The sequence below is a fragment of the Pleurodeles waltl genome, chromosome 7, assembly GCF_031143425.1.
Source record: "Pleurodeles waltl isolate 20211129_DDA chromosome 7, aPleWal1.hap1.20221129, whole genome shotgun sequence".
In the NCBI taxonomy this organism is placed as follows: Eukaryota; Metazoa; Chordata; class Amphibia; order Caudata; family Salamandridae; genus Pleurodeles; species Pleurodeles waltl.
Window position 1 is genome coordinate 503,906,091 of NC_090446.1, and position 144,179 is coordinate 504,050,269.

The 144,179-nt window shown below is 45.3% G+C and overlaps 1 protein-coding gene across 1 annotated transcript; it reads right to left on the reverse strand.

The window, feature by feature from the left end:
• Positions 1-14,701: 14,701 nt before the first annotated feature.
• Positions 14,702-96,735, reverse strand: LOC138304269 (perforin-1-like). Its single transcript, XM_069244193.1, has 3 exons — positions 96,688-96,735; positions 67,593-68,149; positions 14,702-17,086 (listed from the first exon to the last, which is right to left on the reverse strand). The coding sequence occupies exons 2-3, from the start codon at positions 68,138-68,140 to the stop codon at positions 15,997-15,999; spliced, it is 1,638 nt and encodes a 545-aa protein (XP_069100294.1). The 5' UTR covers positions 68,141-68,149; positions 96,688-96,735; the 3' UTR covers positions 14,702-15,996.
• Between the last annotated feature and the right edge of the window lie 47,444 nt (positions 96,736-144,179).

The following is a 144,179-nucleotide window of genomic DNA, read 5'->3' on the forward strand; positions in this document are numbered from 1 at the left end:
CACTTTAACACACCGACTGCCAGGGTGAAATCAACAGGCACCACTGCAGTAACCGCCTACAGCCAGGCAGAAGACAATGTTCCGCCCATTGTATTATGAGACACCAATCCGGGACAGTACCAACGATATCAAAAGCCTAGCGGAAACAGATTTCAGAAGTCAAAGGACTCTACCTGCAGAGACTCAGGGAAGAACCATGCCGCCATGGAGACTGAGTTGCATGTGTTCCCGAGAGTGACACACACAGCAAACATCCCCACCCCCAACACCATACACATAACCAGATGCAGTAACATTACTTATGCACCCTGTTCCCCTCAGGAATAATGCAAGGACAAAAGGAATTGATTAAAGTGAGTGTAATAAGATAAAATACTATAAATATGTGCATCCAAATCAACAAGTATATACAGATTTACAAACGTAGGGACACTGCCCAGCCCTCAATGTCCATGGGCCACAGGGCCACATCACATAGTCCAAGGCCCCACCTTACTCCTGCAACAACACAAAGAGAACACTGCGGGGGCATCAGGTCAAAAATAGACAGGCACCTCAGGGGGATGGGGAATGGGGGGCACCTCAGCCGGAAGATGGTACAACACCACTGGTCCTGGAGGGGTCAACATGCCCTGTGCTTGGTCCCAGGGAGTGCAATGCCACAGTCTCTCAAGTGGGTGATTTGTCCACTGCTTGGTCCTGGGGAGTGCAAGGCCACAGTCTCTCAAGTGAGTGATTTGCCCACTGCTTGGTCCTGGGGAGTGCAAGGCCACAGTCTCTCAAGTGGGTGACTTCTTCCATTGGTTCTGGAGGGGGCATTGTGCCCAGTGAGCTTCTTCTTGTGGAGGATGGGGTGAGTGTGCCCAGTTAGCTTCATCCTGTGGAGGATGGGGTGAGTGGATGGCTTCTTCCACTGGTCCTGGAGGGGGCATTGTGCCCAGTGAGCTCCATCATGTGGAGGATGGGGTGAGTGGACGGCTTCTTCCACTGGTTCTGGAGTGGGCATTGTGCCCAGTGAGCTTTATCCTGTGGAGGATGGGGTGAGTGGATGGCTTCTCCAGTGGTTCTGGAGGGGGCATTGTGCCCTGTGATGCCGATCTTGGGGAGTGCAAGGTCACAGTCTCACACCTGGGTGTCAGACCCACAGGATTTGCTGGGGCCAGGCCGCACAACAGCCCATGGAGGCAGGACTTCACACTGTCTGGCGGCGGTGACGGCTGCTCAGTGGTGGTAGTGGTGGTGCCGCTTGTGCAGCTGGCAGTTGTGGGGGGAGGCTCCAGCCATTCACCTGCAGCCTCGGAAGGCTGCCCACTGGGGCTGCTGCTGCTGGCAGTGGTGCTGGTGGCGGTGCTGGTGGTGGTGCAGGTGGCGGTGCTGGTGGTGGTGCTGGCAGTGGTGGGGGGAGGCTCCAGCCCATCCCCTGCAGCCTCTGACAGCTGCCCACTGGGGCTGCTGCTGCTGGTGGCAGTGCTGGCAGTGGTGGGGGGAGGCACCAGTTCTTCCCCTGCAGCCTTGGATGGCTGCCCACTGGGGTTGCTGCAGCTGGTGGCGGTGCTGGTAGTGGTGGGGGAGGCTCCAGCCATTCCCCTGCAGCCTAGGACGGCTGAACCACCATGGTTGGTGGTGGGGCTCCGACTGAGTCCCAGCACCAGGCCTCTTGTCCTTTCTGCCTGCTGGTGCAGGCCCCTTGCCCTTCCTTTCAGCAGCCGGGGATTGCTCCTTGCCCTTCCGTTTAACAGCTGGGGTGCCTCCTTGCCCTTCCTTTTAGCAGTTGGGGGTGCCTCATTGCCCGTCTTTTCAGCAGCTGGGGGTGCATCCTTGCCCTTCCTTTTAGCAGCTTGGGGTGCCTCCTTGCCTTTCCTTGCAGCACTTGGTGCAGGCACCCTTTCAGTGTGGCTGCCTGGTGCCTGGGATGCTCTCCCACCTGGAGTAGCTGTGGACACTACTGTGCCCGTGGACTCGGTTGCTGAGGTGCTTTTCTGGGTTTTGACCGCCCTGGCCTAATGTGAGGAACGGGGTGGGGGAGGAGTAGGGAAGAGGTCAATGGTGGAGAGGAAAAGCTTCTTAGGGACATTGGGGCGGGAAGAGGGAGATGGTTTGGAAGTGGAGGAAGAGGGAGTGGTGGTAGGAGGTGTCTGTCTGCTGTGTTTGGGTGCAGGTGCATGGGCTGGATGCTGTTGTGAGGTGGATGGCTGTTGGGTATCTGAGTGCTTGCGTTTGTGTACTTTGGGAGGAGGGGGCAAACACACAGTGGAAGAGGACACAGGGGACGTGTGTATTGAAGTGAGGGTGGTGACTGCCAGTGAGGGGCATGTGCTGTTAGGTGTGCTGGGGGTAGTGGATGAGGATGTAGTGCATGCAGGTGTGTGCAGTGGAGAAGCAACTGGGAGGGAGTTAGATGACGAGGAGGGGGCCACAGTGGAGGCAGTGGAAGTTGGTATGTCTGATTCTGAATTGTGTTTGTGTGAGTGCATGTGGGATGAAGGACGGTGCTTGTGTTTGCCATGTCCATTCCTGTGTGTTGTCCTGAGTGCATGCTCGTCTGTCTGCATGGGATAGGTTGGGGTTGAGGGGAATGGGATTGGGTAGAGGAAGTTGGAGGGGGGAGGCTAGAAACAGGGACAATGGCTGCCATCAGAGAGGAGGCCAGAGCCTGGATTGATATATGTTGGGCTGCCATGCCAGTGTGAATGCCCTCCAGGAATGCATTTGTCTGTTGCATTTGGGCTGTCAGCTCCTGGATGGCATTCACAATGGTTGACTACCCAACAGAGATGGATCGCAGGAGGTCACTAGCCTCTTCACTCAGGGTATCAGGGCAAACTGGGGCACTGCCGGAGGTGCCTGGGGCGAAGGAGATGCCCACCCTCCTGGGTGAGCGGGCACGGGAAACTTGCTGAGGGGCTGCTGGGAGGGCGGTGCTGGTAGCGGGGTGGCGGCTGTACCTGTAGCTGGGGTGGGCACCGAGGTGTCTGCCACCACCAGGGAGCTTCCAGCAGAGGAGGAATCCGTGTCCGAACTGTCCTCTCCAGTCTCCGCTTTGGTGCTCCCCTCGCTCTCTGTGCCACTTGTGCCCTCACCGTCGATTCGGCATCCTGGGTCCTGTGGGATGCAGCTCCCTCCATCATCGGTGCCTCTGCTACTCCGCCAGATGATGCTAATGCACATAAGGACAGTGTGACAAAACAAAAAGGGGGGTGGACACAAAGGAAACACTTGGTCAATGGCGCCAACAACACCACCGTTGGCGTACACAACACACTCACACACAGGAAACAGCCCTACGCTCTAGGCAATGCACTATCAGGCACAATGCTAGTCACCAGGCCATGGATAGGGACACCTAACGCCAATCGCAGCATACCTGAGACCCACAGACCCCTGCCCAGTAGTGGTTGCCTACTAGCTTGGTTGGAGTACATTTAAATCAGAACCCTGTCCAACATGGAACCAACCCTGCAATACCAGGCCTGGCCTAGAGGCACCCATGGGGCTCACACCCGCCACCCAGGGCCCACCGCACCATGAGCAAGTTGTATATTGGTGCATTGTACTTACCCCCTTGTGGCTGCTGTGATGCCCCCAAGCACCCATCCAGCTCTGGATAGGCCACTGCCAGTATGCGGGTCATCAGGGGAGACAGGGTTCGAAGGGCACCCCTTCCTCGTTGGGAAGCTATCCCCAGCTGGGCCTCCGTGGTCTTCCATGCCCAACGTCTCAGGTCCTCCCACCGTTTCCAACAGTGGGTGCTCCGCCTGCCGTAGACCCCCAGGGTCTGCACGTCCTTGGCGATGGCACGCCATATATTGTTCTTTTGATTGTCGCTGACCTGCAGGGAAAGGGACACAGAGAAAGGTATTAGTCTGACCGTCCTGCCTGTTACACTCATGGCCCACTATGCCCCTTAACATCCCAAGTAGCACAGACATGGCCCACTATACATGCTGCACGCTGCCCAGGACCTATCCACCACACAAGCCCTCCATGAGGCCTTCACACACAGCACTCCATGCATTCATGCACCATGCATCGTACTCACGGTGTACTCACCTGTTGGTCTGGAGGCCCATACAGCATTCGGTACTGAGGTAGGACCCCATCCACTAGTCTCTCCAACACCGCCGAGGTGAAGGCAGGGGCTCTTTCCCCAGTCACACGAGCCATGGTCAGTTTCAGACATGGGTCACAGCACATGCAGTGTAGGTCCTCTCCTGTTGAAGGTCAGGTAGCAAGTGAGTGAACAGATAGAAAATGGCAGTGACGTCCGTGGCGGTGCATATCGTCACCGCCAGCGTACATCACCATTGGCCACTGTACCTCATAGGGCCCAATGTTAACCAGTGAGGAGTTGCACTGCGGTTTTTGACCGCCTCCCGCAACGGCGATCAACGTCAGCGGAATTACCTCATTTCCACCTGTCCCTCCATACAGGACCGGCAGACGCCATTTCAGTGGGGAAGGGCCATAGATCCTAACTGCATCACAGTACACAAATGCACCATTTTGACATCTCCAACAAAATAACGTTACAGTCACAACATGCATTGAACTGCAGTGGTTGGAATTAAGAGATAATGACCAGCTGCTCACCATTTTGCCCCCTAGATTGCAACTGCTGCAGATGAATAGGAGATGGAGACATCCCCTGTGTACAGACCCTTGATGGACTTGCCAACAATGGAGGACAGGCACATTATCCTCACCTATAGACTGGACAGGGCCACAGTCACAGAGCTGTGTGCCCAATTGGAGCCTGACCTAATCTCTGCTATCTGTCACCCTACCGGGATCCCTCCTCTTGTGCAAGTGCTATCAGTGCTCCATTTCCTGGCAACTGGCTCCTTCCAGGTGACAGTGTACTTGGCAGCAGGAATGTCTCAGCCAATGTTCTCAAACGTGTCTGCCCTGATTAAACACATGTGCAGCTACATCGTTTTCCCCAGGTGGAGGATTTGGCCACAGTTATTTCTATGCAATGGGACATATCCCCAATATTATTGGGGCAATTGATAGAACACATATTGCATGTGTCCACCCCCCTCCCCCCACCCCAGCCAGAGGAACAGGTGTTCAGAAATGGAAAGAGCTTTCACTCCATGAATGTGCAGATGGTGTGCCTGGCGGACCAGTACATCTCCCACGTCAATGCTAAATATCCTGGGTCTGTGCATGGTGCCTTTATCCTGAGGAAAAGCAGCATCTCAAAAGTGATGGCTCAACTCCAGAGGCACAGGGTGTGGCTAATAGGTGAGCCCTGGTTCCCACCAAGTATATGTTGGTGTATGGGTATGGTGTGGGCCCTCAGGGTTAGTGTGTGGCTAACAGTTGTTCCTCAATATTTGCAGGTGACTCTGGTTACCTCAACGTCTCATGGCTCCTGACCTCTGTGAGGAATCCCAGGACAAGGGCAAGAAATGTTACAGTGAGGCACATGGGCGAACAAGAAGAATTATAGAGAGGACCTTTGGCCTCCTGAAGACCAGGTTTCGTTGCCTCCATCTAACAGGTGGATCTCTGTGCTACTCACCCAAGAAGATCTGCCAGATCATCGTGTTATGCTGCATGTTGCACAACCTTGCTTTGCGTCATCGGGTGCCTTTTCTGCAGGAGGAGGAGGCTGGAGATGGCCGTGAGGCAGCAGTGGACCCTGTGGGCAGTGAAGATGAGGAGGCAGAGGATGAGGACAATAGAAGTGCAATAATTCGTCAATACTTCCAATGACACACAGGTAAGACAGTGTAAATTCACATTCAATTGATAGTTTTGTGTTTGACATTGTCACTGGCAGGCTGTTTTTCCCACTCCTATGGCCACTCACTGTACCCTTTGGCATCTCTATTTGCAGATATTTGTGCCCCACTATCGCTTCTGGTGTTTTGACTGCAGCTAACTACAGGCCTTACCTATTTATACATTACTGAACAGTTGAATTGCAATGTTTAAACCTTGTTAAACAAATACATACTTAAATTATTTGACATACTCCATACTTGGGTGTTTATTTAAGTGCTAAGAGTTATAGGGGGTAGTGGAATTCGCCGGGTTGATGATGGAGGAAAGTCCAGGATAGAGTCCAGTCTATTTGTATCATAGGTGCATTGTCCAAGGGGGCATAGGAGGGGGAGCAATGGCAGTTCAGGGTGGACAGGGTGATAGAGTGGGACACAAGAGTGACAATCAGGAGAGTCTTATATCCTGGTGGGGTCTTGGCAATAGTCTCTGGCTTCTGCCTGGGTCACAGGAAACGTTTGTGGGGTGGTTCTCCTTCTGCAGGGCCAGGGGTGCTGGTGGGCTGTTGTTCCAGTGGCAGGGCCTCCTGTCTACTACCTGGGGATCAGGGAGGACCTGAGAGACATCCACACCACCCTGGTCACCATTGCAGGGGTGCTGGCAGACATTGCCAACACCAGGAGGGAGGCAGTGGCACACCAACGGGCCCCTGACACTAGCCACACCGATGAACAGCCCTCCACCTCTGCTAATGCTAGTGGACAGGAGGCCCCGCCACTGAAACAACAGCCCACCAGCACCCCACCCACTGCAGAAGGAGAACCACCACGCAAAAGGTCCCTGCGATCCAGGCAGAAGCCAGAGAACATTGCCAAGACCCCCGCCAGGAAATAAGACTCCCCTGAATGTCACTGTTGTGTCCCACTCTGTCACCCTGTCCACCTTGAACTGCCATTGCTCCCCTTCCTATGCCCCCTTAGACAATGCACCTGTGATACAAATAGACTGGACTCTATCCTGGACATTCCTCCACCATCAACCCAGACCATTGCAATACCCCCTACACTTATTATCACAGAAATAAACACCCTTGGAACTAATACAAGTATGGAGTCTGTCAACTGATTGAACTATGTATTATTTTAACAAGCTGTAAACATTGCAATTCAAATGTACAGTTACATATACATAGGTATGACATGTAGTAGGTAGCAGTAAAAACACCAGGAGCCAGAGTAGGGCACAGATATCTGAAAACAGAGATGCCAAAGGGTACAGTAAGTGGCCATAGAAATAGGAAAATCAGGTTGCCATGTACTATGTCCAGCACAAAACTGCAATGGAAGGTGAAGTCACAGTGTCTTACCTGTGTATCGCTGGAAGTACTGTTGAATTATAGTAGTTCTGTTGTACACATCCTCTTCCTCTGCCTCCTCTTCGTCACTGTCCACCAGCTCCACCGCTGCCACACGACCATCTCCAGCCTCATCCTCATTCAGAAAAGGCACCTGGCGTCTCAAGGCCAGGTTGTGCAACATGCAACGATGATCTGGCACACCTTCTTGGGGGAGGAGTACAGGTATCCACCTGTCAGATGGAGGCACTGGAATCTGGCCTTTAGGAGGCCAAAGATGCGCTCATTGATCCTCCTTGTTCGCCCATGTACCTTATTGTAACCTTCATCTGCTCTTCTCCTGGCATTCCTCACTGGGGTCAGTAGCCATGAAAGGTTGGGGTAACCAGAGTCACCTGCAAATGTCAAGGGATACCTGTTAGCCAGACACCCACCCTTAGGGCCAACCCCAAACCCATATACCTACATCAACTGTGTGGGGACCATGGGCTCACCTATTAGCCACACCCTGTACCTCTAGAGTTGAGACATCACATATAGGATGATGCTATTCCATGCACAGAGCCAGGATACTTTGCATTGACATGGGAGATGTACTGGTCCGCCAAACACACCATCTGCACATTCAGCGAGTGAACGCTATTTCGATTTCTGAACACCTGTTCATTTCTCCGGGGGGGACAAAGGCAATATGGGTACCATCAATAACACCAATGATGTTGGGTATATGTCCCATTGCTTTGAAGTCATCCTTCACTGTGGCCAAATCCTCCACCTGGGGGAATACGATGTAGTTGCGCATGTGTTTCATCAGGGCAGACAACACTCTGGTCAACACATTTGAAAACATAGGCTGTGACATCCCTGATGCCATGGCCACTGTCTCCTGGAAGGAACCACTTACCAAGAAATGGAGCACTGACAGGACCTGCACTAGAGGGGGGATACCTGTGTGGTGTTGGATAGATGAAATCAGGTCTGGCTCCAATTCGGCACACAACTCTTGGACTGTGGCCCTATCAAGTCTGTAGGTTAGGATAATGTGCCTATCCTCCATTGTCCCCAGGTCCACCAGGGGTCTGTACACGGGGTATGTCTCCATTTACTATTCATCTTCAGCGGTTGAACTCTAGGTTGAAAAACGGTGAGCGCATGGTCATATTCAAACATATACTCAGATGTAAGGAAATGGCTCCCTGTTGCAGTTACCCCCCACTTTTTGCCTGATACTGATGCTGACTTGACCGAGAAGTGTGCTGGGACCCTGCTAACCAGGCCCCAGCTCCAGTGTTCTTTTACCTAAAATGTACCATCGTCTCCACAATTGGCACAACCCTGGCAGCCAGGTAAGTCCCTTGTAACTGGTACCCCTGGTACCAAGGACAATGATGCCAGAGAAGGTCTCTAAGGGCTGCAGCATGTCTTATGCCACCCTAGGGACCCCTCACTCAGCACAAGACACACTGCTTGCCAGCTTGTGTGTGTTGGTGGGGAGAAAATGACTAAGTCGACATGGCACTCCCCTCAGGGTGCCATGCCAACCTCACACTGCCTGTGGCATAGGCAAGTCACCCCTCTAGCCGGCCTTACAGCCCTAAGGCAGGGTGCACTATACCACAGGTGAGGGCATAGGTGCATGAGCACTATGCCCCTACAGTGTCTAAGCAAAACCTTAGACATTGTAAGTGCAGGGTAGCCATAAGAGTATATGGTCCGGGAGTCTGTCAAAAACGAACTCCACAGCTCCATAATGGCTACACTGAATTCTGGGAAGCTTGGTATCAAACCTCTCAGAATAATAAACCCACACTGATGCCAGTGTTAGATTTATTAAAAAATGCACACAGAGGGCATCTTAGAGATGCCCCCTGTATTTTACCCAATTGTTAAGTGCAGGACTGACTAGTCTGTGCCAGCCTGCTGCCGAGAGACGAGTTTCTGACCCCATGTGGTGAGAGCCTTTGTGCTCTCTGAGGACAGAAACAAAGCCTGCTCTGGGTGGAGGTGCTTCACACCTCCCCTCTTGCAGGAACTGTAAAACCTAGCAGTGAGCCTCAAAGGTTCAGGCTTCGTGTTACAATGCCCCCGGGCACTCCAGCTAGTGGAGATGCCCGCCCCCTGGACACAGTCCCCACTTTTGGCGGCAAGTCCAGGAGAGATAATGAGAAAAACAAGGAGGAGTCACTGGCCAGTCAGGACAACCCCTAAGGTGTCCTGAGCTGAGGTGACTCTGACTTTTAGAAATCCTCCATCTTGCAGATGGAGTATTCTCCCAATAGGATTAGGGATGTGCCCCCCTCCCCTCAGGGATGAGGCACAAAGAGGGAGTAGCCACCCTCAGGGCTAGTAGCCATTGGCAACTAACCCCCCCAGACCTAAACACACCCCTAAATTGAGTATTTAGGGGCCCCCAGAACCAAGCAAGATAGATTCCTGCAACCTGAAGATGAAGAAGGACTGCTGACCTGAAAGCCCTGCAGAGAAGATGGAGACACAAACTGCTTTGGCCCCAGCCCTACCGGCCTGTCTCCCCACTTCCAGAAAAACTGCAACAGCGACGCGTTCCCCAGGGTCCAGCGACCTCTGAAGCCTCAGAGGACTACCCTGCATCTAAAAGGACCAAGAACTCCAGAGGACAGCGGCTCTGCTCCAAAGAAGAAACAACTTTGCAACAAAGAAACAACTTTTAAAGGACTGCACATCTCCCGCCGGAAGCGTGAGACTTGCCACTCTGCACCCGACGCCCCCGGCTCGACCTGTGGAGAAACAACACTACAGGGAGAACTCCCTGGCGACTGCGACCCTGTGAGTAGTCAGAGTTGACCCCCCTGAGCCCCCCCAGGGATGCCTGCAGAGGGAATCCAGAGGCTCCCCCTGACCGCGACTGCCAGCTTCAAAGAACCCGACGCCTGGTAAAGACACTGCACCCGCAGCCCCCAGGACCTGAAGGATCTGACCTCCAGTGCAGAAGCGACCCCCAGGTGGCCCTCTCCCTTGCCCAGGTGGTGGCTTCCCCGAGGAGCCCCCCCCCTTGCCTGCCTGCTTCGCTGAAGAGACCCCTGGGTCTCCCATTGAATCCTATTACAAACCCGACGCCTGTTTGCACTCTGCACCCGGCCGCCCCCGTGCCGCAGAGGGTGTACTTTTTGTGCTGACTTGTGTCCCCCCGGTGCCCTACGAAACCCCTCTGGTCTGCCCTCCGAAGTCGCGGGTACTTACCTGCTGGCAGACTGGAACCGGGGCACCCCTATTTCCATTGAAGCCTAGGCGTTTTTGGGCACCACTTTGACCTCTGCACCTGACCGGCCATGAGCTGCTGGTGTGGTAACTTTGGGGTTGCTCTGAACCCCCAACGGTGGGCTAACTTGGACCCAACTGTGAACCCTGTTGGTGGTTTACTTACCTGCAAAACTAGCAAACACTTACCTCCCCCAGGAACTGTTGAAAATTGCACTGTCTAGTTTTAAAATAGCTTATTGCCATTTGTGTGAAAACTGTATATGCTATTTTGCTAATTCAAAGCTCCTAAAGTTCCTAAGTGAAATACCTTTCATTTAAAGTATTGTTTGTAAATCTTGAATGTGTGTTTCTTAAAATAAACTAAGAAAATGTATTTTTCTATATGAAAACCTACTGGCCTGAAATTGTCTTTGAGTGTGTGTTCCCCATTTATTGCCTGTGTGTGTACAACAAATGCTTAACACTACCCCCTGACAAGCCTACTGCTCGACCACACTACCACAAAATAGAGCATTAGAATTATCTCTTTTTGCCACTATCTTACCTCTAAGGGGAAATCTTGGACTCTGTGCACACTATTTCTCACTTTGAAATAGTACATACAGAGCCACCTTCCTACACCCTGCAACATCTGTAGGTGTGACACCCAGGTGAGACTGTGACCTTGCACCATCCATGATGAAGCACACTGGGCACAAGGCCCCCTCCAGAACCAGTGGAAGAAGGCATCCACTCACCCCCTCCTTGCCTGGATGAAGCACACTGGGCACAAGTCCCCCTCCAGAACCAGTTGAAGAAGGCATCCACTCACCCCCTCCTTGCCTGGATGAAGCACACTGGGCACAAGGCCACCTCCAGAACCAGTGGAAGAAGGCATCCACTCACCCCCTCCTTGCCTGGATGAAGCACACTGGGCACAAGGCCCCCTCCAGAACCAGTGGGCAAACTACCTACTAGAGAGACTGTGGCTTTGTACTCCCCAGGACCAAGCAGTGGGCAAACCACCCACTTGAGAGACTGTGGCCTTGAACTCCCCAGGACATCGCAGAGGGCATGTAGCCCCCTCCAGGAGAAGTGGCGTTGTACCATCTTCCGGATGAGGTGCCCCCCATTCCCCATCCCCCCGAGGTGCCTGTGTGTTTTCGACCTGATGCCCCTGCAGCGTTCTCTCTGTATTGAGGTAGGAGGCAAGTGTGGCCTTGGCCTATGTGTTATGGCCCCGTGGGCCACGGACATTTTGGAGTGGGCATTGTCCCTCCATTTGTATATATTGTACATACTGTTTATTGCTTTAAGGACGTATTTATCTAAATTTGGAATATTACACTCAATTTAATCAATTCCTTTTGTCCTTGCGTTATTCCTAAATGGTACGGGGTGTATATGTAATGTTGATGCATCTGTTTGTGTGTATGGTGTTGAGGGAGGGGGTGTTGCGTGTGTGTGTCACTCTGTTTTCCTCCCCCCCCTCCCTTGTGTGCTAGGTGCGGTACTCATTGTGGTCATCTCCGCCGGCGTTCGTGTTCCTGGTGTAGGAGGAGGTATACCAGCATGGGGAAGATCTGCTGTTCGGGTTCTATGGCGTTGTGGTTTTTCCTTGAGTGTCGAGAGGTGAGTCGTTTCCCTTCTGTTTACTGTTTCCGCCGTGCTTTTGATGGCATTGGTACCACCCCGGAAAAGCTGGCAGATTGGCTTGCTGTACTGCTGTGGGCGGTACATTGACTTCCGCCTGGCTGTTGGCGGTTACCGCCGCAGTGTTTGTTGCTACCACCATGGCGGTCTGAGTGTTAAAGTAGCTGTCTGCGTTGGCGGTTTCCGCCGTGGTCATAATTCCATTTTTCTTACCGCCGGCCTGTTGGCGGTATTACCGCTGCTTTATCACCGACCACCAGGATTGTAATGAGGGCCTAAGTGTCTTGCTTGGTTCTGTCAGGTGTTGTCCAACTGTGAAAGGATTGGAATGTGGGGAGAGATTGTTGTTTTAGTAATGGAAAGGGAATAAAGACTGATCATTACAGATTGAATAGGTAAAATATTTCTTCCTAGCTGTGTTACTAGGGATTATCTGTCTCTGAGGATGCTGACCCCTCGCATAGGTAAGGGCTGAGATGAGGTGGCAGTGAATGGGGGCACTGACCTTCATTGGTCAGTGCAGATTGTGTAATTCTGGAAACTAGCTGTGGGGTTTCTCAGTGGTGTAAGGCAGTGGTTCCCATCCTTTTTACTTCTGTGGACCCCCACTTTATCGTTATTAGAGCCCACTGAGTCATTATTGAAAGGTGGGACCCAATCTGGTAATATTATTTAATTTTCTAAGCTGTCGCGGACCCCCAGGGGTCCCCGGACCACAGGTTGGGAACCACTTGTGTAAGGAAATCCTCAGGGCCCCACCTGCAAGGAATGGTGTGGGGGCCTTCACAATACCCATATCATCGAGCTGATATGCTGAAAGGGGCCCCTTAATGTCTGGAAGGCTGGAGGTCTCACACAGTTCGGGAGTTGCAAGGGGTGTCTGTCACACCCCAGTGATTACCCCTACCACCAGGGGCCCAATCCACCTGTTCCGAAACTGACTTCAGGCTGACAGTTGGAACACACTGCTGTGCACTTTCAGTGTACTTACCCCCTCTTTTTAATTCTCAGGGATAACCAGATGCATTGAGTTCAGAAATTGGGATCTGAAATCTTCTAAATTTGCAGTGTTTGGATATGAATTGGTCTGGGACTTAAAATGTGACGTTAATGGCCGGGGCGTAGCTTGGTCAGTATGATTGGAAAGGGTGGGGTGTTAGCTTCAGATTTCCCGACAATCACGCTGGCACAGGATGTTAAAATACAGAATACAAGCAGGGTGTGCTAGAGGGGCTAGAGGGGCTTGAGAGGCGGTGGAAAGAGAATGAAATGCAGATTGGTGGGTACACTAAGAGAGAGAAAGCACATTATTTTGAGAACTACAACATTTTTGAAGTCTTTTCAAAAAGACAGAGGGAGGGATTGTGTGTGCGTTTTTGTCTCTGTGTAAGCATTCTTGGTGAAATCCCACAGACACCGCACTGTAGCCGACTGAAAGAGCCTGCACCCAACTATTCATCACAAAATACATTTATAGGGGGATGTAATACCCCACACACTCCCTCTAAAGCTTCGCCCCTGGTTAATGGTGAAAAAGGCTGCCTAAAAATTCACCCTGGAGATGCAAAAGCGACTCGGCATTGACAATTACCAGACCCTAATTTATTAATAGAAAGAAAAAATCACATTTAGGGCATGGGTGTCAGTATTTTGTATTCTGAGACCCATTTAAATAAGATTTCCCTGGATAGCACAGGATCAAGAACAGGGCCAAGCTCCGAACTAAAGCAGCCCCGCAAAATTGCTCACACCAGCCCCTGATCCCTTCCTGTTTTTTGTTTTCATTCTTTCTCTATCTTTGCCTGCTGTGCTTGCTGCTATAAACCCCGAATATCTACCTTAAGTGGTTCAAGCGTCCATAAAACCCCTCCTGCCAACAACCCAGAAATATCGATGGGCTAAATTGCCAGTTTCCTTGCTCACACCATTGCTGCTCTCTGCCAGATAAATTAGGCATACGAAAAGAGGGAAGACAAATAGGTAAGACTGGGCCAAAAAATAGTTCTGGGCACCAAAATAAAAGTGGCCCCCTTTGGTGAATCAGACAGGAAAAAAGGTTGCCCACATTTAGGGCAACTTTGAACTTGTAAAGAGAGATTGGACAGGTTATGCATGCATTTGTGCTAGCTGCAGGCAATATTTGTGGTAATATCAGCAGGGAAATAAACAGTAAAAACAGGGCCATTAGACCAAAACACAGACACACAAACCTCCAAAAAACAGGCCGCACACTGACCTATCAAACCAGTACCTTGGGCACTGCTAGACTGCCCTCTAGGCCAGTCCGAATGGAGACACCTCAAGTCAGACACCACAATACCGCCTATAACTTTTTTCTCGTGCCCGCGCGGGTTAAACCGCTTCCTCTCCAGCCAGCAAAAAGAGTCTTATTCGGCGGATAATTAAACAAAGGAACTATTAGACAGGGTGCAGGAAGCATGCCTCTGTGAACCAAAGATAAATCCCCTCTGGGACACCTGCACAAACCTAGGGCTTAGACTGCTTCGTGCAAACTAGGGTCAGGCACCCACTACTGATGCGGTATGTGGACAATATGAAGGATTTTCGACTAGCTTAAGACGCTAGTGATTGTCCTTCTTTGCTTTGTGCGACCCTAAATCAGTTGTTCTGTCTGGCTCAATATAGTTTTTTGCCATATCGGCAACCCTCCCCAACAATTATTGGCAAATGACTACTTAGCCCACAAGGAATGAAATAATTTAGACAACACATGGTTTGGTGGAAAACAGACTGCTGCAGATTTATTTAAAAAATGAAATATGCCATCCTAGTGGATTAATTTACAGGTGATCTAAGGGCAGGTATCGATGAGTAACCTAGCTGCTCACCCGCCTGATGAGGCAAACGCAACAGTGGGCCAACCCATTAGGTGCTACAATTTTTAGTTGGGGAGTTTTCCTCCCTCAAAGACAGTGGGCCACCAGTCCAGGAGTAGAACTCACGCCTTTTGAGGGCGGAGCATCCACAAGGAAGCCTACAGTTGCTTAGGCTTGCAACCGACCGCGTGACTAACGAGGCACCGCCACTTGCATCCCAGGCTCTGCTGTGCTCCCTGAGCTGGTACCTTTATGTACCTAACTGCCACCAGATCACCGTGTAACTCTGCCTGCAGCACAAACAATTCAAATCACTTAAAAAGGATCGGCACAGGAAGCAAAGCCCCACTGCTGGCATGCTGGGTACTTGATGGGGCGGTGACAGTGTGGCCAGCAGACGGATAAAGCGAGCAGCGCCTGGATGCGGCAGGTATAAGTACCTGCCTCCCGCCCACTGGGTGCTGCAAATGACGAGGGGAGGGCGCCAGACGTGGGGCTCTCCCAGGGGGTCCCGACATGTGGACCTCAAGGTGAGGGTGCCCGAAAGCGGCACTTAGGGGGCCTCACTCTTCGGAAGGCGCACTGAGTATGCCACGGGCAGCAGCAAATTCTGGTGAATTAGACCCCCTGAAGCTGATAGACGTGAATGTATCAGGAATTCCGCAGGCCTCTGAATAATACAATAATTGGTCTTGTAAGCCTTTACTCTTATGAGCCTGCACGAAAATCTGAATAGTGTGTTGGTTTTGTCTCCATTTAGCCTCTAAAGCTCAAATAATTCACACGTCCCTGTTAATATATATCTCATTTAGTTGAAAGTTTCCTTTTGTACTCCAAGGATAAGAAACAAATGCCTAATCGTTTCCTTGCTAATGCTGTTTATCAAAAGTATGACATACACAGTCCACAATATTCTTGGAAGAAAGTCAATGCACTGAATTTATTAAATTGGAAAATTGCAGAAACCTCTGCCCCTTCTTCTTATGCCCGCACTTTACAGTTGTCAGTTTACCCCAGCTAACGATAGATGGCACAGATTCAAAAAAATATAATTTTCAGCTATTCCCATGCACCTGACACCGCTAATCAACTTTCGGCTTGAAAGCACCCTACTAAAGATCATGACAAAAAGGTAAGACGTTGATTTATGTATTGAAGGAGGGAATGTTTTGATCGCTTAAAGGCGACTTTTATAGACGTGCCCTAAACTCTTGCTGGTTGGTAGTCAGTGCAATAAGACCCAGTAAGGTGTGGCCCACACTCGATCCTATACCTGAACTGAAAATTCCCATTCTTTAAATAACATGTCACTGGTCTTTCACCAGGGGCAGCATCAGCCGCCACCTGACAGCTTCCCAGGCGGTCATCGTAGGTGACATCCTTGTCCCAGGCTTCAAGTACCAGCTGCTTGCTTGGAGAAAGCATCACCGCCCCAATCGAGAAGACTGCGTTCCAGCGAGGGTTGGCATTATCTTTCACCCAGTTGGTGCGATACTCTCTTCCATCATAGAAGACCTTCACATATGGATCAGGCGGGTTCCCTGCAGCGTCCCCCTTTAGACCATTGGCTTCTACCACCACTACGGCCATGGTTGCCAGACCCCTCTTCTTGGCACAGCAGCCAACAGTAACCAGGCTGCTGGATGGGCAGACACAGTTGCATTTCACCTGTGGATCTGGGGAGGCCCCGTTGGGGCAGGCAGCACACGTTTGCATGAGAGACTTCTCAATAACGTAGTCGCTGATGGCCTTTCTAAGAAGTTCCTTCCTGGAGTCCCCATAAGGCACAAGTTCATGGAGTGTGGCTAAAGAGTAGCTTGTCACATCTGGGGTTCCCTTGAGGGACATCATCCAAGCCTCATACGGGCTGGCCTGGTTATCTCTGGGGAACAAGAGCTCAACATGCGAATCTAAGCTTCCTCCGGAAATGTCAGATCTCCTGTCCATGTATTTTTCAGAGAACTTCTGATTGGACAGCTTCTGTTCTCGAAGCTGCCTGCATTTGTTGACTGCCGATTCAGCTGATACGGCCTTGATTGACAGAGAGGCCTCCACCCCGAGGCAGTCCTTCACCTCCTCAGTGCTGAGTTCATCCTGGGTCACCTCACAGGATCTCAGGGCGGTGACTTCGCTGACGGTCCCCCCTAGCCGCACTTGCTTGATGTAATGGGTGCCGTAGGTGGCAATGAGGTTTCGGAATCGACGTTGGGTCGTGGAGTCGTACACATTCGGGAGCAGCTTCAGTTGTTCGGAGAATGTTCGGGATAGCTTTGGAAAGTCGTGTACTCGATACCTGTAAAAGAAGAGAGGGATACTGACATTACCTAACAGTTTGCCACAAGCACGCAGAACATAGAGCTCTTTAGTTGTACATAGCATTGAGCGCTTGTGAACAAAATTATATAAATGGGTGAAATATGCCTACAACTGCTTGCGCTTAGGGCTGATTTTAGGAAAAAGCTTTCTATATACAACCTCATGGACCTGCGGGCAAAACCTGAAGTTATTCCCACACCGCACCACCTCAGTAGGAACTGTAATGTAATTCCACAAAACCCAGTATAGCCGGGAAATAAAAAGCCAGTGGAACAGCACTACACTTCTGCCCACAGTCACTACAAAAACTTCGGCACACAAAATGGTTACGAAAAAAAATATTAAAGCAATATCTATACTTACATTAAATGTCTCTGTAACTAGACAGATATCTCATTTAATGTAAAGCATTGATAAGCACTAGGGGTCTAGAAGAAAACATAGAACAAAAACATCATACTAACACAACTGTAAAATATAGGGAGACCAACATGATGAGCAAAATGCATATTTAAAAATACTTATGTGCACTAACAACTCTTGTTGTTGGGGCACTCCCTGCTAACACCTTTTCCACAATCCTCCAGAGATGCGTGCCAATAACAGGTGTTGGAGTGTAGTTTTATAATCAAAATTAACATGAAATGTTTATGAACTAATGCATAATAATGCCGCATAGAAAATGTTTCGCTGTGTTTTACTAAACCTGTGTTTGAAATGTGCCCACGGGGAGGCCACCATTGTATTTGATGATTAATGAAACGGACTAATAATGAAATATTAATGTACTAACGTGTGATTTTGTACTAGTATTAAAAGTTATATGTTAAGGTTTTGCTAATTAATCACTAGGCCTTAGTTAGCATGAGTCGGGCCTAGCTGCCCGGTTTCATATTAAATGTGTTTTTCTAACGTGCACTGTGCTGACTTGTTGAAGGACATGAAGCTGTACTTTTCCAGGAGTTAGAGATGTGTGTGTAACCGTAGTAAATCTTCCCATGAGAACCCAACTTGCTCAAGGATACATTCTTGTGGAGCGCAACAGTGTAATTCGCAAAAGTTACTAGGTCATTTCGACTAGTGAAGACAATGGGACTACTGACTTGAGTAACAAATGTCACTTATTCCTCACCTGACATTCTACCCGTTGGAGGCGTCAAACCAAGGAACCAATAAACTACGTGAGAACTGTTATGGGGTGACAATCGTAATGAGGTGACTGATGGACTATTGGATGGAGATAATGATGCACCAAAATTTGACCAATTGGAAATTAGAGACTTGTTCGACAATTTTAATATAACCGCATGACCCGAGGAGAAATCAGCCATTCTTCAGTGATTCTTCACCCTTATATGCCATTCCTTTGCCTTAGCCATTGCGTGCCTTATGCTGTTACTATGACTCTCTGTTACTCGGCTTAAAGACTTTGCTGTTTGAACTTTGCAAACCATCCTTACTTTGCCTTTTCCGATTCATACTTTTCCTCCTTATGAGGGAGGTATTCCCTTTTGCCCGGTCTTGCTGAACTTTTCTGTGTTTCCTGGCTGATGGCGAATTAACTGAAGTCCTGAGGACGAAGACTCTGTATGCTGACCCATTACGGAGGGTAACTATGTGGTGATGAAATTGTAATTGTCTGTTTGCCTTTCCTTTCTAGGTACCAACTGCTTCTTTTGATAGCGACCATAGATAGATTTTTTCTAAATTTGTATTGCTAAAATTGTTTTGCATGAAGCCCAACATGCTAATGCCGATTCGAGGTTAGTTAAGGAATTCACTAAACGGACACAAATAGACAAAATTACTGAATCTATGCTTTGTTGAATAATGCGCTAATGATAATCTGCTAAAGTTAATCCATGTTGACGTCGTGCTATGTTCTAATGTTTATGATCTTTGCTTTGGTGAAATCTTATTCGAGTTGCCATATTATGACAATGTTGATGTGTTTTCTGGTTTTGAGACTAATAAACTAGAATTGTAATCAATAGGGAAAAAATATCATAAATCTTACTAAATTTTGTTTGATTATTCATGGCTGAAAGGTCATGGTGGTTTCCGAGTCTTATTGATGCCATTGATTACATTGGTTGACTTGCTATTGTGAATATTGATGAGGTTACTGACTTATTGATTGACATGTTGATTAGTTGTCTCATCCTAAGGTGTCTTCAATTAGGGTCAAAAGATTCATCGGCCTAAAACGAGTCCCAGAGTGAATAAATTATCTAGATTGGGACGCATTATCATAGGACAACTGGTCACACACAGATCAGAAGCATAAGACAACCAGGCACAGGCACAACAACTTTACAACAGTGTTGGTTTCAGTGCATGCTGAATTGCACCTATTTCACATGCATAACAGCTCGAGGATGAAAGAGGGGATATTTGGACAGGTGATCAACTTCTTAAGCTTGTCTGAGAAAGAGGCACTGGGGAGATGCTACTTTCCTTCAGAGGAGATCCGGGACATGATTGGAGAGTGGGAAGAGGAGCGCATTTAAGCAACAGCCACCTCCACGCCAAACCTAGGTATGTCAAGATACTGGGTACACAGCAATTGCTCCCATTTCCTCATTCCTGAAAGACCAGTGAATTTACGGTTGGCCTCATATAGGGAAGTTAATCCTGGTACTTGCATAGGCTACTGACATGTATCACCAGCTGAATGCAGCAGCACATCACTAATACCACTATCACTGCAGGACTGGCAACGGGTGGCATGGCTTTTCTATGCATCTATGCATTTCCCCTGCATGCTAGCATATGTTATTTCCGCACCCTGAGCAAACTGTACGCTATCATCTCAGTCAACACTGGTGGCGTTCCATAAATGTGCAGACTGTTTGACATCCCTGGGCAAATTCAAACAGGTTAACACCACCTTCCTCAGTGTGTTAGGAATGGGGTCTCTTGAGTGGTAGTCAGTTTAAACTCTGTCCAAGCAGGGACGCTCACTCTAGTCAAGGCAAATGAGATACACACTTGGATAACCCCTGCTCACCCCTTTGGTGGCTTGGCACAAGCAGTCAGGGTTCTCCCAAAGGCAATGTGTAAAGTATTTGTACCAACACACACAGTAATACAGTGAAAACACTACAAAATGGACACCACACCAGTATGGAAAACAGGCAATATTTATCTAAATCAAACAACACCAAAATTACAAAAATCCAACATACATAAGCAAAGTTATGAGTTTTCAAAGATTGTGAAAATGATTAAACCAGCCGGTGCACGGAGTGGAGGATCGAGGCATTGCTGGTTCCAGCACGACGTTGGTTTTGGTGCTGTGACCAAAGGAGCGAGTCCTCTGGGCCTTGCTGCGGAGCTCTGGAGGTGAGGCAGATCTAGTGCAAAGCTTTGGATCTGCGCACTTCCGGCAGTCACAGCGTGGTGCGGCAACATCGGGTGTCAAGGACGTCAGTGACACAGCACTTCGGGACTCATGGAGTTGTGGACTTCAGTGAGGCTGTGGCGGCGGGCCTGTGGGGCTCTCACACTCCAATGAGGACCACTGCTTCAGATGCAAGTGGCATCACAGGATCTGGCAGAGCCGTCAGTCCAGAGTTGTCCGAAGTCGGTGCACTTGGTTCTTCTTTGTTTCTCACCAGCTCTCCATTCAAGGGCCCAAGGACTGGATAGGGCACCAATTGGCATGGCAGGAGTCCCAGCAGAGAGTCCAGGTGCTGGCAGAGGAAGTCTTTGATGGCCATGAGACTTCAGAACAGGGGGAAAACTCAGTCCAAGCCTTTGGAGATACCCGTCAAGCAGGAATATACCACAAAGTTCAGTCTTTGTCCCCTTTCTTAGGCATAAGCAGTAATTGCAGGATAGCCCAACAAAGCACAGTCACAGGCAGAGGCAACACTTCTCCTTCAGCACTTCAGCTCTTCTCCTGGCAGAAGTTCCTCTTGAATCCTTGAAGTGATATGAAAATCTGGGGGTTTGGGTCCACCAATTATACCCTTTTCTGCCTTTGAAGTTGCCCAACTTCAAAGAAAAGTCTCTGTTGTTTACAGGATCCTGCCTTGCCCAGGCCTGGCTCAAGAGGCATACCAGGGGGTTGGAGACTGCTTTGTGTAGGGGCAGGCATAGCCCTTTCAGGAATAAGTGACCATGCCTCTCTCCAGCTTAGCCGAGATGGACCATCAGGATATGCAGGTTACACCCCAGCACCCTTTGTGTCACTGTCTAGTGGAGATGCACAAACAGCCCGACTGTCAGTCTGACCCAGATATGGAATCCACAAACAGGCAGAGTCACAGAATGGTTTAAGCAAGAACATACCTACCTTCTAAAAGTGGCATTTTCAAAATAACAACCTAAAAATCACCTTCACTAAAAGGTGTATTTTTAAATTGTGAGTTCAGCGACCCCAAACTCCATATTTCTATCAGCTCTCAAAAGGAAACTACACTTTAAGGATATTTAAAGGCAGCCCCAGTGTTAACATATGAGAGAAAGATAGGCCTTGCAACAATGAAAACCGAATTTGGCAGTATTTCACTGTCAGGGCATGAAAAACACACCAGTACATGTCCTAACTTTAACATACACTGCACCCTGCCCATAGGGCTACCTAGGGCCTACCTCAGGGGTGCCTTACATGTATAAAAAGGGAAGGTTTTAGCTTGGCAAGAGGGTACACTTGACAGGTCGAAATGGCAGTTTAAACTGCACACAAAGACAGTGCAGTGGCAGGTCTGAGCCATGTTGACAGGGCTACTTATGTGGGTGGCACAATCTGTGCTTCAAGTCCACTAGTAGCATTTGATTTACAGGCCGTGGATATCTCTAGTGCACTTTACTAGGAACTTACTAGTAAATCAAATATGCCAATCAGGAATAACCCAATCATCAATATAGTTTACACAAAGAGCAAATGCCCTTTAGCATTGGTTAGCAGTGGTAAAGTGCCCAGAGTCCTAAAACCAACAAAAACAGGTAAAACTAAATCGGAGGAAGGAAGTACAAAGTTTGGGGATTACCCTGCAAAAAGGGCGAACACAGTGCAACACATGAGAACTTCATCATCCATCATCTGGCGTTTGCATGCCTGAATTATCAAGACGTGTCTGGATGGTGAGTATCACAAACAAATGTAGATCCCGCATGTTTACTCAAGGGCATGGCAACCTATTGCTTAGCTGACATCCCTACAAACTTCCCTACCTATCCCCTATTGTTGTTCGTGAATGTGCCAAAAAATGGAAAATGTGAATGAAGAAGAAGAGCACTTCATTTATCCATACCGTATTTACAGCTGATGCTGAGTGTGGCCCCTCTCCATTTAGATGTCTTAGCACAGTGCCTTATTTGAGGTATAAAAGAGCACACACACCAAGCCAAGCCATACTAGTGATCACATTTGGTATTTTCAAGAGGCACTTCAGATTTCTTGCTCACATATGGTAGATGCCAGTGCACTCACCAATGCCAGTGTACTACAGCATCCTTGCCTGTTTCATGTTGCATTATATTACTGTGCATGTTGCCTACACTATGTTCAACACCCAGTACTCAATCCCTTCAGGTTCCTTAGCTGTCTCAGTTTCCAGTGGCTAAAGTCTACATGTACACAACCAACCTGCGTCATTCACCTCCACATGAAGCATATGTCTGACTGTTGTACCACAGTGGAAGAACATTGTTGAGTCAGTAATCAAATGTAGAACATTCCTCCATCCACACCTAAAATCCTAAGGGCACCATCAACTGATTCAGCATGAAGCAACAGGCAGACATTGCATGTGAAGTTGTAACTCAAACAACTGTGTAGTATGGGCTCAGTCCTACTTTTGGCATAGTATATGGGACACAATTGTGATGAACAAGTAAATCCTCCTTTCCGGAATTGTCCTGTGTAGAATATTACAATGCTGTGCTTATGCATGCATCTATTTGTTGTAACATTCCCAACCGTGTGAGGTTGTGGATCTGGAGGATGTTGTGGGTTAACAGTTTTGTTTGGCCTCTCTAGTGACTCATGAATGCATTACAGATATTTGTGCACCTCCCATTATTTTTAGTTATCCTTAGTGTTATGTGTAATATATAGGAACTCTACATGCATTATCACTGCATCATGAATATCACATGATGACATACATTTTGTAATGTGCCTTTCTCGATTGTCTTCTGATTGTCCAAAATGGACAGCAGGACCCTAGGCCATAAAGTTGGAACTTGGCTGTAGAATGGGTACGCTCCACCAGCACGGTAACAGAGGACGATGTGGAGGGGTCCTGCGCAGGAGAGTCTGTGTCCCCTTCCCAGACACACATGATAGTTATCAAAATGTCTCTGGGGCATGATCACACAGAAGAGTGAGAGAGGTGGTGATCATTGCAGCATCATATGCCATAAGGAGAATGAGGAAAGTGGTCTGCCTAGCCAGAAAGATCTAATGGTATCAAGGGTCCAGGTCAAGCCAACAATATGACCAGAGCACTTATCTCACATCTCTCTTCCTCTTGAAAGCAGTATGTAGCGATCTGTAGTCAAGCAGCCAAGGGTACATTATGCATCTACAAAGAGACCACAATGTCTGCCTCGACATCAGTGAAGTTCCTCTTCTTTTGCAGTGGAATGGATTGCATCTTTTGTGGTTTTGAGGCAGTGAGGGTCCGACGTTCAGTACAAATGGAAGAGGGCACAGCCAAAAGCTATTTTTGCAACTGTCTGCTTTAGATTGTTATTGCTGCCTGGTGTGTGCCTGATAGTGGTCAGGTGCGGCGTATTTCATATTTCTTCCATACGGAATGATACATAAAATGTATACACTGTGAACAGTTCTGTCTGAAACATAACGTGCACAAGCTACAAACATAATGGTACATGTAGTATGCTGGAAGTGGCCCTCTCTGAAGGGTCACCCCAAACGTTTTGCCTTCCTCCTTCTCTTTTTCTGATCTCATTTATGTTGGCTTTAGGACTCTGGACACTTTGCCACTTCTAACGGGTGCAAAAGTGCATGTTCTCTCTCCCTAAAAACATGCTAACTTTGGCTCATACCCAATTGGCCTATTTAATTTACTTGTAAGTCCCTAGTAAAGTGCACTACTGTAGGAGGCTGGCCTGGCTTGTAATGGGTACCAGAGGTACTTATACCTTGTGCCAGGAACAGTTATCCCTTATTAGTGTAGAAGAGGTGTTTCTAGCAGCTTAGGCTGATAGAAGGTAGTTATGGTAAAGCAGCTTAGGCTGAACTAGGAGACATGTAAAGCTCCTACTATACCACTGGTGTCATATGCACAATATCATAAGAAAACACAATACACAGAAGTACTAAAAATAAAGGTACTTTATTTTTCTGACAATATGCCAAAAATATCTCAGTGAGTACCCTCAGTATGAGGATAAGATATACTGTATACACAAGAAATATATACACAAACCAAAATTATGCAGACAATAGCAAGAAAAGTAATGCAAGCAGTGTAGAATTTAAGTAGATTGCAATAGGAGCACATAGGTATAGGGGCAACACAAACCATATACTCCAAAAGTGGAATGCGAACCACGAATGGACCCCAAACCTATGTGAGCTTGTAGAGGGTCGCTGGGACTGTAAGAAAACAGTGAGGGTTAGAAAACTAGCCCACCAGAAGACCCTGAAAGGTAGGTGTAAAGTGCACCTAGTACCCCCAGAGAGCACAGAAGTCATGATAGGGGGATTCTGCAGGAAGAACAAAGACCAGCAATGCAACAACAGCGGATTTCCGGACCTGAGTACCTGTAAGACAAGGGGACTAAGTCCAATAGTCGCGACAGTGTTGAGAGTGGGCAGGAGCCCAGGAAATGCCAGCTGAGGGTGCAAGGAAGCTGCCACCTGTTGGAAGAAGCTTAGAGTTCTGCAAGAAAGAAGATGACTAGGAACTTCCCCTTTGGAGGATGGATGTCCCACGTTGAGATGAAGCTTGCAAAGGTGTTCCCACGCAGAAAGACTGCCAACAAGCCTTGCTAGCTGCAAGGGTCGTGGTAGAGGATTTTGTGTGCTGCTGTGGCCCAGGAGGGACCAGGATGTCGCCACTTGGAAGAGGAGACAGAGGGGGCACCCAGCAATATAGGGAGCCCTCACAAAAGCAGGCAGCACCCGCAGAAGTACCTGAACAGGCACTTAGAAGAAAAGTGAACCAGAGTCCACCCAAAGTCACAAAAGGGAGTCCCACAATGCCGGAGGACAACTCAGAAGGTTGTGCACTGCAGGAAGGAGTGTCGGGGACCCAGGCTTGGCTGTGCATGAAGGAAATCCTGAAAGAGTGCACAGGAGCCGGAGCAGCTGCAAATCACATGGTACCCAGCAATACAGTCTAGCGTGGGGAGGCAAGGACTTACCTCCACCAAACTTGGACTGTAGAGTCACTGGATTGTGGGAGTCACTTGGACAGAGTTGCTGAGTTCCAGGGACCACGCTCGTTGTGCTGAGAGGGGACCCAGAGGACCAGTGATGCAGTCTTTTGGTGCCTGCGGTGGCAGGGGGAAGTTTCCATCAACTCACAGGAGATTTCTTCAGAGCTCCTGGTGCAGAGCGGAGGCAGGCTACCCCCAGACCATGCACCACCTGGAAACAGTCGAGAAAGCCGTCAGGATAAAGCGATACAAGGTTGCTAGTGGTCGTCTTGCTACTTTGTTGCGGTTTTGCAGGCGTCCTGAGCAGTCAGCGGTCGATCCTTTGGCAGAAGGTGAAGAGGGAGATGCAGAGGAACTCTGGTGAGCTCTTGCATTCGTTATCTGGTGAGATCCCCAAAGCAGAGACACTAAATAGCCAGAAAAGGAGGTTTGGCTACCTAGGAAGGAGGATTGGCTACCAAGAGAGGTAAGAGCCTATCAGAAGGAGCCTCTGATGTCACCTGCTGGCACTGGCCACTCAGAGCAGTCCAGTGTGCCACAGACACCTCTGTTTCCAAGATGGCAGAGGTCTGGGACACACTGGAGGAGCTCTGGGCACCTCCCCTGGGAGGTGCAGGTCAGGGGAGTGGTCACTCCCCTTTTCTTTGTCCAGTTTCGCACCAGAGCAGGGCTGGGGGATCCCTGAACCAGTGTAGACTGGCTTATGCAGGGTTGGGCACCATCTGTGCCCATCAAAGCATTTCCAGAGGCTGGGGGAAGCTACTCCTCCCCAGCCCTCACACCTATTTCCAAAGGGAGAGGGTGTTACGCCCTCTCTCAGAGGAAGTCCTTTGTTCTTCCTTCCTGGGCCAGGGCTGCCTGGACCCCAGGAGGGCAGAAACCTGTCTGAGGGGTTGGCAGCAGCAGCAGCTACAGTGGAGATCCCGGAAAGGCAGTTTGGCAGTACCCGGGTTCTGTGCTAGAGACCCAGGGGATCATGGAATTGTCCCCCCAATGCCAGAATGGCATTGGGGGGACAATTCCATGATCTTAGACATGTTACATGGCCATGTTCGGAGTTACCAGTGTGATGCTGTACATAGGTAGTGACCTATGTACAGTGCACGCGTGTAATGGTGTCCCCGCACTCACAAAGTCTGGGGAATTTGCCCTGAACGATGTGGGGGCACCTTGGCTAGTGCCAGGGTGCCCACACACTAAGTAACCTTGTACCTAACCTTCACCAGGTGAAGGGTAGACATGTAGGTGACTTATAAGTTACTTAAGTGCAGTGGTAAATGGCTGTGAAATAACGTGGATGTTATTTCACTCAGGCTGCACTGGCAGGCCTGTGTAAGAATTGTCAGATCTCCCTATGGGTGGCAAAAGAAATGCTGCAGCCCATAGGGATCTCCTGGAACCCCAATACCCTGGGTACCTCAGTACCATATACTAGGGAATTATATGCGTGTACCAGTATGCCAATGTGAATTGGTAAAATTAGTCACTAGCCTATTAGTGACAAATTTGGAGAGCAGAGAAAGCATAACCACTGAGGTTTTGGTTAGCAGAGCCTCAGTGAGACAGTTAGGCATCCCACAGGGAACACACACAGGGCACATACTTATGAGCACTGGGGCCCTGCCTGGCAGGGTCCCAGTGACACATATACTAAAACAACATATATACAGTGAAATATGGGGGTAACATGCCAGGCAAGATTGTACTTTCCTACAACTACATGTGCCCAGGGCCTGTAAATGAAATGCTACTAGTGGACCTGCAGCACTGATTGTGCCATCCACATAATCAGCCCCTTAACTGTGTCTCCGGCAAGGCCTGTGTGTTCAGTTTCACTGCCACTTCAACTTGGCATTTAAACTACTTGCCAAGCCTTAAACTCCCCCTTTTCTACCTTTAAGCCATCCCTATGGTAGACTCTAGGTAACCCATAGGGAGGGGTGCTATGTAAGTAAAAGCCAGGGCATGTACTATGTGCTTTACATGTCCTAGTAGTGACAAAGTCACCAGTGCATTTTCCACTACTGTGTAACCTGCTCCTCTCATAGACTAGCATTAGAACTGCCCTCATATACATTTAAGTGGTAGATTCTGGTCTGGGTGGAATAGCCCTGTCATGTTTAGTATTGCCAGAATGGTAATAGAAAATCCTGCTTACTGGTGAAGTTGTATTTATTTTTACTATTTTAGAAATGCCACTCTTAGAAAGTGGGCATTTCTCTGCCCTTGCTGCCATCTGTGCCTTATAGCCCTGTCTCCAACCCACATCTAGTCTGTGCTGGTTGACAGCTCCCCTTGTGCATTTCACCCAGACAACCCTAAACACAGGACACTCAGTCACATCTGCATTCCTCTACATACTGAATGGATCTCCCTGGGCAGGAAGGGTGGAGGGGCTTTCTCTTTCACTTCAAAAGCCAGTGGCCTGCCCTCACACAAAGGACTTATAACCCTCACATGGATCCTGGCAGACAGGACTGGGCTGGAAGGGGAACTTGTGCAATTCAAAACCACTCTTTGAAGTTTCCCCCAGTTCAAATGCATTTTTAGGCATATAAACTGGGTCCCTGACCCCACCAAATCAGACACTTCTGGACCTACACCTGGACTCTGTCAGAGAGACTGCCAGGCTGCCCAAGGGACTCATCTGGACTGCTTTACAGAAGGACAGCTTTCCTGCTTGTTGCCCTACTGCCTGGTGCTCCTGACTCAGTTGGAAGGACTCTGCCTTCCTCCTAAAGTGCTCTCCAAGGGCTTGGATTGAGCTTGCCTCGTGTTTCTGAAGTCTCAGGGCCAACAAAGACTTCACCACCTCAGGAAATACTTGTGTGTCAGAAAATCGATGCAACGTCTGCAGAAATCGATGTAACGCCTGCCTTGTGGCTGGAAAATTGCTGCACTGTCTACCAGAACAACGCAGCTCCGGACCTGCAACTGGAAATTGATGCAGCACCCACCTCGTGGATGACATTTCACCGCATCGACTACAGGATCGACGCATCGCCTGCTCCTTCTACCAGCTCATCAAGGATTTTCAACGCTTTGTCCCTGGGCATCAAAATATCACTGCATCGCAGTAAGGAACCAAGGTAGTGTTCCAGAAATTCAACGCATCACCTTGCAGTGTGGAAAGAAACAACGCATTGTCTGTGGCGCACCGGAAAATCCGATGCAACACCTTATTTTTCCATGCATCTCCTCCTCTGCGGCCCCTGTGGTTCATTATTGTTGATGCATCCCAGGTACTGTGTGATACAAAGATACAACCATTGATTCCTAAGGATTGAAACTCTTTTAAACCTTTTAAAAACAATATTTTAACTTGTGCTTCTTAGGTTTTTGTTGTTTTGACCTTATTTTATTGAGATAAATATTATCTATTTTTCTTACACTGTGTGGTGAATGTTTGTGGTGTTTTCGCTGTGTTAATGTATGAGTTATTGCACAGCTACTTTACACATTGCTTTCTAAGTTAAGCCTGCCTGCTCTGTGCCAAGCTACCAGAGGGTGAGCACAGGATAATTTGGGTTGTGTTGTGATTTACCCTGACTAGGACTGTGGTCCCGACTTGGGCAAGGGTGCATATCTCTGCCAACTAGAGACCCAATTTCTAACATAATAGCATTGTGGTCCTAGTTTCTGTTAAGAGGCCAATGCTGATATTTTCTCCTTACGACATAGAAGGGTGGAGGAAGGTGGCCTGGTGAAGTGGCACAAAGCACACGTTCCTGTGTTGCTCAGGGCAACCAGACAGTTTCTTCTAGTTAGCAAGATATTATGTTATGATTAGCAAGCCCCACGTGTGCATTTAGTCACCCATTAATGCATGTCTAGTCGGTGTGGGATTTTTCCCAGAAACTCTGTGCTGCTGCTGGAATCCAGCTCTCCTAATGCACTACTCAACTAATGCTTGGATATTGAACTGAACACTGTGAATGCTAATGTCAGTGTGTGAGTGCCTATGGAGACAAACTACTTTTGGACCCATCACCATCATTAATTGTATGTAAAAAATTGCAAAATTAATGAACTGATTGTAAAATGTGACAGACACCCAAACGAGCCAAATCCTACCGGAGGCTCAGGACATTTTTTTAATCATATGTTCTATTTTGTGCTAAAGTTGCCTCTAGCTAGACCTAAAAACGTTACTGGTTACTTTCCATAGAGGATGTTGATTATTATCTTGCAAGTTGTGCTAAAGCTGTCTCTAGCCAGAACAGAAAAAGGGCATCACGAGCCCTTTAAACATTTTATGTAAGCTATTACTTTACCATTTGCTAGGCCTCCAGGATCAAGTATAAAGCGATGAAGACGCAGAGGTTTGGATTAGAGGTCAAGCCTTTGATGTCATAATTGATCAAACGGCATATGCTATAAGTATTGCTACCAATGGCGTTTCAGTGAATCAGCATCTTTGCTTAAAGCTGTCTCACAATTGCACACTTTTATTACTGCTTACACATGAATTTTGTGACTCAAATGCCTGCTCAGTGTATGACATTTTGAAATAACCAGTATGATATTATAGCAATAAAAGGTGCCTAGTTTAGTCTCTCCTAGGTTAGCAGCACTTACTAAGGCTAGTGAATGACTAGAAGAACGGCTGTTAGGTGTTGCGAAAGTCTTATTCAAATTATAGTAGAGAGCATTGGTTAAGTAGGCTGCTGTTTGGATTACAAAGGGAGCAAAACCAATTCACTGAGTAGCATTTCAAATGAAATGTGCTTTAAGATAATCCGATTTTGTGATCAATTGTTAAAATTTCAGCTGGGCCCATGATCCTCAATATGGGTGACCTTGAATACCAATGTAGTATGTCTGGACCCAAAATTACTGGCACCATGTGAAATTTATAATTTTTAGGATCAGAAATACCATGGTATTCTCAGTTGTTCCCTGACCAATGAATCTTTCTATACTCACCGAATCTCTAGATAATTCTTCCTTATCGGTCCATTTTTAATACATAGATTTCAGCAGTTGTTATGTGATGAAATGTACTCATGGAAAACAGTAGGGAACAGACTTTCATGCAACACAATGCACAAAGCAACATGCTGTGTTGGGTTGCGTGAAAGGGAGAGAGCATAAATGCATCATATCTACTAAGATGTGGAGCACTTCTGCTCTCTCCTAGCACATGCGCACTGTGTGCTACTTAGCACCAATGCAGGCACCCTTGTGCCATGCTGTAAGGGTAGGATTGCTTTTGTGCAGGAAGGTGATACCATGCTGCGTACAAATATTAATAAGAGGCAATTTTCTCTTTCTGTATTAAGCATCACACATCTACTTGTTGCAGCTCTGTGGTAGGAGCACCATTTTGGCACAATTCCAAGTTTATTGCCTTTAATAAATCTTGAATTGCACCAAATGTCATGTGGATGCATGGGTACTCTCATGCTCCACCCATGGAGCTTGTACCACCATGAAATGTAACACAACCAGTGAAAGTTGCTTTGTTGTGTAACATTTCTTTACAAAATCACTAAAGGTGGCACAAATAGCCACTTGCATTGCTTTGTAAATCCCTTTTAAGGACTTGTATCGCCTTGTGACAACTTGCTTCACACAAGGACAATGCAAGTCCTTTCTACTTCTCCCCCAGGAGTTACAGTTTTACTTCAGACCTTGTAGTCCTGATTTAGCCAATAATTCCTGTTGTTGGGCAAAATTCAATTAAAGGGTCATGCATAATGAGGGCCTAAATGTGACTAAGTAGCTGGAGCTTTTAAATATTACATAGAAAATCCTGAGTACTAAAAAAAACATTTTACTTTGGAAATATGATTGTAAATGAAGCCAACGTTTGGCCTTCTATGTTTGTCTCTCTCTCGATCTAAAATCAATCAAGAAAATCAAGAGAAACCTTCCTCTACTTACCCAACATGCAATTACTTTACAACGTATGGAGAAGAAAATTCAGGAACTAGTATTTATAGTATCCACATTATAAAATGGTGCATGGCTGTTCTTGGTTGGTAGAACGATTTAGTTACTTTTGATAATAGACAAGGTTTCTCCATACTAACTTATCACAACACCCTCAGAAATTGCCATTCAACTTCTTGGAAGGACAAGCAGCCCTCACCCACCAAAGATTATGATCACAACTGAATTGTCGGATTTCTTCTAATTGTCTTGAAAGCTGTTCTTCTTTGGGCCAAGGGCAGAAAGAATTTCATGCGTCTCAATTGTCAGTTGTGGGTCACTGTCACACCATTTGTAATGTTGTAAGATAAGGTCTGTACAAGTTCCAAAAACACCTTAGGAACTCTGGGGCATATTTACAAGAAAGTGGCACCTCAGCTATGATACGTCACTTTTTTTGCACCCCCTAATGTCACCATGGTAGCACTGTATTTCAATACAGCGCACCATGGAGCACGCTAGCACAATAGCATCAACTTTTGTGATACTATTATGGCGCATTGGTCAACCAAAAATGATGGCGCTAGTCCAGTAATGCATGGGGAGGCCCATTGGAAACAATGGTAGCGTTGTGACAGGAAAAATGGCGCAGTGAAATTGTGTAAATTTCACTTTGCCATTGTTCTGGGCCTCCTATCGGGAAAACGACCTCCTTGCATACTTTATGCCTGGTGCTGGCATAATGGTGAGCAGGGGTTAGAAACTGGTGCAATGCTTGCATTGCGCCTCTTTGAAAATCTGGTGTGGGGAAAAGGCCTCCTTGATGGTGCCTTAGCATAAAAAGAATATGCTATGGCGGCGCAAGGAGGCGCTAAGGGCTTGTAAATATGCCCCTCTGTTTTAAATTTCCATGGTTTGTCTTGGTGTAGTTTTTTTGGTGGTGTGCCTTGACAAGCCACCCCTATTTTACTTTTAAAGTACAATAGAGGACATCCTGCCTGTGAGTGTCAGTCATGGGACAGCAAGCAGATCACGATTCCCCCTTTGCAACCACCATGGCCGCAACGTACATTTCTTTTCCTAGATCTTAATGGTCTTTATAAATTGCATTGTTTTGAAATTCCCTCACATGTTGTATAATCCAGTGGCAGTGGCTAACACTATTGTATTTCCTGTATCTGAGAGTTGGCATCTAAACTATTGGTCATGATGTCAGCACTGCTTTCACCCAACAGGAATCCTACTGAAAGTCTTTTCCACTTGAGTTCCACATTAAATAGTAAACCAAAATAATGTTATTTTATTTTCTTAACTTGTATGACTGGATACTACAAACAGTGGGCTTTTTGGCCTAGGCATTGCCCAGGGCCCATGGTGACACTTCTAAATCCATTTATATTTCACAAAAGCAGGCCGACAAATGCAGGTGACCCTGGGTGTCGCCATAAAAGCATATCCTGCTGTGATAAGTTTGGTTGCACTCATATCTACAAAAGTGTAGTAAAACTACACTTAGCTTTCTAAATGTATATCCATGTGTAGTTTTACTACTTTCTGGAATTCACAAACTGATTCCTTGGGAAATCACTTGATGAAGCTGAAATGAAGGTTTTACATTTATTAGTGCATAAACGTAGTGCTGCAATAATCAAGTGTGACTTTAATCGAACTAAATAAGATTGTACGGGGACAAAATGTGCCCTCAGCGTAGTTTGCCAACATTTATAAGCGTGCTTCATATAACGTGATGTATTAGAATTGTATTAGTTTGACATAATCGTAAACGTGTGCCATGATTTGCTCGTTAGAAATGCTTTAGCTTAGCATAACTTTAGTGGAGGCTCTGGCCTAGTTGCCATGTCTCACGATGTAGATGCTCGTATTTTTCCGATGTGCTAATGAAACGTGTATTCTTGCTTGAAGCTGTACTTTTCCAGTGAGATCGTTCACATGCTTATCTTAAGGTTTCGTGCCAGCCTGGCATTTTTCTTCTTCACTCCAAGGTCAATCTGCAGGTGCAGACAATGGACGCTCTGAAAGTGAGTTAATTGGTAAAATATGTTGCAACTTACGTTCCCGACTCCAAGGATAATGTATGCTTAAGTAAAAGCTTGAGAACTGTTGTTTTTGATTGGACAATTTGAAGCTAACCTATGAACCCTCCAATGGAAGACCCTACTGGATTTGAACTGTTGTCTATTTAAACCAGGTGCACGAGAGGAAATCGGACATTACAGCTCATATACCCGCCATTTTGCACGACATTGCAGATATTATGGCCCATCTTGCTGCGACGCCATTTTGAGAGACTTTGATGCTTTCTCTAATCGAGAGAAAGAGACTTTAAGTAATTCTCGCCCTAGAGACTTTAACTTTGATTTGCCCCTTTGCATGAAGTAATAGTTGTCCTTTTATCTTGCCGCTGTGAGGCAATTGCCCCGTCCACCCTGCCCCTTTGTCCCGTCCCATGCTGATCGAATCCGGTACCTGTGAGACGAAGACTTCATTGAATGCTGATTGAATTTGGTAAATATGAAAGGAAAATTGTACAATTGCATTGTGTTTTCTTTTTAGGTAACCAACTGCTGATTTTTGATAAGAGCCCTAGTTAGGAATTTTCTAAATTAATGTTGCTAAATTGTTTTGCATGAAGACCCACATGCTGATGCTAATTTGAGGTTAGATGAGGATTCATTTGATGCACAATGCAATTTGAGGCCTTGTTATGCTGACTAAATGTATGCAATTAGCCCATTACAGATTGTAGTTTTAGTGGTTTGCGTTGCCATCATAGAAGGCATTGTTATTCAAATCCTGCATAGATTGCATCTGTTTCGCCGTTATGGACAGCTATTAATGTTCATTTACATATATCATTTGGTGTTGAGACACATCTACATTGTGCTAGCTTTGTTAATATAGGGAAATAAATTCATTAACTTTGCATAAACTGGTGTGGTTATTCATGACCGAAAGGTCATGGTTTCGCCGAAATGTATTCTGGATTAATTGTGAAGTGTTATGTTGATCAGGGTATTGCTTATGTTCGTTATTGATTATCGATTATTGATTTGATTGATTACTCCCGAGTAAGGAGAGTCCCACTTAGTCAAAAGATTCATCGACCCAAGAGCGTCCAACTATAAGTAAATTATTAGGCTGGAAACGCTCTATCAGTAAATGGTATCAGAGGACGGTTTCGCCTTTTGGGACCCCGTACTCTTAAAGTACATGGTGTTGAATTAACGGTTACGCTCTTTGAGACCCCACTCGAGAAGTTGAATTAGATTTTTCTTGGGTAACACAGATTGAGAGAATGATGATGGGCTAAGTCCCCCGCGACTTTCCCGGGATCTCGGAGCTTGCGAATGGAGAGAACGGAGGTGTGAGATCGGCGTTGGTGGTACTAGTGACGGTATGAGAGAAGTTAGGATTTTGCGCTTGCACAGCTTATTGCCGCAGATTGTGTGAAAAAGGTTGCGAGGATTTTAGACAATAGCGGAGGTGCGACTCCGAGTGTAGAAGTAGGGAAGTCGTCGAACTTCATAGAAATAGCGGAGGTGCGACTCCGAGTGTGAGAGTAGGGAAGTCGTCGAACTTCATGTGCGTGTGGCGCTTTGTGCAGAAAATGGTCCACGTGGTTGTTGTTGTTGAGACGGGCCCTGCGAGGTCAAGAGACTCCGGAGTATGTTGAAAAGTGTATGAGACACTTGTTTATGTTGTGGTCTGGTCGGTTTAGTAGGTTGATCGGGCGTGGTCAACAAGTCGGTACGTGTGTTAAGGGAATGAAAGAAACTTCGACTTTGGGCTTTGACAAATTCTAAGTGCACTAGAATAGATCATTGACAAGTTGAGAGCAGAGTCTGCGGGTCAGATTTGCTTGCGAAAGTGGGGACCGAGAAAGATGGAATAACTGCCGAGGCTAGTGAAAAATCCCTAAGGTCCTGAAGCGACTGTGTTACCCTTCCTGTAGTAAACCGACAGATCTGTTTTATATTTTTGGTTGCTCGCGATACATGCTAGAACTTGTTATGAGAGGAGCTGAGTGAAGGAGGACGAGCCGCGAGGCTTTGTCAGCCGCAGTGTGTGTGAGTGTGACGTCACTAGGAGCCGCACTGGGATAGGTTGGTTGCAGAGAAGGGTCGCGCACGGATTGGACGCAGTCCGTGGGGCTCGATTGGAAGGGGAAAGGCAAGCGAAGAGTATTCCGGGAATTAAAGTCACCTATTGATTACAAACTTTGTGAAATAAAAGACGAGAAAATGAAATTTTTTAAAGCGTTAAGGAGTGCGATGAAGGGAGAGTCTTACACTAAAGCGAGCGTAGGAGAGGAGACGCCACCCGAGGGTACACCAGCTTACATTGTAATGGAGGAAAAGGGGGTAGCTCCGTGCCTTTGGCTAAAACAATGGCACAAACTGACAGAGAAACATGGGAGCGTAGCGTTCCCGATCCATGGGACGTTCAATATAAGGATCCTAGAGAATTTGAGATTCGCGATGTACGACATGAAGGTACCTCCAAGGCCAGCACAGTTTGAGGCTCTAGCAATTTGGGAACTAATGGCTAGACAGCAACAGCAAAAGAAGTTCGAGACCAGGATGGGGAAGGTAGAAAAGACACTAGCGGACGCTAGGTGGGACAATGCACAGAAGGTGTGGAGGTCAGATGTATTGCAGGGGATAAAATTGTTCCCCGCAATTGCTAAGGAAGAAGAAGAGACAGGCAAGAAAGCTACCTGTAAGACAAATAGGAGGTGTTCCAAAGATAGGGAAGACGAGTCAGATGATGAGGAGTTCATCATGCAATTGCTGAACGACCGTCCACCGCCTTATGCAGAGAGTGGACAAGGTCCAAGTACCAGTTCTGCCCCTCCGGCACCGGTACAGAATAACAAAACTCCGAATTCAGAAATGCCATCGGGATCTAAGGACCCGAGTTTACTGTTCACCCTGCAGATACCGCAGGTTAGGAGAATATATCCAGATGTGCCCATATTGAAACCAGCAGAAAATTATCAGCCGCAGGTCCCAAGGTACTACAGCAGTGACAACAGTACAGGAATGATTCTAGATCCAACCGTAATGGGAGTACAGAATGGTTGCAACCCAACATTGGCACAAGCTGAATCAACTCAGTTTTTGATGCCTCAAAAGCAGATGCAGGGGGGAACCGCACATGCTCAGATGACGGGGAGTCAGATGGGCATGCCGGCAATGATGACCCATGGTGTGGGAATGAACATGCCTCAGAACCTGGGGAATGGACAGAACCCAGATGCGATAACCCTACCCATTACTGTAGGTCCACCGGTACCTTTGTACACCCAGCCTAACTTAGGTATGAGCGGTCAAGGATCGATGCTGCAGAATGGGACGGAGAGGAGGTGCATAGAAAACACTCCAGAGGTAACTCCAATAGCGGCTCAGCCAACTGGATCTGGGTCCTTGATGGAGTTTAGTCCCATATGTGCTCAGTCAACAGTGGTGAGGTCGAGTCCCCCACTGATAATACCTCTAACATCGAACACTGAGAAGTTGCCGCAACCATCAATGGCAGTCGATGTGAATGCTACACTGATGGGGTTGAATGCGCAACAGCTAACACAGTGGTTCAACAGTCTGAATTCCACACAAAGCTCAACAAGTGGGAAGGGGGAAGACTACCTGAATAGGGTAAGGTTGGGCATGGAAGCAGAAGAGTTGGTGGAAGGGACTATGGGTGTGAATAGGCTAGAGTCCTACTCGGAAGAAGAGCTGAGGTATCTATGTCCCAGGATTACGAGAGAAGTGAATAAGGTACACAGAAGGTTGCAAGAAATAGCTGACAAAAACGGGGTTGAGATAGACAAGACAAAACACTTGAGCAGGAGCTATAGATTGGATTTCGGGACCACTAACTTTGAACACATGAGGTCAGCAGGCATGAAGACGCACCTTAGAGAATTGCTGCAGAGTGCACAAGTGTGGAGGTGCTTAGACAAATGGGAAAGTAGGTGGACAAAGAAAAAGGAAAAGAAGAAAGACAGTGTCCCAGAGCACAAGGAGAAGAGACCACAGAGTAGTGATGCAGTAACCATGTTACCAATGAGGGAGACAGCAGGGGGAAAATTGATACATGTACCGTGGCACAGGAGTGACATTCAGTCTTTTACGGATGATTTTCCCAAACTGAGAGAGAAACCGATTGAATGGTATCAACAGACTGATAGGTTTGTGAAGCTTGCAAAATGTCTTTGGGAAGACCTGAACACCCTCTTTGAGATTGTCGTTCCGGCAGATTTGTGGGAAGAATGCAAAAGGGCTGTAGGTTGGCCGACAAGTGAACCAGAGAGAGACAGGGATACGGGTGCACCATCACCTATGGTGATGAGCTTGTACCACAAGGTGATTGAGCATTTGAAGACGAAGGTTGCAGCGAAAAATGTGGATTGGCAGAAGATTGATCGAACTGCCCAAGAGGCTAAAGAGTCGATTCATGGGTACTATGAGAGGTTGTTGAAGGCGTTCAAGAACTACAGTGGCACGGAAACAATAGAGGCGAAGGACATGCTTCATTTTGTGTTTAGATTCGTGGAAGGGTTGAGACCAGAGATAAGTCAGATGATAAAGACGCATTTGATTTGTTGGCAGTCGAAACCGATTGATGAGGTGTTGACTTATGCGAAATACTGTAGCGACGAAATTGAAGTGAAACAGAAAAGGTTGAAAGAGAAAGTGATGATGATGCAGCTTAAAGCAGCTCAGACAGGTTTGCAAGGGTTGCAAGGGTTCCAACAGCAGGTACCGCAACTGCAGCCGCAGCCGCAGGGAAATATGGTGTTTCAGCAACAAGCGAGAGGCAGAGGCAGAGGAGGTTTTGTGAATAATGGTCCGGATTTGAATACTGTTGTGACTTCGAATGGTATGCAGGCAATGAAAAGGGTGATGCTGTGTCACGCGTGCGGAATTGTCGGACATTGGAAACGCGAGTGCCCAATGATGGTGCAGGAAGGTGCAGGTGCAGGTGTTGGTCAGCAAAACAAGGATGTCAATGCATTCCAGACAATGAGGGGACCGAAAATGAGAGGTCCAAACCCAAATTTTCAGACCATAAATCAGCTGCAAGGATTACAGCCTATGCAGCCGCAGCAGATGCAGATGCCTCGTATGCAGATGACGCAAATGCAGCCGATGCAACAGCAGTTACCCATGGTACCTAATCAGCAAATGCAAATACCTTTGGCACCAATGAATCAGCAGCAAGTGATGGTTCCTCCACAGGTCTCGAGTCAGGTGATGAATACAAATGGCACAGTACAACAGTTTCCATTACACAGTGAGAGTGGAATAAACAATGTATGGGAGAGTGAAAGTTCAGATGAGGAGGGAAATTGTGTGCTTGCAGAATCCTTGGAAGTTGATCAAAAGGGTCCATATGTAGAGGGAAAAGTTATGGGTCATCGTGTTTCATTCTTGGTTGACACAGGAGCCACACGTTCAACTGTTAGGAGCATTGAAGTCCCAAATTTGCCCCTTTCAGGGAGAACAGTTCAAGTGGTGGGAGTAGCAAACAGATACCTGACGAACCCAATCACAGATCCAGTACCAGTCAGCATTGGTAACTATCAAGGGTTACATAATTTTGTGGTATGTGACTCAAACCCGATAGCACTGTTAGGGAGAGACCTATTGTGCAAATTGGGATGTTCGATTATGTGTTCGTACGATGGAATCAGAATTCAGACGAGCAGTGATGGGGAAGAGGAGGACAGTGTAGAAGGGGACGAGATGGAAGTTGTCGATGAAAATTACCCTCTGATTACCCTTTTTCCGATGATAACTGAAGAAGATATTCCAGCTGAATTACGGGAAACAGTCGGAAAAGAAGTGTGGGATATGACAGGAAAGGAAGTGGGATTGGTGAAAGGAGTGGAACCAGTGAAAGTGACAGTAAAACCCAATGCAACCTTTCCCCAGACCCCACAATACCACATGGCACAAGACACCCTCATGAAAGTTGCCCAACTCATTGACGAGTTTGTAAAACAGGGAGTACTGAAAGAAGTGCTAAGCAGTCCATGTAATTCACCAATCATGGGACTGATAAAGCCGAGTGGAAAGGTCCGAATTGTGCAGGACTTGAGGAAAATAAATGACATCATAGTTAAATGCTGCCCTGTAGTACTGAATCCAGCTGTGATAATGTTTCAAATCCCTTGCGATGCCGAGTGGTTCTCAGTCATCAACTTGTCACAAGCATTCTTTTCAGTGCCTCTTCATGAGGACAGCCAATTTCTCTTTTGTTTCAAATTCCTAGACAGAGTCTACAGTTGGTGTCGAATTCCTCAAGGGTTTTCTGAGTCACTGTCAATTTTCAATCAGATTCTAAAGAAAGACTTGGAAGCGTTAGAATTGCCATTCGAGTCAGTCCTAGTACAATACATTGATGACTTACTGATTGCAGCTAAGACAGAAAGTGGCTGCACAGCTGATACCATTGCCCTACTGAACCATTTGGGAAGGAATGGACACAAGGTGTCTCCTTCCAAATTACAGTTCTGTCAGAAGAAAGTGAAATACTTGGGTCACCAAATAGAGAAAGGGTCACAGAGAATAATGAAGGAAAGAATAACAAGTGTACCTCAAATGAGTCCACCAAAGACAAGGAGGGAGGTGAGGAAGTTCTTGGGGATGGTGAGCTACTGTCGCCAGTGGATTCCCAACTTCTCGACTCTAGCAAAGCCTTTACTGAAAATGACTCAGAAGGATACATTGGATGAAATTGAGCTGAAAGGAGATGAGATGGATGCTTTTATTGAATTGAAAGAATGCATGTGCAGGGCTCCAGCTTTAGGTATGCCTGATTACACAAAGCCTTTCACATTGTTTTGTCATGAACGTGATGCATGTTCTTTGTCTGTCTTGACCCAAGCCCATGGTGGCGTAAACAGACCAGTAGCATATTTTTCAGCTACTTTGGATCCGGTCGCAGCAGCACTTCCAGGGTGTTTGCGCGCCGTAGCAGCAGTTGGTATCAGCCTCACTCAGAGTGAAGGAATAGTGATGGGACATCCATTAACAGTCATGGTCCCTCACTCGGTTGAGATACTTTTGACCCGCTCCCGAACTCAACACATGACTGGAGCAAGACTCACAAGGTATGAAACCATAATTCTGGGCTCACCGAATGTGCAGCTGAAAAGGTGCACTACGTTGAATCCAGCAACCTTGCTTCCTGGTGAAAATGCTGAAATTGAGAACGCTGAAGACGTCGAGCATGACTGCCTTCAGGTGACTGAATTTTGCACAAAACCCCGACCTGACATCAAGGATACTAAGCTTGATGAAAATGACCAAATTATTTTTGTTGATGGGTCATGTTTAAGAGATGCAATGGGAATTTTGAAAGCAGGATATGCTGTATGTACTGTAACAGGTGTCTTGGAAGCGTCCTGGCTTCAAGGAGTCTATTCTGCACAAGTAGCAGAGCTTGTAGCCCTTACAAGAGCATGTCAACTGTCTACGTTGATGAAGGTTACCATTTACACTGATAGTCAGTACGGGTTTGGAATTGTGCACGACTTTGGGCAATTATGGTCACAGAGAGGTTTCCTGACCTCTTCAGGGTCCCCAGTGAAAAACGGGGAGAGAATAAGGGAATTGTTACACGCCATTCAAATGCCAGCCGAAATTGCAGTGGTAAAGTGTAGTGCTCATACAAAAGGACAGGACTATGTTTCTCTGGGAAATGCATATGCGGATCAAGTCGCAAGATTTTGTGCCTTGAACTGTATATTGCTCAGGGATGAATGGAATTCGATAAGTGAGCCAGAGCTTGAACCAGCTGAAGCATTTGCTTTAAAGGTCGTAGATACCATGGATGAACTAAAAGCATTACAGAATAGTGTCAGGGAGGATGAAAAGGCTTCCTGGATTAAATCACAATGTACACAGAGACCAGATGAGTTATGGGTTTCAAATGAGGGAAAATATGTTTTACCAAATTGTCTTTTATCGCAGCTAGCGCGGTTCTATCATGGGCAGGCTCACCTAGGGAGAGATGCCATGATAAGATTGTTCAAAACTGATTGGTTTAACCCCAGATTTCGTCAAGCTGCAGAAGCAGTTTGTCATCGTTGTGTCATTTGCCAGCAGATGAACCCAGGAAAGGGAACAGTTGTGAACGCGAGCCACATTGGCAGGGCCAGTGGCCCGTTCAGCAGAATGCAGATGGACTTCATTGAGATGCCTGTGCATGGAGGTCTGAAGTATGTGTTGGTGATTGTGTGCATTTTTTGTCACTGGATTGAAGCATACCCCACACGTAGAAATGACAGCCTTACAGTTGCAAAACTATTGTTGAGGGAATTGATACCACGTTTCGGATTCCCGATCTCTTTAGAATCAGATAGGGGAAGTCACTTCAATAACGAGGTAATAAAGTTACTTTGCGCAGCGCTGAACATTGAGCAAAAACTGCATTGTAGCTATCGCCCAGAAGCCTCAGGACTGGTGGAGCAAATGAATGGTACACTGAAATCAAGAATGGCGAAAATATGTGCATCGACAAATTTGAAATGGCCTGACGCATTGCCTTTGGTGTTAATGTCAATGAGAAACACCCCTGACAGAAAGACTGGATTGTCTCCGCACGAAATTCTCATGGGCAGGGCCATGAGACTTCCTGCAGTTCCCGCAAACGCGCTTTTGAATATTACAGATGATATGGTGTTAGACTACTGCAAAGGTCTGGCTGACGTGGTTCGCTCTTTCTCTCACCAGGTGGAAGCAACCACCTTGCCACCGATCCAAGGTCCAGGACACACACTGAAAGCAGGTGACTGGGTCGTGATAAAGAAGCACGTGAGGAAGTTGTGTCTGGAACCCCGTTGGAAAGGCCCTTTCCAAGTGATCCTGACGACAACTACCGCTGTGAAGTGTGCGGGGGTTCCCAACTGGATTCACGCCAGTCACACAAAGAAAGTGTTGTGTCCCACAGATGAGGAAGTTGAAGCGCTGAAACTGCCAGTTCCTGATAATAAAGTGCCGAGCGCTGAGACCGAGCAAAACAGAACTGGAAGCGAACAGGCAGACATAGACAGCGACGAAGCAGCTGAGGGCGACAAAGAACCTGAAGAAGCTGAAGGTAACAAAGAGCCTGAAGCAGCTGAAGGTGACAAAGAGCCTGAAGCAGCTGAAAGTGACACAGAGCCTGAAGAGAGTAACGGTGACAAAGGGCTCGAAAGACGTGAAAAAGCAGGAGAGCCTGATCAGAGGAGGGCTTTCCCAGAAGCAGACGGTACAGAAAAAGAAAAGGAAAACCTGATTGTCTCCCCAGAAGGAGGGGACAAGGCAGAACAGAACGAAGCTGTTCAAACTTCTTCAGAAGAGATCGCAGGTCCATCAAATGGACACGGTGCAAAGAAAAGACAAAGCAGATCGCCAGTAAAACTAGGAACTGGAGAAAAATTGAATGACGAAGGGCCAAAAGTGAAAGAGAAAAGAAAGGAAGTGTCTGTCGTGGTACCAACCTCAAGTGGAGGAAAAGACTCGACCAAAGAGGAAAGTACCAGTGAGGCAGAATCAAAGAGAGATGCAAAATTGAAAAGGAAAAGGATACCGAACAGAAGATATTCTGGTCCTGAATGGGCATATGTAGTCCATGACGATTGGACTGACGAATTTGTATCTCTTAGCCTCGAGAACGAAGAAGAAGAGATACCAATAGAAAAGAAAAGTTTTATGGACACTGTTGATTGAAAAGCTGATAAATGACATTGCTTGCTATAATCTAACGTGATACAACCAGCTGAGACATTGCTAAACCGGATGAGACATTTGCTAACTTGATAAGACTTTGAAAACCTGATTGACTCTTAAACACGATTTGAGACAGCGTTGCCAACTGAAAAAAAAGAGAGTGAGTTATTGAATTTTGAAAAAAAAAAACAAGTTATTGCCGAATTGAGACTGAGTTATTGCCGAATTGAGACAAATGCTGCTAATCGAAAAGTGACTTGGCTCCTGAAGAAAACTGTGTGAACATTGCGCTCGTTCAGCTTTGTAACTGAATTGCTAAATCGTTTCTTTTACAGGTGCTTCTAGCTCTCTGATTCTATACAGATCATGACTAGGTACGCTACACAAAACAATAGAAAGAAATATTGTAAATATGTGTGTATAGGCTTGATAATTGCATGTGTACTAATAATAATGATAATGGTGCTTGCAATGCATGGTAAGAGTGAGAATGAGAAAATTGATGCTTCTACTTTTGCTCCTGTTACTGTCACTGAACTAACCGCACTGAAAAGACTAGAATTAGATGAGAGACACTTGCATGATAAAAAGGAGCTTTCGTATAATGTTTTCTATCGCTTGTTAACAGAATATGTTGAGACTATGGATGCGAAAGATTGTTATGTGTGTACACAGATACCGACATCGGTAACGGAAGGGGTGACTTATCATCACATGCCTCTTACATATGGGATTACATGTAGTATAGTAACTTCTAGATTTTATGGTCAAACCAACATACAGTATTTTTACTCAAATTATGATGTTACATTTGCATATGTTCCTATAATCACGCAGCTAAGCCAGATTGCTAAAGATTGGGATGCTAAAATAATGAGGGAATTTTTCGAGCCAATGCTACCTTTTGAAACAGCTCACGCTCATAGGGAGAATCTTACCTGCTCCCTCTCTGCAGTAGAAATAAGCTTTTTAGATAGCGCAGATGATAGAAGGGCACAAATGAATGCGAAATTAGAAAAGGAACTACATAAGAGGACTTCAGTAGATAATTATGCTTTTGCTGCAATAAAGACACAAGGGAGAATAGCTTTAGATGCTTGGCATGTAGGGAAATTTTGTATATATCGAGGTGAATCTTATTATGATAACATTTTTGTAGGAGCGAGTGAGTGTAAACATACGTTTATCTTTAAGGCCAAATGGACATTCATGCTGAACGGACTTGATCCTGTCATACCAGGTGTATATTACATTTGTGGGCATAATGCCTATTATCGTCTTCCAAAAGGATGGTGGGGGAGATGTTATTTGGGTATAGTGTTCCCAAAGGTTTATCAACTGGATGACCTATCGGTGATTCCAAAGACATCTGGATCCCATCGTATCCAGAAAAGAGAGACCGCAGCTGCTGTGGTAGGAGATATATTTGGAGCCATGATTCCTTCATTGGGAGTTGTGTTGAATTCCATCAAAATAAGAAAGTTGTCTACTATAGTGGATAACATGTTGACAAAGTTTTCAGGTGCTATAATCCTGATAGATGCTGAACTTGCAGCGGAAAGAGCTATGACTCTTCAAAACAGGCTTGCCTTAGACATTCTTTTAGCAAAGGATGGCGGCGTTTGCAAAATGCTTGGTGCGCGACACTGTTGTACGTATATTCCAGATAACAGTGCAAAGATTAAAACAATGCTTGCTAATCTAACAAAAGAGAGTGCAGACTTGAAGGAATTGAAAGAACCAGGAGTGTGGGAGAAGGTTGGAAAGGGACTTGCTTCAGTGGGAAATTGGCTTGGTGGCATTTGGAATGGAATTTTGCTAAAAATAATACAGGGAATATTAATAGTACTGATTTGCATATTTGGAATTTGGGGAATAAAAAGGGGAATAATAATGATCATGGAAAGAATTAAGAGGAGGAAGGAAGAGAAAATGATGAAAAGAATGGCAGAAGAATACAAAGCAAGGACAAGGGGAACTAAAAGGCAAAGAGAACTGACAGAATTTTAATGGAATAAAATTTGTGGGAATAGTTTTGTGTGATGACAAGTAGTCATCAGAGGAGGGATTGATGAAGCTGAAATGAAGGTTTTACATTTATTAGTGCATAAACGTAGTGCTGCAATAATCAAGTGTGACTTTAATCGAACTAAATAAGATTGTACGGAGACAAAATGTGCCCTCAGCGTAGTTTGCCAACATTTATAAGCGTGCTTCATATAACGTGATGTATTAGAATTGTATTAGTTTGACATAATCGTAAACGTGTGCCATGATTTGCTCGTTAGAAATGCTTTAGCTTAGCATAACTTTAGTGGAGGCTCTGGCCTAGTTGCCATGTCTCACGATTTAGATGCTCGTATTTTTCCGATGTGCTAATGAAACGTGTATTCTTGCTTGAAGCTGTACTTTTCCAGTGAGATCGTTCACATGCTTATCTTAAGGTTTCGTGCCAGCCTGGCATTTTTCTTCTTCACTCCAAGGTCAATCTGCAGGTGCAGACAATGGACGCTCTGAAAGTGAGTTAATTGGTAAAATATGTTGAAACTTACGTTCCCGACTCCAAGGATAATGTATGCTTAAGTAAAAGCTTGAGAACTGTTGTTTTTGATTGGACAATTTGAAGCTAACCTATGAACTCTCCAATGGAAGACCCTACTGGATTTGAACTGTTGTCTATTTAAACCAGGTGCACGAGAGGAAATCGGACATTACAGCTCATATACCTGCCATTTTGCAGGACATTGCAGATATTATGGCCCATCTTGCTGCGACGCCATTTTGAGAGACTTTGATGCTTTCTCTAATCGAGAGAAAGAGACTTTAAGTAATTCTCGCCCTAGAGACTTTAACTTTGATTTGCCCCTTTGCATGAAGTAATAGTTGTCCTTTTATCTTGCCGCTGTGAGGCAATTGCCCCGTCCACCCTGCCCCTTTGTCCCGTCCCATGCTGATCGAATCCGGTACCTGTGAGACGAAGACTTCATTGAATGCTGATTGAATTTGGTAAATATGAAAGGAAAATTGTACAATTGCATTGTGTTTTCTTTTTAGGTAACCAACTGCTGATTTTTGATAAGAGCCCTAGTTAGGAGTTTTCTAAATTAATGTTGCTAAATTGTTTTGCATGAAGACCCACATGCTGATGCTAATTTGAGGTTAGATGAGGATTCATTTGATGCACGATGCAATTTGAGACCTTGTTATGCTGACTAAATGTATGCAATTAGCCCATTACAGATTGTAGTTTTAGTGGTTTGCGTTGCCATCATAGAGGGCATTGTTATTCAAATGCTGCATAGATTGCATCTGTTTCGCCGTTATGGACAGCTATTAATGTTCATTTACATATATCATTTGGTGTTGAGACACATCTACATTGTGCTAGCTTTGTTAATATAGGGAAATAAATTCATTAACTTTGCATAAACTGGTGTGGTTATTCATGACCGAAAGGTCATGGTTTCGCCGAAATGTATTCTGGATTAATTGTGAAGTGTTATGTTGATCAGGGTATTGCTTATGTTCGTTATTGATTATCGATTATTGATTTGATTGATTACTCCCGAGTAAGGAGAGTCCCACTTAGTCAAAAGATTCATCGACCCAAGAGCGTCCAACTATAAGTAAATTATTAGGCTGGAAACGCTCTATCACACTTAATTTCCTTTTTGTGAATGCATCCCTTCTGTACGGAGTTCTCCGCTCTGTAGGAATGGATTCTGCAGCTTGTATATACATGTGTTTTCTTATCTCTTCAGAAGCAAGCATCCTGGGACCAGTTTCGAGGTCTAGTCTGACTGATAATGGGTGATAACCCCAAACCAGTCTCAGGATGCTTGTTTCTGGTCCAGACAGAACCTGTCCTGGCAGTTCGGGCTGGACTGTTCCCATGGAGAGCAGGGTCAAGACTAATTTGCATTTGGCTGGGTCCAAACTGGGTGGCAGGGTGAGCAACAAACTGATGGATTTAACCCACATCTGTGACTGGGGGTGAGTGTTTGACAATTTTCAGCATTTCGTCCATCATCTTTTTGTGTTGCTAATATTATAGAATTCACTAGCATATAGGGGATACACTGGTATGTTATCCCATTCATTGACAGTGAATGGCTTCTATTTATTTATTAAAAATGACCATTGTTATTTGGTGGACAACAAGTGTAATTATAGCCAATAAACAGCTGATGTTTGACCTGGGGAAAACATGAGTATATTAAATCAAAGTGACAACCTAATATTTTGGGTAATATTTTATGTGTTTGCAAAAATATCAAACTGATATTTGAGTGCCTACTATTTTGGGGATAAGTATTACTGATGGCATGACATTAATTTCTTGCTGCTTTGCTGATTCCTGTGTATGTATGTGTGAAAGTACTGCATGATCTATGTTGATAAGTTTTTCAGTAACACATCATAACTCATAATCTACTTAGAAGGTGTATGATGAGTAAATGAAAGGAAGTTGAAGGTAGAGGCCAGAGGACATGGTATTTTTAGGTCTTTCATTGGCCAAGATCTTTCGATTTTGGGTAAATTGCATACAATTTACTTACTTGTAGGGGCTTTCAGGTAACACTCTACGTCCTTTGGTCTGTTGTTGTGTCATTCACATTTTTTATTCCCCACTAGAGATTATCGCAGGGGGAAATACACCAGCCCACTTCAGCCCTTGGCTAACTTGACTGTAATGGCATATTGTTCTTTCACAAGGAATACATCTGCATTCAAAGCAGTGCCTGTCACTTCCTAGGTCTACACTAGCAATGTGTCCTTTTTGAGACCAATACCATTGGTTTGCCAATGCTTGTCATAATGATAGGAGGCTGTTTAAAGATGCATAACCTCTATTATTATTTGAATCTTCTCTAAACCATGTTGCTTTTAAGACCTTTTTGGGAAAAGGTTTGCAATAAACGTACCACTTTTTATTTTATGAAGAGTTTTTGAGGTCGGAGGAACCAACATCGAGTGAGGAGAATTTAATGCATTCGACAGTACACCAATCATTAAATTGTTTAATGTAAGCCTGCATGTAACACTTATGGATTTTATTCTGTTTCTGTAATTACTGTCTGTACTGTTAAATGTTTCTTTTATTTTTTTCCAAATGTTTTGGTGGGGAGAAGGCCCGGGAGGCAGGAGGGGCGGGATTACTATGATTGACATAGGTGGCTTGATTACCTTACTCACTTGCAGTGATGGAACTGGGTGTAGAATTTGCACAGTGATAGACTGAGGACAAATGACACTGAGCACAATTGTAAGGGCTTGGATGGGCAAGAAGCACAATAAACATGCTATAGTATAAAAAGAGAGACAAAAAGAAACGGTTTCATTCACACCCTGTGATAATAGTGTCAACGTTTTCCGACATAATTACAAGTAATCTGTTATTATTATATGAAACAAGATGAGGGGAATGTACCATGGCTCACATTTTTTTGTCTGGATCAGTGCAGAGACTGGAGAGCATCAGAGTCATTCTTATATCGCTACACCCCTATTCATCTTCTGAACACTTGCATGCTATTTCAACTTCAAACCGTGAAAAGATTATAGCAACCTTCTCTTGTCACCTCTGCAGAATGTTACCTTGAAAATATCCCAGAAGAAAAACTGTTGTGTTTGGTTTTTTTTCAGGAAGTGGTGCTTGTCCTCTAGAGCCTAAAGTTACACAAAAGGGGGGAAGTGTGTGCTGAGAGAAGACAGGTGAGAAGAACTAAGGATAATTGTGGGAAGGATCGTGAGATGGCCCAAGCCCAGAGATCTTGAATAAACAAGGCAGGGAAAGACACTCCTCTTCTAGAGCATACTGAAGCTGCAGTATCCAATTGACTCAATCAACACACTGCTGGCTGAAGCCAGCATTAAGAGAGGTTTGAATTGTAAGTTTTCCAGGACAGGAAATTACACCTATTGACTACTATTGTTTTAGTTCAAAGGCCTCTGGCTAGATGTAAGAGGATAATAAAATGGTTGGTGAGGGGAAGGAGGCCACAAAAAGGAGCTCAGAAGGGAAGTTAACCTGTGAAGGCATATATAAAAAGTGTTATTGACAGAGCTCGCAGGTCAGAGAACTGGGCTCTAATTAAACAAACTGATAATTCCCAAATTGGTGCCATGCTTCTGTTCCAGCCAAAACAATGGAAGTAGGGAAAGTCTCTGATCATTTTCTCTTTTTTACCCTGAAATGGTATTCCCAGCTAATAATGGAAGTGGAGTTGTTATGAAGGGAAATTCTAGAAGGTCAAGAAGACAGCTCAATATGTAAACTAGAAAGAACAATTGTCTGTGGGATCCAAAAAAAGTACTGGGTGCAGAGAGCCGGGAAACTGAAGGGAAGACAATTTGTTCTTGCAATGTCAGGGAAGCGGCCTACCACACACTACCTCTCTCTCCCCCATTGTGCTGGGAATCCATCCAGCTAGGGTCTGAGTTATGACCCAACTATGATTCACCCTACTGAGGCCCATCCACTTTTGAAAGCCTGAAGGAGGCTTGGATCTTCAACCTCCGCTCAAAATGTTGGCTTCCTATGGCCCAGTAGGAGTGGTGGATTCTGGTCCTTTGAAAGTCTGTCTAGCTTTTGTTCACGTTGCCAGCCTTGACTGCTCTTCCATATCCTCCCTCCTTCATGGGGTGTATTTGTTAAGTAAGAAACAGTGTCTCTGACTTTAAAATAAATAAATAAATAAAACTGTGTATGGCTACTGCTTATGTAACCATTTCTCATTCTTACCCTTTTTGTATCCTTTTACTCATTTGACATTATCTCTGCTTGGTGTATGTAGCTTTATGGATTACTGGACTTTCTCTGATTACGCCTCTTCTGCCACCGTGCCTAAGTTGGTTAGTCTTTATTATAATTAACATTTGCACACCTATCTCTAACATACTCCTAATCATCAAATGGCCAGGCGCTATGTCCCATAACATGACAACAACACCTCACAAAGTGTAGCTTGCCAACCATGTATGTAAGCGCCTCAGCATCCCACTTAGGGTAGTAAGCTCTAGCTAAGTGCTACAATACCGTACAATGCAATAGGGGACAGTTGATTAACGGAAACAGTGCATACAAATTTTTGATGTGAAGTGTCTAAAATGGAATGCATGGTAGGAATGATAAGTGAGAAAGAGAGCATATGGTCATAGGGCCAAACAGTCAACTGGCTGGGAGGTGATTGAGAAGGAGAATGAATTCGACTGACTGTCAAGTGGGTGTGGCTGAAGAAAGCGGCTCAGGATTGTCAAAGACTAGAGAGAGAGGTTGTCCATGAATTGCGAGCATCTTCTTAAAGATGATCAAACTCACTGTTTTTCCCCCTAGTTAGTATAAGCTCTACTGAAAACAGTCCCTTCCATTGAGCCTTATCTTACTAATGTGCAAAATCAAAGGCGTAAATTTGTATTATTAAGTTTTACTTTCAATATTGTGCATTTTTTGTTATATTCCCCTAAAGGTTGAGGACTGAACAATGAACTGCCTCCTTTTTTGTGATTTGGTTTCTCTACAATCAAATTTGCTTTTTATTTTGTGTTATAGTTTTGTAATCATCTATATAAACATTATTATCTGTTTTGAATTTTTTTAATTTTAGACAAGCAAGACCAGCTCTGACTTATTTGCAAATGTTATTAAATTAGTTCACTTCTTTTGCAATTGCTAGGTTCCTTAAGGGGGCTTTTAATGTTAGGATTTCTTTTACCTTTTTAATATATCATATAATTAATATGTTATGTATCTGTATATGTACTTGTTTAGCTAAGTATTACTTTTATCCACATGGTTTTATTGAAAATGTAAAGACAATAATGAATTAATGAAATGATTAAATGAATCACAGCTTTGAAGAAATTAATGTTGTTTTGACCTCTAAATAATATTCATGCAGAAAAATTAAAATTAACTGGAGATTGTACTGAACCTTGAAATGTAAGTTCAAACATAGTGCTCAGGACTCTAATTTATGTTTACAATGCAACAAATAAAACTGATTTGCTTATGCATATATCCATGAAGCACGACTGAATTAATGAATTGTGGCATGTTTTGAGACAACAGATCCTTTCGGTGATTAAAAGCAATTAAAGTGTGACATATTAATCTACAGCAACCACTTTGGGAGATAGTGAGAACAAGGCCCAAACTTTTGGGAGAGGCAGGGAAAAGGCGAAGCGGGCACAGCGGCAGGACTGTGCAGGTTGCACTGAGGAAAGTGACATCAGCGAGGCGGTCGGAAGTCAGCAAGGGAGAAAGGGAAATAAGCCTCTACTCCCTATTGTCCAACACTCTGAAGGGCAAGGTTACAACCCTCTTAACAGCACAGCTGTACTAGAAAAGCACAGAAGAAGGAGAAGGGTCCTCATTGGTGGCCTTCAGGTTGGATGCTGGTGATATGGGAGGGGAGTATCCTGAGAGAGTGTAACCTGGCTGCGCCATTACGCTTCTTAAAACATGAAATGAAAGGCTGATTGTTTTTCTACTTAACAAGAGAAATGTGTTTTTAATTTGGTGCACGGTAAAATACACAAGTTAAGTTTACAGATCAATGTAATGCTTTATGTATGCCACATTTTAACATCACTTGAAAGAATGTTTATATTATAGTGATTTTGAAATATTATTATTTATAATCATATATATTTGACATAAGAGACATATAGAACTCATATAACCAGAGAGTGTATTCATGTTTAATTAGTTTGCTGGAGTTCAGGGCCATATATTTTCCTGTGTTTTATCCTTCAAAGTGCAGTCTGCTTTTGAATGTTTTTGAAGGCCGAAGTGTCAATTAGAAAAGTATAATTTGTGGTGATGTTTTTAAACTGGGAAAGATATTTGCCAATGAGATCATCCTTGGAGGAAACAGGATTTAAGTGTGGTTTAGTTAGCAGCAAGCTTCAGATTCCCTCTGGGCATAGCTGTGAGCGGATATTACTTAGATACTTCTATGGAACTCTACATTTTGTGGTTTCATGCCGCCATACTTCTCTTGATGGAAACTTCTCCAGAAGTTCAGCCATGTGGACCACTTTCCTGAACCCATAGAATATTAGCATAGTTAAAAATTTAGATTAAATAAATAGGCAGGAGTCGTACACAATGCATCAATTGTTTTTCCTCATTTTTTGCAATATCGCAATCAAATTAGTGATCTTTTATATGCTAGTTAAGTTTCATATTGTACGAGGTTTTGATTCACCAATTGGGTATTCTGTACATTTATACTATGTTTTTGAGGCTCATATACGTAAGCTTGACTTTGAGTCTAAATAGAGCCCTTTGAACTATAATTTGGTCTCTGAGATTGAATGTGTGACTTTCAAGTTATACTGTAATAGACTTGAATAATTTGCTGCATTGTCTCCTCACCCTTCGGAACAGAGAAGAAAAATTAATCAGACCCTAGAATTTAGAATTAGGGCCCAGTGCTGGATCAGATGGTAGCAGAGTATGGTTCTCTTTCTGAACTGAGAACAACTGGAATTAGGCTTTAGAACAGTTAGTCCCCAGTGTCCAATTAAGATGCTCATATCCAGACTTGGAAGATTAGAGGAATCATGGCGATTCAAAGGTGAATTGTTCTGGCAGCGGATGAGTGAGAATTAACAGGGTGGCGGATTGTGATAATTGTGGTTGGTTTGCTATAATTGTGAGAATAAGTGGTGTCTTGTGGAGATGTTTTTGCATGTTGTGTGAGTGATTTATAACAAAGACTGAAGAGTTTATTGGGTCTGATGTGGCTAAAATCCTCTGGTAGTTTAAAAGGTGTAGATGACAGCATATGATATTGTCTTCTCAGAGGCTGTGTCATTGTTAGACGTCATCAATGGCATACTTAAGATAGGGAATTACTTTCTGTGAAAGTGATTGTAAACTCTTTTGTGTGTTTGAAACTATTTGTTTTAGTAGAGCAGACAAAGGTTTTGTAGTTTGAGTGTGTGATATTGTGGAGCAAGCGAGCGTGCATGCAGATTGTAAAGAAGAGTGGCTGGTGTGAGGAGCGAGGTCTACGTCACAGTGTACAGCTGGTATAGGGTGGTGGTGTAGTGTTGTATTGCTATTGGTGGACAACGGCATACGGTGCCGGGCAGCAATTGGTGGTTGCAGTGAAGCAATGAATTGTGGATATGATATTGTTCCAATTGAATTGAGGTCTTATGAAAATCATTGAAAAATGAAATGTTTTAAAGTTTTGCAAGATTTGTGCAGAGGTGGTGCTCATATTCCTGGAAGAGAGGACAAAGAGGCCCCTCCTGAAGGTACTCCTGGTCATTTTGTGGTGATTAATGTAGGGCTTCATACATGTGTTTGGCTTGGTCAATAGTACAAGATCACAGAAAAGGATGGCCTACTGAGACTCCCGCAATATGGTACATTTAATTTGAGAATTATTGAAAATTTGAGGGGGGTGTGGTACGAAATTAAGCCACCTCCTAGACCTGCACAGTTACAAAACACTTAGGGTCATATTTATACTCCCTTTGTGCCGGATTTGCGTGATTTTTTAAAGCGAATTTGGAGCAAAACTAACTCAATATTTATATTTTGACGTTAGACCCGTCTAACATCAAAATATTGGAGTTTGCACCATTTTATAGATGTGTGAACCTACCTTGTGTCAATGAGATGCAAGGTAGGCATTCCCAGCTAAAAAATAGTGTTAACCCCATAGCCCCATATTTATCCCCCGTGCTAAAATGACGCAGGGGTGGGAGGAGGGGCTAAATAATGGTGCAGATCTTGCTTTGCACCATTATTTAACGCCTGGGTCAGACCAGGCGTTAGGGGACCTGTGGACCCATTTCCATGGTTAACCATCATGGAATGGGTCCACAGGTGCCCTTCTCAAGCCCCAGGAAAACCCCTACCCACACCAGAGGGACACCTGAAGATGGGGGGCCCAATCCCATGTAAGTAGGGTAAGTATAGGTAAGTATTGTTTTTTTTATTAAAGTGCCATGGGGGGCCCAACTTGCCCCCCGCATGGCACATGGTGCAATGGCCATGCCCAGGGGACAATGGTCCCCTCTGCTGGCCATTGGGGTGGTGGGCATGACTCCTGTCTTTTCTAAGACAGGAGTCTTGTGGTATGGATGGTTTTGCATCAGAAAATGACATTAGGCTGGTTAGAGGATTTTTTTTTTGCCTCTAACCAGCCTAACGTAATTTTTGGGTGCAAAACCCCTTCTCCCATACCGCCAGCAGCACTAGGCTAACGTATTTTTTTTTTTTTTACGCTAACCCACCCTTTGCACTGCGTTAGTGCAGTTTTGCATCAAAAAGTATAAATATGCTCCTTAATGCTTGGGAATGTGCTGCCCATGCAAAGGAAAGGAAGAGATACCAAGGTAGGGCGATCAAAGCTATGTATTCTTTTGCAGATGCTAGATGGGATGCTGAGCAGAAAAGGTGGAGAACAGATATGATAGAGGGAGTTAAGCTGTATCTGGCTTTGACCACAGATGTTACAGAGGGAGAAGAGGAAAGAAAGCCAGTAGAAAGCAAAAGGAGAAGAAGCAATAGGAGCCCGATGACATGAGCATAGATGATTCTGGAGATAGTCTTTTGGATGTACTATTGTCTGAATGTCCACCCCTATATAATGAAGCTAGAGGTGTGGGTGGAACAATGGTATTGGAGGCAGTGGTGTAATTTCCTTTCCCACTGCTTTGGATAGGAGGGCTTTCAGTCCTCTAGTATCTATTCCTACTAGTGTTCCTTGGGAACTAAGAAGTGAGGGTCTGAGAGAATGTGCCCCAGTTGACCCCACCACGAGTACCGTTGATGCTGTCACAGTACTAGTTACTATTGGCCCTCTAGTTCCTATAAATACATTTCAAAGGTTCTGGGAGAAATGCATGTAATTTGGCAGTAACTAATAGTGCTACCGGATCAATAAATGGCCCAAATAATTCAGGTAATACAGAATTTGTCCCTTTGAATTCTACAAATACAAGCACTCCGTGTGCAGCAAGTGCAGATACGACTCTGAATATGTCGGAATGTACTTCGATAGGCACATATCAGAAAATTCCCACATTGCGAAAGAAGCCCATGGAATGGTATTGACAAGTTGAAAGATGTGTACAAATTTCACAGGTGTTGTGGATTAATTTGAATATGTTGTTTGACATTGTTGTTCCGAGTGACCTATGGGCAGAATGTAAGATAGCTGTTCGATGTCCTGAGGTGGAACTGACTAGAAATACATTGACAAAGGGTCCTTCACCAGCGGCAATGAAGAGATATCAGGAGGTCATGACCTTCCTGAAAGGGAAAGTGCCTCCTTAGGATGTTGGTTGGGTACAAATTGACAGAACAACTCAAGAACCAAAGGAGCCAATGCATGCTTATTATTAGAGGTTGTTGAAAGTGATCAGACAGTATGGTGGTATGGAAACGTTAAAGGCAAAGGATATGTGACAATTTGTGTCAAGGTTTGTGACGGGGTTGAGGCCAGAAATATGCGTGATGATCCAGCAACATTTGATCTGCTAGCAGAATAAATCTATTGATGAAATTTACATAACACAAAATATTGCCTTGATGAAATAGAGATGAAGCAGAAAACATTGAAGGAAAAACTGGTGGTTGCCCAAATGAAAGGTGCACAAAGGCCTAGCCTGACACCCCTAGAAGTAAATAATATAGGCACAATGCAAGGTGTATACCAGCAACCACAAAATCCTATGCAAGGTAGAAGTCGAGGAGCCCATATAGATCCAGTTACAGGGATGGTTATAAATTGTCTAAATAATCAACACAGTGTCACATCTACAATAGAGTAGGACATTGGACGGGGGAATGTAATTTAAATCCAGCTAATAAGGTCCAAAATTACATATTTGTACCTTCTCAGAATAATAATTCAAATCAGATGCAGGGTATGCAAAAGGCCTAGAAAATGTCAATGTGCCCCAAGCTCCAATAATGCAAGTTCCTCAACTTTCGATGCCACAGCAAAATGCTGTGGGGTTATGTCAGAACATGAATCAGGGTTTGAGAATGAACATGAATTTGATGCAGGATAACAACCCCTTTCAACAATTTCCTCTGCTTAATTTGAATAATGGAAATGGATCAGATCAGTCAGCCTGACGGTGCTTGAGGGGGGAGGAAGACTACATTGGCGCAGCCTTGGAGGTGGACCAGAGTGGACCATTTATAGACAGTGAAGTGGACGGCCATCCTGTGTCATTCTTGGTTGATACTGGTGCTAACCATTCTACTCTGAGAACAGTAGAAGTCACAAACCTACCCCTGTCAGGGAAAACAATCCAAGTTGTTGGTGTGGAGAATAAACAAATGACTGCCCAAGAAACTGCCCCAGTTAAAGTGAAAATAGTATTTTTTGAGGAAAAACACAAGTCTATCATATGTGATGGCAGTCCAATGAACCAGTGAATCTTTGGGAAGAGACTTGCTTACAAAACTCAATTGTGTTAGCCTTTGCACTCCAGCAGAAATAGAAGTGCAAATCGTTGATGAGGATGCTGTCTTCAAATTTATGAAAAATGAGCTGTGTTGCATGATGATGACATTGCTAACACTTGATGATTTACCCACAGATTTGAGAGAAACTGTTAAACATGAGGTGTGGTATTTTACGGTGAAGGATATCGGACTGATTAAGGGGATATAGCCTGTCTGGATTTCTATTAAAACTAATGCCGAATTACAGAGAACTCTGCAATATAATTTGATACCAGAGATGATTGCTAGAATAACTCCTGTGATTGAATCCATGATAAACCAGGGAATTCCAAAGGAAAAAATGGAAAGTCCTTGTAACTCTCTCATTATGAGTCTTCATAAACCAAGTGGCAAATATAGGATTGTACAGGACCTGAGGAAAATAAATAATGTTGTTGTTCCTTGTTGCCCCGTGGTGTCAAATCCATCTGTAATACTGTTCCAGATTCCATGTAAATCTGAGTGGTTCACTGTCATTGAGTTGTGATACCGTTGCATGAGGATAGTCAGTTCCTTGTCTCATTCTGGCTCAGAAACAAGGTCTTCAGGTGGTGTCAAGTACCATAAGTGTATACTGAATCTCCATCAATTTTAAATCAAATTCTAAAGAAAAATGTTAGTCATGCCTTGCAGCTCAGTCCTAATCCAATATATCGATGACCTAATGGTGAAGTCGAATACTAAAGAAGCTTGTAAACAAGACACTATCACATTGTTAAACCACCTGGCTGAGAATGGACATACAGTGTCACTAGGAAAGTTACAATATTGCACAAAGCAGTCCAGTATCTTGAACACCACATTGAAAAGGGAGTGAGGAAAGTGTCACAAGAGAGGATTTCAGCCATACTGAAAATGAGTTTCCCAACCACACAGAGTGAAGTCAGGATGTTTCTGGGAATGGTGGGCTATTGTAGACAGTGGATAAGTATGTAAATTTGGTGAATAGGTACGCTGACGATTTTGCAAAGTACTGTGCACATAATGTTTGTACATTCAATGGTGAATTTGCAAATGAAGGAATGGATGAAACTAACTTCATCCTGTTGCTGACAACAGTTGATACCTGGGATGAAGTGAAGAGGTTTCAGGAGGAAGTGTCTGAAGAAGAGCAACAGAGCTGGGTCAGAGCAGGTTGTGTTTAGAGAGATGATGACATTTAGGTTTCAATGGATGGACGAACAGTGTTGCCAAATAGTTTTTTACCTCCTATGGCTAGACAGTTCCATGATACAGCTCATAATGGCAGGGATGCCATGGTGAGATTGTTTAGACAGACTTGGTTCAGTCCTATGTTTAGGTTGATGGCTTAAGTATTGTGTCATTGATGTGTTGCGTGTCAACAGAACAATGTTGAGAAAAGAACTACAGTTACACTGAGTCACATATGAAGGTCTGGAGGACCTTTTAACAGAATACAAATGGCTTTCATTGAAATGCCCATGTGCAATAGATTGAGTTATGGTTTGGTATCTTTTCCCATAGGGTGGAGGCTTACCTAACTAGGCAAAATGATAGTCTCACTGTAGCTAAGCTGTTATTGAGGAAACTCATTCTGAGGTTTGGTATCCCAACTTCTTTGGAATCAGATCGAGGAACTTATTTCAACAATGAGGTCCTGAAATTGTTGTGTGCAGTACTACAAATGGAACAGCGATTACATTGCAGTTACAGACCTGAGGCTTCAGGGTCTTGTGGAGCTGGTGAATGGCACGCTAAAATCTAGACTGGCAAGTGTGCTTCAACTTCATTGAAATAGGCTGATGCTCTGGCTTTTGTGTTAATGAGTTTGCGGAGTGTACCTGATCGAATGACTGGACTGTCCCTCCATGAGATCATAATGGGGAGGGAGATGAGACTGCCAGCGATTCCTGCAAATTCACTTGTAAATATTACTGAGGATATGGTCCTAGACTATTGCAAAGGACTAGCTGATGTGGTGCGTTCGGTGTATCATTAGGTTGGAGCAGCCACAACACTTCTGCATCACGAAAAATGCGATGACATTTTTCCAGGCGATTGGGTCTTGTTGAAGAAGTGTGTCAGAAAGTTGGTGTTTAGAACCTTACTGGCAAGGACCTTACTAGTTGATCCTAGTAACAACAACGGCTGTAAAGTGTGGAGATCTCCCCAACTGGATACACACTTCCCACACTCACAGAGCTGAGTGTCACCTCGACACAACAGCCCCTGTTCCATACGAGCCAGTGGTGCGAGAGAGATGACAAGAACACACAGGCTGTTGGGGACCAAATAGAGCCAGACACAGCGATAGACAATGACTGAAAGGGGTCTTGAACAAGTTACTTCTGAGACCAAGGCTGTGACAAATGAACCTTGCCCTGTAGTGAATGAGTTGGACTCGGAATCAGACACCGAAGAAGGAGCTAGTGCTGGAAGACAGCGAGTGGAAGCTGGAGACCGTTGACTCAAAAGGAAGGAAAGAGGGAAAGTGATCTTGCCTAAACAACGTGTGCCACCAACGATTGCTGAAGAAGCTAAAAAGTCCAATCTGAGTGAAAGTGACAACAAAGGTGTCGCACTAAGGTCAAAGAGAACAATAGCGCCTAGTTGTAGATATCTTTGCCAGAGTGGACTTACTTCGCAAACGACACAGTCACAGATAAAGAGTTCTGGGAATGTTGGAGTGAATATATTGGTTCAGCTGAACCTCCATGAACTGAACGTTGTGAATGAGTTGTATTTAAAAATTTTGCCGCCTTCAATGAATTTTGTTTGTGTAGATATTAAAGGCATTTTTGTTGATTGGGATAGAGAAGTTGGAAGATTTTCTGGGCCCCAGTAGAAGAAAAAAACACTTGTCATTTACAAGAAAACGGAGTAGAGTTAGGGAAGTCTCATGAAGATTTATACATTGTTGCTCCATAAACTTTGAACTCTGTTGCTATTCGCATTGGTGAACCCTCCAAAGATATGTTGCTGCTGCAGTATTTCCTTTAATAATAGATCTGATTCTAAAGACGCAGATAAGCGAAACACAAGAAATAACAGTGGGTACATAATATGTGCCTTATTGTTTATTTTCCTTGTAGTGCTACATTGATAAAAGGAGTGTTTTCTTCTACTCATTCTAAAGAGAAGAAGTTATTTCTTAGTGTTTCTCCACATACTCTTAGTCCTAAGGACAATAATGTGTATATGTTAGATGATAAGGCATTACACTTATATGAGTCTAGAGGAGATTATTGAAATAATGTGTATTTTAGACTGCTGTAGGAGTATTTAAATACAATGGATGCTAGAGACTGCTATGTCTGTACTCAGTTACTTGCTTCTGTGTCAGAAGGTATCACATTTCATCATATCCCATTGACATATGGTATTTTATGTAGTTTGCTACTAAATATATTTTACAATGAGGAAAGTTTTCAAAATTATTTTTTGAATTATAATGGTGTTGCTGGAAGTTCCTTTGTTTAACCACCTGAATAGGAACCCCTATTTTAGAGGTGCAGAGATTGCAGGAAAATATTTTGTGTCATTAAAACCTTTAGACACTGTAGGGCATATTTATACTCTGTTTGCACCGAATTAGCATCATTTTTTTTTACTCTAATTCAGTGCAAAACTAACTCCATATTTATACTTTGGTGCTAGACTCGTCTAGTGCCAAATTTATGGAGTTAAAGTCATTTTTGGGGATGGAGACCTACCTTGCCTTAATGAGATGCAAGGTAGGCGTTCCAGTGCAAAAAATGACTCCATGGCCTTAACGCCATCTTTAGGGGCATATTTATACTCTGCAGCATATTTATACTCTGTTTGCACCCAATTAGCGTCTAATTCGGTGCAAAACAAACTCCATATTTATACTTTGGTGCTAGACCCATCTAGCACCAAGGCCCTGATTTATAATTTTTTTGCATCTTATTAACTTCATTTTGTGACGCAAAAGTGGCACAAACTTACAAAATATTGGCCCTTATTTATACTTTTTGCTGCAAAACTGCACTAACTCAGTTATGCACCAAAAAGTTTAGCACCGCCTTGCACCATTTCTGAGCACCAGCTGGGCACCATATTTATGGAATGGCGCAAGCCGGTGCAAAGGATAGGCTAGAGTGAAAAGAAAAGACTTTAGTCGGTGGAGCTGGCAGTATAGAAGAAGAGGGTTTAGCACCAAAAAATGACTTTAGGCAGGTTAGAGTAAAACAAAATGACTCTAACCAGATTAGTGTCATTTCATGGTGCTAAACCTACCATACCACATGACTCCTGCCTTAGAAAAGGCAGGAGTCACGCCTACCACCCCAATGGCCAGCACAGAGGACAAGGGTCCCCTGGGCATGGCCATTGCACCCTGTGCCATGTATGGGGTCTCATTTCAGGGCCCCCTATGGCACTTTCAAAAATAAAATGCAATCTTACCTGTACTTACCTGGGATGGGGTCCCCCATCCTCCGCAGTCCCTCTGGTGTGGATGGGGGTGCCCCTAGGGCATGGGGAGGGCACCTGTGGGCTTATTCCATGGTGTTCCACCATGGAAATAGGCCCACAGGTCCCCTAACGCCTGCCCTGACCCAGGCTTTAAAAAATGGGGCAAAGCAAGCTTTGCCCAATTTTTTGACCCCTCCTCCCTCCCTTGCACCATTTTTGCATGGGAGTATAAATATGGCGTTAAGGCCAGAGAGTCATTTTTTGCACAGAAACACCTATCTTGCATCTCATTAAGGCAAGGTAGGTTTCCACTTCCAAAAAAATGACTTTAACTCCATAAGTTTGGCGCTAGACGGTTCTAGCACCAAAGTATAAATATGGAGTTAGTTTTGCACCGAATTAGAGTAAAAAAAATGACGCTAATTCAGTGCAAACAGAGTATAAACATGCCCCTTAGCGTAAAAAAATGACGTTAATCTGGTTAGAGTCATTTATTTTGACTCTAACCTGCCTAACGTCATTTTTTTTTACGCTAGCCTACCCTTTGCACCAGCTTGCACCATTCCATAAATATGGTGCCCAGCTGCTAACAAAAAATGGTGCAAGCCAGTGCAAAACTTTTTGGTGAAAAAGTGCAGTTTTGCAACAAAAAGTATAATTAAGGCCCTGTATATGTATATGCACATAGATACAATTTGACCTGTTCAATGACTGAAATAGAAAGTTTTAAAATTTAGTGGTGATCGAAGTAGGGAAGTAGAAACCAAATCTAAAACCGATAAAGACCTTGCAACACAACACAGATTGCAGAAGGGGGAAATAGTGCACCAAGTGCAAGGCAATATACCAGCTTTAACCTTAGACTGGCAACATAAAGGGAAATTGTGCATACACATTGATAAGATCTATATCAATCCTTTGTTCATAGGTAGGGAAGAGTGATTATGAGCATGTTTTTGATGTCAGAGGAAAGAGTGAATTCTTTTTGGATGGCAAGGATCCTGTGATTCCTGGAGCATATTTTATTTGTGGACAGTATGCCTATTTAAGTTGCCGAAAGGATGGCATGGTATATGCTATCTAGCAATAGTATTTCCAAAGATATCATGTGGAACATCATGAAGATCCTGTGCTGCAGTAATAGTGGGAGATATTTATGGTGCATTGATTCTATCAGTTGGTGTGATTTTGAATGACATAAAGATTAGAAGGCTGTCTTCAATAGTGGATAAGCTTGCTACCAACACAGCAAACTTGTTGTTGGTAAATACTGAGATGGTTGAAATAAGATCAATGGTTTTACAAAATCAGCTTGCGCTAGACTTGTAGTTCACAAAAGAGGACGGAGTCTGCTGGAGGCTGAAGATTCAACAATGTTGTACCTTTATTTCGGATAAAAGTAAGGATTTAGAAAAGTTTATCCAGAACATTTGAGGGTTGAAAAACGATTTGAAGGAGTTGGAAGCGATTGGTGCATGGGAGGCAATAGGACATTGTTTTTCTGCTAAAGGCAGGTGATTTGGGAACTTGATAAGTAGAATTATAGGCTTTGTGCTGAGACTATTGCTGATTGTTTTTATAGTAGGAATAGTTTTGTTGGTTGGATTCTCAATATTCCAAAGGAGGAAGATCCAGAAAGGTCAGAAAACAAAAAGAGCAGATGTGGAACTGGAAGATAGTCAGTGTAAATATTATGATGGTATGAAACGGCTGGAGGAGAAAAAGCTGAAACTGTTTAAAACAGCAACGTTTAAAAGAGTCTCATTCAAGATTGGAAAGGGATTTATGATGACTCTAAAAGTCATCAGAGGGAGGTTTGAAAGAGCGTAACCTGGCTGTGCCATTATGCCTCTTAAAACATTAAATGAAAGGGTGGTTGTTTTTCTACTTAATGAGAGAAATATGTTTTTAACATGGTTCACGGTAAAATATAGGATCTGAATGCACAGATAAACGCAATGCTTCAAGTATGCCAAATTTTATCATTGCTTGAAAGAATGTTTATGTTATAGTGTTTTTGAAATATTATTCTTTATAATCGTTATATATTTGACAAAAGAGACATATAGAATTTATATAACCTGGGCGTTTATTCGTATTTAATTAGTTGTAAAGGCCCATATATTTTTCTGTGCTTTAACATTCAATGTGCAGTCTCATTTTGAATGTTTTTCTAAAGCTGCAGGTGTCAGGATCAGAGGCCGAGTTAATAGGGAGCTCAGTGTTCAAGATGATACGAAAAGCCCGTTGGAATGCTTATCGAAGCTGTAAGGAGTATCCTGGGCTGGCAGCTGTATACCAAGGACTACGCCAAAAACATAGAAGGCTGAAGTGTCAATTAGCAAAGTATAATTTGTGGTTATGTTTTTCAGCTGGAGAATGTATTTGCCAATGAGATCATCTTTGGAAGAAATGGGATTTAAGTGTGGTTTAGTTAGCTGTAAGCGTCAGATTCCCTATGACCTTAGCTGAGAGCGGACCTTGCTTAGATACTTCTCTTGAACTCTAATTTGTGTGGCTTCATGCCTCGATACCTCTATTGATGGAAACTTCTCCAGAAATTCTGTTGTGCTGTCTACTTTCTTGAACCCATAGAATATTAACATAGTTAGGAATATAGAATTAATGGTTAGGCAGGAGAACCTGGATTCGTACTCATATGCATCAATTGCCTTTCTTCATTTCCTGCACTATCCCTATTGAATTAGTGGTCTTTTATATGCTAGTTAAGCTTCATATTGCACAACGTTTTGATTCACCTTTGATTATTCTGTACATTTATACTATGTTTTTGAGGCTCTTGTATGTAAGCTTGACTTTGAGTTTAAATGAAGTCCTTAGAACTATAATTTGGTCTCTGAGATTGAAAGTGTGACTATTGAGTTAGCTGTAATTGACTTGAATAATTTACTGCATTGTCTCATCACCTTTGGAACAGTGAAGGAAAATTCATTGGATCCTGGAATTTAGAATTAGGGCCCAGTGCTGGATCAACCCCATGGGATGAAAAGTTTATTTGCAGGGCGGAAATATGTCTGAGTACGCTTTGGGTGCAGCTCCCAGCCTGCTGGGGGGAGAAGGATTTGGAGGTGAGAATGGGGGCAACAGAAGGGAGTGCCAAGGCCCACAGGCAGCAGATATGTAGAGAGGGTTGCGCAGTTGGCTGGCTTGGCTCTGGGAATGGTAGAAGGAGGGTGGAAGGCCCTAAAATAAAGGTGAGCTAGGAAGGGGAAAAGGCAGAAGGGGTGTTGGTTTCGGAGAGTGCACTGGTACTCCTTAAGCATCCCGTATCATCAATTGACAAGTAGGTCTGCAGCCACCTGGGAGAGGTTGGTGAGGCTCTACTACTTACAGATGAAGACTGTTAGGACCACTCAGCAGAACAATCAAGGAGGTATTGAGCAGCTGTTCATACTTAAGCAGACAAAGAAAGTCCTACAAAATGTAATATGGTAACACGGATAATGATGAAGTGCCATAACGGCTTGGAGAATGCTAAGTAATGGAGGCACTGAGGAGTTGTCTGCACTTAATTATGAAGAGGATGACTTGGAGTAGTGAGAACTGGTGGACAGGACTGAGGGGGAAGGAACAGAGGAATGGGATTGAGATTGATTCAGTAAGAACTAAGGTGAGGCTGAAGGAGGATAAGAAGGAGGCAACGCTAGCAATCCTAAATAAAATATTGGCTAAAAAAAGTGCAGGTACTGGAAGTGCACATCTTGCTAAGGCATTGAAACTTTGCATGCAGTGTGGTGAGAACAGACAGAATTTTTTGTGGATGTTTTAAGCTGGCATTATCTGAGTTGTCCCTCCCTTATCAAAGCGTGCATCTTTCTGCAGGCATCAGGGCAGACCTGAAGATGTGTTGCACGTTTGTGTAGCAATTTTATGGAATACCATTGCAAGGACTGGGCAAAGAAACAGAATACAACCTATAAAAATATTTGGACACAGCAAGAAGAGCAGGTTTGGATTTTTTTGGAAGGAAAAGATATGTGCCAAGCAGTGGCAAAGGGAATATAAACTGGGAGGTACAAGCATTGCATTTTTTTGAGTTATTTCCATTAGTGGTAGTGCTGGTGTTCTCGTGTGACAGGTTAATGAACAAGAAAGTGATTTTCAATGTCAAAAATATGTCAATGATCAACATGGTAGACAGGCAATTGGCATGGGATTTGAAAGTCTTGCAATTGCTTTGTGTGTTTGTGCCGGGCTGATTAAAGCATAATATTATTTCCAGAGCAAGGGACATCCCAGAAATTGTCAATGAAACTGTGGATACTTTGTTTCATTCGCAGAGTTTCTGAGGGCTTACCTGGGGAGCCGACAAGAAGATGTCACAGATGCTGTAGTGTCTCTGTTTAATAGGCAACTGAGGATATTGGAACTGGTTTGGGGTCCTTTGGTGTGCCCACCAAGCCTTCTGGGTGGGAGGAGCAGTCTGGGGACTGCAGGGACCCTATAGTCTAAGGGGGCAGGGGGCAGAGCCATAAGTGAAAAAGGGTAGACATTTCAGTGGAACAACACCTTTTGCAAGGAGTCGCCACAGTGGCTGGAGGTACTAGGGGGGTTTTCGTGGGCCCCACCCTCCCTCCCCATTATTAAACATAGAGGAGTGGAAGTTAGTTCCGGAAAGGGGGCTCTTGAAGGGTTCAGGTGCACAAAACATGGTGACTTTGTAAATGGTGCACAGCTTTCACTGATGGCCAGGTGTTTGGGTGGGTGGTTTGACAGGATGTTTGACAACATGAAAGATATTCATTGCTTTTTGGGGGGGAGAACGAGGTATTGGAGGGTTAACAGTTCAGCTGCCAGCAACTCAGGGGCTTTAGAACGAAAGCAGTTCAATACAATTGTGGTTGAAGGGACTGGGGAAGAAAGATGCAATTGATGTGTTTGGGTTGTCTGTTAGGAGAGGGAGTTGGGAGATAAAGATTACTTATAATCTACCACCTAGTGCCAGGGGTTTTTAAGCTTGTGATGTGCACCTGAGCAGTTTTAATAGCCTAATTCCACATTAGAAGCTGGAGATGTTCCCAACTCAATGAGTAGTACACTGAGGGGCATAGTTATTCTTTTTGGTGTACAACTGTGCTAATGCAGTTTGCATCAAAACGTTTAGCCCTAGCTTTAAGGAATGGCACAAGCCGGCGGTAAGCTTGGTCTAGCTTCAAAATAAAAGACACTATCCGGGTGGGGGTGGCGGTAGGGGAGATGAAGGTTGAGCATCAAACAATGAAGCTTATGCTGTTTAGAGGCAAAAAATGCTGTTAACCAGCCTAGCGTCATTTCCTGATGCACTACCATCCATAACACATGATTCCTGTCTTATAAAAGACAGGAATCATGTCCACCACCCCAATGGCCAGCACAGAGGACCATTGTCCCCTGGGTATAGCTATTGCACCCAGTCATCCTCTAGTGTCCCTCTGGTGTGGATGGGGCGGTTCCTGGGGCTTGGGGTTGGCACCCATGGGCCCATTCCATTGCGTTTAGCCATGGAAATTTGTCCACAGGTCCCCTAATGCCTGGTCTGACCCAGGCATTAAAAAATGGCACTAAGCAAGCTTGTTGCCGTTATTTGGGTCCGCCTCCCCCTCATGCATCATTTTAGTACGGGGATAAATATGGCGCTATGGGGATAGTGTAATTTTTTGGATGGGAACGCCTACCTTGCATCTAATTGACGCAAGGTGGGTTCACGCATCCAATAAATTGCACTAATTCCAATATTTTGACGCTAGATGGGTCCAGCGTCAAAAAATAAATATGGAGTTATGTTTGCGCCGTTTTAGCAGAAAAAACTAATGCTAAAGCGGCGCAAACAGAGTATAAATATGTCTCTTAGTGATTCATTACCATTCCAAACGAGGAGGGGGTATGAAAGGTATGTCCTCCGTCTCCTTCTGAATCACATTTCAAAGTATCAAAGACACAATTTTCAGTCACAAGCAAATGATCAAAGCATTGGTTAAGGATTCACAAAGCAGAAGCTGCCCGGGATAGACAGCTTCCACTTTAGCCATGATAGCTGAAGCATTGGGGGGACAAAGAGTGGTCTCTGCATGCTACCGTCAATATCCCCACGCAGCAAATCATGTTTTTTCTCAAACCAGCCCCATCCCTGCATCCATAGGAATTCAGAAGAATCACAAAATGAAATTCTGTGTCGTTAATACTGATGAGGATGGATTTTGTCAATCCAAGTGAATGGACACTTTGCACTGTGACAGTGCTGGGCATCCATCGCAGCGCGAAATGAAGATGGGGTGACAAAGCGGGTAGCGCTCCAAAACATCTACTGCTTTGCAATCACCCCTTTATATAGGTCTCAGGGAAAACCGACATGTAGTAATGCTCTTTGCTTTTACTAACGTTTTGGAATATATAAATACAAAACACTTCCTTATCAGATTACAAACACACATTGTCATACACAGTTCAGAGTCAAGGAAACTCACTACATTTGGACACAGCTCTTAGTGATGGAGGGCGGGATTATCTACCCACACCCGCCCATTGAAGATACACTGAAGGAAAAATAATACTCTAACTCTCACGTAGCATAATGTCCAGTTGCAAGTTTAGTTGAAGATCATAGGTCTTCATAATAAATTCACCTGTACACATTGCAGGACACTTCTTGGGTGGAGTAACTGTACTTGTCCTTTTCGGCACGTTGCATCGCAAACTCAGAAAGCTTTGACTGGGAACCTGCTGTCACCACACCGACTGAAACTCCTGGGAACGGTTTCACATCCAGTCCGATGTGCCAGTCATTCTCAATTTTGTGGCTGGTGGAGTTGGCAAAGGATAGGCTGGATTCATGGACTGTGCTGGTGACCTGGAGGGAGCACCTAACATCCACCCGCCAGTCTTGGACATTCAGTGGCACTTTCTGCTGTTGGTTTTCGAGTTGTGAGTTCTTGCAGAGGGTGCAAGTTTGATTTTGGGTCAGATAACTCTCCATATCGATGACATATGCACCTTTCCTCTGCAATGTCATGACATCAAAGCCTTCTCCACCCAAATTGTGGCCTGGAATGAATTGTGCACGACTGCACTGTGCTGCATTGCCTGTGGTGCACTGAGCATGGACCAGTGGGATGAGAAGAACAGATATGAGGCTGCAACCCCAACCTAGAAAGATCCCTTTGTAAAACATCATGGCTTCCACCTGTAATATAAGAACAAAGACAGTGAGAATTGCCTGTGTAGGCTGTATTTAGTTTCAAAATAAGCCATAGGACAGATCTCCTATCATAACTCCATGAACACAAACTTGTGGAGGTTAGGGAAAAGTTTTTTGTAGGACACAACTGTAGCCAGCTCCACAGTACTGAAAGGGTAGCCCTACTCTCTGTAATACAATTGATGTACATCTGTGTAATGTGAGGGGGTTCTCGGCTAATTGAGCAATGATGTGAAACCTGAGGGATAGCTCAGCTTGCCGATGAATGTGTCTGTAAGATCTGTAACATTTGGGACGTAGCACTGCTTCCTAAGGTCTACATCACTCATATCTGTAGGAACTAATAGATAGTCCAGATGTGTGTATATGTAAAATCCACTTAATCTGAGAACTAGCTCTATATTCTGAGGCTTAAACAAGACCAACTTGTTTCTCCTGTGAAATAGTTTTGTGGTCTAAGTCTGTTAGATCTATGGAACCTGCTGAAAATATCAGTTTCTCTCACTTGAGAGACAACTAGCTCTGCTATCTAAACCTAAGATATCAATGTAAAATGGATGACAGCCCCCCTGTCTGAGATCTGAGCCTTTAGATCCACAAACTCATGAAATAACATTCCTGGTTGCTAACTACTGTAGTCTGTATGTTCAATGCATCATGAAGTGTACTCTGCTGTCTGATAAGGGAATTCATCAGGTCGCTGTGAAATATGATCATTTTGGTGTTCAAGAAAGGTTCAACTCCATGAGGGTCGAGTATCAAAAGAGAGGGATTGGACTCTTTATGTCTAAAAGTGTGTCCCAGGAATCAGTTCCACTATTTTTCAATGGAATACCTCATTATAGTGGCACAAGGCCAAATATGTGGATTAAGTATGTCTCTTCTTCTCAGAAATCAGGACCACGACTTTCCAATGGAATACCCCTGTGGTGACACATGGTCATGGATATAGCACAGTCCCTTACTCTCAGAAAGCAATCCCACTACTCACCAATGGAATACACCATTGCAGTCGCACAATGCCAAGTACATGAACAAACTGTAGTCTTTTACCCTGTGGAATCAGTGCCGCTGTTCTCCAGTTTAATGTCCCATTGTAGTGATATACGGCCAAGTACATGGTCAAAGCACATCCTCTTATGGAGTTCCTGAGGATTCAGCTGGTCTTTCTTATTGATCATTATATGCATGAGGTCTAGGTGGAAACGTGTACACAGAAGGTCACTTTTCTTTTCTTTAGTTGCTGCTATCTACTCTGTCTGAGTACCTGTCTCAGATGTGCATAAGAATAAAGCAGAACATACAGTAGATCTGTCCTAGCAGGGCAGTACTTCTGTCCTTTGGATGGGAGGCTAAGCAAATTTGTGATGGGTTCTCATCCATTGTTTGCTAGAAAAATACGGCTGAGCCTCTATTTTAAAAATGCTCAGCTCCAGGTCCTAGCTGATGACCACTTGCAACTGCAATAGCATGTACTGGCTCCGGTGAGGGCATGATTTCAGTATCCCAAGTTACTATGATTGTTTTGACTTGGGTCTGCTTTCAACTTTGTTTGACTGAGTTGTATGCTCACGTTGACATATGAATTTGTCTGTAATTCTGGAACTCCGGACCAGATTTTTACTCTGTTTGCGTCGAATTTGCATCGTTTTTTTTTTTACACAAATTCGGCGCAAACCTAACTCAATATTTATACTTTGGCACTAGACCCGTCTAGCGCCAAAGTTTTGGAGTTAGCATAATTTTTGGCTTGCGGGAAACTACCTTACGTCAATGAGATGCAAGGTAGGCGTTCCCGTGCAGAAAATGACGATATGGCCTTAGCACCATATTTATCACCCCATGCTAAAATCACCCACGGGGGAAGGGGGCCTTAAAAATGCCATTATTTCATGCTGGGTCAGGGCAGGCGTGAGGGGACCTGTGGGCTTATTTCCATGGTCAGAGATCATGGAATGAGCCCACAGATGCCCTTCCCTAGCCCCAGAGACACCCCCACCCACAGCAGAGGCACACCAGAGGATGGCGGACCCCATCCCAGGTAAGGTAAGTATAGGTCAGTATTTTCAATGTTATTTAAAAGTGCCATGGGGGCCTAACTTGGCCCCCCTACATGGCACTGGGCCAAATGGCCATTCCCAGGGGACATATGTCCCCTGGCCATGGCCAATGTGGTGGTGGGCATGACTCCTGTCTTTACTAAGACAGGAGCCATGTCCATAGGGGTTGTTCGTCAAACAATCACGCTTGTCTGGTTAGAAGCATTTTCATGCCTCTAACCAGGCTAGCGTCATCCTTTGATGCACAACCTCCTGTTCCCCCTACGCCTCCCACACCTGGCTAGCGTAATTTTTCATGACGCTAGCCAGGCCTTACCGCGGCCACCGTCATTCCATAAACATGACACCTGGCCAGCGTCTTGGAATGCTGATAACCGTCTGTAAACATTTTCACCCAAAACTGCGTTTTTGAGTGAAAAAAGTATAAATCTGGGCCTCCATTTTAATTTTACTCCAGTCACAACAGGTCCACACCGCCCTCTAAGTGGAGGGCAGCATTTGGGTAAGAGAAAAAAAGTAAACTAAGCCTGCTCTGCCTTTGAATTGGACAGATTTCACTGTTTCAGGAAATATCCAGGCACAGTTAATTTTGAAACTTTGTTTTCCCTCTATACCCCTTACCAATGCTCACTAAACTTTCTACATTCCCTTTTATGGCCATTACCCGGTTTGCACTCTCTTTTAAATTGTATATCAATTTGACACGAGGCATGGATCAATACTTAAATCTGAGAGTTCAAGGTTCTGTGAGATTTATTTGCAACTCGGCCTTTGGTCCCTTGATAGCAAAAACGTTCCATGGTCCACAAGTGTTTATACGGCAGCCTTTTAATCATACGGTGCCTTTTTTGGTTGGGTGACTATCCATTCTGCCATTGGAGATATAAGGCAAAATGTGAGTTTCCAGCGTAAGTGTTTCAACATGCATATATATATATTTTTTTAATTTGAACATCAAACCACATATGGACAAGCAAAAGGACCTTAGTAGACATGGAGTCTGTCAATACACAAGGAACACTTACATGGTTTAGCTACAAATGTTTTCAAACATCCAAGGGAATCAGAAAAAGGAGCACAACAGCAGATCCTAAACTGCACAGTTATTATGACTATCTCTCCCCAGACTATCAAACAGGCATGGGGTAGAGCCTTCCCCCCCCCACCCTCCACCCCCGGCCACAGGGCCTGGCAAGGACCAGGAGTCACTTATCCCTTGGCCAAGGGCTGAAGGGCAAACTAACCACACACGGGTTAGCAGGAACTGCTCTGGTGTCTGCCCCTCAACTCAACTCGGTGAAGAGACTGTACATTATACCCCCCTCAGCAAGTGCAAGGGATATTGTGTAATAACACCCCCTTTCTCCTGCTTTGCGCAGTGAGGGGTAGAAAATATCCCACTCCCCTCAAGGTGCTCAATGCTAGGGGTATGTACAATGGCCTCTCTATTCAAGAGCGAGGGCAGAAATAACACCTTCTTCTCATCCATTGCCCAAGGGCAAAAGGGTTTACTAACACCCACGTCTCACCCAATAACAAGGGTGGTGACTCCCTTCCTCTCATTGTGTGCAAGTGGGAACCAGGGCAGAAAAGGGCTGCTCAATCTCCTCACTAGCCTTCCCAAGAATAATAGTTAAATAGCACCCTGATCTTGAGCTTTGCCTGAGGGGAAGGTGCACCATTATACAACTCCCCCACAGTGTGCGAGTGTGGTGGGCGGCTCTGCACCTACCCCCCTCACCTTACCCGAGAGCAAGGGGGAATATAATCCCTTCCACCATGCACTAACTTTCACCGTGTGGACATTTACAACAAGATTACCCACCACTGCTTGCCCAAGAATGAGGGAGGGCTTAACCCCCTTTCTATTCCCTAGCCCAAATATGAGGGTGGGCCTAAAAATGAAAATAAAGAGGGGGTGAGCTTGAGCCCACTCATATTGCTCAATGGGGATAGCGGTGCATAACCCCTCTAAGGGGTAACTGATCAGTACGTCCTATATTGACAGGCTGAAGGCCATGTAGTTAGTTGGTAGACGTCACCTGTACCCGGAGATATCCATAAAGGCCCATATTACACCTATTATGTAATGTTTTATATCACCTATTTATTTTGGTCCATCAACATAAAAATTGTGTTTTATGTTTACAAACGGGTTAATGCTTATTAAAAATAGTAGTCCAATACAGAACTTTTCACCTTTCTGTGATACATGAAGAGGACAATGTTACATTACAGAGTTCAGAATTTGTGGTCTTAGTGAAACCACGTTTTGTTTTGATAAAAAAAGACATATTTTGTTTGCAGAAGAGAAATTTGAAGGTGCTTCTCGTTGGGCTAAAAGTGGGGCTCAAGACCATAGTAAGGATTTTCAGGGCTACTGTCACTACATTTTTGGGGACACTACCCACCATTTTTATAGCATCTTTGAATGTATTTCCTATTTATTTTCAAATAATTAATGCCAAGCGATATTGAATTATACATTAAAACTTTCAGAAATGGGGATATGCAAAACCAGCTGAAAGCTCAAACTGTCTAGAGTTCGCCAACCAAATAGTACCAAAATAGCTTGAACAAGTGTTGATAACACCACTTCTTTTTGCACTTGAAACTTATTTTTTTTAAAATTTTAACAGCAATGTTTCACACAGAATTCAGTACCTAACCGACCGGTTCCTGCAGTTCTTCGAAATGTCAAAATAAGTGTTATGCGCTGTACATTTTGTGGGCTCGTCCATAAAATTAAATGAAGACATATGTGTATGTTTCTCAAGTTCTAATTGATTAATATTCATTCACAAATAAATTCACCTTCGCAACTACCATGCTCACTGCAGTAATGAAAATCAAAGCATTACTTAAAGCATTTTCACCATTGCATCAGGTAAAAATTGATAACTTCCTCTTCAATTCTCTTCCCCTGTATTTCTCCTCCTTTCCAATTTAATGTGCATGTCTCTATGGGGAGACAGTAACTTCAGCTCTGTGAGCATGAAACCTGGGAAGGGGAGAAGAAAGGAGAAGACTAAGGAAGCAAAGAGAACAGTATGGGAAGAGAGGTTACGTAGAGGAGAGGGGAGGCAGAAGTAGAGGAAGAGAGGAGTTAGAGATAAATGAAGTAGAAAGAGATGTAAAGTAAAGATAGACGGGTGAGGCTGCCAGAAAGAAAGATAAAATAGGTAGAATGACGAATGGGTAAGTAAAGAAAGAGAGGTTATGATAGACGTAAGGATTTAGAGTGAGGTGGATAGGTAGAGCTAGAGATAGGTGGAAGGAAATGTAGCAAGAGGGATGGTAGGGCACATTTAGTAGTGAGATATCGAGTGGTGTATAATAAAAAGAGAGGTGAGGATCCTGGGATCATGAGAAAGGCGTCCAGACTTGTGTATATATATATATATATATATATATATATATATATATATATATATATATATATATATATATATTTTTATATATATATATATATAATTATTTTGTTTTTCCTGCAAGTCGGTCCACTCGAGTTGCGCACTGCTTAAGCCGGTGCTCACAAGAGTTTGGACCAACTCCCAAAATAGTTAAGAACAAACCAATGGGACGCACTCAGTAGCAGAATAATGCTGTTTACTCCTTCATAAACAGTCTACGCATTTCAACCGTATCGGTCTTGTTCACGACTGTTAGTCCATCTTCAATATTTGTCATAAATACCTCTTACAAACCCCAGAGCATTGTGGATCTTGTAGTTAATCAATCATATTACAATAAAAGACAATTTATTTAATTTTTTTTATTACAGAAATATATTATACACTCAGTCTGCTAACCATATACATTGTTTATCACCAACATCATTATGTCTCAATGAGATTTTCACTTTGCATGTAAATAAATTAACCCTCATTGGGATTTATCATTGATTGTCTCCATCTTTGTAAGCTCTCAGTGAGACTTTCACTTAACATGCAAATAAATTAACCCTCAGTGGGATCGTTCGTCCAATAACTATGATTCATACTTAGATCATTTTTGTTTTCAAAGAGCTATAGCAAACATCCTAAAGCATGACATACTCAAATAATTTATCTAGATCTAAAAGTCTGTGATAATTTCCCATCAGCCTACAGTGTGATTGCCAAATTATACATGTACATAAAGTTCCTCATCAAGGTTCAAACCCCACGGATATTTTGTTTTAAGTTTCATAATATATCTGGACTCCTTCCCTTTTAATGTCTACACTCTGTCTCCACCTCTGGGAGATAAAGATACTATAGCCAACCCAGAGTATCACAAGATTTTCCATGTGGAATCTGTGTGTGCTTTATTGATATGCCTGGCTACAGCATAAGTTGTGTCCTTATTTTCTATGACTCTGATATGTTCAAGAATTCTCTTTTTCAATTGCAAATGGTGCTCCCAATGTATCTCAGCCCACATTGACACTCAAGTTTATATACCACATGTGTGGTTTCAAAAGTGATCTTCTGATTAATTATAATTTCATTTCCAATCTCGTCCATATATTATCTTGTATTTTTGCCAATGGTACAGGCTTTGCTTTACAATGGAGGCACTTCCTAAAGCCTTTTCTTATTTCTTGAAGCCAGGATTTAATCTGTCTTTCCTCAAAATAAATATGTCCAAATATATCTTTCATAGTTGGAGCTCTTTAATATGCAGTAGGCACCCTAGGTCCTATTTTGCTACTTATATCTGGATCTTCACCTAGGACATGGCAATATTTTGGGAAAATGTTTCTACTAAAACCAGTTTCTTTACTGTATGACAAGATAGCTCTTGGGTTTAATGTCTGTGAATTGTCTATTGAAGACCTATTCCAAACCAACATGTCACTACGATTTACTTGTCTTTCTTTTCTAAACCTCTTCATATGTGATCTTGTTTATATCCTCTTGCTTTGAATCCATTCGCCATCGTTGCCCCATGTTTTTCAAATTCTGATTCAGTAGAACGGTTTCTTCTCAACCTGAGAAACTCACCAGATGGAATGTTCTGAACTAGATGATGAGGATGGAAACTAGACCCATGTAACATGGAATTAGTGGAGGTTTTCTTTCTATACAGGGTTGTCTGTAGCTGGTTATTCTCTACATACAGAGCTACATCCAAGAAATTAGTTTTTGTTTTATCAATTACATGTGTAAACTTTAAACTTGTGGCAAGGCCATGCAGCCAACCCTATACAACCACACAACCCTCCAGCACTTACAATGACAAATGGTTTGGCAAATTGAACAAAAGTGCACTTGACAAGTACAAAGAGTGAGATAACCTTTCTGTATGTACCTTAAGTATTTGAAGTTGAAAGGAATTTAAAGCTGAGAAAAGACAACGGACACACCTAGACTGGACCCTCCAACCTTCTGTTTGAGGGTCTGAGAACTCAATCAGTAGGCCGCATGTAACTCCTTACTATGTAGTGTCCAGACATTTCTAAGACATTCAATCCAAAGATGATGATGATAAAAAGATGTAAATGTTCCATCACTAGGAATGTTTCACATTCAAACACCAGTAAATAAACATACGCACTGCCATGAGATACCAGCATTTGAACCTTCAACCTACTGAGTGACAGTCAAAAGCTTTACCAGTAGACCAGAGGTGACTCTGTTCTGCTGTGCATCAAAACATAACTGCAACATTCACAGCAAACATCTTGCTAGTACAACGGTTTGAGGTCATTGTATTGAGAGACCATTAAAGCCATAAATGTTCCCTCATTGGGAATGGTTTACATTCAAAACACAAGCACATAAACAGACAAACTACCATGAGATACCAGGATCTGAACCTGTAACCTACTGAGCGACACTCAAATAACTTTACCGGTCGGCCAGAGGTGACTGTGTTCTGCTGTGCATCAGAACGTAACTATAAGATTTGTAGCAAACATCTTGCTAATGTGACACTTTGAAGTCCTTGTATAGAGAGACCATTGCTATTATTTCAATGGTCTCTCCATAGAATTACTTCAAAATGGCACACAAGCAAGATGTTTGGTGGCAGGACCGGACTGCCACAGGAGCCTGAAGTCCCCCTTGGTCCTAGCCGGCTCCTTGCATCCTGCGGGAGCCAACATTGCTCCCACAAGCAGGGATCTGCTTTAAAAAGCAACTCCCTGCTTGTGGGAGCAAAGTTTACATTTTGTCCCCTGCACACATGAAGTTATGTTTGATTTTGCTTGGTGGGAGCTGTCAGCTCCCGCCAAGCAGAAGCTAACAGCTACCTCCTGAGGATGGGCACTCCTGGAGGTAGCAGGAGCTGGCCCTGGGGGAGTGGGGTGCGTTCACCAGGGCTATCTATGGCTCCACAAGGTGGGCCACTCTGCTCCCCTTCATTGTTTCAATTTAGCCCAGAGGGATGGACCCCCTACATTAAGTTAGTTGAACCCCAGTGAGGTGGTGCTCCATGGGGTGTGAGGGAACTGCTTGGCCACCCCATACATTGTATGGCCCCTGTGTACATTGTATTGATTTCCATGATGAGGTGATGGTTCCTGGGGCTGTGGGGAGCCGCTCGCCCCCCCCATATATTATATTTATTGCCCCAGGGAGGTCCCTGAGGTGCAAGGGGGGCATGCAGGCCCCTGCCTACATAATAGTTCATTGCTCTGGAAGGTAGCAGTCCCCAGGGCACAGTGTCCAGCGCAGTCCCTGCATACCTTTGACATAATTTTCTCCAGGGAGGTGGTGATCCCAGGGTATGGGGGCCACGCAAGCCCACACATGCTTTTAACAGAATTTGCGCTGGAACGTGGCAGTCCCCCAGCCGCAGACAGGCGAAGCAGACCCGCTCACATACATAAATAATAATTGCCCTGGAAGATGACAGTCTACGGGCATGGGGGCCTGCTTGGCCCCCCACATACATAATATGCACTGTCAAGGGAGGTGGCCGTTCCTGGGGCTTTTGTAAGCCCTAGGAGGGGGGCCCTGTGCCCCCTCCTATATTTTATTAATGCCCCCCGGACATGGCCCACCTGGAGGCAAAATAAAAAGCAAGGGCTTTTTTTAAAAATCACACTGAAATTTGCGATTTGCCGTGGTTTTCGCCACGGTTAAAAAAAAAACACTTTCAATCCTCAGAGCCCCCTCTGCCTCGCCAGCTCCCCACATCCAGAGAGCTGGCATTGTTCTTGTCTGTTTGTTGCAGTTGTTACGACATCTCCTGTAGGGAGAGTATTCTGAGTTTCCCTGCCCTCAAGATTGATGGCAATGAAACAAAGCAAGCTCCCATCCAGCGGGAGCATTTTCAAAGCTTCTACCAGGTGCAGCACACTTGCTTTCCTCGCCCGCACTCCTGCAGTTAGAGAAACCAATGTGTTCAGAGGGTGGGTTTGGGGATGGAGGCCATGAGCCCACCTCCCCTTTGGTTTTCACAGCAACTCCAGCCGTAATTTCCTGTTTTTTTTAAATGCTGTGGTCACACTGAATTGAATATTTCTTGGTAGGAATACTCTGCATCCTTACAATACATTTTGGCAGACCAAACCTTGCAAAATTTAACAGGGACAAAAAGATGTGATAATTACTGATACATGTGGATAATGGTGACCTATACACTAAATCTGGATGTTGTCCCCCACTGAAGGCAAAATATTCTGAATTCCTTTTGTTTATCTTACTTCTTTAATTGTAATGTGGCATGCAGTGGAATTGGGTAGATAGGTTTCACATTTTTAAATTGCCCTTTTTTGGGATTGTAGTCACGGTGTTCGAAAATATGCATTATTTTGTTGTTGATTCCTGTTTGCAGTTTTTGAATCATGTTTCCCTTGCAGGTTTCGGTAATGTAGATAATGGATGTAATGTGTGCATTTAGTTTTTTAATTCTGAACCTCTATCATGGTTTAGTAAGTAGTGCATTTGATTTTTGTTTCATGTTTACTGCTGTTTGTTACTCATCTTGGTCTGTAGCAAAATTATTTGCATTCAGGTCTTGCTATTTGTTGTGAACTTTCTGGCATTTTATGTTTTTGAACTGTGAGAACCAACCATACTTTAGTAAAAAAAATTATTTGTCTTGGTTTAGGGTATGTGTTGTTTGTAAATTGTTTAACCTAAATCTTACTTAAGGTTTTATTTTCTAGTTTTTCACTTTTTCACTTTTCCTGTTGTTTCTGCAAAGATCGTACCCTGAGGAACATTGTTTCTTGCAAGATGACTGCTGGGTAAGCATTTCAGTTCTGATACTCAAACAACATCTAATGTTGAATGTGAAGACAGTGACGTTTCCTTCAGAGAGGAACTTCTGATGATTCTGATTCCAACATGGAATATGAAGCAGCTACTGTGACAGAACTAAGGGGCAGATGTATCAAAAAAACGATTTGCGTTTCTTAAATAGCGAATTTTGAGAAATTGCTATTTAAGAAATGCAAAATGGTATGTATGATTTTTGCGATTCGGTAATAGCGATTTCTTTAAATTTGCAAATGCTATTACCGAATCGCAAATAGAGAATCCAACCCCATTCGCACCAATGGGCCTGTTGCGAATGTTTTTGCATTTCCCAAATTGCGAATTCCAGTTAGGAATTTGCAAATTAGGAAATGCAAATCCCAGGGTGCTGGGGGCCTAGGGCACCTCTGCTGCACCCCAAAAATATTTTTACGGACATGTGACGCACACACATGCCTTAGGGGCATGTGTGCGCTACATTTCAATTTTAAAAGTGCATTTATATTGCGAATTGGGCATTTAGGACATGCAATAACCACAAACTAAAGTTTGGTGGTAACCATGTGCAAATTTTAAAAATGCATTTAGGAAATGCTTGATACATGTGCTTTGGAAATCTCAAATAGGAATTCTCTATTTGCGATTTCCAATTTAGAGAATCGCAATTTGCGATTCTCTAAATGGGGTCACAATTTTAAGGAATCGTATTTTAGCGATTCCTGAAAATTACACTGCGAATGCCTTTCATACATTGTGAACAGCATTTTTGCATTCACAAACGGCCGAAATTTGCAATTCGCACTGTTTGCGAATGCAAAAACGTTTGATACATCTGGCCACATGCACTATAAATGCTAAGCAGGAACCCCCCCAGAAAAGGTAAGAGGTGCTTCACCAATGGGGTTTTGGGGGGATTGCCAACCGGAGGGAGGTTTCCTCCCCCCGGGAAGATTGGGGAAGTGGTACAGTCTGAGACTGCATTGGGCTGGTTGGGCTGTTTTTGGGCTATGTATAACCTGGTATATTAGTGAGCCATTTTAGGTGCAGGGCACCACTTTGAGGCAGGTGACACAGTGGTTTGCAGGTAGTTAGTGAACTTTTGGTAGTTGGTGAATTTTTCCAAGTTCTGGGTAGCTAGTGTGCTTTGGTTGAGAATTAATTAGCTTGTCACTAGGTAGTTGAAGATACATCGCAATATCAGTGGTAGCAAAAACTGTGGGTGACTTACCTCTTGAATGATGTCCTCTGACAAGCTGGTGGAGCAGACCCTCCACCTCCTCAGAGAGACGCGCTGCATGGATGTGGTGCTGGAGCGTGCGCTGGCAGGACTGTGGCCTGCGCACAGAGTGGCAAGTGGCATGGTGGCGGCCGTATTGGCCTGCTTGCAGCTGCGTTGTGTGAGGAGCGTTGGGCCCCAGGTAAGGAGGGGAGGCCGCCCGCGTCTACGCCCTCCATTGTGGGCAGGGAAGAGCGCATGCATTGTCGCCGCTCCCCGGTGTCAGCAAGCCGAGGAAGACTCAGGCCCTCATTATGACCTTGGGGCCCTATTAGGAGTTTTCCACTGGGCCAGCGGGTAAAAACAGCGTTTCCACCCCCTGGCCCAGCAGAAAAATTACCACAACATTGACGCCGGCTTGTAATAGAGAAATGATGTGGGTGCAGTACGATGAGGAGTATTGGGCACGCATGGCGGCAGACCCCAAGGTACTGTGGGGGGAGATTGACTCAGACCTGTGGCAGCACACCATGGGCCCAACTAAGTTTGGGAAGACCATTTCACTGCCAGTGGGCTCCCTATCACTTATCAGCCCTTTCGAGATCGCCCCACCAACGGAGGGGTGGGGGCTGCAGGAAAAGGACAGGTAGGAGCATCTGAGACAGCAGAACAATGGACATGCAGGCATTGTAATAAAGGAATGTACATCATTCTGGAGTATTGTAAATACCGACATGAGTGCTCTAAGTGTGCGGGATAGCACGCACTCTTCCACTGTTATGGGAACAATGTCCCTTCAACAGGTGCAGCAAGACAAGGGCAAGCACAATATAGCGGGGAGCACAACAGGGATGCAGTCACCGATAAGGGGACGAGGTGGTCAAGGTCCTGCGGAGGAAAACGCTTGTACTCCAATTTACCTGGAGAGGCTACATTTCTAGTTTGCTCAATATGATAAAAAAGTGACGCAGATTTGTTGAGGGAGGGGTTTACCTGGATGTTCAGGTTGGGGTACACAGGACCGAGGGAGCGATGTTTGGCAGAAAACCTAAGATCGGTGAGGGGCAAGGAGGAGGTGGTAGAACCAAGTTGGAGCAGGAGCTTGTGGAAGGTCGCATGGCAGGCCCTTTTTCAGACTGGCCGATGCGGAACCTTAGTGTGTCTCCTATTGGTGTGGTTCCGAAAAAAGAGGTGGGACAGTTCCAGCTAATTCAACATCTTTCATGGCCGGAGGGCACATCAGTGATTTAATTAATTCCAGAGGATTTGACAAGAGATGGTGGAGGCTTTGGGTCCCCAAGCACTGATAGCAAAGACGGATATTAAGTCAGCATTTTAGTTGCTGCTGGTGCACCCAGAGGATTTTGAGCTCCTGGGCATTCAGTACAACAGCGCTTGGTATGTGGACAAGGCTCCAGCAATGGATTGCTCCATTTCTTGCACCCTTTTTGAGTGCTTTAGCACGTTTCTACAATGGTTATTCACAAGAGTCACAGGTCACATGGCGGTGACCCATTATTTGGATGATTTCTTCTTTGCTGTATCCGCAGGTTCAGAGCACCGTGCAGAGCTTTTCGGCCAATTCAAGAGTTTCATGGGGGACTTGGGTGTGCCCCTGGCCCCTGAGAAGATGAAAGGACCCAGTACTGTGTTATCCTTCCTGGGGATTGAGCTGAACTCAGAGGCCATAATGGCCTGTTAGCCTGAGGAAAAAAGGACAGCTATGCCGGCAGTGGTGTCTGAGGTGCTGCGCAGGCAGAAGGTGACTGTTAGAGACATACAGGTTTTACTGGGACATCTCAATTTTGCCTGCAGGGTGGTGAGAGTGGGAAGTACATTTTGTAGGTGACTAGGACTGGCAGGGCACAGGCTACCTCACCACCACGTGAGGCATAAGGCAGGTGCGAAAGAGGTCTTGCGCATGTGGAGTTTTTTCCTGCAATTTTTGAATTGCATCCTTTTGCAGTCATGGCAGGAGTGGGAGTGGGATGCGGACATTTCTTCTGATGCAGCAGGCGCAACAGGTTTTGGCATCTACTGGCAAGGAAGGTTGTGTGCCGAAGAGTGGCCAGATGACTGGAAGCAAGGGAAGATGAGCATAGCCTTTTTGGAGCTGTTTCTTCTGGTAGTGGCAATCTGTGTGTGGGGTCAATATCTGGAGCACAAGAAAGTGTTTGTCAGGGTGGATAACTTGGCAGTAGTGCACGTAGTGAACAGGCAGTCGACAAGAGATCCACAAGTACTGCATCTTTTGAGGATATTTGTGTTGGGTTGCCTGCACCACAATATTTCCTTCAGGGCAATACATGTGCCGTGAGTGAACAATGACATTGCAGATGCTCTGTCTCGTTCACAGTGGGAGAGGTTCCATGAGTTGTTCACGGACGAGGAACTGGTCAGGACAGTGATGCCGGAGGTGCTATAGAGCATGGGCAGCAGAGGATGCTTCTCTTGGTGGTGAATTCTTTGGTGCCTTCTACAAGGCAGGCGTATGCACTGGCATGGCAGGAGTTCTGAGATCTGGGGCAAGGAGCCGGGGGGTCAGCCTAGGAAAGGGTAGAGGACGTAGTGCAGTTTATCATGGACTTGATTGGGAGGGGATAGTAGAGGGTAACCATTGTGGGTAAGTTGACAGGGATTGCCTTTGTAGGAAAATTATATGGGGGTAAAAGCCATCGCCAGGAAAGCTCGGACAGAGGATTCTGGAATGGTAGGCCAGACAGGTTGGTTAGAGGGGGACAGCCCAGAGGTCGGTCATGCTAGGTCTGTTAAAAGAGTTAGTGTCAACCCTCCACACAATCTGTGTTGGGGAGGGGAGGCACTTCTGTTCGGGACATTGGTGTCCTGGATGTTTTTCTGAGCTTTCCGGGTCTCAGGAGTTTTCCAGCATAGGCAGGATGGGAGGAAGATAACGTCATTTCAGTTACTAGCTGTCATGAGGCAGTGCTTGACGGCCCTCGGCCGGGACGGAACATTGTATGGGGTGGGGTAGGTCAGCGATTATGTGCATGGAGTGATGGAGGTCAGAATGTTACCAGCGGTATGTGTGCAGCAGGGCTGATGAGTTCTGGGGAAAGCGCCTCACAGTGTGTTTTGTCTTTGCAGGTGTCGTTCCAGGCCCAGATACAAGATGCGTCTCGACTTAGGTGGTGGGGCTTCATTTATATTGTGGGCACAGTGACAGGCGAGGATGACCAGCATTGGGGGAAACCTGGAATTGGACTGGGAGCGCTATCAAGTGCGTGGGAGGAAAAAGGGAGGATGAGGTGGACAGAATTGTAGTTGGTGTTAGAAAGACTGAAGTCTAGGGGGGTATGTTCAGACCTGCTGTTACTTCATTTGGGGGAAAATGATTTAGTGGTGCAAACGGGTTTGGACGTAATGAAAGCTATGAAAAAAGACTTACTGGAGATCCAGAGGCAGTGGAGTGGTTGTCATGTGATATGGACGGTGTTTGTTCCGTGGAGGTCTTGGAAGGGAGCAAAGAAACTGGGGGCTATCGAGCGTATGCGTAGGAAGGTTAACAAAGAGATGCAGGATTTTTGTGCAGAAAAAGGGATCACTTATTTGGAGCACGTAGACTTGCGGTATGAGGATGTGGAATTTTTTCAGGGTGATGGGGTGCACCTGTCGTTCATGGGCTTGTTGCACATGCAAGAAAAAGTGAAAGAGCTCTTACACGAGCCCTAGTCATGTAGGTAGCGGCAAAAAATGTGAGTGGGCCTCCTTTTTCTGGTGGCGGAGGCAGGGTGAGTTCACATGGCATATAAATAGGTACGGATAGCAAACCTGGCAGTACACATTGAGAACAAAAAGGGTGTGGACAACAGCAAGCCGGGACAAGACAAGAAATAAAATGTTGCCTTAAGAGTTATGCTAGTTGCAAGTTAATTTGTTATGTTGCATCAGAAGGCTGTTAATGATAGGAAACAGTTTCAACGGGGAGTAAACAGTCTGAACAGTTTAGGGAGTACTAGATGGCAAGGTTAAGCTTAAAGGATTGGGGGGAGTTTTGTTAGGTGGCTGGCTGTATAGTGAGGTATATAGTTTTGTAATGCCCCCTCTTCCCCAAAGTGTGTATGTAGAAGAGGAGTGACAAGCTACTTTGTTTTTGTTTTGTTTTTTCTGCATTTTTGTATAGCACAAACTCGACCCGAAGGTATTGGAGCACTTTACATGAGCTCTGGTTACATTACACAAGGACATATTAATGCACCACCTGTATTTCCTTGGCTTCTGTTTTTCAGGAATGCTGGGGGTTGGTAGATGCCAGAGCATTTGCTCAAAGACCACTACGCATAAGGGAATATAATTAGCAGTTTATTTTGTTTTGGGGGGTAGCAATAAAGTTTTTTTCTGTAACTCATTTGGTCATGGCTTGTACCCACCACAGGCCTTTTAGCACACTGTACACAACCATTGAGTGGGTGCAATAGACTGTAAATGATAGGTCTAGGTGCAGGTTAGGCCTAGCTCTGGCACTCATTCACGTTCCACCATTACATTCACAGTCGATGGCCTTTAGCAGTGCACAGCAAATTCTGTCTCTTGTCACCAGTTGAGTCAAACCCCGGATCTCTCCCAACTCCGCACTCTCCTTGTTCAGCACAGTACGTTGCACACAGCATTTGGACCATATACAGCAGTCTCTGTGCAGAATACAAGCCTGAATCTAAGTGTGCACAGTCTTTGGCCATGTGCAGCAGAGCTTGAAGACCAGCTCTGCATTCAACCCTTTGTCATTAACCCAGATGTGCACGGCATTTGGCTATGTACATAATAGAAGGGGAATTATCGCACTCGCTGCCATGCCACCTGGATTATTGTGCACAGGTAGCAGGGTCTGGGACTAGGCCTGATGCCTGATCCCATGCACCCCAACCTACTGGCACAGTTTTGTGTCTAATCTTGGTGCAGGGTAAACGTGAAGGTCAGGCCTTGCACCATATCTCTTGTCTGCAGTGTTCAAAGCTAGGCCATGAGCCATCTCCATGCCACCAAGCTGGCCGCTCAACAACTACAGTCATGCGCATCCTAGCCTGCTCAAGTGCTGTGAATTGGAAAAGTGCTTTTTTATGTAGATTATGTGGCTGCAATGAGCTTACTTGTACTTTTTTTTTTTTTAGGAGGGCTTGCACTTTTTTACATGTTTTCACACAAACGTGAATGAATGTAAATATTTGGTTAGCTGACAGCAGCATCAGAAACTCGTCCTTTACTTCACATTACAATTTGATATATAGGGTAGCATGCTAGGAATTCCATTTGCTATTTTAGGACATTTAAAGAAGCATTAATAAAGAATGTTATTAAAATGCATTAATGGTAATGGATGTACAAGTGATTTAAGTCAAGTGTTTGAATTTGCTTGTTAGGTATGTCAGGGTTTCTCCTGAAGAAAGGAATTAATTTGCTAAAAGAGATCGAGGATACTGAAACTTTCCCTTTGGATGTGTGTTCTGAATTTGCGGGAGACCAGACACACAAACAGGCTTCTTAGCATTTATGGTCCAAGGAAAGATAAGCATAGACAGAAGCTGCACCTAAATACGCGAGATCATTTTACTAAATATTTGAATGCCAGTTGAAAGAAAAAAATATATACATGAGTGTGTAGATACCATTAATGAAGGACGATCATCTTCTAGTTAATTTTATGAAGCCCAAACCTATCGTGACATTCCCAGCCATGTACAGCTCTCTCGATCTAGCTAAAACTGGTTAGCACATTTAGGGCCGTATTATAGGCCCCTAGCACCACAGGAGCGTCACTCCGGAGCTAAGCACAGCGCCGTATTTACAAGGTGGTGTTAAGCCACTTTTTGTGGCTTAACACTACCTTGTAAATACAGCCCCTTCCCATGCAGCACTGTACGTGGAAGGGGCGTGCAATGGGTTTTGCTGTTGGTGTGCCACAGCAACACCCATTGCATTTTGACGCTGCCTCAGATTTATGAAATTTCGTAAACCTGAGGCAGCGCCAAAATCTAACACCACCCCCAGGGGTGGCATTAGCAGCTCACAACAAGGAGGAATATTTTAATTCCTCCTCATTTGTTGCTTTTTATATGGGTGCTGCATTCTGCAGCACGCATAGAAAGAGCAAAATGCTAGAAATTATTGTTTATGTGCAGGAAGGTGTCCCTTCCTGCACATAAACAATAATTTGAAAATTACGCTTTGGCACTTCTGTGTGTGCTGCATTGTGCAGCACACACAGAAGCACCAAAGTGCCATTAGTGATTGTTTATGTGCAGGAAGGAATACCTTCCAGCACATAAACAATCACACCCCTCAACAGAGACTTCCTTGCATGATGGTGCAAGGATGCTTGCATTGGCAGCTAAATTTAGCACAGGGGGAAACGCAGCGGTGTGCCATATTCCCTTAAATACGGCACATCCCTGCATTTCTAAAGTGATGCAGCGCGGCGCTGCCAATTTTGGCGCAGCACCGTGCTGCGTCACATTTTCCTTAAATGTGGCCCTAGCGCCACCTCATTATTTGTGACCTTAATGTGGCCCGAGGCCAAAATCACCCACCAAATTTACAGAGTGGCGCAATGCATGCACTGCGCCACTCTGTAACACTTTGCGCTACATTATGCCTGCGCCAGGCATAATGTATGCAAAGGGGGCATTCCCCCATTAAGGGGGGAGCAAAAAAATGGCGCTTGGAAATCTTTGAGATTTCCTTGTGCCATTTTTTAAGGCACTTTTAACGCCTGCTCAAAACAGGCGTTAAAAGGGGGCTTCCATTCTTTAGAATGGGCCCCTATGTACTCTGCAGGAGTAGCGCCAACAGTTTGGCGCTATTCCTCCACAGTACATCAATTGCATCAAAAATAATGATGCTATTGCCCCTTGCCCGCGCCATTCTGCGCCGTATTTTAAATACGGCGCACACATGGTGGCGGTGGGCGGTGCTAAGGGGCGCAGGGAAAGTGGGGCTGCACTCGGTGCAGCACCACTTTCCATAAATCTTCCCCTGAGTTACCAATTTATTTCAATGGTAAGCATAGTACACTGTGCCTGTAATTGTTTTTTAAAGAAAACTGAGGTGTTCTGGTAGTTATAGTTTTGGTTTGCTCCTGGTGCACTAAGTAAACTGTGAACTAATGCAACTGAGAGCTGATAATTGTCAAATGAAAGCTCATGACTGGTTACTTGGTGGCAGATTTACTTGCTGTCGAAAACAAACAAGGAAGGGCTTATGTATCGGGAGTGTTTAGAGAATAACTGGTCCTGTGTACGGTACTCCCAACAAACATCAAAAAAGCCAAAGGTACACAGTTCCAGACAATGGGTTCTGTACAGGTTCATAAAGTAAACAATGGCTGGCACTGCAATGCCTGATGGACCCCTCGTTGGGGCTCTTTGCCGGAGATCTTTTGGATATAGAAATGCCGGTTGGTGAGTGTTGGAATATGGGATTGGTAAATGAGTGTGTGAAGATAAAAATGCCTGGATGTCTGTAACAGGCCTGACGAGGAGCAAAAGCCAGATGATGAAGCATGTCACCAATTGGTGAGTGAGGGCTCTTGTCCTAAAACGAGCAGATTCACATGATCTATTGTTTACTTTATGAACCTGTACAGAACCCATTGTTTGGAACTGTGTACCTTTGACTTTTTCGGAGATTTACTTCCTGCACTGCGTTGTGTGAAAGACAGAGGGCAAAAGTCCTATATATTTACAAAGACATGGAGCATTTCTGCTCTATCCTTGCCTTGACGCACAGTGTGCCTCCTAGAGCCAACTCTGGCGCCATAGTGCAGGAGTGCACGCGTTACAAACAGGATTGTATTTGTGAATAAAAGGACATCTTCCTGCACAAACACAATCCCTAGAGGCATATGCATATGCAACATACGTGGAATGAGGTAGTAACAAGGAGATATAATAATATTTCTCCTAGTTATACCTCTGTCGGGAAAACACACCATTTTAGCACAAACCCAGGTTTACAAGTATTTGTAAATGTAGGTTTGGGGCTAAATATGTGGGTGGTTACAAGGGAATGGCCATGTTCCACCAATGTAAAGCCTACCCAACTCAAAGTAAGGTAAGACAGTGCAATGCACTACCTTGCGTTACTTTGAATTTACTAAACCACGCAATGCCACACAAAGTGACATTGTGTGACTTAGTAAATCCCAGTTGAGGACTTGCTTTGCCTTAGGACAACTTCTGTCACAGAGGACAATGCAAGTTCTTAGTACATCTGCCCCTAGGTGTCCCAAAGACTTAGAACATATGGTAACCCTAACTGGGTAAGTGGACATTTTGTGCAAACAAAGCCACCTCTGTTTTTACAGGTATATCTGCACTAAATTTTATATTTGTTTCATAGGTATGCACCTTATGACACACACAACGACATTTTAGGAGGAAAATTGCCTATAAATGCAACTGTTAACAAAATGCCTTTCCATCATTTGTCCACTTTTTCACATAGACGAAAGGCATACTATTTAATCTTAAAACGCAGAAAAAAATGTAAAGGCTTTATAGGTCAATGCTTGCTTTAATTTCCTGCAATGGAGCAAGTATTTTTTGCTTCAGCATTGGGATTTTGTGCTGTGTATTTGCGGTATTTTATTCTTTCCGCTTCAAAGCAAACAATATTTTATGTCTCCGTGTTCTGTAGGTCTGACGGTTTTACGAGGCTCTTTCAGCAAAAAGGTTCCATTATTGTTTTATGACTAAATAATCTTCTTCCTTGATAACAATAATTTCCATCATTACATTTATTTTTAGCCCCTTTATTTTGCAAAGGTGGCATTGTTCTTTCATTTTACAGCTTTACAGCTTAGTTCAAAGGTGTTTGTGCTCTGATTAATAGTAAGGAAGGGGGTTTTCACTGAATGGGTTTTGTTGTATTGACACTGTGTGGTGCAGCAGTGGCTGTTTCTAATTCTGCAATGTTACTCTGTCCTTGTGCCTTTAAAGCTCATGTTAGTAAACTCTTATTTAGGGTCTTAATTAGAGTTTGGTCGGGCCGTTGGTCTGCCAGGGCAGCAGAGGGGTTTATTGCACTGTCCTTGTGGAGGACCGACCTCCAGATTTGGAAATCTCCATGGGACAGGCAGAAGTCTCTATGCCTTTAAGAGAGGTGCTGCGTGGAGGCGACGTTGAAGGCACTAAGAGCCTGATTTATACTTTTTTAGCTCCTCATTTGCGTCATTTTATGATGCAAAAGTGGCGCAAACTTACATAATTCAACAATATTTTGTACGTTTGCGCCGCTTTTGCATCAAAAAATGATGCAAATGCGGTGCTAAAAAAGTATAAATCAGGCCTTAAGGGGTATATTTATACTTTTTACGCTAATTAAGCGCAAACTTAACTCCATATTCATACTTTGGTGCTAGACATGTCTAGTGCCAAAATATTGGAGTTAACGTCATTTTTTGCCTGCAGAAAACTACCTTGCGTCAAAGAGATGCAAGGTAGGTGTTCCTGGGCAAAAAACGACTGTAAGACCCATGCGCCTTATTTATCCTCCAGTGCAAAAATTGTGCACGGGAGGGAGGCGCGCATAAATAATGGCACTAAGCTTGCTTAGTGCAATTATTTTACGCCTGGGTCAGAGTAGGCGTTAGGGGACCTGTGAGCCTTTTTCCATGATCAGAGACCATGGAAAGAGCCCACGGGTACCCTTCCCAAGCCCAAGGACACCCCACCCACACCAGAGGTACAGCGGAGGATGGGGGACTCCATCCCAGGCAGGTGAGGTAAGTATGGATAGGTTTTTTAATTTAAATTTTCAAAGTTCCATAGGGGGACCCAACTTGGGCCCCCCTACATGGCACTGTGCCCAATGGCCATGCCCAAGGGACCTATGTCTGCTAGCTGCGGAAAATCCATCTATACAAACTCTTGGAGTTGGTTAGGATTTTGCATTTAAATAAAGTATGGCATAGTTACTCACACATCGGGCAATGACTTATTACTGGCAATTCTAATTGTTTATAAAGGAATACAACTTCTAACAGTACAGTTACAAATAAACACAAATAATCAAAATAGTTAGAAATTGAAAGGGGCAAGATATTGCTCCCAAAAGATTCTAGACTTAGAAAATTGAAGTGAGGCAAAGCTATCCATTCATGGGATTAAGATTTCCTACAGGGAGATGATCTAAAGCATAAAAAAGCCACAGCATTTTTCTGAATGTTTAGGCTCCCATACAGCCAAAATGTGTGATGACTGAGATTGTCTGTCAACTAGTCAATGCAAATCTAGATTATCACAGGATGTGTCATTTAGGTCTGCACAAGAATTGGATTGTGTCTTTGGGTGAAGACAGAGTGGTTGGTTTACATTTCTGCTGTGCTGGGAAGAGGTTAAGTTTAACCCCCAAACTGGAAAAGACACACCTAATTTTTTTAACATTTTCCAATGGATGTTTGGGAAAATGCTGGTGTAAGATGTTTTGTAAAGCACTTCAGCCTCCCCTGACTCTTTATGTTTTTTTGGAGATCTAGAAGATACTCCAGTGTCTGAAAACTGGAAGGTCACTTTCACATTTTTAGGTAATGATGTACTGGGTTTTCACATTTCAGTATCTTCAATAAGGCAACTCATGGTCACCTTTTATGTTGTTGGGAGTCCTGGCAGATTTGTGGGAATTGGTAAGGTCTCCAAGAGAAGCTGTAAAGACTGACGCCTCAAGAACAACAGTCATGGTCAAACAACTAATTTGATGGTGAGTACCTATAGTCTTGCCACTCCTATTGGGGTGGTGGACAAAGACCGTGCCATGGTCCCTCCACCCACCCTTTCCCCTGTGCATTCATCTTTCCTTCCATCGGACCCTCCATCTTTGCTTTACTTTGTCTTTTCATACTTGATCCATACTTACTGTGCTGCCTGATTTATAATGCTTTACATACCAACAATTCAGCATATCTATTTTCATCTACCCATTTTTGGAGGACAAGGACAACTTCAAAATTAAAATGACCTCAGAACTGATGTTCCTAAATTCAACAGTTCCTTTGCCCAGAACAGATGCATCTCTGTTGCAGCAATATCTGTCTGGAACTCACTCTCGACAAACATCAGAACTCCGCTTACACTTATCACTTTTAGGAAACGCCAGAAAACAATGATTTTCAAATTTTTGAAAATTAAGCCTGTTTACTTTCTGAAGAGTCACCCCGAAGCTGAAAAGACATACTGAATCTTTTACCCTCCATTTGGTATCTTACTCTATGTGTTGAATTCCACCCTCTAAAGGGCCTTCAGATAATCTCATCCACATCTTCCCTGACTATTCTTCTTTTTATCATCCAATGACGTGCTGATAATCAGTCTTAACATGCTATCAAGAACTTGTTAGTGTGCTGTCCTCTTCAATATATGGTTTCTTGTTAAACAACAATCCTCTCAATCTTGCTACCCTTACCACCCTGGTCCCTTCATTACCCCCTTCCTTAGCTTAATTCATTCATATTTGTTTTTGCTCTTCCATCCTACTTTTCATAGGTCTATTCATCTTTGGCCCATGTACCTTTTCTCCCCTCTGCAGGGGAGACTGGTGTTCATGGGCAAAAAGGGGTGTTGCCCTGCCACCCTCTGGCAAGAGACAAGAAGAGGGAAATAAGCAGAGGGCAGCTGAAAATAAATCACTGCCCTAAGACAGTGTGCGGAATCTCTCGGATGAACTCTAGTGAACTTTGCAGATGTCCAACTGCGCAAGTGCCAGCTGGGCAAGGTTTTCTTCAAAATGCAGATTCAAGCTACAGCAGTGCCTTCTTCGGAGAGGGAGTGCTGAATTAGAAAACATGTGATCTGGTTGCTTTTGGGGTGAATAAACAGCGGCCCTGAGAGGAGTTACAAAACTACAATCACTGAAATGGCTGCAGGTGCAGCAGGCCGATTAGACAAGGAGGAAGTGGATGGCAACAATTATGTGATTACACAGAGGGGCAGGCTGTAAGAGGACAGTAACACAGGTTGTTTAGTACTACATTTGGTTTCACTTCGAAAAAAATGTTATGGAGCTGAGCACAAAAGATTGCTCCTTATCTCAACTCCATAAAGGCCCATGAGGAGAAAGGAACCAGCTGCACACAACAACTGCACTACTGGACTAAGAGGTAAGTATGTTGGCAGTTGTGCTTCTGCCTCACATCCTTGGTGTGTTTATCCTCACATTCTTGGTCAATTTTCACATAATATCTCCCTTATTCATTCCCTGGCCTCTCCATTTTGAGTTCTTATCTGACTTTATGTGCCCCTTCACAATGAGACCAACCCTCAAACGAGAACAGTTGCCTTCTTAGTCAAAAAAGAGGTGCTCAAAGTTATAATGCCTCTAAGAGACTAGGGTCCAGATTTATGGGCAGTGCCACTTTCCCTGCACCCCTTAGCACCCCCCTATTGCCACAATGTGTGCACTGTATTTAAAATACAGTGCACCATGGTGCAGGGTAGGGGGCAATTGTGTCATTTTTTATGACACTATTGATGTACTCTGCAGGAGTAGCGCCAAAATATTGGTGCTACTCCTGCAGAGTACATTGGGGCCTATTCTAAAGAATGGAAGCCCCCTTTTAAAGCCTGCTTCTGAGCAGGCGTTAAAAGTAGCGTACAAAATCTCATACATTTCCTTACGCCATTTGTCCGGCTCCCCTAACGGGGGAACACCCCCATTTGCATACATTTTGCCTGGTGCAGACATAATGAAGCGCAAAGGGGTACAGAGTAGTGCAATGCTTGCATTGCGCCACTCTGTAAATACGGCGTAGGGATTTTGACCTCGTTGAGCAACATTAACATTAAAATAAATGACGTTAAGGTGGTGCTACGGGCCTATTAATATGCCTCTAAGGCTCAAAGGTCTATCCATTCACACTGTTCATACTCACTCTGCCCCATGGTCTTCACCCTCCTTGCCTGATTGTCTTTGTGCCCCCCTCACAATTCTCATACACTTTTTGCACTTGGCCTTCTGATTCAGTGGGACAGGCAGGATTGGTTTGGGACAGGTAGAGGCTGTGTAGGCTATTTATCTTTTGGTTCACCTGCCGCTACAGTGTCTCCGTTTGTGTCACAGCACAGGAAAACCTTGAAAAGGCTGTGGCAGTGTGTTTGAGTATAGCAAAAATGTGCTGCCCCTAGAGCAGACGCAAATTCTGACACCTGCGCTTGGCAGAACTCCTTAGCTACAGACTGGGCTGTAGTTTACAAAGTAACTTCTTCTTTCATTGGGAGTAGAGCTGGTCTCTTTGTATCACAGCAGCAGAGACTCCCCCCCTCAGGCTGCGGTGATGAGTGACCTCACCTGCCTGAGGAGGAATGGCTGGAGCGCTGCTGGGATCCCTGTGCCCCTCCCAAGTGCACCTGTGGGGTGCACTGACTGTCAGCTGCTTCACATTTGTTGTGATAATTGGTCACCACATGTGAAGTGGTGCACAATTAATTGTTCCTTGCCCCATGGCTGCAACTCAAATACAGTGTGAGTGCAAAGGCGAAGGCATTCCCTCATTTTTATGGAGCGACGTGTCAGTACAAATGAGGAAAGGCTTCTTTGGGATAGTGCCGGAAAAAAAATTTCAGCGCAACCCCTATCACCAAAGGGATGCCCAACCATCTGTCATTCCTTCTTTAATGTCTTAGTGACCTAATGTACAAAAACTGGCCTCAAACTCCTGTTGTGCACTAGGGTGTTATAGAGACCATGTATGTTGATCACTGTAGTGGTTGTCTTTGGAATCTCATCACCAGTCTTCAATTAGCACTTGCCCTTGGTCGTTGGCAGCATTCAACGTCTCTGTGCAGAACTAATCAGTAGTTCTGTGATCCAAGACTGATGTTTTCTTGGTTTATATTTATCCAGATTGGGGCTGCCTGACCCAACATGGCGCCTCCATGAAATCTTGCAAGGTGACAGCTCTTGAAGATCTCTCAAGGCTTCATAGCAGACATCTGGGAGTAAGGCCTTACTGGATTGCAAGATGAAAATCGAGTTTGGAAGTTACTTTAAAATCAGGCTCCCCATCGAGCTCTGGTACAAATATTTTTTTTTAACTAAACAAGCCCACTTAAATTGCCACTGACACTTCCCTGTAGCGCCTGACTGGAAAAGAGGGTTGCACCTGATGGCAATGCCCAACTAAAGGCATGGGGGCTGCTCTCTCTGGAGACTGTTTTTTCATATCACCACTGAAAAAGGCAAACATCCACAAAATGACAAATGTAATAATGACTCTTCTCTCAAGCGATGATTGAAGGGGGCTGATGCAAAGCAACAAGAGCAGAATGGGGTTACCCCAATGAAAAAAAACGTTATTCAACAAGAGTTCTTGAGTGCTCTAGACCTAAAACTGCATGGCATAAACCACAAATGCACATCCCATGGAATAATATGTGATTTGTTGCCGTTATTGATGGAGGGAATGCCATCATGACCCACTCTGTACCCTTACTTAACAATGGTAATAAACAGCATTTACTACTCTGTACATCTGCACATGCTGTAGATAACTTCACAAACTTACATATTTATATTTAATAAAGTGGCATAGAGATGACTTCAGCAAACCTTTCGTTCTTCAATTAAAGAAGCAATAGTATATTAACATTGACACAGCTTCCAAACAGTATACTAGCCTATGCCAAATAGTTAAATAGGATGTGAGCATTGTGGGACTTTGTAAGTGAACTCTTTTGAAATTCAGTGAAAACAATGCAATTTTAATTCTGCACATTGATGTTTTGCCCATTTGTTTTTTTTATTGTAATTTTTAACACATCTTTAGGAATTCATTTGCTTATTCAACTGGGGAATCTTTAAAGCTCAAAGGTATCAGAGGTTATTTCAAATCAGGAGTTCTGGGAGTAACAATAAGTTAGCCACTTTGCATGAATTAACTGGTATTTTATTTTTCAGCTGTTGCTCGCTGTATCATACATTAGAAAGGCAAGTTTCCAGCAGCTTTGCATCAAAGGGAGAGAGAAGAAATGTGCCATATCTATTGAGATATGGAGCAGTTCTGCCTGCTCATAACTCTGGCGCACTTCTGGCTGCCTTGTGGGTGCCTAGTACCAACGCATGCACCCTTGCACCATGACGCAAGAGTGCCTGCATTACCTTCCTGCACAAAAACTCTTCTTAGAGGCTTATCCCTCTTTGTATGTGTGCTGCAGAATGCAACAAAGAGAAATACAATTATTTACCCTCCTTATGTCAGACACTTTGGAGTAAAATCTGTGATTGCAGAATAAAGGAGGCATGTTATTGAACTTTATGCATGTTCACATTTGTGTATGTTTTATACAAGATGTTTTTTTGTCTGAAAGGTAGAAATGGCAGTGCTAATCTAATGTTCATCCATTCAAGAATGATGGAAAATGTTTTGTTAAACTCGGTCTATCGCAAGACCTAGCTTTGGACCCCAGATCTCTTGTTGAAATCCCATGAATTTGTGTGATGATTTTGTCAAAAGCGTAATGATCCTACTCTATTGTGCGGTGACCGACAACCCTTATAAGACCTGGCAGAACACAGATGTAGACAATGAACCCTTCATCACCACTGTGGCAGACTCCAACATGCTCCAATATACCAACCCCATAACAACTCAAGGACACCTTCATTTCATATCACAACTTTCTGAACAAATGCATGCATCAACTTGGACCTTGTTAACCCCCAAGCTCTCCGCTGTTCCCAATTACAATAACTCAATGGCAAATCTGAGGAAAAGCAGCTTCTGAATATTCTAAAAAAGGTACCACAAGTGCGTAATTTGTGTCAGTGGCTGCACATATTTTTCAGCATTAGACGTTGGTGCAGATTAACAGTAACAAAGGGGAGGAAGAGAAATATAGGAAGACACAGACAAGGAATGAAAGCAGAAGTAAAAAAACAGCAAGAGTTAGACAGAGACAGGAAGGAAGTGTAGGATGAAGGTTGGAAGAAGCATGACATGGAATCAAGACGAGGCAGCATTGACATTGGTATTTGGCACCCCAGCATCTGTAGCACCGGCAGTAGGCTCGTGAGAAAGGTTTTCGGTCCCTGCAAATATGTCTTTACAAATCAGGCACTAGACCTCTTCTTGGCAAGAAATCACTGCGGCTAGCAACCGCAGGCACACCCAATGATAGATGTGATGCATATACCAACACATTCATATGCACCTGAATTTAAGTGTAGTACAGGTTCATCGACTGAAAATAACAAGTACATGCACTTCAGCTATCTATAGCACCAAGACTTCAGCATCCTGTCCTCAAAAAACCCAGAACACCACAAGACGCACTCCCAGACAAGCCACCACATCAAACAGCTTAACCACCTCTAAATCAAAGCCCCAGATCCAATAAAGCAAAATAACCATCAACCACCTACACCTTCATTCAGGGGCGGCCTGCAACTGATTACAACAACACATTCTTCAGAGTTCTAAAATGTGCTCCATGAGAACAACATAATAGGGTCCGAATGCCACGAAATGTGCCTCTCCCACAGACATGTACACATGTATTCATGCGCACACCACGGTTGATGTAGAGACCACCACATGTGAGACATTTCTGACATGAAACTGACTTTCACAGCTCCACCAACCTTTAAGACACATTCCTAAAGTATATTTTTAATTGCCAAGAAGTCTGGTGGTTCAGGTGTATACTGGCCATTTTCTATCATGATCCTGCACTAACTTTGCCTTATTGGGTTTCTCAAAAGTAAGCCCACAATGTCAAAAAACGCTATAGACCCTTTAATTTCTAGGGAAATTTCTCACTCCAAACCATCTTTTGCTTAGTCATCTTTCTCTTCCCTCAACAGTTTTCTGACCTGTTGCTCTCTTTTTCAACTCACCTTATGTCCCTGTCACTCTGATGCTCTTTTTTCTCATTCTCTCTCACTCTTCCCTTCCATTACTTGTTTGCTCCTCCTTGTAACATACGCATCATCTCTTTTCACATTTCATGGGCACCATTGATTGTCTCCCGCCAAAACGGAAAGCCGCTTTTAATGTGTGCCCCACTATCCTGTGCTGTACCTGACCGACAATTAACAACAGACGGCACTTACCTCAGCACTGTCCTTGATAGAGTGTTCTAAAATCGAGGAGACATGGCACATTTTTATAACTTCCTTATCATAAAACCTCACAGTCACAAAAAATAAATCCTCTCAATGATTAATGCAAACTTCTAAAGTCCAAGGACAGCAGAGGGAAACTCCGACCCATCAGATCAATAACTTATGGCTTCTTTCCAAGGTCAGAAAGCCATGTCTTCCAGCTATCTTCACACTTGTTCCAGGAGCTAACTAGCAATTATATGTGCAACCTAGACATTCAAATAGCACATCAGTGGGCAAAAGCCTTATATTGTGATCTACATTTTGAGACTCCTTACAATGCCACTCCCTTGTTTGAGTCTAAGTCCAAAGAGGCCCGGCACAAAGGTGGAGGAACAACGACAGTGAAAAAGCAAAAACAATGCTTTAGAGAATTTGTCATCTATGGTCCTCTTTCTGAGATCCCAGGTGTCATATACATTAGTCTGGTGTCGGCTACTCTGCAGGGCGAAGTTAATGGTGGAGCCCTTAGTATCCCTCAGAAATTAAGAAAAGATTTATTCCTCAATAAGTATTTGGAATTTCGCCAGAAGACTGAGCCCACAGACTTCAGTAATTGAGGCCTATATCTCTAAAGTGGATGGAGAAATAGAGGATGGCGTGGGCTGGTGGTCTACATCTCCGGTTAGTGTCTATGGTTACGTTTCGAAAAGGTGAAGATCCTGATTTACAGTTTGGCTGATGTAATTTTACCTTGCTATTGCACGACATTTACCTTCTTCTCAAAGGTGCCAGAAAAAAATCAGCTTTATAGAGATCCCTGCCGGGACCATGGCTGATACTCTCCAAAAAGACATGAGTTTGCTATTGGATGAGCCATATGACCATACCTTGTTCATATCCATGTATTTGGTCTCACTGACATACTGGTGGTGTTTCTAGGCATGTTCAGAACACTATACATACCTTATTGTGGACGTCTGTGGGGGACGAGAAAAGACACAGCACTCATAAGGGAGAACTCCTTGCTGTTTCCTTCTTCTCCTAAGGCCAATGGATCTTTGACGTTGGCTGAGATTAACCAGAAGCTGCTCAAGACAGATCTAGGTTGATTCTCAAACTTCTTTCATGGGGTTTCCTAAGGCCTAATTGTATAATTGTACCACTTTCTGATGCTCATTTATGCAGTAGTAAATGTTAGGTATCTTTTGGTGGCTATTTGACAGGTGTACATTTTCGTTTATACGCTTGTGAATTGGACTCACAATGTCAATATATTCACCGATGGAGGAGCGCAATATAAATATCAATGAGTCTCTTTTCTGTGTTTGTTGGAGGTGGTAAGTGTAATGGGAAAGCAGGGCCAACGAACTGACCAACCCTCCTGGTACTTTTATGCTTAATATTGCAGACCTAAACTGTGAGTTGAAAACACACACAGCGTGGAAATATTTTAATCCCAGTCCTTGTTTCACTCACTTGGTGCAACACAACAAGGCAGTCTGACCCTCCACAGGAAGGACTGGGTTATCTCACCAACAAAACCTGAAACAAATTTGGAGTGTAACAATTTATTTGACTGCACAGTTTCCAACAATATTTATTGAATAAGAAATGTCTAATTCAAATAGCAGTGACAAAGCTGCACCTACAAGTCTCTGACCTCTCCTGGGTGGCATACCTCTTATTCATCTCACGCATCCACACTGTCACTAGTTAAGAAATTTGAGATTCTCATCCCCTGAATCTCACAGACTAAGCTACGTCCCTGGATCCCAGCTAATTATTGAAGCTGTACTCACCTTTGGGTGAAAGACTACTACCATTGCTAAAGTAGACTTATAGAAATGAAACTACTGAACTGGGTGGTGGACAGTCACCCTAGATTGGATGTCTGACCTGATGGTAGAAACTGATTGTCCATTGGTAAAACAAGAGACATAAGTGCTACTCAGAACTGGTCAGCTCAACACGCTTGACTTGAAGAGGGTCTACATGCCTCAATGCACTGTTTTTCGCACAGGCTGCCTAGAATAACAAGGGATCTCAGCAAAGAGGAGAGAGCACCACTTCTTGGGTCTGTCTACTCTGAGGACCAAGCAACATGCCTGTCATGAACCACAAGGAGATGGACGATGATGGTTAACCCCTTAGCTGCTGGGCCTTTTCCCCCCAGTGCTGAGCCCTTTTTTGGCTATTTGGGGTAGTTCGCGCTTAGGGCTTCATAACTTTTTGTCCACATAAGCTAACCACGCCAAATTTGCGTCCTTTTTTTCCAACATCCTAGGGATTCTAATGGTACCCAGAGTTTGTGGTTTCCCCTGGAGGAGACCAAGAAAATAGCCAAAATACAGTGAAAATTTTGTTTTTTCCAAAAAAATGGGAAAAAAGGGCTGCCGAAGAAGGCTTGTGGTTTTTTCCCAGAAAATGCCATCAACAAAGGGTTTCTGGTGCTGAAATCACTAGCTTCCCACCTTTCAGGAACGGGCAGACTTGAATCAGAAAACCACATTTTTCAACACAAATTTGGCATTTTACTGGGACATACCCCATTTTTACTATATTTGGTGCTTTCCGCCTCCTTCCAGTTAGTGACAGGAATGGGTGTGAAACCAATGCTGGATCCCGGAATGCTAAACATTTCTGAAAACTAGACAAAATTCTGAATTCAGCAAGGGGTAATTTGTGTAGATCCTACAAGGTTTTCCTACAGAAAATAACAGCTGAAATAAAAAAATATTGAAATTGAGCTGAAAACAACAGCCATTTTTCTTTATGTTTTACTCTGTAACTTTTTCCTGCGATGTCAGATTTCTGAAAGCAATATACCGTTTTGTCTGCTGGACTCTTCTGGTTGCGGGGATATAAAGGGCTTGTAGGTTCATCAAGAACCCTAGGTACCCAGAGCCAATAAATGAGCTGCACCCTGCAGTTGGTTTTCATTCTATACTGGGTATACAGCAATTAATTTGCTGAAATATGAAGAGTGAAAAAGAGGTATCAAGAAAACCTTTGCATTTCCAAAATGGGATCAAGATAAGGTTTTGAGGAGCAGTGGTTATTTGCACATCGCTGAATTCCGAGGTGCCCATACTAGCATGTGAATTGCAGGGCATTTCTCAAATAGACGTCTTTTTTACACACTCTCTTATATTTGGAAGGAAAAAATGTAGAGAAAGATAAGGGGCAATAACACTTGTTTTACTATTCTATGTTCCCCCAAGTCTCCCGATAAAAATGATACCTCACTTGTGTGGGTAGGCCTAGTGCCCACGACAGGAAATGCCCCAAAACACAACATGGACACATCCTATTTTTTTTATAGAAAACAGAGCTGTTTTTTTCAAAGTGCCTACCTGTAGATTTTGGCCTCTAGCTCAGCCGGCACCTAGGGAAAACTACCAAACCTGTGCATTTCTGAAAACTAGAGACCTAGGGGAATCCAAGGAGGGGTGACTTGTGGGGCTCGGACCAGGTTCTGTTACCCAGAATCCTTTGCAAACCTCAAAAAGTGGCTAAAAAAACAAGTTTTCCTCACATTTCGGTGACAGAAAGTTCTGGAATCTGAGAGGAGCCACAAATTTCCTTCCACCCAGAGTTCCCCCAAGTCTCCCAAAAAAATGATACCTCACTTGTGTGGGTAGGCCTAGCGCTCGCGACAGGAAACGCCCCAAAGCGCAACGTGGACACATCCAAATTTTTTGAAGAAAACAGAGGTGTTTTTTGCGAAGTGCCTACCTGTAGATTTTGGCCTCTAGCTCAGCCGGCACCTAGGGAAACCTACCAAACCTGTGCATTTCTGAAAACTAGAGACCTAGGGGAAACCAAGGAGGGGTGGCTTGTGGGGCTCGGACCAGGTTCTGTTACCCAGAATCCTCTGCAAACCTCAAAAAGTGGCTAAAAAAACAAGTTTTCCTCACATTTCGGTGACAGAAAGTTCTGGAATCTGAGAGGAGCCACAAATTTCCTTCCACTCAGCGTTCCTGAAAGTCTCCCGATAAAAATGATACCTCACTTGTGTGGGTAGGCCTAGCGCACGCGACAGGAAACGCCCCAAAGCGCAACGTGGACACATCCAAATTTTTTGAAGAAAACAGAGGTGTTTTTTGCAAAGTGCCTACCTGTAGATTTTGGCCTCTAGCTCACCCGGCACCTAGGGAAACCTACCAAACCTGTGCATTTCTGAAAACTAGAGACCTAGGGGAATCCAAGGAGGGGTGACTTGCGGGGCTCGGACCAGGTTCTGTTACCCAGAATCCTTTGCAAACCTCAAAAAGACGCTAAAAAAACAAGTTTTCCTAACATTTCGGTGTCAGAAAGTTCTGGAATCTGAGAGGAGCCACAAATTTCCTTCCACCCAGCGTTCCCCCAAGTCTCCCAATAAAAATGATACCTCACTTGTGTGGGTAGGCCTAGCGCTCGCGACAGGAAACGCCCCAAAGCGCAACGTGGACACATCCCAATTTTTTGAAGAAAACAGAGGTGTTTTTTGCAAAGTGCCTACCTGTAGATTTCGGCCTCTAGCTCAGCCGGCACCTAGGGAAACCTACCAAACCTGTGCATTTCTGAAAACTAGAGACCTAGGGGAATCCAAGGAGGGGTGACTTGCGGGGCTCGGACCAGGTTCTGTTACCCAGAATTCTTTGCAAACCTCAAAAAGTGGCTAAAAAAACAAGTTTTCCTCACATTTCGGTGACAGAAAGTTCTGGAATCTGAGAGGTGTCACAAATTTCCTTCCACCCAGCGTTCCCCCAAGTCTCCCGATAAAAATTATACCTCACTTGTGTGAGTAGGCCTAGCGCCCGCGACAGGAAACGCCCCAAAGCGCAACGTGGACACACACAAATTTGTGGAAGAAAACAGAGGTGTTTTTTGCGAAGTGCCTACCTGTAGATTTTGGCCTCTAGCTCAGCCGGCACCTAGGGAAACCTACCAAACCTGTGCATTTCTGAAAACTAGAGACCTAGGGGATTCCAAGGAGGGGTGACTTGCGGGGTTCGGACCAGGTTCTGTTACCCAGAATCCTTTGCAAACCTCAAAAAGTGGCTAAAAAAACAAGTTTTCCTCACATTTCGGTGACAGAAAGTTCTGGAATCTGAGAGGAGCCACAAATTTCCTTCCACTCAGCGTTCCCGAAAGTCTCCCGATAAAAATGATACCTCACTTGTGTGGGTAGGCCTAGCGCACGCGACAGGAAACGCCCCAAAGCGCAACGTGGACACATCCCAATTTTTTGAAGAAAACAGAGGTGTTTTTTGCAAAGTGCCTACCTGTAGATTTTGGCCTCTAGCTCAGCCGGCACCTAGGGAAACCTACCAAACCTGTGCATTTCTGAAAACTAGGGACCTAGGGGAATCCAAGGAGGGGTGACTTGCGGGGCTCGGACCAGGTTCTGTTACCCAGAATTCTTTGCAAACCTCAAAAAGTGGCTAAAAAAACAAGTTTTCCTCACATTTCGGTGACAGAAAGTTCTGGAATCTGAGAGGTGTCACAAATTTCCTTCCACCCAGCGTTCCTCCAAGTCTCCCGATAAAAATGATACCTCACTTGTGTGGGTAGGCCTAGCGCCCGCGACAGGAAACGCCCCAAAGCGCAACGTGGACACACACAAATTTGTGGAAGAAAACAGAGGTGTTTTTTGCGAAGTGCCTACCTGTAGATTTTGGCCTCTAGCTCAGCCGGCACCTAGGGAAACCTACCAAACCTGTGCATTTCTGAAAACTAGAGACCTAGGGGATTCCAAGGAGGGGTGACTTGCGGGGTTCGGACCAGGTTCTGTTACCCAGAATCCTTTGCAAACCTCAAAAAGTGGCTAAAAAAACAGGTTTTCCTCACATTTCGGTGACAGAAAGTTCTGGAATCTGAGAGGAGCCACACATTTCCTTCCACGCAGCGTTCCCCCAAGTCTCCCGATAAAAATGATACCTCACTTGTGTGGGTAGGCCTAGCGCCCGCGTCAGGAAACGCCCCAAAGCGCAACGTGGACACATACAAATTTTTGGAAGAAAACAGAGGTGTTTTTTGCGAAGTGCCTACCTGTAGATTTTGGCCTCTAGCTCAGCCGGCACCTAGGGAAACCTACCAAACCTGTGCATTTCTGAAAACTAGAGACCTAGGGGAATCCAAGGAGGGGTAACTTGCGGGGCTCGTACCAGGTTCTGTTACCCAGAATCCTTTGCAAACCTCAAAAAGACGCTAAAAAAACAAGTTTTCCTAACATTTCGGTGACAGAAAGTTCTGGAATCTGAGAGGAGCCACAAATTTCCTTCCACCCAGCGTTCCCCCAAGTCTCCCGATAAAAATGATACCTCACTTGTGTGGGTAGGCCTAGCGCCCGCGACAGGAAACACCCCAAAGCGCAACGTGGACACATACAAATTTTTGGAAGAAAACAGAGGTGTTTTTTGCGAAGTGCCTACCTGTAGATTTTGGCCTCTAGCTCAGCCGGCACCTAGGGAAGCCTACCAAACCTGTGCATTTCTGAAAACTAGAGACCTAGGGGATTCCAAGGAGGGGTGACTTGCGAGGCTCGGACCAGGTTCTGTTACCCAGAATCCTTTGCAAACCTCAAAAAGAGGCTAAAAAAACAAGTTTTCCTCACATTTCGGTGACAGAAAGTTCTGGAATCTGAGAGGACCCACAAACTTCCTTCCACCCAGCGTTCCCCCAAGTCTCCCGATAAAAATGATACCTCACTTGTGTGGGTAGGCCTAGCGCCCGCGACAGGAAACGCCCCAAAGCGCAACGTGGACATATACAAATTTTTGGAAGAAAACAGAGGTGTTTTTTGCGAAGTGCCTACCTGTAGGTTTTGTCCTCTAGCTCAGCCGGCACCTAGGGAAACCTACCAAACCTGTGCAGTTCTGAAAACTAGAGACCTAGGGGATTCCAAGGAGGGGTGACTTGCGGGGCTCGGACCAGGTTCTGTTACCCAGAATCCTTTGCAAACCTCAAAAAGAGGCTAAAAAAACAAGTTTTCCTCACATTTCGGTGACAGAAAGTTCTGGATTCTGAGAGGAGCCACAAACTTCCTTCCAGCCAGCGTTCCCCCAAGTCTCCCGATAAAAATGATACCTCACTTGTGTGGGTAGGCCTAGCGCCCGCGACAGGAAACGCCCCAAAGCGCAACGTGGACACATACAAATTTTGGGAAGAAAACAGAGGTGTTTTTTGCGAAGTGCCTACCTGTAGATTTTGGCCTTTAGCTCAGCCGGCACCTAGGGAAACCTACCAAACCTGTGCATTTCTGAAAACTAGAGACCTAGGGGATTCCAAGGAGGGGTGACTTGCGGGGCTCGGACCAGGTTCTGTTACCCAGAATCCTTTGCAAACCTCAAAAAGAGGCTAAAAAAACAAGTTTTCCTCACATTTCGGTGACAGAAAGTTCTGGAATATGAGAGGAGCCACAAACTTCCTTCCACCCAGCGTTCCCCCAAGTATCCCGATAAAAATGATACCTCACTTGTGTGGGTAGGCCTAGCGCCCGCGACAGGAAACGCCACCCCAAAGCGCAACGTGGACACATACAAATTTTTGGAAGAAAACAGAGGTGTTTTTTGCGAAGTGCCTACCTGTGGATTTTGGCCTCTAGCTCAGCCGGCACCTAGGGAAACCTACCAAACCTGTGCATTTCTGAAAACTAGAGACCTAGGGGATTCCAAGGAGGGGTGACTTGCGGGGCTCGGACCAGGTTCTGTTACCCAGAATCCTTTGCAAACCTCAAAAAGTGGCTAAAAAAACAAGTTTTCCTCACATTTCGGTGACAGAAAGTTCTGGAATCTGAGAGGAGCCACAAATTTCCTTCCACCCAGCGTTCCCCCAAGTCTCCCGATAAAAATGATACCTCACTTGTGTGGGTAGGCCTAGCGCCCGCGACAGGAAACGCCCCAAAGCGCAACGTGGACACATGCAAATTTTTGGAAGAAAACAGAGGTGTTTTTTGCGAAGTGCCTACCTGTAGATTTTGGCCTCTAGCTCAGCCGGCACCTAGGGAAACCTACCAAACCTGTGCATTTCTGAAAACTAGAGACCTAGGGGAATCCAAGGAGGGGTGACTTGCGGGGCTCGGACCAGGTTCTGTTACCCAGAATCCTTTGCAAACCTCAAAAAGTGGCTAAAAAAACAAGTTTTCCTCACATTTCGGTGACAGAAAGTTCTGGAATCTGAGAGGAGCCACAAATTTCCTTCCACCCAGCGTTCCCCCAAGTCTCCCGATAAAAATGATACCTCACTTGTGTGGGTAGGCCTAGCGCCCGCGACAGGAATGGATCACACAAGGGTCAATGGTAGTCATTGCTTGAGGTCTACTGTTAACCCTGGAGTGATTCATTCCTGAAGCATGCACTAGGCGCAGGCACACAAGCGGGGTTGTGTTTTTATCAGGACAAGTGGGGAAACACTGGGTGGTAGGAATTTTGAGGATCCCTGCAGATCCCTGGACTTCTGCTCATTGAAATGCAAGGAAATGTGTTTTTTAAGCACATAATGTAATTTCAAGGGGATTCTGGGTGAAGGAAAACTGGTGAGAGCCATGCAAGTCCTGCACCCTTGGACTCCCCTGGTACTAGTTTGTTAAAGTTAACCCACCACTCACACTGGTTGGTTTTAGCACCACCAGAAATTATGGTTTCAAAGCATGATTACTTATCAAAGTATCTGAATATTGAAACCAAGCCTTCTGAAGGTGGGCCATAAAGCCCCGTCCAGGCACCAACCTCTTTATGGTCCATTCACACGCCATTCACGCACAACAAACAACCCTTTCATATCGCCAGCCACGGGCCCAATCCAATCAATCACTCCACTCACATTAACTTACCGCTGCCAGACAAGGGCCCATCACATTCACACGCCACAGAACGGAATAAGTTTGACTACATTTTACCACCTGTCAAGTAACTGCCTCCTTCTTCCTTAACATTAAAAAAAATGCATGCGTAACAAACCTTTACTAATGACTCCTGTGACAGCCACCTGAGGCTCAGGAAGACATGTTTTTGATGCGCCTTTAACGCACTCTCTGCGCTAAATCCAACTCCTTCCAGTTTGTGGATGCAAGTTGGGGGTGTCCGAGTATGCCGTACAAAGCGATTCCTCGAACTGAGTGTGCATATCTACCTTTGAAACTAAGGGAGACATGCTGGGGATTTCTCATGCTGTTACCTAAAGAGAAGGTCATAGGCTACCTACCTCCTTCTTCCTTAACATTACCAAATGCATGCGTAACAAACCTTTACTAATGACTCCTGTGACAGCCACCGGAGGCTCAGGAAGACATGTTTTTCATGCGCCTTTAACGCACTCTCTGTGCTAAATCCAACTCCTTCCAGTTTGTGGATGCAAGTTGGGGGTGTCCGAGTATGCCGTACAAAGCGATTCCTCGAACTGAGTGAGCATATCTACCTTTGAAACTAAGGGAGACATGCTGGGGATTTCTCATGATGTTCCCTAAAGAGAAGGTCATAGGCTATGGAAAAGGGTAGTGTTTGGTACATAGGGGAGTCCATGAGAACGTAGCATATGTCCCAGCCAACATTATGTGTAGTGATGTGACTATAATGCACTTATACAGCAAACTGAACATCTACTAAGTTCTGATGGAGGATGAACATGAAAAGCAGGTCAAACACTGACCTATACAAGTCATTCTCCTTCAGTGCTGGTATGGCACCAATGGGTTTCAATCCATAGGTGTAGATGATGTACATCTGTACTACCTTTACTATCTGCCTTCTACCTGTGCAATAACCCTGTGAAGGCACTCCTACCATAAGCTTTCCTTACCCATCCATGTCTCTGTTCTCATCAGAGTCCTGGCTAATCCTGTATAATAGCCAAGTGAACCTCTACTAGTTTGTGGAAGCAAGTTGGGGGCTTCCAAGTATGCCCTACAAAGTGATTCCTCGAACTGAGAGAGCATATCTACTGTTGAAAGTAAGGTAGACATGCAGGTTAAGAAAGGGTACTCCATGGCAATGTGGCATATGTTCTGTCCACTAGTATATGCAGTAGGGAGAAGAAAATGCATGTTAATTGAACAGAACACCGACCACGCCAAAAGGAAGTCCATGATGAAGTAAAATTCTGTGGGTCCTTGCCTAACGAAGCAGGGGCCCATGGACGTTCGGTATCCATGCACTGCCACTGAAAGGATTACCCAACAGCAGCTCAACCTCAGTCGATTTCCCAGAACTTTGCTTTAGTATGATACAACGTAAAGCAAGTAGGGATACAGAGGCCTGGTTGTGATGGACACTGGGGACAGTAATACCGACTCTCCTGCCGCTTTCCATGCTTTGAGCACACTTTACAGCGACGACATGGACGATCCTTTTTGGGTGTTTTAGGTATGCGATCAGCAAAGTGTCGCTCCTGCAGCCTTGCCACATCCTCCAGAACATATGAGGTGGAGGCTGCTGCTTCTTCTGTAACAGCAGTGAGGCTTTCAATTACAGACAACTGGAAGTCAAGGAAAGTCATGAGCCTTCCTGTTGTTGTCTGACGGTAAACAACATACGCATTATATGTTGCCATCTGAATCAGGTGGGTAAACAGTTTCTTGTACCTAGTGCGAGTTTTACGACACGCATTGTATGGTTGAAGAACCTGGTCGTTCTTGTCCACTCCACCCATGTACTTATTGTAATCGAGTATACAGATGGGCTTGTGGACTTCGGCCATCTGACCCCAAACCGTGATGGGAGAAGTGCTCTCATCATGAATTGTAGTGAGCACGTATACATCACGTCTATCTAGGAACTTGACTGCGAGTAGTTCGTTAGAACGCAATGCAGTACTCTGTGATTTCTGGAGCTTCTTGCAAACAAGCTCCCGCGGGAATCCTTTGCGGTTACAACGAACTGTACCGCAGGCCACAGTGCCAGCTTTGTAGAGCTCACTGAACAGCTCTACTCCTGTATAGAAATTGTCCACATAAAGGTTATAACCTTTGTGAAGAAGTGGCTGGACAAGTTCCCATACAATCTTACCTGTGACCCCTAACACAGGAGGGCAACCTACATGGTTTAGGGTAGAATCCTTCCCTGTATACACTCTCAGGCTGTACACATAGCCAGTAGAGCTCTCACACAGCATGGACAGCTTTATGCCATAGCGAGCTCTTTTGCTCGCAATGTACTGTCTGAAAAGCAGCCGTCCTTTGTACAGGATCAAGGACTCATCGACTGCTATATTCTTTCCAGGAGTATATATCTCTGGAAACCTGGCAGACAAATGTTCCACGACAGGCCGAATTTTGAACAACCTGTCATGATCTGGATGGTCCCGGGGCAATGCAGCAGAATTGTCATTGAAATGCAGCATGCGCTGCAGTAGCAAAAAACGATCTCTGCTCATGTATGGTGCGAAGATGGGAGTTACCCAAACCGTGCGAGTCGTCCAGTAGGACTGCAAGGTGGGTTTCTGTACTAACCCCATTTTGAGCGTAAGGCCCAAAAATATCTTCAACTCCGCCAGCGAAGTGGGAGTCCACTGGCGTGCCCTAGAACGGGGCCCTAGAGTGCCTCCGCGCTCCCTCAGAAATTGGTCTGCACGCAAATTTGTTTGCTGCACAACTTTCTGAAGAAAGTCAACATCCAAAAACAGATAGATGTCGTCGACTGCCAAAAAGTTAGCTGTATCGACTTTACATCCAGCATCACCAGTAAAAGGTGGAATTTGGGGCTGAACCAAACAGGGGGGCTGCCAAGAGAGCACTCTCTCTGTGCTTGCGGCAGCAAGCACGTGCTCTCTGGGTTCGGCTAACCCAATGTGGTCCCGCTGCCCCGAATGTGCTTGAGAAGGGACAGCACGGATGTCGTCATTGTCTCCTTCAGACTCACTGGAAGAGGTGTCGTCAGATGGGACTCCGCCGACTGAAAAATCACTCCCAGAATCTGCCCCATTGTCCTCTCCCTCAGATGCTGTCTCAGTGTCTGCTGTCTCAGTCTCTGAGCCTACATCAGAACTGTCCTCCATAACCCGAGCTAGGGCTTGATCAGCAGTCATCCAACGAGACGCCATCTCTGCAACTGGCTAAACTGTCCCTCTAAATTACTAGCCTACGTAGAAGGCAGATAGTCACAAAATTGCGTGTGCGTATGTTTGTTGTGTACAACAGGAAATGTCGCCACCTTACCTTCGCTTCTTCTCCAATTCTGCAGATTTTCTGAAAACACGGAAAAAAACAAAAAAAGAATGTATTACTTCACCTTACCACACACCCTGTGCAACAGTCATCTTTGGTGCTCTGCCTCCCATTACCTCCTCTTCTAATTCCCTCAGTACTACCCAGCAAAAGTGCCACTCATATCTCCATAGCCCCCCTGGCATTACATTTGTTTTAAAGCGCAGGTAACGCTTGCCTTTACTAATCCACTCAGCTACTTTATGGCAACTGCCACTACAGAAAAGACATGCATGCATGCATATATATATATATATATATATATATATTGTGTGAACAAGATTCTCACCCCACTACACGAGGTTCAAATTGACATCTTTTATTGCAAGCAACAGCCACGTACGCGTTTCGACTCTCAAGGATTCTTGATCACAGTAAATGAGTCCCTCTTTTCTTTCATTGTTTATACTTGCGATAAAACATGTCAATTTGACCCTCGTGGAGTGCGGTGAGATTCTTGTTCACAAAATATTTCCGAGGTTGCTCTCCTCCATCACTGAGCACCGGCAGTGGAGTGCACTGCGCAACAGTCTTTTTAACCAATTTGTGTTGCATATATATATATATATATATATATATATATATATATATATATATATATATATATATATATATATATATGTTTAGAAACAAAGTGGTTGAAGGGTTGCTGGGCGCCACACTCCACTGCCGGTGCCCAGTGACAGAGAAGACCAATCTAGAAATTATCTAATGCCGAAAAATGTCACCGCACTCCACGAAGTACAAATAAAAGTGTCTTTTATTGCAGTCAATAACCACCAACGTGTTTCAACTCACCAAGGAGTCTTGATCACGGTCCTCGTGGAGTGCGGTGAAATTGTTCACCATTATAAAACAACACACACAAGAATAACAAGCATTTACAATGTAATGGGTCTCGCATCTGCTCGAGTTAGAGCTATTAGCGTTATAAACTCTTTTCTTGCCACATAAATTGATAATTGAAAGTTAAACTCTTTCACATAAGAGAGCCGATTCACAGCACCACGGCCACCATGAGCATCATGTGAAGAGTTACACAAAAGGAAAAGAAGTTCGCTCGCAGTTAAACATAACTGCAAAAGTGCACTTAGCCTTGTACCAGGGGCGATGGCCAAGGCGGTAACAAAACCTCCCCAAGGAGGGACAAAGGTAAATCATTTTCCAATGTCATCAAAGGATTTTTGAAGGGCAAGCCCACGAACGAGTGGTAGTGATGGGCGTGAGGTGGGTGTTGTTAGAAGCCCAGATACACACCAACAAGTCAGAAAAGCAGCACATGGACGCTGCAATGCTTGTCCTGAAAATATATATATATATATATATATATATATATATATATATATATATATATATATATATATATCTATATATATATGTGTATACATATATACACATATATATAAGAGAGAGAGAGAGAAAGAAAACACGACACTCATGTCACAAACCTTTTTTTATACATGTGTGCTTGCCCTTGCCAAAGCACACATGTATAAAAAAAAATTGGTCCCATTGATGGTCACCCTAAGGGCTGACCAACAAAAATATATATATTTTTTTCTTTTTTACCCTGGGGGGGCGATTGGCCCCCCCAGGCAAAACTACATGTTTTTTTTCTCCCCCCTGGGGTCGGCCCGTGTTCCAAGGGCCGACCCCGCCATTTTTTTTTAATTTAGTTTTTTTTTTAATTGTGGGGGGCGCAATCGCCCCCCAAAACTGTGTAAATTATTAATTATTGCCCCCGGGGGGGGGGCGGCCCGTTTACGAGGGGGCCGACCCCCCCAAAGAAGATCCCTGGTGCCTAGGGGCGTTTCCTGGCCGTGGATCGCAGCCGCGCTGCGATCCACGGCCAGGAAACGGTGCCAGGGAGGCATCGATGGAAAGGGGAGAGCCTCCCCTTTCCATCAATGCCTCCCTGGCATCTGGGGAGGCCGTTTTGGCCTTTTTTTCCCCACCGAAAAAAAAAGAGAGAACGCTTACCTGCTTCTCTCCTTCTCCGTGGGGAAAAACTGCACATGGACGCTGCAATGCTTGTCCTGAAAAAAAAAAATATATATATGTCTATATATATATATATATATACAGGGAGTGCAGAATTATTAGGCAAATGAGTATTTTGACCACATCATCCCCTTTATGCATGTTGTCTTACTCCAAGCTGTATAGGCTCGAAAGCCTACTACCAATTAAGCATATTAGGTGATGTGCATCTCTGTAATGAGAAGGGGTGTGGTCTAATGACATCAACACCCTATATCAGGTGTGCATAATTATTAGGCAACTTCCTTTCCTTTGGCAAAATGGGTCAAAAGCAGGACTTGACAGGCTCAGAAAAGTCAAAAATAGTGAGATATCTTGCAGAGGGATGCAGCACTCTTAAAATTGCAAAGCTTCTGAAGCGTGATCATCGAACAATCAAGCGTTTCATTCAAAATAGTCAACAGGGTCGCAAGAAGGGTGTGGAAAAACCAAGGCGCAAAATAACTGCCCATGAACTGAGAAAAGTCAAGCGTGCAGCTGCCACGATGCCACTTGCCACCAGTTTGGCCATATTTCAGAGCTGCAACATCACTGGAGTGCCCAAAAGCACAAGGTGTGCAATACTCAGAGACATGGCCAAGGTAAAAAAGGCTGAAAGACGACCACCACTGAACAAGACACACAAGCTGAAACGTCAAGACTGGGTCAAGAAATATCTCAAGACTGATTTTTCTAAGGTTTTATGGACTGATGAAATGAGAGTGAGTCTTGATGGGCCAGATGGATGGGCCCGTGGCTGGATTGGTAAAGGGCAGAGAGCTCCAGTCCGACTCAGACGCCAGCAAGGTGGAGGTGGAGTACTGGTTTGGGCTGGTATCATCAAAGATGAGCTTGTGGGGCCTTTTCGGGTTGAGGATGGAGTCAAGCTCAACTCCCAGTCCTACTGCCAGTTCCTGGAAGACACCTTCTTCAAGCAGTGGTACAGGAAGAAGTCTGCATCCTTCAAGAAAAACATGATTTTCATGCAGGGCAATGCTCCATCACACGCGTCCAAGTACTCCACAGCGTGGCTGGCAAGAAAGGGTATAAAAGAAGGAAATCTAATGACATGGCCTCCTTGTTCACCTGATCTGAACCCCATTGAGAACCTGTGGTCCATCATCAAATGTGAGATTTACAAGGAGGGAAAACAGTACACCTCTCTGAACAGTGTCTGGGAGGCTGTGGTTGCTGCTGCACGCATTGTTGATGGTGAACAGATCAAAACACTGACAGAATCCATGGATGGCAGGCTTTTGAGTGTCCTTGCAAAGAAAGGTGGCTATATTGGTCACTGATTTGTTTTTGTTTTGTTTTTGAATGTCAGAAATGTATATTTGTGAATGTTGAGATGTTATATTGGTTTCACTGGTAATAATAAATAATTGAAATGGGTATATATTTTTTTTTTGTTAAGTTGCCTAATAATTATGCACAGTAATAGTCACCTGCACACACAGATATCCCCCTAACATAGCTAAAACTAAAAACAAACTAAAAACGACTTCCAAAAATATTCAGCTTTGATATTAATGAGTTTTTTGGGTTCATTGAGAACATGGTTGTTGTTCAATAATAAAATTAATCCTCAAAAATACAACTTGCCTAATAATTCTGCACTCCCTGTATATATATATTTATATATATATATGTGTATACATATATACACATATATATGAGAGAGAGAGAGAGAAAGAAAACAAGACACTGAAGTCACAAATCTTTTTTTTTTATATACATGTGTGCTTGCCCTTGGAAAAGCACACATGTATAAAAAAAAAAAAAATGGCCCCATTGATGGTCACCCTAAGGGCTGACCACCAACTTTTTTTTTTATTCTTTCTTTTTTTAACCTGGGGGTGCGATCAGCCCCCCCAGGCAAAACTACACGTTTGTTTTTCCCCCCTGGGGTCGGCCCGTGTTCCCCCCTGGGGTCGGCCCGTGTTCCAAGGGCCGACCCCGCAAATTTTTTTTTTTTTCCCGTTTTTTTTTTTATTGTGGGGGGCGCGATCGCCCCCCAAAACTGTGTAATATATTATATATTGCCCCCGGGGTGGGGGCGGCCCGTTTACGAGGGGGCCGACCCCCCCAAAGAAGATCCCTGGTGCCTAGGGGCGTTTCCTGGCCGTGGATCGCAGCCGCGCTGCGATCCACGGCCAGGAAACGGTGCCAGGGAGGCATCGATGGAAAGGGGAGAGCCTCCCCTTTCCATCAATGCCTCCCTGGCATCTGGGGAGGCCGTTTTGGCCTTTTTTTCCCCACCGGAAAAGTAGAGAACGCTTACCTGCTTCTCTCCTTCTCCGGTGGGGAAAAACTGTGACGTCATAAGGGGGCGGGAGGGGGGTGGGATGGAGACGTGGAAGCTCTTCCGCGTCTCCTACCGTAAAAAAAAATAATAATAAAATCCTCCGGTGCATCGCACCGGAGGATTTTTAACCCCCTCCCTGGTGTCGGCCACTGGTCGTGACCCGCACCAGGGAGGGTGTATGGGCGTCGGCCAGTGGCCGACGCCCGCACCAAAGGGGTTAAACAGAGGAGGCCAATGGGGACAGTGTAGTTACTGTCCAAGAGGAAGTGGCTTGTGATGTGCCCTGATAATTTGGAGTCACTGTACAGGGACAGAGCAACTAAGTGTAGGTTAAAATGGAAATGTTGGGAGAGCAGAAAGAGGTGGCTCATGGCTGAGATCCCCAGAGATGTTTTAGAGGACTGTAGGGTGCCAAAGTGACAATGGAATGTGTAAGGGCCTACCTTTCACAGTTGTCTATAAGGAGGAGATCAGAGGCAGTTAAAGGGTTATGGAAAGTGCTGGGATGACAAAGGGAGGAGCATCTTTGGCGAGTGCTGAGGTCAGAATGAGGATGGGTGTTCATCGGTGTCTGGAGATGGGGGTTCCATAGAAACTCTGGAACATCCAGCCACAGCATAAGACGGTAGGAGTTAAAGGCTGGGGGTTATCTGAAAGAGATAATGATGAGTGGTGCTTGGGTGCTGGAATTGAAAGGTGCAGAGCAGTCAGATTGCTGCCACTGGGTGCCACTTGGTAAGGTGGACAGTGGGGACAGTGAATGTGAGGGCATGATTCACAGATCAGCGGACAGTGAATAGTCTACATCAGGCACTTCCCAGGTCAAAAGAAGAGAATACATGTGCGTTTTTCTTATATATGTCTGTTCATGTATGTATGTATATATATATATATATATATATATATATATATATATATATATATATATATATATATATGTGTGTGTGTATATATATATATATGTGTGTGTGTGTATATATATATATATATATATATATTTTCACTGAAAACCAATGGTTAAAGTGACATTATAGTATTATAGTTAGGTCTGGTACTAATATGTTACTTTATGTAAAACAAAAAAGTAGAAATTCACTGAAAAAAAATAAAGGTCAAAGTGACATTATAGTTAGGTCTGGTACTAATATCTTACATTATTTAAAACATAAAAGTAGAAATTGACTGAAAAAAATAAAGGTTAAAGTGACGGTATATTTAGCTGAAAATGTCAGATAAAAGTAGCATTTTAAACAAAAAAATTGTAATTTGCCAGTTATAGATTACCGAGCTAACTATAACTTGTGCACCCGCCATGTGCTCCTTATGACCTCATATATCTTATAACACTCATTAAATATTCAGTGACGTCTTTAATAGCATCACAATCAATTGCTGTCTTGGAGGGGGAGCAGCAGGTGCTCAAAGTTCAAAGCTGTTGCATGCGCAGAGCTGCCAACTTTGAATTGAGGAACCAGGTTTGAGTCCAGGGCTCAACATCCTGTTATTCTGGGCAAATCATTTAATGTTCCAGGTCTCAAAAAAGGAAAAACACACCTGGTGCTAAATTCAGTCCAAGCAGTTTTCGATCTCTGCAGTACAGATTGTGAGGTCAAATAAAGCCAAGGCTCTGTTTTTAATGCATGACTCAAGTAAGCCAATGCACACTATAGTCAACCTTGTTAAAGAAATATATGTGCTTTCTGCAATATTATCAGTTAATAACCGGTCTCAATGTTAGGCCATAACCACCAACAGAGGTAGACAAGTGTAAGTTGTCATCCTGGTCAGTATACCACCTAGTCAAAATGTCTTGTGGGTTATGCTATGCTATGTTATGTGTATTTGCGGATGGAGGCTAATCACCCGTGAGGGTATACAGGCAATGAGTAGGGCAGTCCTGAGGTGGGTGGGAGGAGGAGATCTTGCCTGTTTCATTTGGAAGAGCCATGCCTTGAGGTTCCTTCGGAACTCCACAGGGAAGGGGGAGGCTCTGATGTGTTGCAGGAGGTCGTTCCAGGTCTTGACTGTATGGTATGAGAAAGAACTTCTGCCACTTCTAGCCTTCTTGATGCATGGGACACAGATTGAAGGTGTCTGGTGGGCTGGTAGAAGTTGAGGCAGTGGTTGAGGTATGCTGAGCGGGAGTTGTGGAGAGCTTTGTAGGTGTGGGTGAGTATATTGCATCTACATCTTCAAGTGAATCAAAAGGTGGGTGGCCTGTATGAGATTAAAAGAAAACAATGTCATTTTGCAAGGTAAAATTACCGTGTTAAGGGGTCGACATGTTCCGTATTTCAACAAATATAACCTTGATCATGTCTCTGAAAATGAACACGTCTTGTGGAAAGATACGGTCTTGTTTGCTCGTGCAACCTTTACCTTCCCCTACCAATTCCAAAAGATACTCAGCAATGATTCCCCAACTGAGAGCACTAACCCTATATATAGATTGTGTTGCCAAAGATGACATGTAGTGTGTCATATCCCGTTCCAGGCTGTTAGAACGGTGGAACGGTGGAAAGGTACTGTGAACGACAAGGGAATCACTATCAGAGCGAAACCATCGTAAAAATGCAAATATCTGCCCCTGACAAGGTTGTGGTGTCGAAATATCAGGGTTGAACTGTGTTCTTGATGACCAACCACATACATGTGAAGATTCACAATAGGGGTTTGTGAAAATAACTTAATTTCCTTTAGCTTAGTGACGCAAATTTTGAAACAATTATGCAAACACACACAGTTGGCATTTTGTTAAACGAAATTGAGCCAAGGGCATGAAGACACTGAAAATATAGCGCAAAGACACATAATGAACATGAGCCACTCGTGTTCTGCCCGTTTGGCATTATTTCATTGCTGCCCTGATAGGATATTTTAACATGTGCAACTACACAATGTGGTGTAATGGTATAATTTCACAGAATTTTGTGTAAAACGCACAATGTGATTTGTCAGAAAGCATGTGAATTGAGCAAGTGTAGTTGAAATTTCAGTGTATCCCAAAGATGTTTCATGAAATACATGGTGAAAGACTAGAGCATGAAAGGTGTACACAACAAGAGGTCGAAGCTTCACTGCACAGCTGCTATGAAACAGCATGGCTATCCAGCAGGTACTTACTGCCTGTCAGCAATAGGAGTGGTGTTTCAGAAGTTGCATTCACGCCAGAGAGAATGCCAAATAAAGGTTTTCCGGTCACCAAAAGATATAACAAATCATTTGGATTCTATTTCAGAAAAGTAAGAATCGAAAAAAGTTCAGAAAGACAAATAAATAAGTTAATAAAAACAGAAACGGTTTGCATTTTTTGGTTTTGTAATATGTGTGTAGCAGATTGGAGTATTCGTAATCCCTTCATTTTTACTTTTTAGTAACTTTCTAATAGGGTTCGGGTTTCCAGGAGTGGTAAAGAAAACTTTTGAAAAATGATAATTTTTCTTCATGATACTTATATGGAATAGAGTTCATAAATTTTGAAATAAAGCGTGAAGACATTCACTTGACTGAAGAATTAACAAATGACAATAGCTTTTTAAGCTGATTAAAAGCACACAACACAGATAACTTTTTTGTTAGAAACCCATCTCATGGGGAAGAAGAAGAAAACAATTTCTTGGATTCAATATGGTTTTCATTTTTTACAAACCTTTCCGATGGAAGGGTCTATTCTTCAAAATATTTTTATTAAGTTTTATTTTTTTTCTCCTAAATTAAACCTTAAAACATTTATACATCCGTAGGTATTTTCCCACTAATGTAATCCCAAATGTAGAATCAAAAAACTTTCATCAGTTTCTGTAGCTTTTACAGGTCCAATCGGAATCTGGTTTCATCCCATTGTAAACAATGCAAGCTTATCCCAAAGTTTTCATCCTTGCCTCTACTAGAGTGAGCATTCAAAGCTTCCAGCCCTTTCTGGAACACTGGTGGTTATTTAGATTCATGATGGCATTCCCTGTGTTATATGGCAGCAATGATGATAGCATTCAGTAATCGTCGACCTTGCAGGAATGTCTTTGTAGAACACCTGGAGCCTTATAATATCTCTGTTTTAATATCAAGTTGCACGCATAACTAGGTTGGATCATCAACTTAGACCTGCTACCAAGAAATATTGAATGAAACAGATGATTAATGATGTAAAACCTTTTGAAAAACGGGGTTTAACTTCATAGTACCGTTATTAAATATACCTTTTTGTCCCACATGAGACTGTCAAATGGGAGAATCTCATCAGATATTATTTTCTGATTTGCAAAATTACAAAATGTTAATGTAAAATGAATAAACCAGAAGATAAATGTTTTCCCCAAAAAATGGCGTTACACAAAAAAAGTAAACTTTTCTTCCTGGGCCCAAAACATCCAAATATCCATGTGATTGCAGTCCTACGTATTTCCTAACTTCAAACACCCCAAGAATAATCCTACGATCACAATACTACAACCTACCCAGTCCTGAAGGGCTCATTACATTGTGTGAGTTGGTTCCTCTGAGTGCTCTGGTAATGGGGATTTGAGAATCCCAGGGCCAAGGAACAGACAATTACAAGGAATAGAACAGTGAAGTGGATTGTTCTGCAGATGGCACAAAAGGGGGCATCTGTAGCATGGTGATCTGCCATTCCTGGCACTACAACCCTGGCTCAAATGATCCAGCCCTTAGGTCACTGAAATTATTAATCAGTTGACCATTCATTAGTTTTTCTGCCATCATGCTGTATGGTATGTACCATGGGCTCTCCTCTGGTGCTTAGGACACAGCTCTTTCCCTTATTGGAGATTTTACCAGCTGCTTAAGAATCCAATTTACCTTGTGAAGAACCTGAAAGCCCTGCCCTGTGGCCTCCCTGTCCTCTCAGGAAAAATCATGTAAAGACACCTGCCAGCGCTCCAAGGTGTTGATGCATTAGAGACTTCGTGGACAGTGCTGTGGTGGTTCGGGACAGATTGACAGAATAGTTCAAAATCGTTTTGGGGATGTGAATGACTCTAGCCGGAAAGAATCTGCTAAGGAACTTAGGGGCACATTAATAGGTCCCTAGAGCTACCATGGGCCACAGTAACGTAATTTATTTTGACATTAATATGGCCCAACATGGCCAAAGTCCCCGCGCCATATTTACAGAGTGGTGCAATGCATGCATTGCGCCACTCTGTAACTCTTTGTGCTACATTATGCCTGTACCAGGGATAATGTATGCGAAGGGGGCATGTTATGTAATGTGTTTTACTTTTAGGAATGTAGAGCTTATGTAGAATGTTGTGAGCTAAAAGAATGTGGGTTGGAATAGAATGTGAAGGGTTGGAAGGGAGGCAGTTGGAGATGACCAGGGTCCATTTTTGCTCGTTTTTGTTTCTTCTTCAGTTTAATTTTTTTTTTTCCTTCAGGGTAAAAATGAGTGCTGCTCAAACTTTTACCATCACTCCTCCACAACCTTTTCTCAACTCCACAGATGATCAACACGTTAAATGGCTGGAGTGGAAGGAATATTTTTTTAATTACTTAGATACCATTGATGACGAAGACTTAACTCCAGTTAAAAAGAAGAAGATTTTATTACATTGCTTGGGTCCCATGGGCCTTAAAGTGTACAATTCACTGGAAAAGAAATTTCAACAACATGGAGACTCAAATGTTTTCGCTCATTCTTTAGAAGACCTTGATAGATATTATTCGACCTCTGTTTGCATTGCTATTGACAGATATAATTTCTTTAGTAGAAAACAAGAGAAAACAGAATTCATTGAAGAATATGTATCTGATTTTTTTAAAAACTAGCACTTACCTGTAGGTTTGGTGGGTTACACAATGAGCTGATCAGAGATCAGGTTATTATGCATGTAAATAATTCACATATTCAAGAGAGGTTGTGGGTGCATGGTGGGTCACCATTGGAGGAAGTTGTGGCCCTAGTCAAAAAAGCTGAAATTTCCAATAAATGTGCAAGGGCTATTTCTCTTGAAAAAAAAGAGGTACAGAACGAAATAGTTAACAAGGTTAAATTTAAAAAGAATAGGGAAGAAACACAAAGGAAGCAACCTGAAATAAAGTCTAATGAGAGGAAGTGTTTTCGCTGTGGTAGTAAGGAACATTTAGCATTCTACAGGAAATGCCCTGCGCGTGACCAGCTATGTGCTAAGTGTGGCATTAGGGGCCATTTTGCCAAGGTATGCAGGAAAAGTAGAAAGGTTGCAGCAGTAGTCAATATATCTGATTCAGAATGCAATTACGGTTCGAGCATAGACACTAAGGGGGTCATTCTGACCCTGGCGGTCGGTGATAAAGCGGCGGCCAACCCGCCAACAGGCCGGCGGTCAAAAAAATGCAATTCTGACCCTGGCGGGAACCGCCAACACAGCCCGCCGCATTAACACTCCGACCGCCACGGCGGATCAAACAAATAGCGCGGCGGTCACCGCCAACAGCCAGGCGGCAGACAATGTACCGCCCACCCTATCACGACCCACCAATCCGCCACCTTTTCCGGGGCGGGAGCCCCGCCGATAAAAACACGGCGGAAACAGACATTTTCAATGGAAAACGCTCACCTCGACACACTCCACGCGGAATCCGGACAGCATGGAACCCGAATTGAACATCATACCTGCTCTCGTCTACCTGCTCATCTACCACGAGTACGAACTCCGGCGCAGACGTCAACGGTGAGTACTGCACCTACGACACACGGGAGGGGGAGGAAGAAAGGTTATGGGCATACACATATGCGACCCCCCCCACCCCCCCAATATGTACACACCAATGCAGAGCAGGAAGTCACAGTGACACCACACAAAGCCCCTTTAAAAATACAATGACACAACCAAATTTGGAATAAATTTTCATGTACAAAAAAAGCACCTGGAAATAATTGAGCAACCGTGAAAAATATTTACAAAAACCAAAAAGATATACACATCAGTGTATCACTGAAGTAACAAGTCCTGCACATCCTACGAATCTAACATGTCCGTGGGCCAAGGTTCTGCGAAACAAGGGCAAAGCCCACACACGAGACCTGAGTCCTTTGGAGAGAACACTGCAGGGGCATCCGATGTCAAAACTACAGGCACCTCAGGGGGAAGGGAAGGGGGGGCCACCACAGCCACATGAGTCCACGACGCCAGATCCACGAGGAGCCACCATGCCCACTGTACCATCCTGGGGAGTGCAAAGCCACAGTCTCTCAAGTCTCTGCAGTGGGTGGGTTGCCCACTGTGCCATCCTGGGGAGTGCAAAGCCACAGTCTCTCAAGTCTCTGCAGTGGGTGGGTTGCCCACTGGACCATCCTGGGGAGTGCAAAGCCACAGTCTCTCAAGTCTCTACAGTGGGTGGATTGCCCACTGGACCATCCTGGGGAGTGCAAAGCCACAGTCTCTCAGGTGGATTACAGAGTCCAGTGGTCAAGGAGGAGGCATGGTGGGCACAGTGAACCATAAACAGTGCCTGAGACGGCGGGACCCAGCGCAGCGGTGCATGACATGGCGATGTCCAGCGGAGCGGTGCTTGAGACGGCGGGGCCCAGCGGAGCGGTGCTTGACAGTAAGGGCCCAGCGGAGCGGTGCTTGACAGGAAGGGCCCAGCGGAGCGGTGCTTGAGACGGCGGGGCCCAGCGGAGCGGTGCTTGACAGGAAGGGCCCAGCGGAGCGGTGCCTGACAGGAAGGGCCCAGCGGAGCGGTGCTTGAGACGGCGGGCCCAGCGGAGCGGTGCTTGACAGGAAGGGCCCAGCAGAGCGGTGCTTGACAGGAAGGGCCCAGCGGAGCGGTGCTTGAGACGGCGGGGCCCAGCGGAGCGGTGCTTGACAGGAAGGGCCCAGCGGAGCGGTGCTTGACAGGAAGGGCCCAGCGGAGCGGTGCTTGAGACGGCGGGGCCCAGCGGAGCGGTGCTTGACAGGAAGGGCCCAGTGGAGCGGTGCTTGACAGGTAGGGCCCAGCGGAGCGGTGCTTGAGACGGCGGGGCCCAGCGGAGCGGTGCTTGACAGGAAGGGCCCAGTGGAGCGGTGCTTGAGACGGCGGGGCCCTGTTCAGTGGTACCTGTCTTCACGGCGGGGCCCTGTTCAGCGGTACCTGTCTTCACGGCGGGGCCCTGTTCAGCGGTGCTCTTCTGCACGGCGGGGCCCTCTTCAGCGGTACCTGTCTTCACGGCGGGGCCCTCTTCAGCGGTACCTGTCTTCACGGCGGGGCCCTGTTCAGCGGTACCTGTCTTCACGGCGGGGCCCTCTTCAGCGGTGCTCTTCTGCACGGCGGGGCCCTGTTCAGCGGTGCTCTTCTGCATGGCGGGGCCCTCTTCAGCGGTACCTGTCTTCACGGCGGGGCCCTGTTCAGCGGTTCCTGTCTTCACGGCGGGGCCCTGTTCAGCGGTGCTCTTCTGCACGGCGGGGCCCTCTTCAGCGGTACCTGTCTTCACGGCGGGGCCCTGTTCAGCGGTACCTGTCTTCACGTCGGGGCCCTGTTCAGCGGTGCTCTTCTGCACGGCGGGGCCCTCTTCAGCGGTACCTGTCTTCACGGCGGGGCCCTGTTCAGCGGTACCTGTCTTCACGGCGGGGCCCTGTTCAGCGGTACCTGTCTTCACGGCGGGGCCCTGTTCAGCGGTGCTCTTGCAGTATGTCAAGGGAGTCATACCTGGCCTGGACACCCTGCTCAGTCGCCCACCGACCGTGCTGTGTCAGGCCCCTTCGGGGAGTGAGTCCTGGGCCCTTTGGTGTCGTCCCTTGCAGCCGGGATGGGGCTTGTGGGGCCCTCCTGCTCCGCGCTCCTGGTGGTTGTCCTCTCTGCCCTTCTGTCCTTCCGCTCCTTAGATGGGGCTCTAGGGCCCTTGCCTCCCCTGGCTGCTGTGGCCGGTGAAGTGGCCGGAGTCACCTCCTTGGGGGCAGCCGTCTCTGTCCGCTCACGGCGGCCCTTCAATTTCCGGGTCCTCTTGCCTGGGGGGGTGCTGGCTGTCCCCTTGCTGCTCACCGAAGTGTTACTGCCGCCAAAGGGTGGACTCCACATGCCATGCACCAGTTGCACTGTAGTAGTTGGGCTGGTGGTGGCTGAGGTGCCCTTGGGACTTTTCCCAGTTGGAGGGGGTGGGTCGGGGGAGGGAAAGAGGTCAAAAGTGGAGAGGTAATTTTTCTTGGGACCAAGGTAAGGGGTAGGAGTAGTGGTGAGAGAAGTGGAGGAAGAGGATGTGGTTGTATGAGAGCCAGGTGTGCTGTCCTTGGGTGCAGGTGACTGGGATGTAGGCTGTGGTGAGGTGGTTGGCTGTTGTTTGGGTGTCTGCCTGCGTTTATGTGTCTTGGAAGAGGGGGTGACAGACACAGTGGGAGAGGACACAGGGGACGTGTAAATGCCAGTGGGGGTGGTGACTGCAGGTGTGCGGACTGTAGTGGAGGGTTTGCTGGTGGTGGAAGAACTGGCTGATGTTGGGGTGCATGCAGGTGTGAGTGTAGACGTCACAGGGAGGGAGGAGGGAGACGAGGAGGACGGGGACACAGAGGTGGTAGTGACTGTTGATATGTCTGCATCTGTGTGTTGCTTGGGTGAATGCTTGTGTTTTCTGTGGTGCTTATGTTTGGATGAGCTGGCCTTGGGTGTTGAGGTGTGTGCAGGCTGGTCTGATGGTGTGGATGGGATAGGTTGAGGTACAGGAGACAGAGAAAGGGTGGAGGCAGATAGAAGAGGGAGACTGGAGACAGGGACAATGGCTGCCGTCAGTGCTGAGGCCAGAGAAGTGAACGCTCGTTGATGGGCAGCCTGACCCGAATGAATGCCCTCCAGGTAGGCATTGCTCCGATGCACCTCCCTTTCCACCCCCTGGATGGCATTCAGAAGGGTAGTCTTCCCAACAATGAGCGTCCTCACCAGGTCAATGAGCTCCGCACTGAGGGCAGCAGGGGTAACAGAGGCAGGGGCTGAGGTGCCTGGGGCGAAGGAGACACGCGCCTTCCTGGCCGAGCGGCCACGGAGCGAAGACTGAGGGGCTGCTGGGAGGGCGGTGCTGGTGCGCTGGGTGGCGGCTGTACCTGTTGTTGCGGGGGGCACAGATGGTGCCGCCCCCGCTAGGGAGCTCCCAAACGAGGACGTGTCCGTGTCGCTGGTGTCTCCACTGGCCCCCGTTGTGGTGCTCCCCTCGCCCTCCGGATCACTGGTGCCCTCGGTGTCTGTTTCAGTGCCCACGGGGCCTGGTGACCTGCAGCTCCCTCCTGCTCCGACGCCAAATCTCCTCCGCCTGATGATGCTAAAACACAAGAAGACAAAGATTTAGGGTGGGGGGAGAAATTAAACAAAGTTGAGTGCATGCCTTAGCAATACCCTTTGCGGAGAGGACAGACACAGGTGCCTCGTGCACTAAGTCGCGAACTTGGGGTACACTACTCAGTACTTCTGACTAGGCAAACAGGTCTAGGGACAACACACGCGCACATGTGTGATGCTGGAGCATGGGTAGCTGCACTTGGCACCCTACAGAGGTGGGGGGCGGGGGCACAGGGCCATGCCTAAGGGAGCGGACTACACTACAGAGAGCGCCCGGGCCTAATGTCACCCACAGCCCTCCTCCCCCACCCAGACGCCTCCAATGCGCATACAGATAGGAGAATGTGCGGATACTCACCCCCTTGTGTCTGCTGTGCTGTCCTCAAGCGCCCATCCAAATTAGGGTAGGCCACCGCCAGGATCCGGGACATCAGGGGGTTCATGGTGCGACTGGCACCCCTCCTAGGTCGGGAGGCCATCCCCAGCAGTGTTTCTGCGGTCTTCCTCGTTCCGCGGCGGATGTCCTCCCACCTCTTGCGGCAGTGGGTGCCCCGTCTGTTGTGGACCCCCAAGTTCCGGACTTCCTCGGCGATGGCACGCCAAATATCGATTTTCTGGTGGGCGCTCACCTGTTTGACATGTACAGGGTGGGAAAGAGAAACCGTCACATATCTGCATGTTTGGAGTACATGCCCCCCTCTCCCCAACCTTGTCATGGTTCCCATTCTCTCATCTGTCGTGCGTTGCACTCCCCATTCCCTCCACACCCCACCAACTTACATCCCCCCCCCTCCACACAGGCATAACCCATTCAATGTGCACTGAGTGTACTCACCTGTTGGTCTGGAGGACCGTAGAGTTGCGCATACTGGGGGAGGACCCCGTCCACGAGCTTCTCCAACTCTTCTGAACTGAAGGCGGGGGCCCTTTCACCAGTAGCAGCAGCCATTGTCACTTCCAGACCGAGTTCACAGCAGCACTTGCAGTATAGGTCCTCTCCTGTGGATGATCAGGTCTCGAATGATTGAGCAGATAGAAAATGGCGGTCACACCCGCGGCGGTGCGTACCGCGGCGGTGCGTCCCGCGACCGCCGGTGCACATCGTCATTGGCTCCTGAAACCCATAGGCTTCAATGTTAACCAATGCGTCTTCACACAGCGGTCTTCGACCGCCTACCGCCACGGTGTGCCCCGCCAGCGCAGTGACCTCACATCCCATTGTCCCACTTCACAGGTCAGGCATCGGCCATTTCAAGGGCCCACATGGCTTAATTTCTAATGCGTCACACAGGCCTAGGCCTTGCAATGGCACACATACAAACATATCAAACCATACATTTACCTGTACTGTGCAAGCTGTGTTGTACGTACCTGTGAGTGGATTGACTCTGTACTCCATATTCTCCTTCCTAGGCACCGTCCGCTGGGACTAGCGATGAGAAGGAGCTGGTGGACCTGTCCACAATGGAAGAACGCAACATAATACTACGATACCGACTTGACCGAGCCTCCATCCATGAACTGTGTGCCCAGCTGGAGCCAGCCCTGATGTCCCCCATCCGCCAACCCACAGGAATTCCCCCTCTAGTGCAGGTTCTGTCTGTCCTCCATTTCTTTGCAACTGGCTCATTCCAGACAACAGTGGCCATGTCATCTGGGATGTCTCAGCCTATGTTTTCCAAGATCTTATCCAGAGTGTTGTCTGCCCTGATGAAACTCATGCGGAGCTACATTATTTTCCCAGAGGAGGGTGATTTGCCTACAGTGAAAGCTGATTTCTATGCCCTTGGACACATCCCCAACATCATTGGTGCAATTGATGGGACCCATGTGGCTTTAGTCCCCCCAAATGACGATGAACAGGTGTACAGGAACAGGAAGAATTACCATTCAATGAATATCCAGGTGGTCTGTTTGGCTGACCAGTACATCTCCCATGTAAATGCCAAGTTCCCTGGGTCAGTGCATGACGCGTATGTTATGCGAAATAGCAGCATTCCCTATGTGATGGAACAGCTACAGAGACAGCGTGTGTGGCTAATAGGTGACTCTGGTTACCCCAACCTGCCGTGGCTATTGACCCCAGTGAGGAATCCCAGGACCAGGGCAGAGGAACGGTACAATGAGGCCCATGGGCGTACTAGGAGGGTGATTGAGCGAACCTTTGGGCTCCTGAAGGCCAGGTTTAGGTGCCTGCATATGACAGGTGGATCCCTAATGTACTCACCAAAGAAGGTGTGCCAGATCATCGTGGCGTGCTGTATGCTCCACAACCTGGCTTTGCGACGCCAGGTGCCTTTCCTGCAGGAGGATGGTCCAGATGGTGGTGTTGTAGAAGCCGTGGAGCCTGTGGAGAGTGAAGAGGAGGAAGACTCTGAGGACGACACAGACAATAGGGACAGAGTGATACAACAGTATTTCCAGTAACACACAGGTAAGAATCACCCACGCCATTTCACAATTGCTTATAGCCTCCTGCATCTGTACTTTCTGTAGTTCCCCACAGATGTTTTTCATTAATTTTTGCCTTTCCCTTCCCTTCTCAGTGCTGTCTGACTCAGTACCTGACTTCTGCTTGGTTCGCCCATGAACTACAGCGTATTGACATTGGTATGTTGTCATGACTAATTGACAGAACAGAAATCGAACAGTAATATGTAATACATTTGTTAATAATACAGCATGACTCAAAACAGATTTGTGTGCAAAATGTGATTTATTTACAGTGCTAGATATCGGTACATGTGATTCTAAGGGTGATGGGTGGGGGTGGAGGAATATCCATGGCAGAGTCCAGTTCTCAGTCTCACAGGTGCATTGTCCTTTTGCCTGTGGAAGGATGGAGCATAGGCAGTTCATGGTTGGACAGGGTGGCAATGTGGGACAGTGGGAAGACTTGATGGGGTATGTCCTGCTGGCGGGGGTCTTGACATCCTACTCTGTCTTTTTTTTTGGTCTCAGGCTCCTCTTACGGGGTGGTTGTTCTTCAGCAGGAGGTGGGGTTCTGGGGGGCTGTCGAGGTGTTGGGACCTCCTGTCCACTAGCGCCGGCGGAGGTGGTAGGCTGTTCCTGGTCCGGGCTAGTGACAGGGGCCCTGTGTAGTGCACCATGGTCCCGCAACGCGTCCTCTATCCTTTGGAGGGCCAGGACGATGGTCCCCATTGCGGTCCCGATGATTCTCAGCTCCTCCCTGAACCCCATGTAGCGTTCCTCCTGCTGTGCCTGGATCTCAGTGAACCTGGCCAGTACCGTCGCCATCGTTTCTTGGGAGTGGTGGTATGCCCCCATGATGGTGGTGAGGGCCTCTTGGAGAGTGGGTTCCCTGGGCCTCTCCTCCCCCCCCTGTCACACAGCAGCCCTCCGAGCTGCCCGGTTTCCCCCGGCCTCTGTCCCCTGGACGGTGTGCCCGCTACCACTGCCCCCAGGTCCCTGTTGTTGTTGGGGTGTTGGGTTAGCCTGGGTGCCCTGTAGTGGCAGACACACCGCTGATTGAGCTGTCCTAGAGACAGAGGCATGGGCCCGCTGGGTGGGAGCTGTGCTGGTGTTGGCAGAGGGGGTCGGGTCTGGTGTGGCCTGTGGCTGCCTGAGGGGAACCGACTGCCCAGAGGTCCCCGATGGTCCGGGCTGGTCATCAGGTTCACTGTCGACAGAGCTGCTATCCTCAGTGTGGGCCTGTTCCGGTGGTGGGATGGACACTTCTGGACCCTCCTGGCTGGTGTGTTGTCGTTCGGGTCCTGCATGGGGTAAGAGAGTTTGGTTATTGTTTCTGTGTGTACAATAGCGTGCGTGTTATGGGTGCCCTTGTCCCCCAGTGCAGGCATTTCCTTGAGGGAGGTGTTGTGAGGGTAGTTAGTGGGGTGGGGGGGGTTAGTGCAGTGGTCATGCTTAGGTGATGGGTGCCCATGATTTGTGTTGGCATGCAGGAGTTGGTGTTGGGATGGGTGGGTTGTGCTGGTGAGACATTGTCAGGGAGGATGTGTGCTGGGGGGTTGGGGGTGAGGGTGGGGGTGTGGGTTGGCATGCTGGTGGGGTGGGGGGGATATAGTAGTTGAGATTGGACTTACCAGAGTCCATTCCTCCGGCTACTCCTGCGAGGCCCTGAGGATGCAGGATGTTCAAGACGTCTTGCTCCCACGATGTGAATTCGGGAGGGGTGGGTGGGGGTCCGCCGCCAGTCTTCTGGACCGCGATGTTGTGCCTGGAGACCATCGATCGGACCTTCCCCCGTAGTTCGTTCCATCTTTTGCGTATGTCCTCCCTATTCCTGGGATGCTGTCCCACCGCGTTGACCCTGTCCACGATCCGCTGCCATAGCTCCGCCTTCCTAGCTATACTGGTGTGCTGCACCTGCGAGCTGAAGAGCTGGGGTTCCACTCTTAGGATTTCCTCCACCATGACCCGGAGTTCTTGGTCCGAAAAGCGTGGGTGCCTTTGGGGTGCCATGGGGTGGTGTGGGTGAGGTGTGGGGTGGTGTATGTGATGATGAGTATGTTGGTGAGTGGTGCTTTGTGCTACTATGTGGTGTGTGTGATGGTGTAGTGTGCCTCAGTGTGTCTTGCTTTGGATTGTCTGCTGTGTCTCTCTCTCCTTCTCTCAGTAATTATGGTCGCAGGGGTTTGTGGGTGATGTGGGTGTGTGTTTTATAGTTGGTTGATTGTGTGGGAGTGGTGTGTGTATGTGTATCAGGTGTGTGTATTTCAAATTGTCCAATGTGGCTGTGTTTTGGTGATGTGTGTGTATTCTGACCGCCGCGGTGTGCACCGCCAATGGAATACCGCGTTTGAATGACCGCCGTGTGGATTCGTGGGTCAGAATGGCATGGGTGTATTTCTGTTGGCGTGACGGTGGAGGTTTGGTCATCTCCAGTTTATCGCTGCCCGCTGCTGTGGCGGGCTGCAGTGGAGGACGGAATTTTGGAGGTTTGGCCGTTGTGGGTCAGAATGACCGTGGCGGTTAACCGCGGCCGCGGCGGTGTTATGGCGGTCTTCTGACCGGCAGTAAGGGCCTTTTACCGCCGAGGTCAGAATGACCCCCTAAGTCTCATGAATGTGTCCTAGGTATAAACAGTGAGTTTGATTATCCGGTTGTAGGAGATCTGGAGGAAGTAAACCATACTGAAAATTCTTGTGTTTCACAGTTATGTGTGCAATCAAGGAACAAACCAGTTTGTGAAATTATCTTGGGGGGAGTGCATGTACTGATTGTAGCTGACTCCGGTTCCCCATATACAATCATTAACAAGAGGCTATGGGAGAATAAATTTGAAAGGCTTCTTGGACCTACATTAATTCCCTTGGATGTGTCTCCGGAGAGTTTCACGGGTGAATCAATTCCTATGATCGGATTTAGAGAGGTAGTCTTTGACTTTAAGGGGAGGAAGGCTGTAGGTAAATTATATGTTGCTAAAGAGGTTCCATCGGTATTAGGTTGGTTGGATCAAAGAGCTTTGAATATTGTGTTAGATCCAAATGGTGTGGATCTAGTTAAGGTAGTGAGTGACAACAGAGATTATAGTATCACATTGAGGGACAAATTTCCAGAACTCTTTTCTGGGAAAATTGGTGCACTTAAAGACTTCACGCATAAAATTGTTTTGAAGGACAATGCGGTACCGAGGGTTCACAAATCTCGGAATATCCCTTGGGTGATAAGAGATGAAGTCAATAAGAAATTGGAGTCTCTCTTACAAAAAGGTATAATTGAGGAAGTGGATGCCTCTGAATGGATCTCCCCATTGGTGGCAGTACGTAAGGCCAATGGGAAGATTCGTTTGTGCATCGATTTGAGGTACTTAAATGACAACATAGTAGTGGAGAGATTTCCTTTGCCAAGGATATCCGAAATGCTTGCCTTGACAAAGGGCATGGAGTGGTTCACCTCCAGTGACTTATCGTCCGCTTACTATCAGGTCAGATTACATGAGGATAGTAAAAATGTGACTGCATTCATGACCCCACAGGGTTGTTTCCGTTATGTTCGTATGCCTTTCGGATTGGCCTCAGCTGCGGCAGTTTTTCAAAAATTAATGCATAAACTATTCACGGATATAGAAGGTGTGATTGTATTCCAAGATGACATTTTAATCATGGGAAAGAACAGGGTGCAACATGATGAGAGAGTTAACTGCGTTTTAGGTATCCTAAGAGAGAAAGGTCTAACAGCCGAATTTTCAAAGTGTACATTTGGAGTTCAACATTTGAACTATTTGGGTCATGAAATCACTATGAGTGGGATTAGACCCAAAAAGGAGTTGTCTGCCATTAGAGGTGCCCGGCTCCTAGTAATAAGGACGAATTAAGATCTTTCCTGGGTTTAACGGAATTCTATGCAAGGTTTGTTAGGAACTTTTCAGAGAACACTTTTAGTTTAAGACAATTGTTGAAGGAAAGGTGTAATTTTGTATGGACAGATGCTTTACAGCAAGACTTTGAATGTATAAAACAAGAAATTTGTGAGGGTAAGACGTTGGCAGGATTTGATCCTGATCTGGCCTCAATCCTCACCACGGACACATCTAATAGGGGTATTGGTCCTGTGTTAAGCCAGAAAGGTGTTAATGGTGCTGAGGTGACTATAGCATTTGCCTCTAGAGCACTTTCTCACACTGAGGAAAAGTATTCTGTTATTGAGAGAGAGGCCCTTGCAGTTGTTTGGGGTCTAGAGCATTTCAGGAATTTTCTGTGGGGTTTTGACATTGAAATTAGGTGTGATCATAAACCCCTAATCAAAGTTTTAACTACTGAAGGATTGATAAAGGCCACAGCAAGAATAGCTAGGATGTCCATAAGATTGTTAGACTTCAAGTATAAATTGATATATGTCCCAGGAGTTAAGAATAAGGTGGCTGATTGTTTAAGCAGATTGCCTCTACCTCTCCAAGAAGTGGTGAATGACGACGAAGAGCTCATGGTTGCTTGGTCTGGGAATTATGATTGGACGGCCATTAGTTCAGAGGTTTGGGATGAAACAAACTCAAACGACCCTATATTAACCACGTTAAGGAAATATATTCATGAAGGTTGGCCAGAAAAAAAAAGATTTCAGCTGAACTCAGAATGTTCTTTGAGTTGCGTGATAAATTATAGGTAGACCATGGTAAGGTTTGGAGTGGTAATAGAATGGTTCCACCTGAGAAATTAAGGGACTCCATTACTAAAATAAATCATGAGGGACATTTAGGTATAGTCAAGACTAAGAAGAAAATTAAAGAGAACTATTGGTGGCCTGGTATGGATGTTAATATCGAGAGGATTGTTAGGAGTTGTGATCTATGCATGAATGCTGACAAATCTCTGGTACCCTTAAAACCAACATTACATCCTGTACCTTGCCCTGAGATGGCTTGGGAAGTTTTAGGCTTGGATATAATGGGACCCATCGTCGCGGAGAATGTGCAATGGTACATTATAGTAGTGGTAGATTACTTCTCAAAGTGGCCAGAGATTAAAAAAAATTCGAGAGCTAGTTCAAGGAACGTTCTCATATTTTTGGATGAACTTTTTCAAAGAGAAGGGTTACCTAGGAAAATCATCACTGACAATGGTGTTCAATTTAAGAGTGAGGAGATTAAGGAATTTTTAGAAAGAATTGGCATTGAACACAAGTTGGTTTCTGTTTACCACCCAAGTGGGAATGGAGAAGTGGAGAGGTTTAACTGAGTTATTAAAGATTATTTGCAACTAGCTAACTATACAAATGTTGATTGGAAAACCAGTGTTAAGAAAATGACTTGGATGTACAGAACCACCCCAATTGTAACAGGCCACACTCCTTTTACTGTCATGAGAGGAATAATTCCATTTATGAAAGATAATCAGGGTTGGTTACATAAATCTAGAGTGAAGGAATGGTCACCTACTGAAATTAAGGCAAATATCCTAAAGGCACAAGATCTTTATAAAACCTATGTCGATTTGAAGAAAGGTGCTAAGGATATTAGATTGAAAAAAGGCGATGTTGTTTGTGTCAAACTACCAGGAAAAGTTAAAAAACATGATACAATGTTTTCGCAATTTAAAACAGTTCTTGAAGTATACAAAAATTCTGTTAAATTAAGTGGTGGGCGGGTGTGGCATATGAGTCGTTGTGCAAAGATAGTAGGAGAATTTACTGGAGTGAATGAGAATTTTTCTACTGAAGCTATAAAGAATTATTCGTGGTTAGATACTGTTTATAATGACTCCTCTTCTACTGCAAACATTATGGGAGCAGATTCTGCGTCAAAAGATACCTTGGCTAACAATGACAGTTCTACACAAGAAGTGAAAGTTTCTGACGACCATCTGGATCACCCTGAAAGGAATGAAACTTATAGAAGCAAACTGGGTAGAATTATTAAGAAACCATTGCATTTAAAGGACTATATCGTAGATTAGTTATTTCTTATTCGTAATTTTGTTGTTCATTTTTTTTTGTATTTTTCTCATTAGATTATCCTTCTAAGGGGGGAAGATGTGTTATGTAATGTGTTTTACTTTTAGGAATGTAGAGCTTATGTAGAATGTTATGAGCTAAAAGGATGTGGGTTAGAATGGAATGTGAAGGGTTGGAAGGGAGGCAGTTGGAGATGACCGAGGTGGCAGACAGAGGTCTTGGAGGTGCTGGCGTGTATCTACAACTTAAATAAACTACAGTTACTGGAGTCTACGTTTCCCTGCATTGATACTACAGGGCGTTCCCCTGTTAGGGAAGCAGGAAAAATGGTGCACAGAAATCTATGAGATTTCCTTGCACCATTTACTATGACACTTTTAATGCCTGCTCAAGAGCAGGCGTTAAAAGGGGGCATCCAATCTTTAGAATGGGTCCCTATGTACTCTGCAGGAGTAGCAATATTTTGGCGCTACTCCTGCAGAGTACATCAATTGCGCCATAACAAATGACACTATTGTCCCCTACCCTGCACCATTGTGCACCGTATTTTAAATACGCTGCACGCATGATGGTGGTAGGGGGGTGCTAAGGGGCGCAGGAAAAGTGGCACCGCAGTCGGTGTAGTGCCACTTTCCATACATCTGCCCCTTAGGGCCAGATGTATCCATTTTCCCAATAGCGATTACCATGTTTTGCGAGTCGCAATTAGGTAATCGCTATTTGAATGTATGAAACTCCAGGAGTTTCATTTACCGATTCCCAACAGCTCGCAAATTGACCTGCCTCATTAATATTCATGAGGAAAGGACACAATTTGCGACCCATTGTGATGGCTACAATCACAGGGATGGTGGCCTGCTGGGCTCAGCAGAGCAACATGTCTGTGACTGCTTTTAAAAAAGAAAAATGAAAAAAAGTTTTATTTTCATTTTTTAAGAGTTGGCAGTCACAAAGGGGAAGGGGTCCCTTGGGGACCCCTTCCCATTTTCTAATGGGTTACCACTTACCTGAAGTAGGTGGTAAAATGCTAATGTTTTGCAATCGCATTTTGGTCACAAAACATTCCTACATACCTCTGCGATTCAGTATTATGAAGGGATGCCCTTGACAAGCCCCTTCCTAATACCAAATCGTTATGTAGTCCCAATTCCAATATGCGATTCGGTAACAAGTTACCAACTCGAAAATAGGGATTCATACATACCAATATGCATTTTTTGTGATTGCAAAAATGCATGATACATCTGGCCCTTAGTTTCTTTGAAAAGCTTCAAGCCAAATTTAGACTTTAGTGGATGTGACACTCGGTCACAAGCAGGATGGCTATCCTGTCCACCTCATTACAAGTGTATTATACCATATGACATTTCATCCAAGGCAGGAGGGATATCTTTCATATTTCTGATGGAGTATCCCATTGGTCAACTTAGCAACACAAAAGGATGATGGACTGAGTGTTGAAACTTTTCAAACACTTACCCCCAGCCACAGATCTTGGCTTAATCAATCATTCTTTTTTTCACTGTGCCACCCCAGTTTGGACCCAGCCATATGGGAACAGTCCAGCCCGAAATGCCAGGCCAGATCCTCCTTGGATCTGAAACAAGGATCCTGGGACCGGTTTCAGGATATCACCCTTCATCAGCCAGGCTAGTTTGAATCCAGTGGTAGAGTGAGCAAGGAACCCCTGTATGGGCATACTCTTCACATTTAGGGCAACTTTAGAAACACAAAAAGATGATGGACGGAGTGTTGAAACTTTTAAAACACTCACCTCCTGTCACAGATCTGGGTTTAATCCATTGTTCCTTTGCTCACCGTGCCACCCCAGTTTGGACCCAGCCATGTGCAAATATGTCTTGACCCTGTTCCCCATGGGAACAGTCCAGCCTGAACTGTTAGGTCAGGTCAGGTCAGGAAATGACGCGAGGCTGGTTAACGCCATTTTTCTCGCCTCTAACCAGCCTATCGTAATTTTTCATGTCAAAACCCCTTCCCCCGTACCCCCACCCTAATTTTTCCTTACACTAGCCCACCCTTAGAGCTGTCTTGTGGGATTCCATTAATTTGGCACCCAGCTGGCACTTTGGAATGATGCAAGCCACCACTATACTTTTTGCCGCAAAACTGCATTTGCGCAGTTTTGTGACAAAAAGTATTAAAATGGGCCTAAGAGTCCAGATTTCCCTGTCATATTTTGCTTGGGGAGTCACTATTCATGATCTCCACCTTCATTCTCTTGATCATAGTAAAACTATGGTAAGTATTGGAAACAGTTTCCAAAGCTTTTTTTTCAATCTGTAAATGCATGGCAACCTCTATTGATTGCATGAACTCACCTCTTTTCCTAGTTGGGTTTTTCCTGCTGACTCCTGAAAGACGTACAACCAAAAAAACGATCATAAATTCAAGACTTGAGATTATTCGACTTGTTGCTCAATGTATATGTGTCTCAGGCCAAAGTTAATTATTAATAGTAGGAAATGTTTATGCGGAAATTTACACTATTATTAAGCAGGCCACGTGATCACCAGATTAAGAGATATCTATGATCTACAGGTCAATAGTTAGAATGCTGGAAGGCCAAACACAGTCTTCCATCTTTCTGAGAATGATACATTAAATACAGTTACATTGGGTAATAGTCGGGCCTATTATTTGCAGTGCTTTCTATTTTTAAAAAATGTGATAAGCGCTACACTAGAAACACATGATCATTACATGTTTGAAGATCATAGAACAAGTAAATAAGCAATATCAAAGGTAGTATGTAGTGCTTCTGCTTACACAGCATGTAAGACAGACAGACAACAATACAGGCCCACAAGTGCGCATGGAAAACATATAGGCAAGCACACAGATGTAACATAGTATCCCACTCACACAAAGAACAAAGATAAGGATATATGCACATATAGACTTAAATACACATACCAGTAATACTAGATTTTCCCATCCTCTCACAGAAAGCATATAGAAGCAAGTAAACATACACAGACAACACTACCAGCACAAACATACTCCAGCAAAGGCACTGAGGGGAGCTCCCTAAGCCACTGTGAGTAAGTAATTGCATAAGAAGCACTGTGTGGTTAGAAGCTGCTCTGGAGGCACTGATGGAGAGGAGCAGTGTTAGAAACTGGGTCTCTGGTTGGTAGAGGTATTCGCCATGTCCAAGTAGGGACCACAATTCTAGTCAGGGCAAGTCAATGAAAGGACATAAATTAGCCGGTGCTCACCCTCTGGTAACTAGGCGCAGACCAGGCAGGCCTAACTTAGAAGGCAATGTGTAAAGAACCTGTGCAACACACACACAATAACCACAGGAGGTACACCACAAAAGAGACTCCACATGAATGTAGAAAAAAATAAGGTTTGTTTATCTGGTTAATTTAAGATCAGAATGAAACAGAGCCAAGTGATAAATAACTTAATATTTGCTATGTAGACTAAAAAATAAAGCAAGGTTGATGAGCAAATGCAGAGACCCAAGGGATGTTTTTGTGGTCTACAGTACTATCCTGGTTGTGCTGGTCTCAGGTAACTACGCATGGCCAAGTTGGGCAGGGCCACATGAATTTGACTGAAGCAATGAACGGCAAAGGCTCAGCTGGGCTGCTCCAGGCGTTTCACTGATGCAAGAGGCAAAGTTTGCAAAGCTGCTCGGGTTGACTGAAAGTAACTTGCACGAAAGGAAATCCAGCCTGCTCCAGACGGTTCACAGGTGCAACTGGCAAAGTTTGGCAAAGCCGCTCAGGTTGACTGGAAGAAGCGAGCTGCTAAGGAAAACAGGCCTGCTCAGGAAGGTTCGCAGGTGCAAGCGGCACAGTTTGACAATGCCGCTTGAGTTGACTGAAAGTAGCGAGCGACAGAGGAGAGCAGGGCCACTCCGGAAGGCTCACAGATGCAAGCAGAAAAGTTTGCCAAAGATGCTCAGGTTGTGATTGAAAACTAGTGAGTGCCAAAGGCAAGCCGGGTCGCTCTGGGCAGGTCACAAGTGCAAGTAGTGAAGTTTGTCAAAGCCACTCAGGTTGACGGAAAGTAGCGAGTGGTAAAGGAAAGCAGGGCCGCTCTAGAAGGTTCATAGATTCAAGTAGCAAAGTTTGACAAAGCTGCTCAGGTTGTGATTGAAAGTAGCAAGTGGCAAAGGGAAGCAGAAACTGCTCAAAGTTACTCTGGGTTTAGGGAACAATTCTTGGGCTTCCGGGCAGAGATCAGCAGGTAGCAGGGCTGCACAGCAAAGCAGGGCAGCAGTTCCTTAGAGCAGTCCATCCTGGCAGAGTGTCAATCCTGGCACACAGCAGTCTTTACTCCAGCAGTATTTTCTTGAATCCGGAAGTGTACTGATTTTAGTGGGTCGGGGACCCAGTACATATACTATAAAACGCCTTTGATGTGGGGGGATGACTACAAAGAGTTCTTGCAAAGTGCACAGGCCCCTCTTTCAGGTCAGCTTTGGTTCCAGACTAAACGCTGGAGGTAATTAGCCCCTTTATATGGACCCTGTTCATTACCCTTTGACGTCTAATTGTGACCCCTTCCCAACCTCTTCCACAGGAAGATCCATCAGTATGTAGATGAATGCAGATGTAGATGAGTATCCTGTGTTGTGGGTGTCTGAAGAGGTTGCTCAAGTGTAGCTGCCACCTAGCCCAAACCAGACTTGTATTGGACACAGGCTATGGGCACACAGGGTGGTGAGTTCAGAGAAATGCCCTCTTTCTAAAAGTGGCATTTATAAAATAGTAATAACAAATCCAACTTTACCAGAAAAAAGGATTTATTATTACCATTCCAATGGTACTAAACATGATGCAGCTTCTCCTCTCAGATCGGGAATTACAGCTTAAAGGTAATATAAGGATTTCCTAATGCTTCCTATGAGAAGGGCAGGCCTCACAATAATAAAAAATGACTTTGGGAGTTTTTTATTACCAGGACATGAGAGCTTAAAAGTATATGTCCTGCCTTTGGCTTACATGGCATCCTGCCCTATTGGCTACCTAGGGCCTAATTTAGGGGTGACATATATATGTAAGAAAAATGGAGTGTAAGGCTTGGCAACATGTTTTAAAGGCCAATTTAGATGGGAGTGAGACTGCACACACAGGCTTTGCAGTGGCAGGCCTGAGTCAGGTTTACAGGGCTACTTAAGTGGATGGCACAATCAGTGCTGCAGGTCTACTAGTAGCATTCAATGTACAGGCTGTGTGTGTATGGTATACCACTTTACAAGGGACTTACATAGAAATTAAATATGCCAACTGTGAATGCACTAATCTTACCATGTTTTTGGGGAGACACACATGCACTTCAGCACAGGTTAGCAGAGGCAAATTGCTCAGAGTCCTATGGCGAACAAAAAGATGGTCAGTAAAATAGGAAGAGAAAGGCAAAATGTTTGGAGATAACCTGGCAGAAGGGTCCATTTACAACGCAGGAACCCTCCAGCCTAAGTCAGGGGAGACCAATCAATGCCATGATGGGCTTCCCTGCTTGGGGCAATAGAATGTTGGCAATGGCCCGCAACTGCAGGGGCATCCCTTGCCAGTTCTACAGCACTCTGTACTCAGTTGTATCCATTTGTAGAGGCTCTCAGAACCCAGTATGCTAGACCATAGGGGACTCTTCTCCTCACCTGTGACCCCCATCAGTGAAGCACCTAACTTTAACCTGCTCACAGATGCATCCCAGAAGACAGACAGCGCTACCATGGCCAACAAAGTGATGTGACCACCTCTTGGGTCTGGCTTTTGCCCCCAACCCAAGAAAAAGTCCATCCACAAGGACAGCAACCAGCAGAGGACACTGACAGCGGGCAGTGTCCAGGCCCAGGTCTCAGACCATCTATGGGCCTCTCCTGCCAGTTGTGTGGCAAAGGAGGTGGGCGGTATCCCCAGGTGCATCACATCCTTCATCCACCCCACCTCTCACCAGTCCAGGGGTTCTCACCTGCAACTGGTCTCCCAACCCAGGGTCTGCACCCTTGGGTTCAGCTGGGGTCAGAGTAGAAACCTTCCTCCCCCTGGGCCCCTTCTTGAGTTCCACACCCTGTTGTCATGAGTAGTACGTCCAGAAGACAAAATGGTAGGGGTGCTTGTGACAGCTGTCCCTTACCCCAGTTCAGGTGGGATATCCTAAACCTGCCCCCCCAGCACAGGGTTTGCACCTTTAGGCTGAAAAGGGGTTATGAGCGAGTCCTTCCTCCCCCTAACCCTCCATGTGGGCATCCTCACCCTCCTCTGCGTGGTGGTGCTGCCAGACACCAGAACTGGTTGGATGCTTGCATCAGCCACCCCTCCAAGTTCTCCTGACACTATGGGGACCCACTCAGTGGGTGGTCTCCTTGTACAAACTAGATTTCCTCCCTGGAGCCCACTCAAGGTACTCTCCAGGTTCTGGGGCTGGGCTTAGGGCATTCTGGGATTTCTCCCACTCTCCCTTCTCCAGAGAAGGGAAATGGGACCCTGCACCTAACCCACTACAAGGGGACCTGATGGGTTTCTCTGAACCTTCCCTGCCCTCGGTTGGGTGGAACTTGAGCCACTCCTTTTAGAGTCACTCCCCAGTGCCTTTCCAGACCTCCTGGTACTCACCCAGAGGTCTTCCTCCTTTGTAGGTTCCCTGGGGTCAGACAACTTACACTTCTTCAGGTGTTGGCGTGGCCCTGGAAAACAATAACGAAACATGTGCTCTCTATTATTTCGATTGTCCAGCCCTTCAAAATTGTTTTCTGTGCTACTCTTCACCCTGCCCCTTCAGTGCCTTACCATCATAGTCTGGAAAATCTACCTGTGTTTGTTTGTTGAGTTTGCGACTGGCCCTGAACGTTTGCCTATGCTTTTCAGGTGTCAGACCAAATTCCTTGACTAAGATGTCTTTCATAACAGGGTAGTTTCTCTTGTCCCTCACCTCTAAAGTAAGAAGGATGCTCCTCCCCATCATGGGCATGTACTGCCAAAGACTACCTTCCCGAAACTCCTCAGGGACTATGTACATTTTTAAAGCCATTTCAGAGCATCCCAGCATTTTATCACATCATCTCCCACGCTAAAACTGGGCACCACATCTTTTGGGATGTAGATTTTTGATTCACCCGAAGACACTGCAGGTATGCTGCAACTATTTCCATTGCTGAATCCTACTTCCAGGGATCTTCTGCCCAGCGTCTCCTATGGGATGGCGCCCCTTCAACCTGAGCCTCTGCCCAGGCCCTCAAAGCCTTCTGAAGTTCCACCTTCCTAGTGAATTCCCTACTAGACACCTGAAAGTCCTTGCACAAATCCTTCAGCTGTTTCACAGTGTAATATTCGAACCTGGTCACTTCAAAGTCAAATACAGCAGATACAGGTACGGCTTCTCCAGACTGAGACATAAATTAGAAGATTATTAAAAAAAAACAATTAGGGAGAATTGAAAAAATCTAAAAGAAAATAGCCATTTGATACAGGTAAGGCAAGAATAGTAGGAATAGGTCTTAGTATAGAGTTGCACTGTACACTGAATCACTATGTGGTATTGAACAAACACAAGTCCTATCCTCACCGCTGATCACCAATGTTAGAAATTGGGTCTCTGGTTTGTAGAGGTATGCACCATGTCCAAGTAGGAACCACAATCTGAGTAAGGGCAAGTCAATGACATGATGAAAATTAGCCTGTCCTCACCCTCTGGTAGCTTGGCGCAGAGCAGGCCTAACTTAGATAGCAAAGTGTAAAGTACTTGTACAATACACACACAATGACCACAGGAGCTATATCATAAAAAAGACTCCACACAGATGTAGAAAAAATAGAGCTTGTTTATCTGGTTAATTTAATATCAGCACGATACAGATCCAAGTCATAAATAGCAGAATATTTGCTTGTAGACTCACAAACAAAACAAGGTTCATGAGTGAATACAGAGATCCAACGGGTGGTGCCGGGGAATCCTCGGCACAGGTGCAGAATGATTTTATGGTCCCGAGTAATATCCTGGTTGCAGTCCTCTCTTGGAGCTGCACACGGCCAAGTTGGGCAGGGCTGCGTAGTTTTGACTGAGGCAACGATTGCCAAAGGCCCAGCAGGGCTGCTCCAGACTTTTCACTGTTGCAAGCAGCAAAGTTGGCAAAGCTGCTCGGGGTGACTGGAAGTAGTTTGTGGCAAAGGAAAGCCTGGCCTCTCTGGGCAGTTCACAGATGCAAGCGACGAAGTTTGGCAAGGCCACTTGTGATGACGAAAAGTAGGGAACAACAAAGGAAAGCAGGGCCGCTCCAGAAACTCAACAGATGTAAGCAGTGAAGTTTGGCAAGGCTGCTCATGTTGATGTAAAGTAGCGAGCAGCAAAGGAAAGCAGGGCCGCCTCTGAAGATTCACAAATGCAAGCAGCAAAGTTTGGGAATGCTGCTCGAGTTGTGATTGAAATTAGTGAGTGGCAAGGGGAAGTAGAAGCCACTTGGAGTCACTCTGGTTTTAGAGAGCGAGTCTTGGGCTACCAGGCAGAGATCGGCAGGCAGCAGAGTGGTGCAGCAAAGCAGGGCAGCAGCTCCTCAGAGCAGTCAATACTGGTAGAGTGGCACTCCTGGTACACAGCTGTCTTTACACCAGCAGAAGTTTCTTGAGTCCAGAAGTCTACTGATTTTACTGGGTCAGGGACCCAGTACTTATACTAGAAAGTGCCTTTGATGTGGGGGTGACTACAAACAGTTCTTGTGAAGTGTATAGGTCCCCCTTTCAGGTCAGCCGCAGCTCCAGGTTAACAGTGGGAGCTAATCAGTCCCTTTCTGTGGCTCTGGTCACTACCCTTTGAGGTGTAAAAGTGAGCCCTTCCCAACCTCCCAAGCAGAAAGACCCATCAATGTGAACATGAAGGCAGATATAGCTGAGTATCCTGTGTTGTGGTGTCTGAGGGGAATGCACAAGTGCAGCTGTCACTTAGCCCAAACCAGATGTGTATTGGAGACAGGCTGTGTGCACACAGGGTGGTGAGTGCAGATAAATGCTCACTTTCTAAAAGTGGCATTTCTAAAATAGTAAAAATCATTCCGATTTTACCAGTAAAGAGGGTGTATTATGAACATGCCAGTGGTACTAAACATGATGCAGCTACTCCTCTCAGAACAGGAATTACACGTACTATAAAGGATTTCCAAATGCTTCCTACTAGAGGGGCAGGTCTCACAGTAATGAAAAATGACTTTGGGAGTTTTTCATTACCAGGACATGAGCACTTAAAAGTATATGTCCTGCCTTTTGCTTACATGGCGTCTTGTCCTATTGGCTACCCAGGGCCTACTTTAGGGGTGACTCATGTGTAAGAAAAGGGGAGTGTAAGGCTTGACAAGAGGTTTTAAATTCCAACTCAGGGTGGCAGTGAAACTGCACACACAGGCTGTGCAGTGGCAGGCCTGAGACAGGTTTACAGGGCTACTTCATTGGGTGGCACAATCAGTGCTACAGGCCCACTATTAGCATTCAATTTATGGGGCCTGGGTATATGGTATAACACTTTACAAGGGACTTACATGTTAATTAAATGTGCCAATTTTGGATACACCAATGTTACCATGTTTTAGGAGTGAATCACATGCCTTTTAACACTGGCTAGCAGAGGTAACGTGCTCAGAGTTTTATGGCCAACAAAAAAGATGGTCAGAAAAAATAGGAGGAGAAAGGTAACAAGTTTGGGGATAACCTGGCAGAAGAGGTCATGTCCAACACAACTATCTTCCAGTCTATGGCCAGAAAAATACAATCAATACTGTGATGGGCTTCCCTGCTTAGGGCAATAGAACCTGGGCAATGGCCCACAACTGCAGGGGCAACCCTTGGCAGTTCTATGCCACACTCTACCAAGCTGGATTCCTCTTCTGTCTAGGCTCTCAGAACCCAGTACGCTAGGCCATGGGGGACTCTTCTCCTCACCTGTGACCCCCATCTGTGAAACTCCTAACTTTAACCTCCTCACAGATGCTTCGCAGTTGAGAGACAGCGCCACCATGGCAAACAAAGTGATGTGGCCCAAGCCACCCCTTGAGTCTGACTTATTTCCCCAACCCAAGAAATATTCCATCCACAAGGACAGCAACCAGCAAAGGCCATGAGGCCACTGACAGTGGTCTGTGTCCAGGGCCAGGCCCCTGGCCATCTAGGAGCCTCTGTTGCCAGTTGTGTGCCAGATGGGAGGAGGAGCCCAGATGCACCCCTCCTTCCTCCACTCCACCTCCCACCACTCCAGGGATTCGCCTCTGCAACTGCTTCCCCAATCCAGGGTCTGCACCCTTGGGTTGAGCCGGGGTCAGAGGAGAGTCCTTCGTCCCCCTGACCCCCTTATAGAGTTCCATACCCTGACTTTATGAGTGTTACACCGAGAAGTCAAAATGGTGAGGGTGCTTGTGTTAGCTGCCCCTTCCCCCAGGTCAGGTAAGATACCCAAAACCTGGCCCTCCATCCCAGGGTCTGCACCCTTAGATCTTACACAGCTTAGGGGCAAGTCCTTCCTCCTCCTACCCTTCCATCTGGGCTTCCTCACCCTCCTCTGTGAAGTGGTACTTCCAGACACCAGAACTGGTTGGACAATTGTATCTGCCACACCCCAAGTTTTCCTGACACTATAGGCCCCCCTCAGTGTGTGGTCTCCTTGAACAAACTAGATAACCTCTCAGTAGCCCCCTTGGGGTACTCTCCAGGTTTTGGAGCTGGGTGTAGGGCATTCTGGGATATCTCCCACTCTTCTTTCTTCTCTTCTCCTGAAAAGCAACATGGGACCCTGCACCCACCCCACTACAAAGGAACCAGTCTGGGTTTCTCTGAACCTCCCCCCCCTCGGTTGGGAGGAATCTGAACCACTCCCTTTAGGATCACTCCCCAGTGCCTTTCCATACCTCGTGGTACTCACCTTGAGGTCTACCTCCTCTGTATGTTCCCTAGGGTCAGAGAACTTTCAGTACTACGGGTGTTGGCGTGGCTCTGAAAAGCAATAATGGAGCATGTGCTCTCTGATATTTTGATAGTCCAACCCCTTCAAAAAGAAAATCCGTGTTACCCTTCACCCTGCCCCTTCAGTGCATTACCATCCTAATCTGGAAAATCTACCTGTGTTTTTGTGTTGAGTTTGAGGCTTGCCCTGAACGTTTGCCTATGCTTTTTAGGTGTCAAACCAAACTCCTTGTCTAAGATGGCTTTCATAGCAGGGTAGTTTCTCTTGTCCCTCACCTCTAAAGTAAGAAGGATGTTCCTCCCCACCATGGGCATGTACCACCAAAGACTACCTTCCCAAAACTCCTCAGAAACCCTTTTCACTTTTAAAGCCATTTCATAGCATGCCAGCCATTTATCACCCACACTGAAACTGGGCACCACATATTTTGGGATGTAGATTCTTGATTCACATGAAGACAGTGTAGGCATGCTATCACAACAATCAACAAATGTAGGCATGCTGCCACCATTTCCATTGCTGAATCCTACTTCCAGGGATCTTCTGCCCAGCGTCTCTTATGGGATGTTGCCCCCTTCAAAACCTTATGAAGTTCCACCTTCCTGGTGAAATCCATTGTAGACACTTGAAAGTCCTTTAAACAAATTCTTCAGCTGCTACACAGTGTAAGATTCCAAGCTGGCCAGCTCAAAGTCAACTACTGCAGGTGCAAGTATGGCTTCTTCAGAGCGAGACATAAATTAGCAGATAAATTCAAAAAGGCTAATTAGGAAGAACTGAAGAAATCAAAAAAGAAAAATGGCAATTGATACAGATCAGGCAAGAATAGCAAGAATAGGTCTAAGTGTAGTGTTGCAGTGTACAATAAATCACTATGTGGTATTGTAGAAACATAAGTCGTATTCTCACCGTTGATTACCAATATTAGAAATTGAGGCCCAAATTTAAGAAAAGTGGCCCTGCATCCAATGCAGTGCCACTTTTCTTGCACCCCTTAGCATCCCCCTACCGCCACCATGTGTGCACTGTATTTAATGCATGGCCACCATGGTGCAGGTTAGGGGCAAGAGGGTCAAATTCTTTGACGTTATTGATGTACTGTGCAGAATTAGCACCAACATTTTGGTGCTAATCCTGCAGAGTACATAGAGGTCCATTGAAAACAATGGTATGCCCCCTTTTAATGTCTGTTCTGTGCAGGCGTTAAAAATAGCCACTAAAAATGGTTTTGTGGAACCCCTTAGATGCCATGGAAAAGCTGGTGGAAACCCAGTCCTGGGGGCCACAGGAGGGCCCCTGCACTGCTCACAGCTCATGGCATGGACAGTGCAAGTGCACCCCTGCCCAGTATCCTCGGAATGCACACTGTCTACTTGTATATTCCAAGGGCCTCTGTGTGATGGCATTTGGCCTCGGCTCTATTAGTAACCGAGGCTCATGCCGCCACACAGTTTCCAC

What these genes read in the sequence shown, in the direction of transcription:
- LOC138304269 (XM_069244193.1), bottom strand. Translation starts at nt 68,140, where the DNA reads ATGATGTTTTACAAAGGGATCTTTCTAGGTTGGGGTTGCAGCCTCATA. An exon ending in GTGTCCTGCAATGTGTACAG is followed by an intron (nt 17,087 to 67,592) that starts GTGAATTTATTA and finishes CTTCTTTTACAG; the next exon opens with GTATCGAGTACACGACTTTC.